The following is a 102,385-nucleotide window of genomic DNA, read 5'->3' as shown; positions in this document are numbered from 1 at the left end:
GATAAGTAGCATTTTTCCCCAGTTAAGCTGTATTGTGGAGCATGGAGGTGTATAATGACCAGTGAAAAGGATCAACAATACCGTAGAATTTGTCAATGCATGCAAAGCGACCCATAATTGATCAAAACTGTCAGGACCAGAAGAGGAGTGGATAGAGAGGCATAGAAGGCACTCCGAAAGTTGCAAAAAAAAAACATGGTGCTCGTCAGATCATAGGCAAACACTCAGTAACCCAATAGGCCTAGGAATGCTTTTCAATTCAAGGGGAATTTGAAGTGTACCCAGTTGCAGCCGCCATTCCTCACAGTGAATGAGAACCCAGATAGATTAGTCACGCACAGCCCTGCTTAGAATTTTCTTGGATCACATATTAAAGCATGGCCACAGAGAGTACACATGCTATTCAGTTGATGGGCACTGACAGACTAAATTCATAAATTCATGCTAAAATTTGGAGATATTGGGGAGAAGAGGGGAAAAACTTAAGGCCAAATGCACGGATGTGAGCGGTACGTGGTATCCCGGCCTGGAATCCTGCTGAGAGCAGGAGCGCACGGCGTCATTGGTTGCTATGATGGCGTGCGCTTTGTGCTGCTGCTGCTGCACTACAGTAATACACTTGGATGATTTATACCAGTGTATTACTGTACTGCAGCGGCGGCACGAAGTGCACGGTGTCATAGCAAACAATGACGCCGTGCGCTCCTGCTCAGCAGGATTCCAGGCCGGGATACCACGGACCGCTCACGTCTGTGTTCCACGGTCGTTTGCATTCGGCCTAAAAAAATAAAATAAAAATAAAAATAAGATAATAAATCCATATTGAGTAGAGTGTGTGTGTGTTGGGGGTGGGTGTTGGGAATCACAATTCCCAACTATGGTTCATATGATTTATCCTCTTGACTGGTCGACTGTTGTGAGATATCACTGTAGCAAAGGGATTATGCCTTCAATTCCTTCTCTGACGGTCAGCCTAGAACCAAGCAGTGTATATGGGGCCTACAGGTGCCATTCTATGGCGGTAGCAGGGGTGCTGCACTTCCCACGCCCAAGCTGACCACCGTTAACACTGTGCTCACAAGGCTTTGGTGACTGCTATGTGAGACCCCAGGTTTTCCTGCAGATAATACAGGAGGTGCAGTTCATAATGTTCTCCTGATTCAGGAACCCGAATACTGTGACGCTCCTGAGGGTAGATCTGCAAACAAATAAATAAAAAATATTACATTACTAGCGTCCCTTTGCAGATTACTGCACTAAGATCAATGTAAAGAAGGTAGCAATGGATTGCATTACATTTAAAAAAACGTATTATTCAAAGGGATTGTGCAAAGTACTGAAGTTATTCCCTATGTACAGGATAGAGGAAAACTGATCAATTGGGGGTGACCGATTTCTATACTACGCCATCTATTGCAAGACAAAAAGGAAGGAATGGAGGGGGACAGCCCGTGCTTGACCCGTCACTCCACCAGGATGAGTGAACAGAACCTTTGTTCTGAGGATTGGTGGTGCAGCCAGTAGTCAGACCCCCAAAAATCAGTTAATCGATACTTGGCACCATCGCTTTAAGTAAATGAAAATTACTGAAAATTTGTACAGTTTAAAGGGATTGTGCATGGGTTTTATATTGATGACCTATCCTCAGAATAGATGAGCAATATCTGATGGGCGGGGGTCCTTTACTTGACACCCCTGCAGATTAGCTGTTTGAAGAGGAGGCTGCGCTCGGTGTGAGCGCTGCTTCTTGTTCATTACATTGCACATCGTCTCAGAAGTGAGTGTAATTACAAGTACACGCTCCTTTCACTTCAGCGGAGCGAGTACTTGTAATTACACTGTGCCACCGATCTAGAGAAGATGACGCACAGTGAAATGACCAGGAAGCGACGCTCGCATGGAGCATCCCCTCCTCTTCAAACAGTTGATCGGCATGGGGTGCTGGGTGTCAGACCCCCACCTATCAGATACTGATGACCTATCCTGAGGATAGGTAATCAATTTAAAACCCCTACACAACCCCTTTAAAGGCCATGTATGCCTTTGGGGGCATTTTTTTTTATTTATTTATTACTGCATTGTACTTATTTTGAGGTAAAAATGATTTTTTTAAATTGGTTTTTATTAACAGTTGGGAATTTTTTTTTGTGTACAGAGCTGGCATGCTCTACTAGCCGCCTGTGGATTTTTTGTTCTTTCAGTCATCTGAGGAGCAGACGGGCTCCTTATCTTTGCTCTCTTACATCATGAGCACTCATTATAGCTCAATCCTTATCTTACTGATAAGAATGCGGCTTAAATAAGCGTTTATAACCTCTCAGTAGTTTAGGGTACTTTCACACTAGCGTTTTTTTTTTCCGGTATTGAGTTCCGTCACAGGAGCTCAATACCGGAAAAAAATGATCAGTTTTATCCTAATGCATTCTGAACGGAGAGCAATCCGTTCAGGATGCATCAGTTCAGTCCCTCTTACGTTTTTTTTGGACGGAGAAAATACCGCAGCATGCTGCAGTTTTCTCTCCGGCCAAAAATACTGATCACTTACAGGAATGCCGGTATTTCAATGCATTAAGACAGATCCGTCTGACAAATGCCATCAGTTTGCGTCCGAATTGCCGGATCAAGGAAGGCAGAACCCTCTGCCGCAAGTGTGAAAGTACCCGTAGAAATAAGGGTAATTAGATGACCGGCACAAAGTGAAAGTACTAGTCACACAGTTAGAAAAACAGTTAACCCTTTGTGACTGAACAGCTCAATATTTTTAATAAAGGCCAATTCAAAATGATTTTTATAGACAAAAATAAGTTAAATGCAATTATAAAAAATAAAAATTGACTCTGAATGTGTACATAGCCTTTAACTTTCTATATCACTCTCCTTACAGTCAAGTAGCTAGGAGCCATGATGCAATAACCAGGCATTGCCACTACAGATTGTATGGAGCTGTACTGTTCTGGTTCCAGCACACAGCAGCTCCTGCAAACAGTTGATCTTAGGGAGAGTCAATCTAATAGGTCAGTATTTAACTTATAGAAAACCCCTATCAAATTTTCTACAAGATAAAGGAAAGCCTCCCCATCGTGTCCATCATTCAGTTTCCTGCAACCCAGCGAAAACGAACAAAATACCCAACTAACTAATTTACGTGTCACGTTGAACATGGCGTCTAAGCAGCAGGCAGCAGTTCATAGAGCAGGAGGAGCTGAGCAGATTGATGTATAGTTTTATAGGAAAATTCAGTATGTTGTATTTCATTCATTTATATTCCTGCTCATTCTGGGTTTTGAAGTCCAGGAGTCGGTCCTATCAGTGATTGACAGACGTCCCTCTATGACTGTGCATACAGAGAGCTGTCAATCACTGATAGGATCGCCTCTTGGACTTCAAAGCACAGAATGTGCAGGAATTTAAATGAATTACAAGTTTTACTAAATCTTTTCCCACAAAGCAAATAAATCATTTTGCTTAGCTCCTCTTGTTCTATAACATGCTGCCTGCAAATTATTTAGCATTTCCACGTTGACAGGTTCCCTGCAAATTAAACAGATTATTTTATACTGCCATTAAACAGTTTTTTATATGATTAAAGGGAATCAGTTACTTTGAACATGGTGTCTGAACTGATAGCAGTATGTTATAGAGCAGAAGGAGTGGAGCAGACTGATATATAGTTTTATGGGAAAAGATTCAGTATAAACTTTGTAACTTAGTCATTTACAAAGTTGCTCATTCTGGACTTGACGTCCAGGAGGCTATCCTAACAGTGAACGACAGCCTTCCCTCTATGACTGTGCATACCGAGAGAGCTGTCAATCACTGACAGGACCGACTCCTGGACTTCAAAGCCCAGAATTAGCAGGGAGGTAAATGAATAAAATAAGCTAGTAATGAAAAAAAATAAGTGAGTAAGGCTACTTTCACACTTGCGGCAGAGTGATCCGGCAAAACGTATGCCAACTGATGGCATTGTAAGACTGATCAGGATCCTGATCAGCCTTAAAAATGCCTGGTCAGAAAAATGCATTAAAATGCTGGATCCGTCTTTCCGGTGTCATCTGGCAAAATGGATCCGGCATTTAATTTTTTCACCTTTTTTTTCCCATATCATCACCATGACGGCCACAAGGAGATTGACCCATGACCTCTGTGGGAGCAGGAAACAGAGAAGAGGTTAAATTGCCCCCTCCCACCACCGCACCTCAGTGTTCCTGTCCCCACTGTGGCCAGGGTCAGAGAAGAGTCTCCCTGCGGCGGCAGGGAGATGAAGATAGGATTTTGTTTTATTATTTTTTCGTTGTCTCCAGGGGCCTCCTGGTTACCTGAGGCTCATCGGAGCTCCCCCAGTCCGCCGGCGGCCGCGTGCTCATGCTGGGCTGGGGGGTATCGGGAGGACTCGCTCCGGCTGGTCTGGAGCCTGCTCCCGGGCCGCAATTCTCCTCCTCCTCCTCCCCTGTGGGTCGGGCTGGTAGCGGCCGGCGTGTGCGCACGCCGACGTCGGTGACGTCACTTCCGGGTTCGGCCGCAACCCGGAAGTAAAGCGCAGGAGCAGAGCAGTTTGAATAAAAGGCGGGAGCTGCCATAAGGACGCTGATCTGAGGTCTGTGAGTACTGCAGCTGCATTTTACCCTACAGAATGTCAGGTCCTGAGGTACAAACTGTTATGGAGCTGGATGCTCCCCCTCTGCCTCCTGTAAGTATCCCTCTGGGGATCCGCTTGTCTTATGGCACGATATTCTTTTTTTGCCAAGAGCCTTATTTTCTGATACCGCTATTTCCATATCTGTTTCAGGCTAAAGAGGCGCAAAAAAAGCTTAAAAAACCTCCTCGCTGCATCTCTTGTGCAAGGAAACTGCCTGACGATTATGGAAAGAAGCTTTGTAAAGCATGTATTTCTGATGTAATCCAGGAGGAACAGTCGTCCCTTATGGAAAATATCAGATCGGTGGTTCAGGAAGAAATTCGGGCCGCTAGAGTTGCTCAGTCTGATCCCCAGGACGAGCCTTCTCGCAAGCGTCCGCGTTCCAGGATTTTTTTCTTCCGGATCTGAGGACGCAGGCGATAAAGCTTCTACCTCCACGCAGTGGGAGGATGATCCATCTCTCTCTGAGGGGGAGGTATACGAAAATAATAGGAAGTTTTATTTTTCCTCGGAGGAGATGAATGACTTGTTAAAGGCAGTCAGAGCAACAATGGGGATTGAAGAGACCCCTAGGTCCGTTTCTATTCAGGACGAAATGTTTGGGGGACTCAAGGTGAAAAAATCCAGGGTCTTCCCCATAAACGAACACATTAGACAAATGATTCTGGAGGAATGGTCAGAACCTGAGAAACGATTGGGGATTTCCAAAGAGTTTAAAAATCGATTATTATTCGACCCCTCTCAGTCTAAGCTGTTTGACGGGACCCCTAAAGTTGACGTGCAGGTGGCAAAGGTTAACAAAAAAACTGCCCTGCCGTTTGAGGATGCTGCCCAATTGAAGGACACCATGGAGCGAAAGGCAGATGCCCTTTTAAGGAAAGCTTGGGAGGCCTCCATGTTTAACATCAAGACCAACATTGCGGCAACATCGGTAGCCAGGTCTATGTACCTGTGGTTAGGGGAACTTGAGAACCACCTAAGCAGGAAGACCTCCAGGGAAGAGATCCTGCAGTCCATACCGCTACTCAAATCAGCTACAGGGTTCCTGGCAGATGCATCTGCTGAGTCTATCAGATTCTGTGCTAGGGAGGCAGGGTTGTCCAATGCGGCTCGTCGGACTTTGTGGATGAAGTCCTGGTCGGGCGATAGAATCTCTAAGCTAAAACTGATATCCATCCCCTTTTCAGGAGAATATGTATTCGGGCCGGTCCTAGACGAGACACTTGAGAAGGCGGCCGACAAGAAAAAGGGATTCCCAGAGGAAAGGTCCTTTAGGAAGAACCAGTCCTTTCGGTCCTACGGCGGACAGAATAAGTCTGTTAGAGGGAAAGGCAAGTCAGGCCGCTGGTCTTATCCCAAAGGGGGTAGAGGAAGGGGCTTCCTTCTCAAGCCCCAGTCCAAATCTGAGGACAAACCATGACGCCGTTGTAGGGGGGAGACTGAAGGATTTCCTGGGTCCATGGTCATTAACATCAAGAAATCCCTGGGCCCTGGACATCATTCAGCAAGGTTACAGGATCGAGTTCACCTCTCTCCCCCCTGCAAGATTCGTCATCACGAGGTTGCCTACCAGACTCTCCAACCTAAACATCTTTCAAGGAGTCCAGGACTTGGTGAAGAAGGGTGCTGTAATCCCGGTCCCCGCATCTCAGAGGGGTCAGGGGTACTATTCAACCCTATTCTTAGTAAGGAAAAAGGAAGGAGACTTCCGGACCATCATAAACTTAAAACAACTGAACAAGTTTATTCTTTACAGGAAGTTCAAGATGGAGTCTCTCAGATCCTTAGTGCCGTTGATAAAGCGAGGGGCATTTATGTGCTCGATCGACCTGAAAGATGCCTATCTGCACGTCCCCATTCACCCAGATCACCAGAGGTTTCTAAGATTTGCTGTCCTAGACCCTTCCAATCGGATTAGTCATTTCCAGTTCATAGCACTGCCCTTCGGGATTTCAGCCGCTCCAAGGCTCTTCACCAAACTTGTGGTAGAGATGATAGCCCCTCTCAGACAGGAGGGATTAAATATAGTGCCATATCTGGACGATTTCCTAGTCATAGCGGACTCAAAAGATCTCCTGCTGTCGGACCTGGAAGTATTTCTGTCCCGCCTATCTCAACTAGGTTGGATAGTGAACGAACCCAAGTCAATGTTGGTTCCATCCCAGAAGGTGAGATATCTGGGAGTTACTCTAGACTCCGTAACTCAGTCAACCTTTCTTCCACAGAGCAAAATCCAGTCCCTGATAAACAAGGTGAGGCACTTCCAACGGGGGAAAAAATGCTCAGTGAGGGAAGCAATGAGCCTAATCGGCCTCCTAACCTCCTGTATACCCTCGGTCGAGTGGGCACAGGCTCACTGCCGTGTGATTCAGACCTGGCTATTGTCCCACTGGAACAAGAAGAAGGGTTCTCTGGACTCCAAGCTCCCAATCCCAGGATTAGTAAAGAAGTCCCTCTCATGGTGGACGAAGGAGAGGAATCTGTCCCAGGGAGTCCCATGGATCAGATCACCGTCGATTACCGTCTTCACGGACGCCAGCCAATCCGGTTGGGGAGCAAAAATCGACAGAGCCTATTTCCAAGGAACGTGGAAGCGTCTGATATCTGCTCAGTCTTCAAATTTCAGGGAGCTGTATGCAGTAAGAGAAGCCCTTCTCGCCGCCAAGCAATTGATACGAAATCAGCACGTGAAGGTCCTATCGGACAACGTGTCTGTGGTCTCCTACCTAAAACACCAGGGGGGTACTCGATCAAGGAGACTCCAGAGTATCTCAGAGGAGATCTTCTCCTTTGCAGAAAAGGAACTAAAGTCCATCTCAGCAATGCACCTGAAGGGATCCCTGAATCTAGAAGCGGACTTTTTGAGCAGACAGGTAATAGATCATACAGAGTGGGCACTGAACCCAGAGGTCTTCAATATGCTAACCCGAAGATGGGGGCTTCCTACAATAGACCTGTTTGCATCAAGGAGAAATACGAAGGTGCAAACATTCTGCTCCCTAAATGCTGGGGACCATCCCTGGAGAGTAGACGCCTTCTCCCTAAAATGGTGCTGGGATCTAGGGTACGCATTCCCTCCATTGCCGCTCATCCCGGGGGTCATTCAGAAGATTCAGGAGGGGAGAACCACGGTAATATTGATCGCTCCGTTCTGGCCCAAGAGGAGTTGGTTCGCCCCTCTATTAAAGCTAGCAATAGACGAACCAGTGAGACTCCCACTCAGGGGGGACATCCTATACCAGGGTCCTTTGCTACATCCTCATCCGGAGTTCCTGAAGCTCACGGCTTGGATCCTGAGGTCTCCCTCTTAAGGTCTCAGGGCCTGTCAGACCAGGTTATAGCCACCCTGAGATGTTCTAGGAAAAAGGTCACTTCCGCGATATACCTGAAGATCTGGAAGAGATTCTGCTCATGGTCGGGCGAGGAAAATCCAAATTCCGTGGGGCCCAGTATCCAGAAAATTCTGAAATTTCTACAAAGGGGCCTGGACATGGGCCTTTCTCCATCCACTTTAAAGGTTCAAGTTTCGGCATTGAGCGCCTTCTTTGATTCCGACCTGGCAGACCATAGATGGATCAAACGATTCATTAGAGCTGCACGTAGACTGAGACCCACACTTAGGTCCCGCAGCCCAACCTGGGACTTAAATTTAGTTCTCAACAATCTTATGTGTTCCCCATTTGAGCCGTTGGAGGATTGTTCAATCAAGTTGCTTTCATTCAAGACTGCCTTTCTTATAGCAATTACCTCTGCCAAGAGACTGGGAGAGATTCAGGCTCTCTCCATTAGGGAACCATACCTTACCATCACTGAGGATAAGATTGTGCTTAAACTAGACCCAGGTTTCCTGCCAAAGGTGGCCTCAGACCGCAACAGAGTCCAGGAGATCCTACTTCCATCCTTCTTCAACAATCCCAAGGATCAGGAAGAAGAGCAATTTCATTTCCTTGACGTTAGGCGTGCAGTTATTAGATACTTGGAAGCCACTAGGGACTTCAGGAAGTCTGACAGTCTGCTTGTCCAATTTGCTGGAAGGAATAAGGGATCCAGGGCCTCAAAATCCTCCATTGCAAGATGGATTAAGGACACTATTACCTTATGTTATAAGAACCAGAATCTGGATCCTCCTTCCAATATTAGAGCCCACTCTACCAGAGCTGTATCTACTACCTTCGCTGAAAGAGCAGGGGCCTCCCTGGATGATATATGCAGGGCCGCCTCCTGGTCTAGTATTCACACATTTGTGAAACATTACCGTTTGGACTTGTCTGGAACCTCTGGCCTCTCCTTTGGTCAGAAGGTTCTCCAGGCGGTTGCCCCCACCCATAAAAAATAATTTTATAACTCTCCTTGTGGCCGTCATGGTGATGATATGGGAAAACCGGAATTAGACTTACCGGTAATTCAGTTTCCATGAAATCACCATGACGGCCCATACATTCCCTCCCCTTCTTTTGTTGAAATTTTGTTTTTCACCGGTATTTTTCTGGTATGGTGTAATACTGGGAAATACTAGGACACTTCTGGCACTTGATATCTTTGGAACACTGAGGTGCGGTGGTGGGAGGGGGCAATTTAACCTCTTCTCTGTTTCCTGCCCCCACAGAGGTCATGGGTCAATCTCCTCAATGGCCCGTCATGGTGATTTCATGGAAACTGAATTACCGGTAAGTCTAATTCCGGTTTTTCGGTTTGCGCATGCGCAGTCCAGAAGGACGGGTCCAGCACTGATACATTCCTATGGAAGAAAAAAAACTTTTTTTTTTAAATCAGGCATTTAGGCAAGTCTTCAGTTTTTTCCCGCCTGAGATAAAACCAGGTTTTATCTTTTGCCTGATCAGTCAAAATGACTGAACTGAAGACATTCTGATGCATCCTGAACGGATTACTCTCCATTCAGAATGCATGGGGAAATGCCTGATCAGTTCTTTTCCGGTATAGAGCCCCATATATATATATATATATTCAGACACCATGTTCAAGGTGACAGGTTCCCTTTGATAAACAAAACATTCAGTAACACCAGCAGCGGAGACAGTTCATGGTAAAGCTACTTTCACACTCGCGTTTGGTTCGGATCCGTCATGGATCTGCACAGACTGACCCGTTCAGATAATACAACCGTCTGCATCCGTTCAGAACTGATCCGTTTGTATTCTCTTTAACATAGCCAAGACAGATCAGTCTTGACCACCATTGAAAGTCAATGGAGGACGGATCAGTTTTCTATTGTGACAGACTGTGTCATAGAAAACGGATCAGTCCCCATTGACTTACATGGTGTGTCAGAACGGGTCAGTTTGGCTCAGTTTCGTCTGACGGACACCAAAACGCTGCAAGCAGCGTTTTGGTGTCCGCCTCCAAAGCGGAATGGTGACTGAACGGGAGGCAAACTGATGCATTTTGAAAGGATCCTTTTCCACTCAGAATGCATTAGGGTAAACGGATCTCAAACGAAAAGCCAAAACGCCAGTGTGAAAGTAGCCTAAATAGAATTGTCAGTACTCACCTGTAGGTCATACGGCTTCCCACTGCGCACTAAGAAACTAAGGAGGATGCTTGTGTGAGCAAAGTGAACATTTTCATCTAGGAAACCATGCAATAGAAGAAGACGACTTGGTCTAAAATAGACAAAAAAAAGTAGAAGAAGAAGATCTACATAATTGTGGAACACATCATAGTGTAAAGTTGTGATTAACATAGCATGGTGTCTAAAAGATGCAATCTTAATAACAACCAGTGAATTATTTTTAACATATATACTGGAAAAGGTTTCCTGCAATACATTAACCATATCCATAGGGTTCATTCAAGTAGGCCAAGCAGCATCCCTTTAGTTCCCACTTGGGTGGTATGCGTCAATATATCTTTGCTTTCAACCTTACAGGATAGTATCAGACAAAACGTCACATAAAAAAATAAAAATGGCCCTATGGATGACACACAATGGCATATGTCATAGCTAACAGAGCTGTAAATCTGTTCATTTTTTCTGATGTATACCGCCCATGAAAAGGCTCTATGCACATTGTTACTGTCTGTCCTAGATAAACTGGGTATCGCACTTACTCAGAGGGAAATTTTTCTGCTTGCATTGCAACAGAGCCTAGGTAGTAGCCATGTTCATTTTGGTCAGGATGACCCATGTACCGCTCTGTATATCCTGTATCATAGAAGATCCAAAGTGTTACGGGGGCTCCAGCAATAGCTACCTGGAATAAAGAAACAAGAGTTACTACCACTATCTAGGTAAAAAGACATGCAAATAGAATAATCGCAATATCAATTACATAATAATACAATTCTGTATGCCTGCACCGACCACTAGGGGTAGCTCAGGAGCTTAAAGGGAACCTGTCACCTGGATTGGGTATAGAGCTAAGGACATGGGCTGCTAGACGGCCACTAGCACATCTGCAATATACATTCCCCATAGCTCTGTGTGCTTTTTTTGTGTCAAAAAAACTATTTTATATATATCTGTAAATGAGGCTACTAACGTTTCGGGAGCCCAGCCACACCCACTGTGAAGGAGCCCAGCACCGCCCTGCATCCTCCGAATCTCCTCCTTGCTCCCCGACATCACAAAGCTAGAGCGCTGTAATCTCGCGATGTGCAAGCGCAGTGTTGGCATAGTGTTCGTCCCTTGAGGCTGATGCCAGCACAGGGAAGGAACTGCGCATGCACTAGCCCGCGCATCACGAGATTACGGTGCTTTAGCTTTGTGACGTCAGGGAGCAAGGAGGAGATTTGGAGAATGCAGGGCGGTCTTGGGCTCATAGTCCGAGAACGCTGGACTCCTCTCAAGCATGGAGGAGACAGGACTCATCTAATGTTTATTTACATATCTATAAAATCTTTTTTTGACACAATAAAAGCACAGAGAGCTATGGGGACTGGATTAGAGTTGTTGCGATACCAATTTTTTGATTCGGTTTCGATACCATGAAAAAGTATTGCGATACTCGATACCATTCGATACCACGCGAAAAAAATTAACAAAAAAAGCCACGTGCATTCCTCATTTTTAAAAATGGCGAATCGCGCAGTTTTTATTTTATTTTTTCTGTTCCGGCATTCACCACCTAGATTTTTTTTTATATATTTTAATAGTTTGGACTTTTCTGACGTGGCGATGTAATATGTTTATTATTTAAATATTTTATATGTGAAATTGGGAAAAGGGGGTGATTTATACTTCATATTTTAGTGTTTTTTGTTTGTTTTTTTTACACTTTTTATTTAATGACTATTTTCCCCTTAGGGGCTAGAACCTGGGATCTTTCATCCCTTTTCCTATTCAGCCTGATAGATCTCTATTAGGGTGAATAGGACTCCACACTGTCCCTGCTGCTCTGTGCACACAGCATCAGGGATGTTACCATGGCAACCAGGGCTTCTGTAGCGTCCTGGCTGCCATGGTAACCGATCGGAGCCCCAGGCTTACACAGCTGGGGCTCCGATCAGAAGCTGCCACTGCACCACCAATGAGGGGGGGGGGGGGGGGGGGAAGAGGTCCCTGTGGCCACTGCCACCAATGATTTTAATACTGGGGGGTTGAGAGGGGCCGGCACACTGTGCCACCAATGATTTTAATGGGATGGGTGGGTTGAGGGGGGGGGGGGGGGGGGGGGCAATGATAACTACCTCTTTATACAGGAGGCGGGTACTGGCAGATCAGCGGCAGTTAACTGCCGCTGATCGCAGCTCCCTGTCAGGGGCAGGGTGCCGGCAATGCGATTCTGCTGCCGGCACCCGCCTCCTGTATGTGTTAAAGACTGACTACTGTATATGAGTCCAGACTTTCACTATCAGGCCACACAGAGCGGCGCCCAGCAATGTCCCAGCACTCACCATTAGTCCTGGGCGCCGCTCCGTTCGCCTGCAGTGCTCCATTACTGTCTCCTGTCCTGCTCCACATGCTGCTGATTACTATCGGAGCGATGGGAGGAGACATCAGATTCACTAGTGGGCGTTCCTTCTCCCTGGCTGTAGCGCTGTCCAATCGCAGCGCAGGGAGAAGGAACGCCTACTAGTGAAGCTGATGTCTCCTCCCATCGCTCCGATAGTAATCAGCAGCATGTGGAGCAGGAGAGGAGACAGTAATGGGGCACTGCAGGCGAACGGAGCGGCGCCCAGGACTAATGGTGAGTGCTGGGGCATCGCTGGGCGCAGCTCTGTGTTGAAATAATCCTATCATTGGTGGCGCAGTGCGCCCGCCCCTCCTCCGCCCCTCTCTTCTCATTGCCGGCGCTGCCCCTCCTCCGCCCCTCGCTTCTCATTGCCGGCGCTGCCCCTCCTCCGCCCCTCGCTTCTCATTGCCGGCGCTGCCCCTCCTCCGCCCCTCGCTTCTCATTGCCGGCGCTGCCCCTCCTCCGCCCCTCTCTTCTCATTGCCGGCGCCGCCCCTCCTCCGCCCCTCGCTTCTCATTGCCGGCGCTGCCCCTCCTCCGCCCCTCGCTTCTCATTGCCGGCGCTGCCCCTCCTCCGCCCCTCGCTTCTCATTGCCGCCCCTCCTCCGCCCCTCGCTTCTCATTGGTGGCAGCGGCAGCAGCAGCACAGGGGGAGGGAGGACAGCTTCCTTCTCCCCGTGCTGCTGAGAGAGAACATGAGCGCGCCGATAGCAGCGCGCTCATGTTCAGAGATACTAGACTGCGCAGAAGCGCAGCCCAGTATCGAAAAAACGGAAATCCCGGTATCGTATCGATACCGGGACAAAAGTATCGATTGGGTATCGAAATTTCGATACCCGCAACAACCCTAGACTGGATATTGCGGATGTGCTAGCGATCTAGCAGCTCAAGACCTCAGCTTTATACCCAAAATCCAGGTTATTGGTTCCCTTTAAGAGGAGTCAGCAGTTTTGACCCTGCTAAACTTCTGACAGCACTATGCAGGGTGAGTGCAGTACAAACATGCCGCTTTTATTATTAGTAGTGATAATCTGAAATTTTATTCTGCTAGGTTATGCTATTTCAAGGGTCCTCAAGGCGGTGCTTCATAGCATCTCCTCTATGCCTTACGCTGCTTCACAACCTCTCTCCACTGCTCAGGACAAACGCTGTAGTGGTCTCCTGGTTGTTAGCTACAGCTGTCACTCAGAGCAAAGTGTTTGTGAAGCAGCTCAATGCAGAGAACATTTCTCAGTAAAGCACGGTCTCCTGGGCAACTGCAGAAACAGAATCTGGCAGAATAAAAGCTCATATTCATTGTGCATGCACTCTCCATTTGCTTCTATGGGCATACAGAAAATAGCCAAGCTATTTTCATTAGTGCCATAGAAATGAATGGCATATTCACAGCCACTTCTCTTTTCTCCACTTTGGGACCTTCTATAGCAGTAAATGGAGGGTGGCTGTGATTGTGCAGTGCGCTCTCCTTCACTTTAGAGTGGACTGGTCTAAAGATAGGAGTGGAACCCAGAGGCGAGACCTGGACCTATAAACGTGTGAGAAGGAAATACCCCTTTAAGGCATAACACTAATATTGAGTTCTATGTAAATCAGTATGCAGCAATCGCTACAGTTTTTATAGGAACTTACTCTGAAAATATCAGGTTTCTGGATCAAAGCCATTAGCGAGAGGTAGCCTCCATATGACCAGCCATGGATACCAACTCGGTCAAGGTCTATGAAACTATGCTTAGCAGCCAGATACTGCAAACCCTCCACCTGATCATCTATCTCCACTTGACCCTACAGAGAAATACAAAAGATTGATTATGCACTGGGACATCTTGACATGGCGAGTTTCTTTTTCTAATAACCGATAAATGCTTACTTATTTAAAGTTGCATTGGGAAAGAGACACAAAGCCATTACGACTACATTACAGCATTTTCTCACCATCTTGTACTTGAATGCTCCTTCAAACTTTAGTCCACGGTGACAGGAACCTCGATTGTCGATAACAACAACTACATAACCCAATGATGCAAGGGTATTCAGCCGAAAATACTTAACGCCCTTGAATCTGTTGTTAACCAGCTGAACCTAAAAATAAAAAATACTGAATACAGTAAACTGTAATCTCTTACAAGAAAGCAGAATTGCCTACGTTTTAGATACTGACAAGTTATCAATATCAGATCGGTGGGGGTCCAGCTCCCAGCACCCCATCAACCAGCTGTCGGTTCTGGAAACGTCACAATGGACAAAGCTGGAAGCAGAAGGCTCCATCCACCATGCCAGGGTACTGCAGCTCAGCTTCCATTCACACCAGACAGCCGGACACACAATAAGCACATAGCGTCTTCGCCAAGCTCACCGTCAACATGCATGTTTAGGTCAGCTGAAAGTTTACCTCTAGATCAGGGATGTTCAACCTGCGGCCTTCCAGCTGTGTATCCCTGCTCTAGATTCATACTTCATACCACTCATATCCATATGAAGACGGACCTCTTACCTGTGGACCTCCATATATGAAGAGAACAGTGGGGTACTTCTTCCCTGGCTGCAACTGATGAGGTCGATACATCATGCCATAAAGAGTGAATCCTGTCCTACTGGGGAAAGAGAAAATCTCTGGGGCTATGTACCCAGGAACGGTCCCTATGGGGAAAAAAATGACAGTATTAGAGTATCAACAGGAGCAAAAAACAAATCAATGCTGCAAAATGCTGGAAAAGATTTACAATGGCAAATCGGCATATAATATAATTTCCATCTCACCTGGTGACTCCAGAAGAGTAGCCCAAAAATCTTTATCCTTTTGTGTTGGATCAGATCCGTTGCCTTTGATTTTAAAAAGATGCACTGAATGTGGGAGGGTCTGGCTGCTGTATCTACTAATGAACATATCGCAGTGCTGAATGGAAGCAGAACACAAGATCAGCTCAGAAACATTTCATAAAAAACACTGCACAGAAATGTCAGGACTGCAAAATGTCTGAACAAAGGGGCGGCAACATTGAATGAAAAGGTGTAAACTAAAAAAAAAAAAAAAAAAAAAAAAAAAAAAAAACAAGGGCCCTTAATGCAGTTTACAAAAACTTGACATGAGAGAAAGGGGGAAAAAATAAAAGCTTACCTTACTAACACAACAGGAATGGGAAAAGCCAAGATCTGTGAGTCTCTTCACCTCTCCTGGAGTCTCATAGTTTGCAACATACAGATGATGTTCTAGAGGAGTGTCCTTTGTGGCTTCAAAATAGACCAGTTTATTGACTTCATCTACCCGAATCTGAAGAATTGAGAGTTTTTCAATTTACCATACAAGCCTTCAATGCACACTTTAAAAACAAGGGCTGCAACTTTTTCTTGAGAGCGAGCCTCAACACATTTTCCCTTTTCCAAATCTCAAACCGAAATTTTTTCTCTCTGATGTTTCGGTCTCACTCAGCAATCACAAGGCGAAGAATAAGCTGAAGAGACAGACCTGTAACATTTCTCAGTCTGAACTTTTACAACTTAAGGCCCCATGCACACGACCGTCCGTGTGCATTCTGTATTTTGCGGAACGGAACAGCTTGCCCCTAATGCGGACAATAGGACATTTGCGGAACGGAAACAGAATGCAACTTGTAACTTCCAGGGTTTTTTGCAGACCCATTGAAATGAATGTTTTTTTTTTGCAGACCGTATACGGAACCAAACAAAAAAACAAAAACAAAAAAATGAACAGGCACGGAAAGAAAATACGCTCGTGTGCATGAGCCTAAGGGGAACCGGTCACCAGTCAAAAAATCCAATGTTATCTGCCAGCATCATGTTACAGAGCAGAAGGAGCTAAACACAGTATATCACATATTTAAATTCCTGCTCATTCTGGGCTTTGATGTCAAGGAGGCGTCCGATCAGTGATTGACAGCTATCTCTGTATACACAGTCATAGAGGGACGGCTGTCAATCACTGATAGGAACGCCTCCTGGACTTCAAAGTCACAAACAAGCAAGAATGTAAATGAATGAAAAACAGGCTACACTGAATCTTTTCCCATAAAACTATATAAATCGATCTGCTCATCTCCTGCTCTATAACATGCTGCCTGAAGCTCAGACACCATGTTCTACACGACAGGTTCCCTTTAAGCTTTTAGATTTGCAAACAATGACAAGTCTGAAAATCCTAACCAATAAAATTTGCTGAAAAAAAATGCACAGAATTTTTGGCGTTTTATATATTTTAACATGGATTTTTACTGGCATTTTTCCAGTCCTATACAGACTTTCCAGTGCATGCTTCACAGGGAAAAAAAAATGATGCGTAACTTCAAAAACACATTGCATACATTATTATTTAACTGCACACTAACGCCCCCTCTGAGACACACAAAAAACAAAACCGCAGTGTGTGAAACCAGCCTGAGAAGATCAGCTGTACAAAAAAAATTAAATAAAAAATAAATAATCTGAACAGTAGTTATGTAAACTTACAGTGGATCCATGTCTACCAAGAACCTCCCACTCTCCACTGGTCACAGCTACCTCTTCCTTTACGGGGCATCTGAAGTCACCTAAAAGTACAAGAGGTCTCATATTGTAAGATGCTGTAACATTAAATGGTAAGCATCTCCACCCGAGTATATATCTAGGTGAACCATGTTGCAGTGAAAAGAATGGAAAATATCACAAAGAAATGCTGGAGCATCAACAACTTTAACCCTCTTAATGACAGTCCATGTGTGTTTCCAGTGCTGCAGAATAAGCCCTGCACAGGACAGTGTCCTATGCCGCCCTGGACCGGGTACTTTGTTATCTAATGAGCGCTAAGCAGCCGATTCAGAAGTTGCTCCCTGTGTGGCCATTTAAACCTTTGATTGCCACAAATCAAGAGTGACTGCAGCATGATCAAAGGGGACTCCACTCCCAATCCATGTTATTGGGAAACAATCGTCCATCACAGATTGGGGGGAAACCTAAGCCCTGGGGACCTAAAGGGGAACCCAGGGCTGTCTGTACACCAAGTCTGCTGTCAGGGCACACCAACAGTCGCCCTAATAACAGCCTGTGTACATACCCAACGCCACAGAGGTAATGGATCGGCATACAGGCCAATACATTATAAAGGTTATAATAAAGATTTCAAACAAGAATCCCTTAAAGGTTACAAAATAAAAATTATTGGATATAAAATAAATGTTCTTCCATATACAAAAAAAAAAAAAAAACACACACTACACTTACTGTATTTACCGTATGCACATGACTAATAACCGATTTAAGACTTTATGCAGTGTGGAATTTACAGTATTAATAGAAAAAAAATTCTATATGCTGCAAAAAAAAAAAAAAAAAAAAAAAGTGGCAATCCACATTTTTTTCCCCTCACTTCCATCAATAGAAAGGGCTATTCTATTCCGCAATACAGGCAACAATAGGACATGTTATATAATTTGCAGAGCAGTCACACAGATCCGCAAAAAATATGAATGGAACCCCAGAAAAGAATGCATCAGTATGGCATCTGCAACAAAAACGAGATTTTTGTATAACTTACCAGTAAAATCTCTTTCTCGCTCTTCCTTGGGGGACACAGGAACTCTTGGGTATAGCTTATCTCCATAGGAGGCGTGACACTAAGTAAAAGACTGTTAAGCCCCTCCTCCAGCAGCTATACCCTCAGCCTGGAGAGAGAGACTTCCAGTTATGTGCCCAAGTAGTGCAAGACAAAGGCAAGGAGTAACCAAACCAATACCAACAAGTCCGAAAAAAACACCCGAAGGCCAACAAAAAAATAATGGGCGGGCGCTGTGTCCCCCAAGGAAGAGCGAGAAAGAGATTTTACTGGTAAGTTATACAAAAATCTCGTTTTCTCGCCCAATTCCTTGGGGGACACAGGAACTCTTGGGACGTTCAAAAGCAGTCCACAAACAGGGAGGGACCACAATCAAAAGCGAACCAGGCACCGTAAACATTAAGGCACCGCCGCCTGCAAGACCAAGCGGCCCAAAGCAGCATCCGCCGAGGCATAAGTGTTCACCCTGTAAAACTTGGTGAACGTGTGCAAAGAAGACCAGGTGGCCGCCTTGCACAGTTGTTCAGCCGAGGCACGATTACGCTGAGCCCAGGAAGCCCCGACCGCTCTGGTAGAATGAGCGGTAACACCAAAGGGCGGATCCCTGCCCCGAGCACGGTAAGCCTCAACAATAGCCATCTTGAGAAAGCGGGCAACAACCACCTTAGACGCCGCCAGCCCCCTGCGCGGACCCTCCGGAACCACAAACAGAGAATCCGTACGCCGAAAGGGTCTGGTCACATCCAGGTAGATCCTGAGAGCCCGAACAACATCCAGACGGTGAAGCTCCCGCTCCCGGGGATGCGACGGGGTCGGACACAGAGAAGGAAGGACAATATCCTCATTCAGGTGAAAGGCGGACACCACCTTCGGAAGAAATTCCGGAACAGGACGGAGAACCACCTTGTCCTGGTGAAAAACCAAGAAGGGCTCCACGCAAGAAAGAGCCGCCAACTCAGACACACGCCGAAGAGACGTGATAGCGACGAGAAAGAAAACTTTGCAAGACAACAAGCGAGGGGAAACCTTGCGCAGAGGCTCGAAAGGGGAAGATTGGAGAGCCGCCAACACAATGTTTAGATCCCAAGCAGGAACAGGAGGGCGATAGGGGGGAGCACAATGAGCAACCCCCTGAAGAAAGGTCTTAACCGGACCGAGCGGAGCCAGCGGACGCTGAAAAAGAACCGAAAGAGCCGAAATCTGACCCTTCAGGGTACTGAGACCCAAGCCCAGAACCAGACCAGATTGCAAAAAAGACAAGACCGTAGGAAGGGAAAACCTCAGAGGGGGAGTCCCCAAGGCCTCACAGAAAGCCAAATAGGCCCGCCAGGTACGATAATAAATCCTGGCCGAGGCCGGTTTCCGTGCACGAATCATGGTACGGACCACGTCAGCCGAAAACCCCCGCCGCGTCAGGACCGCGGTTTCAATAGCCACGCCGTCAAACGTAGCGACCCTAAATGCTGGTGGAAGATCGGCCCCTGAGAGAGGAGGTCTTCTCTGAGAGGCAGAGGCAAGGGAGCGTCTGCCAGAAGCAACATAAGGTCGGCGTACCACGGACGACGCGGCCAGTCCGGGGCGATTAGGATTGCTGGCGTGCCTTCCGCCGCAATCTTCCGAAGGACCCGCGGAAGAAGAGGCAGGGGCGGAAACACGTAGAGGAGCGAAAACTCCGTCCAGGGGAGGACGAGCGCGTCCGCGCCGTAAGCGTCCGGATCTTTGGCCCTGGCCACGTAGATGGGAAGTTTGTGGTTGAATCTGGAGGCCATGAGATCCACGTCCGGACGACCCCAACGGAGACAAAGAGACTCGAAGACGTCGGGGTGCAGAGACCACTCCCCCGGGTCGATCGTCGTCCGACTGAGGAAATCCGCCGCCCAATTGTCCACCCCCGGAATGTAAATGGCCGAAAGGGCCGGAACATGAACCTCCGCCCAGCGAAGGATCAGAGACACCTCCCTCATCGCCGCCGCGCTGCGAGTGCCCCCCTGGTGATTTATGTACGCCACAGCCGTGGCATTGTCCGACTGGACCCGAACAGGGCGACCCTGCAGCAACGAAGTCCAGTGTCGGAGCGAGAAAAGAATGGCTCTCAGCTCCAGAACATTGATCGGCAGTCTGGACTCCGACGGAGACCAAGTGCCCTGGACGGACCGGGGAGGAAACACTCCCCCCCAACCCCGCAGACTGGCATCGGTGGTAATCACCAGCCAAGTCAATGGCAGGAAGGACTTCCCCTGAAGAGGGGTCCGCAGCCACCAGAGGAGAGAGGAGCGAACCTGGGGGGAAAGGGGAAAATGCCGATCCAGACTCTCCTGGGACTTGTCCCAAGCGGACAGGATGGCCGTCTGAAAGGTGCGGGAGTGGTACTGCGCGTAAGGAATCGCCTCGAAGCAGGACACCATCTGACCCAGGACCCGCATGCTGAACCGGAAAGAAGGACAGCGGTGGGACAGAAGGCTCCGAACCGACCGATGGAGGAGCAGGCGCTTCTCCAACGGAAGACGAACCACCGCAGAATCGGTATCCAGCAGCATCCCCAGAAAGACCAATTGCCGGGAAGGAACAAGAGAGGATTTGGGTAGGTTGATAACCCAACCAAACTGGCGCAAGGTCTGCAGCGAGAGATCCACGCTGGCTGAAGTCAGTGACAGAGAAGGCGCCTTGATTAGGAGATCGTCCAGATATGGAAGCAGAAAAACTCCCCTGGAGCGAAGTAAGGCGAGGACCGGGGCCAGGACCTTCGTGAAAACACGAGGGGCCGTCGCCAGCCCGAAGGGAAGGGCAACGAACTGGTAGTGTTCGGACCCCACTGCAAAACGCAGAAAGCACTGATGACACCGTGCGATTGGAATGTGAAGGTAGGCGTCCTGGATGTCGATGGAGGCCAGGAACTCCCCCTGTTCCAGAGAGGCCACCACCGACCTGAGAGACTCCACCCGGAACCGCTGAAGACGAAGGAATCGGTTCAGCCGTTTCAGATCCAGAATGGGTCGCACCGAACCCTCCTTCTTGGGGACCACAAAAAGGTTCGAATAGAACCCCTTGAACCTGTCTCCCATAGGAACCGGGATGATGACCCCTTTGTCTAGAAGAGTCCGAACGGCAGCAAAGAAATCGGCCGCCCCTCGGGAATCCCGGGGAACCCGAGAGCGAAAGAACCGAACTGGGGGAAGGGACGCAAGCTCGAGTTTGTATCCGGAAGACACAACCTCGAGAGCCCAGGCGTCGGAGACGTGCGCCTGCCAGAAGTCCCTGAACAGGAGGAGACGTCCCCCCACCCGGGTGGGTGGGGGCGCACCTTCAGGCGGGGGGCTGCTTGGTCGCGGGAGCGCGAGCAGGTTGAGATTTGCGCCAGGAGGGCTGGGTCCGAAAAAAGGGTTTCTTACGCCTGTCCTGGACAGGGTTAGCGGACGGACCAGAGGCGGAGCGAGGAGCGGAAGCCCTACGAGAAGACCTGAAACGGGGGAAGGTGGGACGACCACGAGTGGAGCTCCTAGCCTTGGATTGGGGAAGATGGGTACTCTTCCCCCCCGTGGCTTCCGAGATGATTTCATCCAAACGGGTTCCGAACAAACGAGCACCAGAGAAAGGAAGGCTAGTAAGAGACCGCTTTGACGCGGCGTCCGCCGACCAAACCTTTAACCAAAGCTCTCTCCTAGCCGCCACGGCCAGAGCAGACGAACGGGCAATAAGAGCCCCTGCATCCAGGGATGCTTCACATACAAATTTTCCAGCCTGAACGATAAGTTGAGCCAGGGCACGGAGGTCTTGAATAGGGACGTCAGATTCAAGCTCCAGATCCAGCTGAGATGCCCATTCTGAAACCGCCTTACCCGCCCAAGCGGAAGCAAAGACTGGCCTAAGCGCGGATCCGGAGGCCGAAAAGACACCCTTTGTAAGGGCCTCTATACGACGATCTTCAGTGGATTGTAAGGAAGAACCATCTGCGACGGGAATAGCCGTGCTCTTGGACAAACGGGCCACAGGGGGGTCGACCTTAGGAGGAGACGCCCAGTTTGTGATGCAATCCGCCGGAAACGGATAACAAACATCTAACTTTTTTGGCGGGGTAAACCGTGCATCAGGACGGGCCCAGGCCTTAGAAACCACTGACGAAAAGTCAGCATGGAGAGGAAAAACCGCTGAAGCCTGCTTCTGGCGAAAAAAGGAAACACTGGTTTTCTCAGGATCAGGAGGATCATCGCGAATTTTAAAGGTATCACGGATACTGTTTATGAGGTGGCCCACAGCGGAAGCCAGCTTTGAAGGCAGCGCCGAATCCATATCCCAATCGGAATCAACCAGCTCCCCTTCAGAGGGCAAATCCTGCAAGGAGGAAGGGCCCGACTGAGAACGCACCCTTGGGGGGGATACCGAGGCATCCGAGGATGACCGGTGATCCGCCCTAGACCGCTTCTGGGATTGGCGGACTCTGGAGGAATCGCCTGCAGAGAGAGACTCAGACGGGTCGGCCAGGACAGCGGACCCGGAGGGCCCAGCAGGGGAATCATCCGGCTGCGACAAGGGCAACACATCTGCAAGTCGGCCCACAACGCTAGTGAGACTAACCACAGCCTGGGAGAGGGATCTAGCCCAGTCAGGGGGATCCAACAGGCCAGGGGGTGACACAACAGACGGCGGACCCTGCGATGGGTCTTTGCAAAGCGAACAATGCGGGTCAGGCTGCCCTTGAGGAAGGGGCGCCTTACATGCGGTGCAGGTATGATACCAGGGTCCCGCAGGCACTAAGGGGTCAGACATGTTGGTGGAAAAAAACTGCGTCCAGGCCAGGGGCTGCAGTGGAGGAAAGGGTCAACAGTCCTACCAGGTCACAGAGGAGCAGAACGGCAGCGGCAGCAGCAGCAGATCAGCGGCGGCAAGCAGTGGTCCGTTCTGAAGTGAGGATCACAGAATCACGCAGGCACGAGAGGAGGCGGGACCAGTGAGGCGCGGGAAGAAGAACATCCGGCCCCTGACTGAAAACCAGCAGGACGCGGCAACGAAAAAAACTCCGCCCCCCGCCAAACACAATTTCGCGCGCGAGCGCGATTCAATCCGCGCATCCAATCACCACATGTCCCACGCCGCAGCGAAGCGAAAGGCAGGAGCCGAAAAGACAGGGGCCTGTAGAATAGCGGCCCTGCGCGAACGGCGATCACAAGACCCGGCCGCTCCTAACAACCCTCCCATGAGCGCCGCTAGTACTGACAAGTAACATTAAGGCACCGCCGACAGGCCGCCCCAGAGTCGGAGCAACAAGGTCAGCAGAACGGAGTACAGACAGAGCGGAGGGGAGGAAGTCACAAGGAAGGGAGAGGGAGGGAGGGAGGGAGGGAGGGGGAGCGGGGGAGCGGAATGGCTGCACTAGCCACCTCACCATGTGATGTCTTCACCCTCTTGTCCATCCAGCTGGGGCCGCCCCTTCAGCCACTGGCACAGAAGTGACAGTAGCTGGAGAGGGGCTTGCAGGTGGGCGACCCAGTGCTGGCGGGATGCAGGGGAGCATGAGCTGCCCTGGTCCTCCTTTTCTTCTGTGGGGGAGGCAGCAGGGCGGATAACCGGCCCTGGCGCAGCTCAACCCCGGGAAAACAGAGAAGTCTGCTGCGACTCTGTTGTCCCTGTGAAAAAAATCAAGTGAAAATAAAATAAAAAAGTAAAAAATCAAAAAATCTTCAGAAAGACAACTCTGCAGTGCAGAGGGTGTCTTGCCTCCTTGACACTAAGCAAAAAACTGGAAGTCTCTCTCTCCAGGCTGAGGGTATAGCTGCTGGAGGAGGGGCTTAACAGTCTTTTACTTAGTGTCACGCCTCCTATGGAGATAAGCTATACCCAAGAGTTCCTGTGTCCCCCAAGGAATTGGGCGAGAAAAAAAAATTCACACACCGGTGAAAAATACAGGCGTGTGCATGAGGCCTAAAACAAGACAATTCAGTGAAAGAAAAAGAAAAAAAAAATGAAAAAATTAAAAATGGCTGCTGAAGTGTAGCCGGTTATTAAGGCCCCAATAGGCCTTGTAATTAAAGCGTTAATACAGCTTCCAAGTTTTTTTCTGCAGACTTGTTTGTCTCTCAAGAAGTCTGCAGGAACATTTTTCCATGCATCTCGTAACCTCCCCCAAAGTTCAGTCTTAGGGTATTTTCACACTAGCAGCAGGGGACTCCGGCGGGTGAACAGCATGTCGTATCCATCCTGCCGCTAATTCACGTGTGCCTCTGGACTGCTGCTTCGTCCCCATTGACTATAATGGGGGCGGGAGTGGAGTTCCGGCGGCACGGCGAGAGGCAGCCGGACTAAAAAGTACTGCATGCAGTACATTTAGTCCGGCTGCCTCTCGCTGTGTGCTGCTGTGCCGCCGGAACTCCGCCCCCGCCCCCATTATAGTCAATGGGGACGAAGCAGCAGTCCAGAGGCATGCGTGAACTAGCGGCAGGATGGATCCGACAAGCTGTACACCCGCCGGAGTCCCCTTCCGCTAATGTGAAACTAGACTAAGTTGGTTGCATTTGCTGCTTCTCATTATAGGATTAATTGTAAACACATTCAATGATGAGCTCTTGGCTCTGGGACAGCCAGTCCTGTGCTCGGAGAACCTAGTAGATCCTCATAGCAGTATTCTTGGGGGCAGTATCTCGTTGAATTAGCTTTTGCTGAATCAAATGTATCCCAGAGGGCATTGCACTACATATTAACCCCTTTAAGATCCTGGGATTTTTAGTTTTTTGCGTTTCCATGTTTTACTCCCTACCTTTTAGGAGGCATAACTTTTGTGTCGGCCTTTTCATTTATATTATTATTGGGAGGTGAAAACTGCAAAATTGGTCATTTAGATTTTTTTCCCCCAGTTACAGCGTTCACCGGACCAATTTAAGGCCCCATGCACACGGCCGTGGAACCGCGGCCTGGATCCCTCCTGAGAGCAGGAGCGCACGGCGTCACTGGTTGCTATGACGTCGTGCGCTCCCTGCTGCCGCCGCAATACAGTAATACACTGGTATGATCTATACCAGTGTATTACTGTACCGTGCCGGCAGCAGGGAGCGCACAGCGTCATAGCAACCAGTGACGCCGTGCGCTCCTGCTCTCAGGAGGGATCCAGGCCACGGTTCCACGGCCCACACACGGCCGTGTGCATGGGGTCTAAGTGTGCGAGTGTGAAAATAATATATATATATATATATATATATATATATATATATATATATATATATATATATATATATATATATATATATATATTTATTTATATATTTATTATATATACACACACACATATAATGAAGCTGAAATACAAAATATATTTATTTTTTTCTTTATTTTTATTACAGGGAAAGAGAGGCGATTTAAATTTTTTTATTTTTTTATTTTAAAACATTTTTACTTATCTTACATTCCCTCAGTGGACTTTAACAATTGTTAGAACGCTTGTCCCATAGATTACAACAAATTACCATTGCAGCCTATGGGAGCTGCTCTATGTTTCTATGGAGGCCTGCCACTTGCATGCCTCCAATGGAACTACAGCTGCGATAGCCTCGGTCCTGCACGGAAAAGCCATTCTAAGCCACCTGAAATGCCGTGGTCAGAAGTGACAATGGTGTATGAGAGGGTTAAATGTCTACGATCGGTATTATAGACCAGAGTTCCCCAACTCCAGTCCTCAGGGCCCACCTACCAGTCAGGATTTGAGAATTTCCCACAGAATGAACACCTGTGGTAAGTCCTAAGGCTTTGACACTAGTTATATCACCCGCTCAATACTAAGGAAATCCAAAAAACATGACCGGTAGGTGGGCCCTGAGGACTGGAGTTGAGGAACACAGTTATAGACGATCACAAACATTAGTCCCAGGGTTGTGCTGTGCCAAACAGCTGAAACCTGGCAGCTATGGTGCCCACTGTTCCCTGGAACGGGAAAGACCCGACTTGCGCCGTACATGTACGATGGAGGTCAAGAATTAGTTTATTTGTAGCGTTTGAGGCAGATAAGTGTGTTATATGCTTAATTTCCAGTCAAAACATCAATTAAAGTATGCTATGGTTCATTATCACAGGAGGTGTTGTGATGAAGTATCAGTCAGTGTGAACACATTCCTCTGGTATCTTAGAAACCTGTTTACATGGCAACAAAGATCCATACGTCAATGCATTCTTATGAATTGAGCAAACACTCACTAGATATAAAAAGGAGATTTTTGTATAACTTACCAGTTAAATCTCTTTCTCGCTCTTCCTTGGGGGACACAGACCTTGGGTATAGCTCAGCTCCCTAGGAGGCGTGACACTAAGTAAAACTGTTAAGCCCCTCCTCCATCAGCTATACCCTCAGCCTGGAGATAGAGGCTACCAGTTGCGTGTCCAAGTAGTGAAAGGATAACAACCAATAACGGAAACAACCAGCCAGCAACCCAACGGGGCGCCAGACCATAACCCTGTAACAAAACACAGAAGGGTGGGTGCTGTGTCCCCCAAGGAAGAGCGAGAAAGAGATTTAACTGGTAAGTTATACAAAAATCTCCTTTTCTCGCCCATTTTCCTTGGGGGACACAGACCTTGGGACGTTCAAGAGCAGTCCAAGAAGGGAGGGACCACAAACCCAAGGCGGACCACCACCGGAGCATCAGGAAACCGCTGCCTGCAAAACCAGGCGGCCCAAAGCAGCATCCGCTGATGCATGCGTATGCACTCTATAGAACCTTGTGAAAGTGTGCAGAGAGGACCAAGTGGCTGCTTTGCACAACTGTTCAGCCGAGGCCCGATGCCTCTGCGCCCAGGAAGCTCCGACTGCTCTGGTGGAATGAGCAGTGACGCTGAAAGGCGGAGCTCTACCCTTGGCTCGATAAGCCTCAGACACCGCCAGTTTAATGAAACGGGCAATAGCCACCTTGGAGACCGCCAAACCCTTGCGCGAACCCTCCGGAACCACAAACAGGGAGTCCGTGCGCCGAAAGGATCCGGTGACCTCCAGATAAATCTTCAACGCCCTGACCACATCCAGACGGTGCAGTTCCCGTTCTCTGGGGTGGGAAGGAGAGGGACAGAGCGACGGAAGGACGATGTCCTCATTGATGTGAAAGGCGGAGACCACCTTTGGCAGGAAGGACGGGACAGGCCGAAGCACAACCTTATCCTGGTGGAAGATCAGGAAAGGTTCGGAGCAAGAAAGAGCCGCTAACTCCGACACCCGTCGGAGAGATGTGATGGCCACAAGAAAAATGACCTTGCAGGACAGAAGGCGAAGGGAGACCTCCCGTAAAGGCTCGAAGGGGGCTGATTGGAGCGCCGAGAGCACCACATTCAGGTCCCAGGATGGAACTGGAGGGCGGTACGGCGGAACAGAGTGAGCCACCCCTTGTAAGAAGGTCTTAATTGGCCCCAGAGGGGCCAGGGGACGCTGGAGAAGAATAGACAGCGCCGAAATCTGTCCCTTCAGAGAACTGAGGCTCAGCCCCAGGTCCAGACCCGACTGGAGGAAGGACAGGATCGTGGGAAGAGAAAACCGGAGAGGTGGGATGCTCCGGGACTCACAGAACCCCAGATAGGACCTCCAAACCCGATAGTAGATCCTAGAGGACACGGGCTTACGAGCACGGATCATGGTGCGGACTACGTCCGCGGAGAAACCCCGTCGCGTTAAGACGGCGGTCTCAATAGCCACGCCGTCAAACGTAGCGAGCCTAAATGCTCGTGGAAGATCGGTCCCTGAGAGAGAAGGTCTTCCCTGGAGGGCAGTGGCCACGGTGCGTCTGCCAACAGCAACATTAGGTCGGCGTACCAAGACCGGCGGGGCCAATCCGGGGCGATCAGAATCGCGGGAACGCCCTCTGCCGTGATCCTCCGAAGAACCCGTGGCAGGAGGGGGAAAGGAGGAAAGACGTACAGAAGGGAGAATTCGCGCCACGGAAGGACGAGCGCGTCGGCGCCGTACGCCTTCGGGTCCCGTGCCCTGGCCAGGTATCGGGGGACCTTGTGGTTGAATTTGGAAGCCATGAGGTCCACGTCGGGGCGACCCCAGCGAAGACAAAGGGCTTCGAACACCTCTGGGTGCAGGGACCATTCTCCCGGGTCGATGGTGGACCGGCTCAGGAAATCCGCCGCCCAGTTGTCCACCCCCGGGATGTAAATCGCGGATAAGGCCGGCACATGCGCCTCCGCCCAGAGGAGAATGAGGGTCACCTCTTGCATCGCTGCAGCGCTGCGAGTGCCTCCCTGATGGTTTATGTATGCCACAGCCGTGGCATTGTCCGATTGGATCCGAACAGGGTGGCCCCTCAGTAGATGGGTCCAGTGTCTGAGGGACAGAAGAATCGCCCTCAGTTCCAGAATATTGATTGGAAGTCTGGACTCCGATAGAGACCAAACGCCCTGGACGGACCGGGGAGGGAAAACCCCCCCCCACCCCCGTAAGCTGGCATCGGTGGTAATCACCAGCCAGTTCAGTGGGAGGAAGGACCTCCCCCGTAGAGGGATATGCAACCACCAGCTGAGGGAAGCCCGAGCCAGGGGAGGCAGAAGAAAGGTCCTGTCCAGACTCCTCGGTGATTTGTCCCAGGCCGACAGAATTGCCCTCTGAAAGGTGCGGGATCGGAATTGTGCGAACGGCACCGCTTCGAAACAGGCAACCATCTTCCCCAACAACCGCATGCTGGATCTGAGGGAAGGGCGGTGATGACGGAGGAGACTGCGAACAGACCCGCAAAGGGCCAGACGCTTGTCCGACGGGAGGCGGACCTCCGCCAACTCCGTATCCAGGAGCATCCCCAGGAAGATCAGCCATCTGGAGGGGGTAAGAGAAGACTTGGGGTGGTTGATGATCCAACCGAACCGCGTCAGGGTCTCCAGAGTGAGTCCCACACTGCCGGATGCCTGAGAGAAGGAGGGTGCCTTGACCAAGATGTCGTCCAAGTAAGGGAGAAGAAAAACACTTCTTGAACGCAGAAGGGCCAAGACAGGGGCCAGGACCTTGGTGAATACTCGAGGAGCCGTCGCCAGACCAAAGGGAAGGGCGACGAATTGGAAGTGATCGTCCCCCACCGCGAAGCGCAGGAAGCGGTGATGACATGGAGCAACCGGAACGTGGAGATATGCATCCTGAACGTCGATTGAGGCCATGAAATCCCCTCTTTCCAGGGAGGCCACTGCGGACCTGAGAGACTCCATCCGGAATCTCTGCAGTCGGAGAAAACGGTTCAGGCGCTTTAGGTCCAAGATCGGTCGCACTGAGCCTTCCTTCTTGGGAACCACAAAGAGGTTCGAGTAGAACCCCCTGAACCTTTCCGTCGGAGGCACGGGGGCGACGACACCCTTGTCCATTAGAGAGCGAATGGCCGTGAAGAAGGCGGCCGCTCGTACGGGATCCCGCGGAGGACGGGACCGGAAGAAACGGTCTGGCGGAATGGACGCAAATTCGATCTTGTATCCGCAAGATACAATCTCGAGCGCCCATGCGTCTGAGATGTGGGCCCGCCATACGTTCCTGAACAGTAGAAGGCGGCCCCCCACCCGGGTGGGTGGGGGCGCACCTTCAGGCAGAGGGCTGCTGGCCTGTGGGAGCCCGTGTGGGCTGGGGCTTGCGCCAGGTAGATTGCGTCCGAAAAAACGGCTTCTTGCGTCTATCCTGGGCTGGGCCAGAGGAAGAAGAACCGGCCGCGGGTCTAGACCCGGTGGGCTTGCGAAAGGACCGAAAACGGGACGAACCAGCGCGACCACGGGGGGCGCCCCTCGGCCTGGACTGGGGGAGGTGAGTACTCTTCCCACCCGTGGCCTCAGATATAAGTTCGTCCAGACGGGTTCCGAACAAGCGGGAACCCGTGAATGGTAGGCCAGCCAAAGAGCGTTTGGAAGCGGCGTCCGCCGCCCAAACCTTCAGCCAGAGTTCCCTCCTGACAGAAACTGCCAGGGCAGAGGAACGGGCAATGAGGGCACCCGCATCAAGAGAGGCCTCACAGACAAATTTTCCGGCCTGGACAATTAGTTGGGCTAAGGAACGGAGGTCCTGTAGAGGGACGTCCGACCCTAACTCCCGTTCCAGTTGCAAACCCCATTCAGAGACCGCTTTACCAGCCCAGGCGGAGGCAAAGACCGGTCTAAGGGCCGAACCAGAGGCAGTAAATATGGCCTTGGAGAGGGATTCCGTACGACGGTCCTCAGCAGACTGGAGGGAAGATCCGTCTTGTACAGGAATAGTAGTGCTTTTGGACAGGCGAGCCACGGGAGGATCAACCTTAGGCGGGGACGTCCACGTGGTCACAGAATCCGCTGGAAAGGGATAACAAATGTCCAGCTTTTTGGGTGTAACAAAGCGGACGTTAGGCCGGGTCCAAGCCTTGGACACCACAGAAGAAAAATCAGCGTGGATGGGAAAGACCTTGGAGGCCTGTCTGGGGCGAAGAAAGGACACGCCGGCCTGTTCAGAGCTGGGGGGGTCATCGTGTATGTGAAAGGTATCACGGATGCTAGTGATAAGATGCCCCACCGCGGACGCCAATTTGGACGGAAGCTCTGAGTCCATGTCCACGTCCGAATCCGCCAGTTCTCCCTCAGAAGGCGTATCCCTTTGAGAGGATAGACTTGACTGAGCTCGCACGCATGGCGGAGAGAGCGAAGCATCTGGAGAAGATGTGCGCTCAACCCTTGAACGTTTCTGAATATGCCGGGCCCTGGAAGATTCGCTGGGAGGCAGGGAATCAGTGGGGGCGGCAGAAACGGTAGTCCCAGCGGGTGCGACAGGGATTGTGGCAGCCTGCGGGAGAGGCGGTCTATCCACGAGACGGCCCACTACGTGTGTAAGGCTTTCCACCGCCTGAGACAGAGACCTAGCCCAGTCAGGGGGTTCAGAGGCACCGGGGGGCGCAGCAGAAAGCGGGCCCTGCACCGGGGCCTGACATGCAAGGCAATGCGGCTCAGATTGCCCACGCGGAAAAAGTTCCTTGCAGGCGGTACAGGCATGGTACCAGGGTTTGGGGGCACCCGTGGGATCTGACATGTTGAAAAAGTGGTCGTACCCTGATACAGAGACCACAAGGGGTAGCAGCAGCTATGACCAGGAGGGTTAGGAGAGGGTTAACTGTCCTACCAGTGTCAGAAGAACGTCAGGAGTGAAGTCCAGATCAACAGCTGCAGAAAGGCAGCAACAGCAGAGAGCGTGCGTCCCAGAAACGCAATCTATGCACCAGGAGTCTCCCACGTGGCTCAGCTTCCAGAACGGAGTGAGGAAACGCGGCAAAAAACCTCAGCAGAGGCGCGGGAAGAAGCTCCGCCCCCTACACGTTTGAATGTCTCCTGTGAAGGAGAACGTAACTCCGCCCCCAATGACGCGCGCGCGAAAAAGAGCACGCCCCCTGCTGCCGTGACTCTCAGGTTTATGCAGGAGCGTGAAAAACGAAAACCTTTGTCCGTAGAATAAGGCCCGCAGGCCCAAGTGCGCGGCGATATGCAGGTGGGTGACCTCACCGAGCCTCCTCTGTCACAATGTCCCCCGCCGAGCCCGAACCGCCGATGTCGGGCCTAAGCCCCGCCCCCCGATCACGCACGGAGCGGCGGCGGCGGGGAGGGAGAAGGATGTCAGGAGAGTAATCCGGGCCCTATAAACAGCGTGGGGAATCAGCCATTGGGGAGCGGAAGCAGCCGCAGATGGGGAGATCTACAGAGCGCTCAAATGACGACCACGGGTGCCCCCCCAAACCCAGTGCAAATAGGGACAGGGTATGGGCTGGAAAAGCCATCTTACCTGTCTTCACCCTCAGTTCCTTCCAGCAGGGTCGCCCCTTCAGCTACTGGCACCGCAGTGGCAGGAAGCTGGGAGAGGGGCTTTGCGTGCGGGCGACCCCCTAGCTGGCGGGATGTAGGGGAGCCATTGCTGCCCAGATCCCCTATTGCTTCTGTGGGGGAGGCAGCAGTGCAGATAGTTGGCACTGGCGCAGCTCACCCCGGGAGAGCAGAGAGGCCAATGCGTCTCTGGTATCCCTAGGAAAAAACAAAAATAAAATAACAAATTAGAGAAAAAATTACAACAAGGAGAAAACAGCCCTGCAGTAGCAGGGAGTGTCTTGCCTCCTTGGACACTAAGCTAAAACTGGTAGCCTCTATCTCCAGGCTGAGGGTATAGCTGATGGAGGAGGGGCTTAACAGTTTTACTTAGTGTCACGCCTCCTAGGGAGCTGAGCTATACCCAAGGTCTGTGTCCCCCAAGGAAAATGGGCGAGAAAAAAAAGTATATTCCAAGTACAGCTCAAATGTGACACACTGAAAGGTCACAATGTAGAAATGTATGAAGCAACTCACTGAGCCCCAGAAGATCAGCTCCTGCTCTACCAGAACTGGCCGCTCTCAATATGCTGGTGATCCGGTAAAGGTGCCGAAATCCCGTCTTGCACTCAGAGGCAAAGAGGAACTGGATTTCATCATCTCGGGTTTGGGGGAAAAAGTACAGGATATCATGAATCTATCAAGAGAGAAGAAATCGTTACAGTAAGGAACTGAAAGTGACAAAATAGGAATACTTAAATGCTCTACATAGCTGTTTCCAAGGACCAGGACTAAGACCTGCACCAACAGGGCACAGTCAGAGTCCCGGTCAGACAACTCCTTCAATCACCTAGGGCAGGGATGCCCAACTTGTGGCCCTCCAGCCGTTGTAAAACTGCAACTCCCACCATGCCCTGTTGTAGGCTGTCTGGGTATGCTGGGAGTTGTAGTTTTGCAACAGCTTAGGCACCGCAGGTTGAGCATCCCTGACTTAGGGAAATCATTCTTAAAAGCGATTCTTCCCCATTTGTCCATGCAAGAACCTGCACTAACCTAAATGAAGCTAAAATCTTTCCTACACTTCATAATAAGGAGTTGTCCAAAATCAGACATGCTGTAAAATTCAGATTCAGCAGCCAGGCTCCCCCCCTCCCAATCTGATCCAAAGATCAAGGCAGTTCCACCCACAAAGACGTGATCACTCTTCAGTAAGAAGGATGGGAGTCACAGAAATCTTCTGCCAGTACTCCTACTTGTTTGACTAGCGCCAAGCAGGCGAAGTCCTCTCCTGTAAAAGCTGGCTGGTTTTTGGCTGCTGCTTAATATATCATAAGTCTACTGTAGGACAACTTCTGAACAATTCTGCGCCCCATTGCCACCTGTTTACTGTGTTCTGCTGTTTAGTTTCCTAATTTCACGTGGGCCATGATATGCAAGATACTGCATACTCTGCCAGTCCGTTTAGCCACCTAACTTTAATAAGACATGCATACTCCACCAGCTTAACGTGTATGCCTTATTAAAGTTAGGTGGCTAAACGGACTGGCAGAGTATGCAGTATTTCGCATATTGTCACCCAGGTGAAATTAGGAAACTCCTGATGGAGTCATGGCCCTGCACACATTCCAGTCTATGCAGGAGCAGTGACCATAGCACTTCATTGGCTTGAGAATAGTCCTAACAGTGTTAACGACATACATTTATCCATATATCCGTCGTTTCCTCATAGATCACAAGAGGTGTCACACATTCAGAAGCAGACTCCGACAACCGGTGATGCTCTGAAAGTTCTTTGTAGGGAGCCACAAACAGAGACGGCGGGATCAGGACAATCTGCAGACGTGTTTGAGGGCGATCGAGCAGGATAGCCCAGGCACTGCAGGGAAAGACACAAACAAATCATGACAAAACCATCTAAACATTAACCACCTCCATGACCTGGACCTCCCACATGACTTTACTTAATAATGAAATTAGTGATAACTATTGTTGATACATAAAATTCTAATGTGAATGTTATGGTAGTCACCTGCACAGCCACTGGGGCACTCATGTTCACTTCTATGGGACTGTCAAAGATAGATCAGAACCCTAGCTGTGAGACCTTCACCTATCAGGAGAGGAGGATGTATTCTCCTTAGAAGTCAACGGAGACATCAACAGGAATTACAGAAAGTGTCAGTCAAGCAAACTGTGCAAGGATTGTATTAGGCTACTTTCACACTTGCGGTAGGCTTTTCCGGCAGGCTGTTCAGGCTGGGGGAACAGCCTGCCGGATCCCTGCTACTGCTAGTCCACTCCGGCCCCATTCACTATACGGCAAACAAGCCGAGAGGCGGCCGGACAAAAATTACAATATGCTGGGGTTCTTGTCCGGCCGCCTCTCGGTTTGTTTGCCGTGCTGCGGACAGACTTCCGCCCCGCCCCCATAATGGTGACTGGGAAAGGAGCAGACTTCCCCGGTAGCATGGATACTGCAGGGGGGACAGCCTGGCCAGAAAAGGCTATCGCAAGTGTGAAAGTAGCCTAAGTTGGTAATAGCAGTGAAGGTTTTTCCTTAGGATGGGAATCAATGCGAGATCAGTGGTGGTCTCCAGAGCATTACATCATCTTCTGTGAGGTCAGCTCAACCCATTCTGCAATACCAGGCACAGCTGCATGAATAGACAGTCGGATACGTCTGGATGGACACCAAAGGTTAATGTGGTGCTCCAAAGACCGACCCCCCCCCCCCCCCCAAAAAAAAAAAAAACAAACAACAACATATTGATGGCCCATCCTTATTGGTTTGTACAAGCAACTTTTACTACCAACATTTTTTGGTCTTTGATATTTGAATATTACATCCAGTATTAGGCTTAGGAAACTCACTACTTTCCATCTGGAGTCCAGCCAGCTCTAGCGATGTATTCACATCCTGCAAACAGCACCTCGAATGGCTGCCGCAGCCCTTTGTCTACAACGTCCAACACCTAGCATAAAAAAGTAGGAATAGAATAATGGTTATAGCAGAGACCACCGTCCTACAAGGGGCAGAGAAGTTCAGAGTGGGTGTGAAATAGGTTTTTCACACCAATATCCAATAGTGACTTGTAGAGATTCTTCTTTTGTATTACGGTGTTTATCGCTTCATGGTTATACTATCATTGGAGTGACCATGTCCGCTATCCTGAGTGCTCAGTTTTAGTGAATAAGTGCACTGTGCATGAAATGATTCTGAAGACACTTTTCTTTGTGCTCCGAGTTGTACTGTACCCTCTGTTACTCCTCCTGAAAATGTATTAAATAGCTAGCAAATGGGTGTCACCATTCTTCTTGCATCTTTACACCGTTTCATACCATTTCACATAATACTTCAATAGCAGCAATCTTCTGGTTCCCGACAAGACTTCAGTCTCTCCTGTGTGGCTGAACATCTATCTAACCTCTCAAGCATCTCCCCCACTCACCAAGCTCTGTCCACCTTGTTTTTCCTCCTCTATGTCCTTGTATGCTAGAGCACTGCTGATGTTATAATTTCTGACTTAAAGAGGTTCTCATCAGACAAGGGGGGCATCTCGCTAGGATATGGCCCCATTGTCTTATAGGTGTAGGTGCGGGTCACAGAGGTGGGACCCACATCAGGAACAGAGCTCCGCAAAGTGGTAGCTGGAGGACTCTGGTCCGGCCACCACCAATCGCACTCCCCATAGAAGTGAAAGAGTGCACTGTGCATGACCGGCCACCGATCCCATTCATTTCTATGAGCCAGACGGAAATAGCCGAGCTCGGCTATTTTCGGCGGCCCCATTGAAAATGAATGTAGGGCGGCTGTGCATGCGCAGTGCGCCGTCCAGCACTTTCGGGGTTCTATTCTCGATATAGGTGCGGGTCCCAGTGGTGGAACCTGCACCTATAAAAGACAATGGGGACATATCCTAGAGATATGCCCCCATTGTCTGTGATGAGACAACCCCTTTAAGGGACCAGGAGAGCAGCGATACGACAGATCCCTTGACTCAACTGCCTATGACATCTGTGGAATCTACAGTGTATTCCTATGTGATGCTGCTTCACACTGCTCTTCCCTGCCTCCTTATTGTAAGCCGACAGGGAGAAATCCATCAGAAGCAGTAGGCAGTCTGAAGCTGCATCACACAGTAATACACAGACTTTGCAGTGTGATTTAGGGAACAGCACTTCTACGTCACTGATTTATCATTGGTTGCCAGCCCAACCCAACAATAAGAAACTGCTTTATACAAAGTGGGAAAAAAAAAAAAAGTTCCCTTACTCTGCCCTCCGAATCCACAGTTATTTCTGACAGCTTAAATGTCACTTTTGGGTTTGCAGTCCCTGGAAAAGAAAAAGTGATCGGAATGATTGCCTTTCAGCGGACAGATGACATGTGCAGTGCGGCTAATAGTTATTCAGGAAATAAAACCGCAAATACATTGTATTAAGGATCACCTTGATATCGCATTAATACAATCATATATATTTAGATCTGCATTTTTAAATAAGATCTGGGGGGGGGGGGGGGGAGAAAGACACTTACCAGCTTTGGGGTACCTAAAAGAATCCGTCCTGCGTGTCTCCAGCATTGGTGATGTCACATGGATTATCTCAACCTCAGATTCGTCATTCTCTTCATAGAGGAGGCGCAGTATCTGACCGCCTGACGGGGCTGTGTCATGAAGATAAACTGTATGTCAGGCTGAGCCACACGATGAATGGACAGGTAGAACACGCACAAAACTTTTTTACAACAGCGCCATGATTCCCAGACATACCGCCTATCATACAGAGCTGCCGCGCTTACTTGTTTCACTGCGGGGACACCACCAGTATCCAGTGTAGCGATCAAACTCCTCCTGTAAAACGAAGGAGGCTACTCCGGCAGAACGGGAATCTTCTTCCACTCCAACCAAATCTGTGTCACATAAAGAATGATGTCACCTGCTTGATTGTGCAGCACAGACCCTATAGACCGCCATATCGCTGATAGACATAGTACATCAATGACATGCCAAGCTTCCAGGCATTTATCTAACCTTTGTGCACGAATGTCAGCCTGCGCTCCTCGCCGCTCTCTACATTGGCCACCCACAAATCATTGCTGTGCACAAATGCCATCCAGGTAGGGTCTCCAGGACAGATGGTGGGATCCATGCGAATATTGGGGCAACTGCTTTCCAGTAACTGTGGCTGCAGCGACTGCTTCTACAGATAAATTAAAAAGGAGACCATAGAGATTAATAAGAGCAGTGACAATAAGGAATAGAATATTAATCAAGTATAAATACAGGGGTAGAGAGAAATGAGCATTACGTTTTTGGAACTCACATGCAAGTGAATAGGAGTAATGGAAACAGTGTAGCGCAGCTTGCCCGTTCTCACAGACCCGATCACCTCTGCTTCCCGCATGCAGATGGGATGGGTTCGGAGGCCCTGTTCTAGTGATAGGTGCAGGCCCCAAAGGTGGATATGCCATAAATGCCTGAGATGTGATTATCACTTTACATTCCACTGCATATTGAGTGACATGGCTGCTTTCTTCCTGAGACAGCACCACTCTTGTGATTAGGCTCTATCTTCTACGGCAGGGATGCCCAACCTGTGGCTTTCCAGCTGTTGCAAAACTACAATGCCCAGCTAGCCTGGACAGCCTGCAGCTATTAGGGAATCCTGGGAGTTGTAGTTTTGAAACAGCTGGAGGGCTGCAGGTTGAGCATCCCTCTTTCACTTGAACGGAGCTGGGCTGCAATCCAACACAAAGCCAATAGACAAGAGTGGCGAGGCTGCCCTTCCCGGTTTATAAGTCTACAAAACTAATGAGTCGAGTATAAGAGAAAATATATGCCCTTAAAAGGATTTTCTGCGATTTTTATCCTGATGCCCTATCCTGAGGGATAGGTCATCATTAGGGGTCCGACACCCTGGACCCTGACTATCAGCTTTTTGGAGAATGCAGTGGCGCTCCTGTGAGTGCCGTTGGCTTCTCGCAAGTTACCAAGCACAGCACCGTATTTAGTATAGTGGTTGTACTTGGTATTGCAGCTCAGCCCCATTCACTTGAATAGGTCCAGCTGCTCCTAGGCCACATGAACAATGAACACAGCTTCACTGGCCTAGGAAAGGCAAAGAGAAGGCCGTGGCACTCACAGGGGCGCTGCTGCATTCTCAAACAGCTGATTGGTGGGGGGGGGGGCTTTTCATCATGGGTGGGCTTACAAAAGACCCGCGTTACCCTTGTCTGTACTTATGCCCCTTATTCAGAACCCACAGAGATTTCTCTATAATACGCATCAATATACTAGAGTCCAGGTGATACAAATAGGTTGGACAAGTTATAAAAAGGAGGCAGACTGAATATGCTTTTCGGCCCATCCTTACCGTGAATCCACGGGTGCCCCCATCACGGACAGTGTAGATGGCGCTTCCTGCTTGGAATAGGAAAGTTCCACTCTTTGCGTGATAATCAAAAGCAGAAATGCCCACTGTACCAATGCGTTTCCTCTCCCGGAGCAGCTCTTCTTCACGGGAGTACATGCCGTAATCAGGGGTGGCCTGTAACAGTAACAACGAATGTGAATGCTGCCATATTATACACTCCACTCTCTGCCTCTCGCCTTGGTTTTTGTGGAGAGTATAAATAAATCTGCCCCAATGTCCCACCTGAAAGGTGTCCAGCAAAGGCTTCCAGGACAGCATGAGGAGCGCTCCGCGGTTCACGTTCTTTGGGATCTCGGAGTAAAATAGAGTATTCTCCCGGTTCTCTCCAGACATTGCTGAGCGCAAAGCAGGAAACAAATTAATATCATCCTCAGTGACAAATAAACTGCATCTACCGTAGAAGATGGGCACTCTACATAGCCGCGCTAAGACTGCGGAAGTAACCTTCACAAATATCTATTTACCGGTTAGATTTACAAGACAGGCAAAAACATACGACAAGACCACATCGGATCAGCACATGAGGTGTCACAAACGGTGCTATCCAGTGGAGATACTAAAGACGACATAGCAGCTTATCCCCATCAACTAATAGAACATGGATATTCGGCCATGCCAAACCAATCCAATGCAGGGCCGTATTTTCAGTCCGCATCCGACCTACATTTTTTGCGGCTCAGATGGAGACCCATTCATTTCAATGGGGCTGCAAAATATGCAGATGTTTGTCCGTTCTGCAAAAAAAAGACAGAGCATGTCCTATTCTTGTTTGTGGATAAGACTTTTTTTTTTTTACCTGTGCAGAAAATTGTGGCACGCACACGGGTGGAGTCCGAGTTTTGCAGATCCTCAGTTTGCAGCCCATAAAACACATACAGCCATGTGCATGAGGCCTCAAGGGATTTTCTAGACCGTTTAGGGCTCATTCACACAACAGTTGGTGTCCCGTACCCGTATTGCGGACCGCATTTGCAGATCCGCAATACACGGGCACCGTTCCGTTGTCATTCATTTCAACGGGTCCGCAAATCCGGAGATGCGGAACGGAAGCATGGAACGGCAAACTACGGAGTGCTTTCTAAAGTTCCGTTCAAAAGATAGAACATGCTCTATCTTTTTTGCGGAACGGAGGGATCACGGACCCATTCAAGCGAATAGGTCTGCGATCCCCATGAGCCTGCCCCACGGAAGGTGCCCGTGCATTGCAGCACAGGCTTCACACGTTCGTGTGAACGAGCCCTTATACTGATGGCTTTTCCTCAGGATATGAACATCTGATCACTGGGGTCCAACACCCCACGTATCAGATGTTCTGCAGCAGCTACAGCTCTGGAAGTGCTCGCCAAGATCGCAGTGCCATCAATCATGTGCCTTTAACACAAAGCAGTTTTGTGGCAACTGAAAATCAGTTCCATGTATCTGAATGGTACTGTTTCTGCAAAACCCATTCAGATGTAAGGGACAGTTGCAGAAATTTCTGCAACAAATCTGCTGCATGTGACAAGTGTGACAGTGTTGTTCAGAGGTAGCGTTTCTGGCACTGCTGTATCTTCAACCACCAGCTGGAGGAGATTTGACACGTCATAGAAACCAGTATGCCCGATATCAAGAATTCATGTCTTACTGTCCTGTCCCCCCCCATCAACTTGTAAGAGGTCAAACACAAGCCAGATGTGAATGTTAACACCCGGTACCAGTAGTGGTCCTGAGATGTAATCACGGCCTCACTGGATCCTGTATCTACATGTGATGTGACATGTGTCAGAAGTGATTTCTTTGACTAAAAATATTTTGGGAGTCATGAAAAAAAAAAATAATAATAATAAATGTCACGGAGAAACATGGACAACAAATCCACAATATGAGGACCCCACTTCATGGACCTTGCAAGTACGGCATGGAAGGACTTGTGCCAACTTCAGAATCTTTCAATGAGTGGTTATCTTAATCTACTTTCACGCTGGCGTTTTGGCTTTCCTTTTGTGGGATCCGTTCAGGGCTCGCACAAGCGGTCCAAAACAGATCTGTTTTGCCCTAATGCATTCTGAATGGAAAAGGATCCGCTCAGAATGCATCAGTTCGCCTCCGTTCCGTCTCCATTCCGCTTTGGAGGCCGACACCAAAACACTGCCTGCAGCGCTTTGGTGTCCGTCTGATGAAACTGAGCCAAACTGATCCATCCTGGCACACAAGGTAAGTCAATGGGGACGGATCCGTTTTCTATGGCACAATAGAAAACGGATCCGTTCTCCATTGACTTTTAATGGTGTTCAAGACGGATTCGTCTTGGCTATGTTAAAGATAATAAAGAACGGATGCAGACATTTGTATTATCTGAACGGATCCGTCTGTGCAGATCCATGACGGATCCGCACCAAACGCGAGTGTGAAAGTAGCCTTAGAACACCACACAGACCTTCAAAAATCTTCTCCTGTGTTGAGGCTTCAAATATATGGCGCCGAACTGTCCACATATCCCACACTCAGGGTACGACTATACAACGGTTTTGGGAGTAACATGCATCGTGGTCCCAAGCATCACAGTGTAACAGGACAGCAGTAGGATTGAATGGGGTCACAGCACAATTCGCAGACCAGTCGCAGCAGACGTGACCCCATCCATTCCTGAGGCTGACCTACATCACAGCGGTGCGCAGGTGTCTCATTCACTTCTATGGGACAGCTCCTTTCTATTCGGGTTTATACTTCAGAGCCACCCCACTGAAGTGAACGGGACGGCTCCTGGTAATTACCAGCTCACCGCTGCGATGTCGACAGCGAGCAGGTACACAACAAAGGGAAAGCTGCGCTGGCATGGCACGCCGACATATTCCGCAGCCCTTTACAGACATTATCATCAAGCTGTCTCAGTGTTTTGGGGGATCCACAATTTTTGGACCACAAAACACACAACGGGTGTGCATGAGTCCAAAGCAGGCTAAAGAGGTATTGATGGCTAACCTCCGGCACTCCCGCTGTGGTGAAACTACGACTCCCAGGAAGCTCCATTCATTTCTATGGAGTTCTGAGAACAACAAAGCCAAGGAGGCATCTTGGGAGTGGTAGTTTTACCACAGCTGTTGTGCCGGAGGTTAGCCATCACATGCCTATGCTATACGACTCCTGGCACCCCTTCCTCTGCCGATCAGCTACTCTTCACAGTATACCAAGCCCAGTTCCATACATTGTATAATGGCTGCGCTTGGTATTACAGCTGCATCCAGTTCACTTCATAAAAGTGTGACCAACGACCATGGCATCACCAGCTGAGGAAGGGGCCCCAGTGTTTGTGGCCCCTTCCAACAGCCGATTGATGAGGGTGCTGAGAGACGGACCCTTATGATCAGGTATTGCTTTTTTTGGGAGGAATGTTAGGTGGAATCAACAATGTAATGTGCATGGACGCTGCAGACCCCTTGGAGAGCGCCCCCATCATCCCTGTGTAACCATTACCTGTATACAGCTCAGGACTCTGGCGATACTTACACATACCCAGATAGTACATGCGATCAGAGTGAGGGCTATCTGGGTCATTTCTCTTCACAAACGTGAAGCTGTGCGGGGCTTTGGCCATCATATATCCATGGTATTTCCTGGTGTCTGCAAGCAGCTTCCTCATCTGACTCCATGAGTGACGCTCCACGTAGAAAGGTTCAGGTTTTCGGTCTCCCCCAGTTTGCTCTGCAGATTCAAATACCTCGAGTCCAACCGGCTCTGTCTCCATAGCGGCCGCCATGTTACATCCTGCCAATATGAACCTCCCGTTACAGACACAATGCAAACAATCTAGCGGATTTTATACGTTTCTTGGGTCACCCTTGCAGCAACCTCATTCAGTTTGCGGCCAACATCTCCATGCAGCCCAACCCTTAGGGCTTATTGCGGACCGCATTTGCATCACGGGGGCGGACCCATTCACTTCCAATAGGTCTGCAAATTCAGAGATGCGGAATGGTGCAGAACGGAAGCATGGAACGGAACCGTACGGAAGCACTACGGAGTGCTCTCGTGGGGTTTCGGCCCGTACTTCTTTTCCGCAAAAAGATAGAATATGTCCTATCTTTTCACGGAACGGGCGGATCGCGGACCCATTAAAGTGAATGGGTTCGCGATCCGCTGCCCCATGGTGGGGGTTCGTGCATTGCGTCCCGCAGCATGGCCACAGGTTCGTGTGCAAGAGGCCTTAATGGGGCACATTTATTAAAGCAGATGCACCAGAAAACTGTCAAGAATTTGACCCGTTTCACATGGGCATAGCATGGGCACATCGGAGCACCTGTACTGGGGCTGCAAATCTCGACTTGGCAACCGCTGTATACTGACAGCCGCAAGGCTACTTTTTACACTTGTGTTGTTGTTTTCCGGTATTAAGATCAGGCAGAGGATCTCAATACCGGGAGAAAAATAAAAATAAAAATCTGATTAGTCCTCATGCATTCTGAATGGAAAGAGATCCGTTCAGGATGTCTTCCGTTCCGTCAGTATTCCGTTTTGTGACCGGACACAAAACCGCTGCAAGCTGTGGTTTTGTGTCCAGTCATAAAAACAGATCCTACGCTGAAAACAATGTAAGTCAATGGTGCCGGATCCAATTTTTTTTTGAGAGCCTAAAAAAAAAAAAACGGATCAGTCATCCTTTGACTTTCAATGTATTTAGTGACGGATCCGTTTTTTCCCCGTTTCGATTTCACACATACGCGACCTAACAAAGTGGATGCATCCTGATGTGCAAAATCAAAACGGACCCGTTTAATTCCGGTATTGAGATCATCTGCCGGATCTCAATACCGGAAATAACAACGCATGTGTGAAAGTGGCCTAGGTTTGGTGCATTACACCAGCCGGGACTTGCAGTCATAACACAGGCTCACAAATGCGTTCACATTACCGTAAATCAGACCTAAACGTGGCGCAAATAAGGTGCTTTATATTTACGGATGTCAATACGCCATTTTTTATCTTTAGGTGACCTCCATGAAAGAAAATTACTAGTGCTGCGGTTAAACAACTTACAAATGGCGGTGCAATGTACAGGTGGACATGTACACCAGCCATGAGGAGGTCTGTGCTGTGGCAGATTGAGAAGTAGGGCACCATGAAAATAAATTGGCAGGCTTTACGCCAAACTATTTTGAGGACCACAGACTAATCCAGTCCCACGTGTTAGTGCTAAGTCAGAATCTTTTGGCGAGCAGTGGGAAATCCAAGTAAACGGAAGAAGAGCTGCAGACAAAGGAAGTCAATGGAGATGTTTTTTTTCCCGGTATGGAGCCCTTATGACGGATCTCAATACCAGAAAGTATTAACGCTAGTGTGAAAAGTAGCCTTATACTGGCAGCTTTATGTCACTAGGATTCTGTAGCCATAAGGTCATGCAGAGACACACAGCATTATAAATCAGTATAATCCCATGTGTTCCTGAGAGACGAGCAGTGTCCAGAACAGGAAATCACGCTCACACACGGAATGCGATTCCTGCACAGGACACGCTTATCTGCCAGAGCCCTAACAAAGGGCAGGACATGCTGCTCCACACAGGTGGTCTCCACAGATCTGCAAATTGCGGACTGGTCGTGTGAATGCCCGCTTACAATCAGATTTTCGTGTGGATATTTCTGCATTTCTGCACCAAATCCTGCATGTCTTAGGCTACTTTCACACTAGCGTTTTCGCTGGATCCGGCAGGGATCAGCAAAATCTCTTCCGTTACTGATAATACAACCGTCTGCATCCGTTATGAACGGATCCGGCTGTATTATCTTTAACATAGCCAAGATGGATCCGTCTCTAAAACCATTGTAAGCCGATAGGGGACGGATCCGTTTTCTATTGTGTCAGAGAAAATGAATCCGTCCACATTGACTTGCATTGCGGGCCTTGCCGGATCCATTTTGCTCCGCATCCCATGACTACATGCTGCGGTTTGCTCTCCGGTATGAGAACGCAACCAAATGGAACGGAACGCATTTTGGAGCACTCTGTTCTGTTCAGTTACATTTTATCCCCATTAACAATGAATGGGGACAAAACAGAAGCGTTTTTCTCTGATATTGAGACCCTATGACGGATCTCAATACCGGAAAATATTAGCGCTAGTGTAAAAATAGCCCAAGTTGTGTATTTTGAGGCAGATTCGTCCCTTTGCATTGCAAATCTGCACTAAAAATCTGCAGAAATAATCGGCATGCTGCGGATTACACTGCGGTTTTTCCCGCACGAAAATCTGCGTGTAATCCGCAACGTGTGCATTCAGCCTTACATCCCACTGGGAAGCGGTCAGATGGTTGTACTGACAACTCCCAGAGCCATCAATAGCTGACAACCTAGACAGATGTGGCTATGGTGCTGGTGGATGATACATATACGTGTCTATGTGAGCAGCAGACATTACACCATCCCAGGAGGTGCACACTATGGCCATGGACTGCACCCAGGGCAGTGAGCCCCCCGCATGTCCCTCTGCCCGCCCTCCACTGGGAGCTGTGCAGGCTCCTCCACCCTGCGTCACCGGAGCCCCGTCCACACGTCCCCCGGGAGCTCACCTAGCATGGGGAAGCAGGAGGGTGTCAGCGGCCGAGCCCGGCTCCTCTTCTCTCTCTGTCCCCGGTTATGACTTGGCTGCTCTCACTCCCCAGTGCAACTGCCGCTCACACATCCGCTTCCTGGAGAATGGCGGGGGCAAGCAGACGCGGTCGCCCCCTGCTGGAGGGAGGCGCACCTACTCCTGGAGTTGCACAATGCCGTAGCTGGGCTGTGTGCCGTCCCCCGCTGTCTGTACACAGTCCTGAGCGGCCTCTGTCCACCGCTTATTGGGGTCACTCAAGTGTTTTCCTTACGTCCAGAGTAATGGCGGCCTGCCCTCACTCATCATGGCCGCCGGCTCTCTTCCATTGTACTGTTTGCCCTCAATTAATGTGGCCGCCCGTACCTCCAGGCCCCGCCCACAGGGTGGCGCAGTGACAGCCGGGTTGCAGGCTTGGATTGTTCTAGTAGCGGTAGCAGGGAGCAAGGTGTCGCCATGAGTCTCACCCCGCCGGTGTATTGGGCGCAGAGGCACCATGAGCTGTACCTCCGGGTGGAGCTCAGCGACGTGCAGGTACCGTGCATCCCCCATGTGGGGCTTAGGAGTCGTCTCCATGGGCTCTGGGTGGGAGCTGTCACCTTCATGAATGAACTTAGTGTAGGACAGGTCCTGGGAGCAGAAGCACCCACTTCCCATTGAAGTCTGGAGAGAGTGCTCCTCATCAGCTCCCATAGATTTTAATGGAGTGAGCGTGCTCCCCTTGGACCCAGCGCGTGCGACCGACCCATCCGTCATAGCAACTCAACTTCCGTTTTGTCCCCATTCATTGTCAATTTGGACAAATCTGAACGAAACAGAGTGCGCCAGAATGCATTCCGCTCTGTTTGGTTGCGCTCCCATCACGGACAGAATAACGCGGAAAGCAGCGTTATTCTGTCCGCAATGTGGTGCGGAGCAAGACGGATTCGTCATGACTCACAATGTAAGTCAAGGGGGACAGATCCGGTTTCTCGGACACAATAGAAAACGGATCCGTCCCCTATTGACTTTCAATGAAGCTCATGACGGATCCGTGTTGGCTATAGAAGACATAATACAACCGGATCCGTTCTTGACAGATTCATGCGGTTTTATTATCATGACGGAAGCGTTCTTGCTGATCCATGACGGATCCAGCAAAAACGCTGGTGTGAACGTGGCCTTACCTGGAGAAGAGCTGGCCCCAGGATGTGCTTTGTGAAGAAGACGAGGAAATGTGATGCTGTGGGCAGCGTTCTCGGCTCCTGCCATGCACCTCACACTGTACAGACCTCTTCATGGCAGGACAACGCGCCTACTGGTCTGAGGAACCCTACACAGAGTTCAAGGTGATGACGTGACCTCCAGATTCTCCAGATCTGTGCTGGAAAAAGCCTGATACGTGGAGCCCCACCTTGCGACTTACAGGACGCCACACGGGCAGTTTCTGAAGCCAAAATCAGGTGTGGATCATAAAAAGCAAGTGTTAAATGGTTTGTGTCACCAGAATGAACCCTATTAAACTAGCGGACATTAGCGATGTGCTAATGTCAGCTGAACCTAACTAGCCTATTCCTACTTTTATCTATGCCCCCGTTACGCCAGAAATCTAACTTTTATAATATGCTAATTAGCGGGCGTCATTCCTGCTCCTAGACCAGCCATGCTCAACCTGCGGCCCTCCAGCTGTTGTAAAACTACAACTCCCACAATGGCCTGCTGTAGGCTGTTCGTGCATTCTGGGAGTTGTAGTTTTGCAACAGCTGGAGGGCCGTAGGTTGAGCATGGCTGTCCTAGAGGCTCCGTCCTCCCACCTCTGGCCATGCTCTGCTACACTAGATTGACAGGGCCAGGCAGCCTTCACTAACCAACTGCCGGCCCAGTGCGCTGGGGAAATCTCACGCCATTCGGTATTCGGGTCAGTGAGGCAGTCGGCAAGCTCCCCTCACTCATTGCGCCTGCGCTGAACACTAAGCGCAGGCGCGAGATTTACTCTGCAGACAGGACAGGCAGTAGGAGACCAACGCTGTCTGGCCCTGTCAGTCTAGTGTAGCATGGAGTGGCCAGAGGTGGGAGGACGGAGCCTCTAGGAGCAGGAACAACGCCCCCCCCCCTGCTCCTAGAGGCTAATTAGCCTGGTGTAACGGGGGCATAGATAAAAGTAGGAATAGGCTAGTTAGGTCAGCTAATGTCAGCTAGTTTAATAGGGTTAATTCTGGTGACAGAAACCCTTTAAAGGGGTATTCCCACCTCATACATTGTTGGGACATCATTTTGATATGCCACCAAAGTTAGATGGGTGCGTTCCCACATCTGAGACCCCCTCTTATCTCCAGAAGTAGGGGTGCACCGAAATGAAAATTCTGGTCCGAAAATTCAGGATACCCCTTGACCGAAACTGCCTTTTTGCCCAAATACTTTTAAAAGACCCCCCACCCCATAACAGTGCCATCCACAGACCCCCCCCACCTCATAACAGTGCCATCCACAGACCCCCACCCACCCCATAACAGTGCCATCCACAGACCCCCACCCACCCCATAACAGTGCCATCCACAGACCCCCACCCACCTCATAACAGTGCCATCCACAGACCCCCACCCACCCCATAACAGTGCCATCCACAGACCCCCACCCCATAACAATGCCATCCACAGACCCCCCCCCCATTGTACAATTAATAGAAAATAGCGGGGAGGGACTGGGAGGAGGAGCTGGGGGCCGGTGCGTTCACTGTTCTCCGGCCCCCAGCTCCAGTAGTTATAAAATGTTGTACAATTAATATGTGACGTCAGTCGTGACGCTGCAGCTCGTCTGCCCGGCCGGCCAGCACAGCCCTGTGAGTAGGATGTGGCTATATTGAATGTAATACTGCAGAGGGGGCCTCATGAATAGAATGCTTATTAATTGTACAACATTTTATAACTACTGGAGCTGGGGGCCGGAGCACAGTGAACGCACCGGCCCCCAGCTCCTCCTCCCAGTCCCTCCCCGCTATTTTCGGCCGATATTTTCGGCCGCTGAAATTTCGGTGCACCCCTATCCAGAAGTGAAGGAGAGAGTACCATACATGTGCAGGTACTCGCCATTCACTTCATTTGGGAGTTCCAGAAATACCCGAGCTAACGCTTCCATAGAAGTGTATGGAGATCGCACCGCAAATGCTTGACCGCCTCTCCATCCACCTCTCTGGGACTGCCGCAGCGGTGAATGGAGGGTGACCGTGCTTGCATGGTGTGCTCTCCTACACTTGGGGGGGCCCCTATTCTTCAAAAACTGCATAAAAAACATGTGGCTATACCCGAAGGATCCACTAATAAAATCACCATAAATTAGCCAAATCTTACAGCAGTGCAGGGGGGAATCTAAGACCAGCGTAAAGTAATTTGCCCCCTCTTCTCTGAAATGGGAAGCCTAAGGGAAATCGCATAGGTTACTAGTCTGTGGTATGGTAGACCTTTCATGTCTGGTGTTCTGAGCAGTGATTGTCCCATGGTGGCCTTCTCACCTTCAGCAGGTATGTCAGTGGTGTGTGTACAGCTCCCTAAGATATGCATCGCCGGAGTACAAACAGGATTCCAAAGAGGCTTCTGGCCACGTGTGAAGCCTGACATGTTCTGCAGCTCTCCACTGCACTGCTATCTCAGTTCCTCATCATCTTCTGGAAGAGGGGAAACTCTACCAGTGTCAGACTGTGGTGCCTAGGGCCCTCCAGTAATATTTATTTTGGGGGCCCACTGTACGGATACATTCAAATATTACCTGCTCAGGTAGGAGCAAGATGCTACCAGATGATTGAATATGGGGGTCCGTGGAGGGTCCTGGGGAGAAGACGACACTGGTGGCTTTCCTCTACACCGAGAAGACATCTCTAGCTCTGATCGTGTCTATGATAATAAACTGGGGAGTTTCTTTAATAATCTATCAGGTTTTTTATATGAACATAGCCTGGTGGAGGTGCTGTACATTGAATATATATATATATATATATATATATATATATATTCAATGTATATGTAGTGCAGTAAGTCTATTGTGTTCTGTGCCACTTGTGCAGGGGGTGGGAGACTAGGGGCCCAGCGGGGGATTCACATGTACCCCTGTGGGCCAGTCCAAGTCTAAACTCTACAGTCCTGCTCACAGCTGGGGTTTGTCACAGTCTCAGTCTGGCATGGTGCCAACTGCCCACGGGATCTGCATGCAGATTCATTGCTGGACCACATCCGTACTTGCTAATTGAAGCCGGTGTGGCCCGGCAGAGCAGTAACTCGCACGTGGATCCCGCAGCCAGACTGCACCATCTACGGACAACCTTAGGGCCCAATCAAATAGTGGGTGATCTCCAATCCTCAAGAGACAGAGCAGAGGCGCAGATCGGAAGCGCTTCTGTGGGATTTCGGTCCGTGCCTCCACACCATAAAAAAATAGAGCATGTCAATTTTTTTATTTTTATTTCTTTATGACCATAGAAATGAAAGGGTTTGGGTGCTGATTGGACATGGACCAAAAATCTGGTCGTTTGCATGAGACCTTAAAAAAAAATGCTGCAAAACACACCACGAAAAAAATGTATGCATGTTTTACAGTAATGGCATTTTTTTTTCACCTGAAACATTCTAAATTGATGTGTTTCACGTGTAAAATGTGTTTAGTCCTTTACCACATTGCAAAAATGCCTTTTTCTTAAGTTATTTGCCTTTTTTATTTTTTTTTTTTTTTTTTTTCTTTTTTACCTAGACAAATACTCAATGTATGAAAGTTGTTTATATTCCACCCTTATTCATATTCCCTGTTTGGGCTTAGGGTACGGCTACACGGCGACATTTGTCGCGCGGCAAGAAAGTCTCACAACATTTTACGTAACGTTTGTCAGTGGTGTCGCAATGCGAAAGTCAAATACTTTTCTACCATTAGCTTTAATTGAAGTTGCGTGGAACATGCTACTCGCCACAGCCAAAAATAACCAGCAAGTTGCAGACAAGTTGCACGACATGTGTAGCTGTACCCATATAGACTTCATAGCGTGAGACCCCCTGCTCAGGCCACCCCCTATGAGCCAAGGCAGAAATCTTTTACACTTTTTTTTACATTTTTTTATTTTATTTTTTTATTTATACATAAAAGAGAAAAACTTCTTTAATTTGCTGATGGTGGATGATCAGTAGACGGTAAAAATGTCTCATTTATTTAATTTGACATTTGGATACTATGAAAAGGTTGCAGCACAGATCAGTAGTATGGTGGTATTACAATAATCCCTATGGCCAGGTTAATGTACAGTATATTACTGTGTACGGGATGGCCTGAGAGTGGGAAGTGATTTCCATGGGGTCGGGCACAGTGTAAAATTATAAAAACACCTGATGAAAATGTCCCAGGTCTGGTGCTAAAGATCCCATCTCCGCTGCTTCTGGTCCCTGACGTCCCGTCTGCGTGCACATCACTGCTGCCTGCAGGCCAATGAACAGCCTCAGCGGTCATGGGGTGTTTCTGAGGACATTGATCGGCCAGCAGCAGTGGCATTCATGTTGACGGGATATTATCCCACAGGGACCAGAAGCGGCGGAGGTGGGCGCTCGGTGTTAGCGTTGCCACCTTTTCCAGCAAAACACACCTCCCAAGGTGACACAGTAAAATAGGGTGTATAAAGTCTTAACATTAGGTGTTATTTGAAACTAATTTTTAAAATTAAAATTTTTAAAATAAAATTCATTTTTTACTGTGTTTTATGCATTTTTACAGTATGATGCCCCTCATTTGCCCTCACACAGTATAATGTTGCCTTATGTGCAGCCACACAATTTAATGCCGCCTATCAAACCTGTATAGTGCTTCATTATGTGTCTCTAACCATTATAGTGGTCCTTTATGTTCTCCCACACAGTACAGTGCCCCTATAGAGTTATAGTGCCCCGTACATGTATCCACACAGTGTAATGCCCCCTTATGTGCCCCCACAAAATATGTGTATAATTTTACACTGTGCCCAACCACTAGGAAATCGCTTTCCTCTTTCAGGTGGTTTTATGCTTTACATGAATGCTGTCCGCTGCAGATTTTTGGCTAACTAGCTGACCATCTAATGTGTGCCTTGGTGTCCAGACTCTCACGGAAGATAGGTCACTGCCGGACCCCTTTCCCCTTCCCTGAGCCTAGTGTGCTTGTATATGGGAAGAATAGAGAAGTCAGCCGGATGAGCATTCGGACCACTGCTATCTAAAGTGTTTGGCCAGCCTTAACATGCACACGATCATATGTATTTTGTGGTTTGCAGAGAGCGGACCCACAAAATACGGATACCGTTGTTGTGACGTCCGCATTTTTTGCAGACCCAGTGACTACAGTGGGTCCACGGTCCGCATTTGCAGCCAAGAATAAGACATGTTCTGTCCTTTGTGGAATGGGCATATGGAGGCCTATACTTGCCAGCAAAATGCAGACCACGGACCTATTGAAGACAGGTCCACAAAAAAAGTGGATGCAACACAGACGGTATCTGTATTTTGCAGATTGCAGTTTACATGCGCTCATGTGTATTAGGCCTAATTCTGATCTTGAAAAGTGCCCTGTACTTGACATGCAGTGCTGGGGTGGTCGCCCTCCCCCACCCATGTCATACACCTGCCGTCTGTCCCCAGCTGTACCTCTGCTCTTGTCCCTGAGCCGTGCTCTGTCCTCATTTGCTTATCAGATAGCAAGTTTACTAATGAAAATGCAAATTGGACTTTGCCTGATGTGTATATACCGGTCTCGTTCCTCCTCCCGGTACAGTTCAGCGGTCAGGCTTGTATACAGTGTGTATGTGCTCTATTATACCTGCGCTGTGCTTAGACATGGACATAATGATCTGCTGCTGCTGAAAAACAAATCAAATCATTCAGAATGTATCTAAAAGCTGATCAATCCAAAATCTGGAGAACGGTCAGGGTCATTTTAATGGGTCCGCCAAAAATGCGGACAGCACACAGTGTGCTGTCCACATCAGTATGTCCGTTCCGTAGCCCCGCAAAAGAACATCTCCTATTCTTGTCCGTTTTAGGCTGTTATCCATTTATTAATTTTTTTGCGGATCGCAAAACACATACGGTCATGTGCATGTAGCCCAGGGCTGTGGAGTCGGAGGCAATTTTGGGTACCTGGCAAAAATGAACCGACTCCTACTAAATTTAAATTGGAATAAAAAAAAAAAAAGCAAGTTTATATGTCCCAGATCACAAAAAGTTATAATTAGGCCTCATGCACACGACCGTTGTGTGCACCCGTGGCCGTTGTTCCGTTTTCCGTGATTTTCTGCGGAGCCATTGACTTTCAATGGGTCCGTTGAAAACTCGGAAAATGCACCGTTTGTCATCCGCCTCCGTGATCCGTGTATTCTGTCCGTAAAAAAAAATGACCTGTCCTATTTTTTTGACGGACAACTGTTCACAGACCCATTCAAGTCAATGGGTCCGTGAAAGAACACGGATGCACACAAGATTGGCATCCATGTCCGTGATCCGTGTCCGTAGGTTACTTTCATACAGACGGATCCGAAGATCCGTCTGCATAAAAGCTTTTTCAGAGCTGAGTGTTCACTTTGTGAAAACTCAGATCTGACAGTATATTCTAACACAGAGGCATTCCCATAGTGATGGGGACGCTTCTAGTTAGAATATACAACGAACTGTGTACATGACTGCCCCCTGCTGCCTGGCAGCACCCGATCTCTTACAGGGGGCTGTGAATGTGATCCGTAGAATTAACCCCTCAGGTGCTGCACCTGAAGGGGTTAATTGTGCGTATCATAGCCCCCTGTAAGAGATCCGGGGCTGCCAGGCAGCAGGGGGCAGACGCCCCTCCCTCCCCGATCATTGGTGGCAGCGGAGTTCCGATCGGAGTCCCAGTTTAATCGCTGGGGCTCCGATCGGTAACCATGGCAACCAGGATGCTACTGCAGTCCTGGTTGCCATGGTTACTTAGCAATAGTAGAAGCATCATACTTAACTGCTGGCTGCTGCGATGTCTGTGTCCGGCCGGGAGCTCCTCCTACTGGTAAGTGACAGTTCATTTAGCAATGCGCCGCACAGACCTGTCACTTACCAGTAGGAGGAGCTCCCGGCCGGAGACAGACATCGCAGCATCCAGCAGGTAAGTATGATGCTTCTACTATTGCTAAGTAACCATGGCAACCAGGACTGCAGTAGCGTCCTGGTTGCCATGGTTACCAATCGGAGCCCCAGCGATTAAACTGGGATTCCGATCGGAACTCCACTGCCACCAATGATCGGGGGAGGCCACACACTGCCACCAATGTTCTTATTACAATAGAGGGAGGGCCGCACTGGCAACCAATGATATTCAAACTGGGGAGGGGAGGGGGGGGGGTCTGCCCCCTGCTGCCTGGCAGCCCTGATCTCTTACAGGGGGCTATGATACTCACAATTAACCCCTTCAGGTGTGGCACCTGAGGGGTTAATTGTGCTGATCACGGCCCCCTGTAAGAGATCGGGTGCTGCCAGGCAGCAGGGGGCAGTCATGTACACAGTTTGTAGTATATTCTAACTAGAAGCGTCCCCATCACCATGGGAACGCCTCTGTGTTAGAATATACTGTCGGATATGAGTTTTCACGATGTAACTCATATCCGACAGTATATTCTAACATAGAGGCGTTCCCATGGTGATGGGGACGCTTCAAGTTAAAATATACCATCGGATAGGAGAAAACTCCGATCCGATGGTATAATAGGGACTCCTGACTTTACATTGAAAGTCAATGGGGGACGGATCCGTTTGCAATGGCACCATATTGTGTCAACGTCAAACGGATCTGTCCCCATTGACTTGCATTGATATTCAGGACGGATCCGTTTGGCTCCGCACGGCCAGGCGGACACTAAAACAACTTTTTCCTTCATGTCCGTGGATCCTCCAAAAATCAAGGAAGACCCACGGACGAAAAAACGGTCACGGACCAACGGAACCCCGTTTTGCGGACAGTAAAAAAATACTGTCGTGTGCATGAGGCCTTAAAGGGAATCTGTCACCTGCTTTTAGCATTTTAAGCTTTCAACATTGCCATGTTCAATAAAGTACCTTATTTCCTGCAGTCGTCTTCTTACTTTATTTCGTTTTGTCATTTTGATAAAAAATATATTTTTCTGATATGCGAATGAAGCTCCAAGGTGCCCAGAGGGGCATTTTTTTCCTCTCTGGAGCCCAGTGACGCCTGCAGTGCCCTGCCCGCCTTAGGCTTCATTCACATCACCGTTTAGCCTCTCCGTTCTCCTGCTCCGTTTAGGAGCAGGAGAACGGAAAGGCACATAACTGACGCCAAACGGAGCCCTTAGGCCCCCTAGCCTAGACTATAATGGGTCCGTTATGTTTCCGCTCAGAAGATGATTTTGAAGCGGAGACAAAAGTCCTGCATGCACAACTTTTGTCTCCGCTTAAAAATCATCTTCTGAGCGGAAACATAACAGACCCCATTATAGTCTATAGGGTCCTAAGGGCTCCGTTTGGCGTCAGTTATGTGCCTTTTCCGTCCTTTCCGAACGGAAAGGCTGAACGGTGATGTGAACGAAGCCTTAACTTGAAGCCCAAGAACGCCTCCTGATCCTGAAATAACCTCCCACAGCCCTGGCAAACGGTTCCGCCCTCTCGCCACGTCATCTTCCACCTTCAAGAAATGCCCCGTTCTTCTTCCTGACGACCACCAGAAATCTCATGCAGGCGCAGTACCGCCTGCGCCTGCACGATCATCAAGCTCAGCGCTCAGATTACATCACTGGGCTCGGCGCATGCCCAGTGAGACTTTTGAGGCTGTTGCCCTCAGGAGGGAGCTTGATGATCGTGCAGGCGGTACTGCGCCTGCGCAAGATTTCTGGTGGCCGACAGGAAGAAGAGCGGGGCATTTCTTGAAGGTGGAAGATGACGTGGCGAGGAGGCGGAACCGTTTGCTGTGGGAGGTTATTTCAGAATCAGGAGGCGTTCTTGGGCTGCAAATTAAGGTGGGCTGGGCACTGAAGGGGGGCGTCACTGGGCTCTAGAGAGGAAAAAAAAACGCCCCTCTGGGCACCTTGGAGCTTCATTAGCATGTCAGAAAAAAAGCTTTTTTTATCAAAATGGCAACGAAATAAAGTAATAAGACCACTGCAGGAGATGAGGTACTTTAGTGAACATGGCAATGGTGAAAGCTTAAAATGCTAAAAGCAGGTGACAGATTCCCTGTAATTACTTCTCTACTGTAAGAATAAAGGCCAATGCATGCAGTGCGTCACGTTACCGCAAAACGAACACGTTAAGTGACCATGAAGAAGCGTGCTTTTCATATGCTTCACTATATGGCACGCAACGCACCGTTAAGGAGCGGCAATACTTATACTTTCCATTGTGTTGTGTTCTGCTGTTACAGGGAACGCAACGCCCATGGTTTACCGAGCCTCTCACTGATAACTGACTAAGTAAATATGTGTTTTGCAGGACTAGAGACACTTGTATAAGTGAAGGAAATGGAGGGTCAATAGTTCAAGACTGAAGCTGTAAACCATTTGAAAAACTGCTGTCATTCAGCTAAGGCTTCGTTCACATCACCGTTCAGCCTTTCCGTTCTCCTGCTCCGTTTAGGGGCAGGAGAACGGAAAGGACGGATAAGCACATAACTGACACCAAACTGAGTCAAACAGAGCCTGAGGACCCCATAGACTATAATGGGTCCGTTATGTTTCCGCTCAGAAGATGATTTTTAAGTGGAGACAAAAGTTGTGCACGCAGGAGTTTTGTCTCCGCTTAAAAATCATCTTCTGAGCGGATCCATAACGGACCCATTATAGTCTATGGGGTCCTCAGGCTCAGTTTGGAGTCAGTTATGTGCTTATCCGTCCTTTCCGTTCTCCTGCCCCTAAACGGAGCAGGAGAACGGAAAGGCTGAACGGTGATGTGAACGTAGCCTAAGGCTATAAAAACTTGTAAACTCAGATTGTTGGCTTAAACTTTTAAAGGGATTCTGTCATCAGATTTTTGCCCTATAAGCTAAACATATGGCTGCTAATAACATGAATCCTAAACTGCCCTTATTAAACCTGCTTGTGGCTCTATTAGCCCAAAAAAATGGTTTTTATAAGCTGTCACTCACCTACCTAAGGTGCCCAAGGGGTTTTACGTTAATCCAGGGTGCCCTCCTGCACCCCTCGCCGTCTGGTGCCCAGCGCTGTCTTCCTCACCTCAGCGCCGCCTCCTCCATCCACCCGTCCCTCTGCCAGATCCTGCGCACTAGGCTCAGCCTGATGCACCGCAGACTCCTGGCAGCGGCTTCATTGAGCGAAGTGCGCATGCACCGGCCTGATGCACATGCGCACTTCGCTCAACTAAGCCGCTGCCAGGAGTCCGCGGCGCATCAGGCTGAGCCTAGTGCGCAGGCGCAGGATCTGGCAGAGGGACGGGTGGATTGAGGAGGCAGCACATATATCTACCGACTCCACAGCCCGTAGCCTAAGTGAGGGCACATAGAGAGGATCCATACCCCAGAACAGGGCAGAATTGTCAATGGAGGGTGTTGGCACGGCCTGAAAGGGGGCAAAAAGCTAGCTCCATAAAGCAAGATGAAAAGAATCGCTTGTGAACCAGGTGTCATCTGTTTAGGAACTGATGGCCGGTCATAGGCTACTTTCACACCTGTGTTTTCATTTTCCGGTATTAAGATGTGTCATAGGACCTCAATACTGAAGAAAAAACGCTTCCGTTTTGTCCCTATCTATTGTCAATGGGGACAAAACTGAACAGAACGGAGTGCTCCAAAATGTATTCCGTTCCTTTTGGTTGCGTTTCCATATCGGAGCGCAAACCGTCGCAAGCTGCGGTATTCTTTCCGTCCTGGCACAATAGAAAACTGATCTGTCTCCATTGACTTTCAGTGGAGTTGATGACTGATCAGTCTTGCCAATGTTAAAGATAATACAACCGGATCCATTCATAACGGATGCAGATGGTTGTATTATCAGTAACGGAAGCGTTTTTGTTGAACCCTGCCGGATCCAGCAAAAACGCTAGTGTGAAAGTAGCCTTAGTAGAGCTCAGCATGGCGGACTGAAGAAGTAGGGTTGAGAAGTCCATATGCATCTGATGGAATGTGGTGCAAATAGCCGAGCATGGTTTTAACTTCGTTCAAGATGGCAGACATCAGTCTGCCAAAAAAAGCCACCAGTGCCATTGGGTTTAGTTTAGCCGTCATCAGATGTATAATGGTCACTTTGCACAAGCGCCTTCTGTTTTTCTGCTGTGGCCTGTTAAACGCCAATAGTTCATTCGAGCAGTCGGATGCATGATCGATCGGCCACATCTGATCTCTAGTGTATGGCCAGGGGAGGGAAGAGGACATATGGAGAACCTCTCAGCAGCCAGCTAGAGCTGAGGACAGCTGAGTGTAGGGCCATTAGGAGAAGGTCTGGGGTGTGCAGAAGACTTCTTGAACAGTTTCCTTAGCAATCCCATCCATTGTGATTATTTTTCCCCTAGATTTTAGTGAGGTAGTGGTAAGTATCAGAGCTCTCTACCAGTGATACTTTTGCGTTGACCCACGTCTTGTACGTTTTCTATAGGAATTGGTAGGAAGTTGCACTGTGACCCTATCCTTTCCAGTCGATGCCCCCGCTACACTGCAATATTTGGGCGTGACAAACGTCATGCCCAAAATTGCTGTGTAGATCTGCCCTTTATAGGGTGCGTTTTGTCATGGTGGATTTGCTTCAGATTTTACTTGCAGATTTGCGCAGGAAAATATTCAGCAGGACACAGTAGCAGACGAGCGGATGAGACTTTACAAGTCTCATCCACGGTCTGCAGACGTTTTTTGGATGGAAGAACAAGTACAATCATTCTGTCTTTAATCCGTAAGCGATTTTTCTCAGCAGATTTTACCGCTTTCAGTGTAGCAGGGGTAACATCCTCCGTGAATGCACAGCACAGTCCACAGCATAATCCATTTGCATGAAGATCCGATGTAGACACTCCATGTGACACATAAGCAAGCGGAGTTGGACTCCATCTTTTTTTCTTTTGCCAAATAGAAGGAAGTTCCTCTCTATGACTTGGAGACAGGTTGTCTTAAAGGGGTAGGCTGTTTTGTAACATACACTAAATTTCAGTAATGCCACACACTAGTCTTTAGTGGTATAAGGACCTGCTACATCTCCTCCAGGCTTACTTTAGGCGCAGTTCACACGTGTTATTTGGTCAGTAGCGACGCCTACTCACGGTATAAAGATTTCCTCCTGTTCTGTGTTTCTGACACGCACCTGGTTTTGGCTCCTAATAACTGAAGTGTGAACTCGACCTTTACCTACATGGAGTTGTTCTGCTGTGCCCATGGGTAGTGATATAAACTGGGGCCGGCATTCATAGCCTCTCCAAGATGACACTCAGCGCATGCGCTGAAAGCGTTCGGTGCAGATTCAGGACATCTAGGGAAGTGATGGTTTACACCTGCACAGCGCATGTGCAGTAGAAGACACAAGCGCCATCTGGGAAAGGCTACGGATGCTGGCACCAGTTTACATCACTATCCATGGGCAACAGGAGGAGATGGGTGCCCGTCCATGCAGGGTAAGGTAATTAACAGGTTCTTATGCCATCACACATTAGTGCATGGCATTTAAGAAACGTATGTACAAGGCGAACGACCCCTTTAAAGAACAAACACACAGTATCCACATATTTAATGTTAATATTTTACTTTATTGCTAAAAGTTCTCGTACCCGTGGTTTATTCTCATTGACTGCTAGCGGATAATCCAGAATATTAGATCTGGCGCCTACCCCCTTCTGGCTGCTGGATTCTATACTATTTAGCTTTCTTTACTTATGTAAAGTATACGAACATCTGCATGTTTTTAGCATTACAGTTTAAAAACGGTGGGGGTCATTTATCAAGGTTATCTGGCATAAAATTAGTCGCAAAGGGCATTTTTTCGACTGCTTTGATGCCCTGCAACAATATTTTGTCACTCAGCATTTTTACGCCAAGTGGGCTAGGGATAGAGCAGGGGCCCTGGACAAATTTACGACTTTTTTTTTTCTACCTGGAGACAGATAAACAAATAGACAAAAGCAGGCATTTATGCTACGGCAGCGCAGGGGCGGACAACTAAAAAGCAGTCTAAGTAAATGTCCCCCAATGTCTTTACGTGCAACAGCCGCTATCACACTTGTTTGTGACTTCTTGTATGTGTTTTATATTGTGTACCGACTTATCATTTTTGTCTTGCAGAACCCAGACGTCAGCATTACGGACAATGTGCTGCATTTCAAAGGTGAGTCCCTGGGACTTCTAATAAGTGGATCTCCATAGGCACCTTATCCATCTTCTACAATGCAGCATGTAGAATAATTTACCCTCTTGCCCGGGAAGACGCCCTCACTGTACACGTTATGTTTATTCTATTTAAAGAATGTTATATATATATATATATATATATATATATAATTATATATTTTTTTCTTTCTTAAGCTTTGGGACACGGTGCTAAAGGGGTTAACACATATGAGTTTTCACTGGAATTCCTTGAACCTGTAAAGATGAAGGTACGTCCCGGTGGTGTCATGTATGCCTGTTCTTTTCTATTTGGTTATCGGTAACATTTGTCACAACTTTATGCCTCTTATGTATGGATACCGGACAGGTTCTACAGCGATCCACTCAGCGCCATGTCAACCTAACTGTAAAGAAGGCTGAAAGCCACTGGTGGCCTCGCTTGACCAAGCAGGAACGGAAACCACTGTTCCTGATCCCAGACTTTGACCGCTGGCTTGATGAATCTGATGCCGAGAAGGAGCTCAGGGACAAGGTAGGAGAAGTTTGTGGGCTATTTGCCACTGGCATAGAATTTCCACCCAAATCCTCTTATTTTGTAGTAGTTTATGTTCCTGGGTTGCTGTCCTTACTTATAAGTAAATAGCAACCATACTGAGAAGGCTATAGCGAGCTGCCAGTCACCTGCCTTATTAAGGCTACTTTAACACTTGCGTTCAGACCAAGACGGATCCGCTCATATAATGCAGACGATGGGATCCGTTCAGAACGGATCTGTCTGCATTATAGTTTAGAAAAAATTCTAAGTGTGAAAGTAGCTTCAGACGGATCCGTCCAGACTTTACATTGAAAGTCAATGGGGGACGGATCCGTTTGAAAATTGCACCATATTGTGTCAACTTCAAACGGATCCGTCCCCATTGACTTACATTGTAAGTCTGGACGGATCCGTTTGCCTCCACACGGCCAGGCGGACACCCGCAGCGTTCGAGTGTCTGCCTGCTGAGCGGAGGACAAACGGTGCCAGACTGATGCATTCTGAGCGGATCCGCGTCCACTCAGAATGCATTAGGGCTGTACGGATGCGTTCGGGGCCGCTTGTGAGAGCCTTTAAACGGAACTCACAAGCGGAGCCCGGAATGCTAATGTGAAAGTAGCCTTAAGTGTACACTTGCTAGTTTGTCAGATTACCCTCGCCATATCCCACGTCCATGTCTCTTGCGTATCTTCCCACATCCTTGCTCTTCTATGTAGAGGTTGGAATATCCACCTTATAGGTTACATGCTCTTTGGCACCAGGAATTGCAGACTGTCTTAAAATTGTTTAGGTTGTCTAGGATTTTACAATTGATGTCCTGTCGTGAAGATAGTCCATTACCATCTGATTGGCCCAACATCCTGCACCCGCTCCAGCTGTTCTGCAGTGGCTCCTGAGGTCGATGCTGCACTACACGGCTCCGTCTGTTGTGTAGTGGAGGGAACTCCCACCTCTGCAGAATGGACAGAACTCTGCACTTCTAGCACTCATTTCTGGAGATAATTAAAAATCTCGGACAACCCTTACAATTGCTTAAATTAAAAATAAAAAACATGATATACTCACCTGTTCCTCCAGCGCCTCTCTCTGCATACACAGTCTCGTGCCTGGTTTCTGAATGTGATTGTAGACCACTGAGGACAGTGATTGGCTGCAGTGGACCCCCACCGAACAGATACTGATGACCTATCCAGAGAAGAGATCCTCATTATGAAAGTCTCAGGACAACCCCTTTAAGATCACCGACAAAAAAGTGTTGCCCATAGAAGCTATTTATACCAGAGCGTACAGTTTCAAACTTGCTCAGAAAAATGATCATTGAATTTGTTCCTGTAGGTCACCCTATTGTTTTTTTTCTTGCTTTGTCATTATCTTTCAGGAAGAAGAGAGAATAACAAAAATAAGAACAGAATCTAGAATCCGACAAGATCGTAAGTTCTCAAGAAGGAAGTCAACGGAAATCTTTTTTTTTTTACTTCCTCTCTGGTGATGAGATGTCTGTTGCTGGAAATTCTGCTGTACAGATGAATGAACCTGGCCCCAGATGCCGGCAGGGAATAGGAAATCAGTTCTGTTCATGTTCAGTTTCCTGTCCTGTATCAAATCAGTGTCTTTCCATCTACCGTACTTCTTCTAGACCATGCCATATAATTGCAAACTCCTTGGAGTGAACTGCTTGGCTTAATATTGATACATTAAAGGGCATCTGTCAGCAGTTTTGTACCTATGACACTGGCTGACCTGTTACATGTGCAGGTGAAGGAATCTGTGTTGGTCCCATGTTCATATGTGCCCTCATTGCTAAGAAAAAAGAAGTTTTAATATATGCAAATGAGCCTCTAGGAGCAACGGGGGCGTTACCATTACACCTAGAGGCTCTGATCTCTCTGCAACTGCCACACCCTCTTAACTTTGATTGACAGGGCCAGGCAGTGAAAACGTCATCATTTCTGGTCCTAACTTCTCCTAAAGTGGAGAGGGTGCGGCAGTTGCAGAGAGAGCTGAGCCTCTAAGTGTAACGGAAACGCCTCCATTGCTCCTACATATATAAACTTCATTTTTCTCAGCACATGGGACGACACAGATGCCTTCAGCTGCCAAGTGCAGATGCAACAGGTCAGCCAGTGCTGATTCCCTCTAATATCGATCCATGAGCTCAGCACTTCCTCCCAAGAACCAAGGCAGGTGCACCATGGCTGCTGCTTGGATGATGCCTTTCATTTTAGAAGCTTATATACTTTCCATAGAAATATCTATTGCAGTTATCTGCTAATTCTATGTGCTGCCTTGTCCTCTCCAGCTTTCCTCTACTTGAAGCGTGGCTACCTGTTCATGTATAATCTTGTGCAGTTCCTGGGCTTCTCCTGGATATTCGTCAATATGACCGTCCGGCTCTTTATTTTGGGAAAAGGTGAGCATTACAGTCTCTACTCGTTTCTAATTACTTCATTGCATAAAGGGATATTCCGCTTAGAACAACGTATCCCTTATTCACTGAATAAGGGATAATTGACAGATTGGTGGATTTCGAGCTCTGGAACCCCCACGGGCCCTTGTCCCCTCATTTGAATGGCGCAATGGCCGAGCATGTGCACCACTGCCAAAAATATCAGAGTGCTGAACTTGCTCGTCTCCAGCAGTCTCATAGAAACGTTGGAGCGTGTGTGCATGCTCGACGTGTCTGTGACATGATATGTTACGGCCCTCCAGCTGTTGTAAAACTACAACTCCCACAATGCCCTGCTGTAGGCTGATAGCTGTAGACTGTTTGGGCATGCTGAGAGTTGAAGTTTTGCAACAGCTGGAGGGCCGCAGGTTGAGCATGCATGTGTTAGAAGATTCTTAAAGGGAATCTGTCCCCCCAAATTGGACTATTATCTACAGTAATACATGAGTAGTACTGCAGATAAGGAATCCACATCACTATTTTTTATTTTCCTACTGCCCCTGCTCCCCCGATGTCAGTGCTTAAACCTGCACTGAAATACACAGTCAGGACTGCTGCGCTGTCCTAACATAATGGAGAGGACTCGTGTGCGCATGCAAAGCAGTCCAGACCGTGTATTTCAGAGCAGCTCGGAGGGAACTGGGGGCAGTAGGAAAATAAAAAATAGTGATCTGGGCACCTTTTCTGCAGTACTACTCACGTGTTGCTGTAGATAAAGGTCTAAAATTGGAGTGACAGATTCCCTATAAATGACAGTACCAAAAAGAGAAACTGGCACAGATGAGTTCAAGAAGCAGGATTCTCATGGTGAAACGGCCTTCTCTCCCCCCAACTGTGAATAAAAGAAGCGTTGTGAAAGGCATTCGGATATGCTGGAGAACCCTTCACAAGTGCCGAACGCAGAAGTATCTTCAAATGTTTGTGAACGTTTTGAGTATCGGCGTTATGTCGCAATTTTTTCTCCTTGTGCTGGTTTATGCCCTCCTTGCCAGGTTTCTAAAAGCATATGGATCTGCTGTTCCTCCTGGATATCTATGAATAAACTGGGTGTTTACATTCCCCTTGTTATAGGGATGTGTCTACACGCTCTGGCTATGGACAGTGTCAGGTTGTAGGGACACACTCCAACCGGTAGCACCCACTTGTTCATTCAGACATTTCTAGGAGGAACAACAGAGGGGCGGCACAATGTAGTTATAAGAAAAGATGTTGTGGAATTGTAGAATCTCAGGGAATTCAAGTAGTTACAAAATAGACATTATAGGAGCGGTGACAGGTCCTGTGTTCTGGATACATGGAGTATGCACATAATCTCTGCCCGTTTCCTTTGCTTTCAGACTCCTTCTATGACACGTTTCACACAATGTCTGACATGATGTATTTTTGCCAAACCCTGGCCCTTTTGGAGATTATAAATCCCTTAATAGGATTGGTGAAAACGGGAGTTGTGCCAGCGCTGATCCAGGTATTATGAGCACAACAGGGCAGCGATATGTGCTCTGACTACTACAGATGTATTTCATAGCAGTGTCCAGTGGTCATGGCAGAGGGGGCATAGCACCCTGAGTAAATAGTAGGCCCGTCTGCACTGGCTATGACCCGGCTCCTGTAGGTACTGCAGGAGAATGTTAGATTTGTATAAAGCTACATGCAGACGAAAAAAAATAATTACCGTCAGCTTTTCATGGCATTTTTCAACCATTTGTGCATCCATTTTCAGTCCGTCCGTTTTGCATCCGTTTTTCATGACTGTTAAAAATTGATTAATTTCACAGGCTTTTTTTAAATAAAATCCCAACCCCTGCAGTATACATAATACCCCTAGCAGTAATAATAACAGTGGTCCTATGTTTGTTTTTGGAAATAAAAAAATCAGTCGTCTCATCCACTTGCACACGCAGGGGCAGTCACTCCTCTCTTGATTGTGAACGATGTGCCGAAGAACCTGTGCTAAGTGTGATGACGTCATCACGTGGTGACATCATCACGTTTAAGCGCAGGTTCTTCAGAATCAAAAAAAGAGCAACTACCTTTGTATGTGGAAGTGGATGAAGTGTGTTTTTTTTTTTTAAAGCCTAAAAGGCCATATTGAACTAGTGTACCCGTTTCTAACGGCCGTTAGACGGGTGCACTCCCGTCAAAGCAACCGTTAAAAACAGTCCCATTGATTTCAGTGGGGTCAGTCTAGCTGTGAAAACGGCCAAAAATTGGACATGTCCTATTTTTTACGGGCGCTATTCACTGGGCATAAAAAATAAATAAAAAACGCCATGTGAATAGCCCCATAGACTGCAATGGAAAACGGCCATCACACGTCTGCATGTAGCCTAAAGGCTTAGGCCCCATTCACACGTCCGCAATTTTGTTCCGCATTCATCGGAACGGAATTGCGGACCCATTAATTTCTATGCAGTTGCAATTGCAGACAAGAATAGGCATATTCTATTAGTGTCGGCGATGTGTGGTCCGCAAAATGCGGAACGCACATTGCCATGTCCGTGTTTTGCAGATCTGCAAAACATGCTACAGACGTGTGAATGGAGCCTTAGGGCAGTGGTGGCGAACCTATGTCATGGGTGCCAGAGGCGGCACTCAGAGCCCTCTCTGTGAGCACCTACGCCCTGGAAAAAGTCTATGGTGTACTAATATGACTTTTCCTGCTTTTAATGAGCGGAGGGCACGCTATGAACAGAACAGGCGGCGCACTGAATGCAGGCTATTATAGCTAAATGATAAAGTACATGAAAGATATACTGTATTGGACTGTAGTATTCAGGGAAATTGGCAGGTTGGCACTTAGCGATGAATCTCAAAACAGCAGCACCCATGTCCATGGGTTGTGCCTGGTACTGTAGTTTAGCTCCATGGACATGGGGGTGATGCTATATTTTGGGAGAAAGCAGCCAAGAGTTTGTAATAGAGGTTAGAAAATTTGATGGATCCAACAAGAAGTGAGAAGATCTGCCAACAGCAATGTTATGTGTATGCCTCATTCTGTACTGCCATGTGCTGTTTGGTTAAGATGGATACAAATATCACGCCTCCTTTCTATGTCCTTCAGGTGCTAGGCAGAAACTTTGTCCTTTTTATCATCCTTGGCCAATTGGATGAAATGCAGAGCAAAGGAGTGGTCTTCTTTGTGTTTTACCAGTGGAGCGCCATTGAGCTTGTCAGGTAGGTCCGTACATCCCTAGACTGAAGCAAGGGGCAATATGGCAGCGGGAGGGTAGGGCTGAACATACCAGTCACTTCACAGCAGACGTATGGAAGACTTTGTACCATGAATGCCCTGTAAACTTTGGAGAAGTAGCTGGAGTGCAGAGTGGTCAGAGGGATGTGTCTCGCCCTGGAGGACCCAGCCTGTCCATGCAGTAAATGCTTGATATTAAAGGGTCTATCCAGGATATTGAAGTTAATGGTTTATCCCCAAAACCCCACACCACCTCGATTAGCTGTTATGGTGTAGCTCAAGAAGTTGGTGCTGAAACTACCTAGTAGTGACCATTGTGGACGGAGCCGGTAAATGCAGCACTGCTCTTATTCACTTCGGTGGGAGGCTCAACCACTACACAGATGGATGGAGCTACAAGGTAACAGCTGATCAGAAGGGGTGCGGGCGGTCGGACCCTTCTCAGATTAGATATTGGTGGCTTATCCATTGATATCAAAGTCCTGGACAACCCCTTTAATGGTAAAAGTATATAGTGGTGACACTGGGGAATGTTACATACCTGCTATGCAGATTGCAGCTGATTATTAGGAGTCCCAACAGCCAGGACACCTAGTCATCATTATATTGTTGAGGGATTGTACATCCCCTTTAAGTGCCCCTTCTTCCAATGTGCATAGTGTGCCCTGTAAAACCTGTATGTGAGCTGATGATTTTGGCCGTCCGTTGTCACCAGGTATCCATTCTACATGCTGGCCTGCATAGACGTGCACTGGAAGCTGCTTACATGGCTCAGGTACACCATCTGGATTCCCCTCTACCCACTGGGTGGTTTATCTGAAGGTATGATAGCAGACGTATGGAAGACTTTGTACCATAAATGCCTTGTAAACTATGGAGAAGTAGCTGGAGTGCAGAGTGGTCACAGAGGGATGTGTCTCGCCCTGGAGGACCCAGCCTGTCCATGCAGTAAATGCACAGCACCGTCCATATCGCAGCTCATCACTTGAATGGGACTGAGCCGCGCCTAGGCCATGTGACTGATAAGTATGATGTCACTGGCCTAGGAAGTGGCCGCAGCGCTCACCAGAGTGCCGCAGCCTCTTCAAAGAGCTGATCAGCAGGGGTCTTGGGAGTCGGACCCCCGCCAATCAGATGCTGATGACCTATCCTGATAAGTCGTCAGTATTATACACTCTGATAACCCAAAAGGGTTGTCTCTCCGTTAAAAACCAAAAACACATTTACAGCTTAAATGAACGTGTGTGGGAGAATCTGGAGGAATAGCTGTTGGCTGAACAAGCCCTCGGCTGACAGCTATTGAAGGTGTCTGGGCACCTTTGGGTAGTGTTCTTGCCTAAAGAGAAAATGTATCTGATATGTCAGGAATTTCCTTCTGCAGAGTTTGCACCCCTACCATGGTCCCCGACATGGGACTAGCTAGAGACTTCAGTCTCTGGAAATCTGACATAAGCTTTGCAGTCTTGTTGCCAATATTGTATTAGACTTTTGGACTACTTGAAAATGAGTGCTAGAATTTTATAGAGCACCATTGTGGGGGATCCTTTTGATGAGCTTCGTCAGCTATATATGTGTGGATATGATCTTAACCCCTTAAGGACACATGACGTATCGGTACGGCATGTTTCCCGAGTCCTTAAGGACACATGACGTACCGGTACGTCATGTGTTGTTCCGATCACTGCCGTGCGGCCGGCTGTGATCGGAACAAGGTGCCTGCTCAAATCATTGAGCAGGCACCTCGGCTAAATGCGCGGGGGGGTCCCGTGACCCCCCCATGTCTGCGATCGCAACAAACCGCAGGTCAATTCAGACCTGCGGTTTGTTGCGCTTTCTGCAGTTTCTGATCGCTGCGGTCCCTGACCGCGGCGATCAGAAACTTTAGTGTGGCGAAAATATATATTTATCACCCCCCCTGCACCTCTGAATGATTTTAGCCCGGTGGGAGGTGCAGGGGGGGTGTTGCGGGCGGTGGGGGCGGTGCGGGAGGCGGGCGGTGCGGCAGGCGGGATCGCGATCCCCCGCCCGCCTCCTATTGCGTAATCGTTGGTGTACAGTGGGTATACCAGGGTGCCAGCACATTGCTGGCACCCTGGTATAAACGGCTGACATCGGTGATGCGATGTCAGCCGTTTAACCCTTTCCATACAGCGGTCCGTACGGACCGCTGTATGGAAAAAGTTAACAGTAAGAGGGAGCTCCCTCCCTCTCCGATCGGGGGGCTGCAGTGCCTTTGCAGCCCCCCGATGGAGAGGGAGAGAGCCCCCAGACAGCCCCCCCAGAGCCCCGTCCTTACCCTTCCCCGTCTGCGCAGGTCTGACCATAACTGAGCAGACGGGGAAGGTTCCCATGGCAACAGGACGCCTCTCAGGCGTCCTGCTGTCCATGGTGCTGAACAGATCTGTGCTGAAAGCATAGATCTGTTCAGTGTAAGTAAAATATAGTACAGTGCAATATATATTGTACTGTACTGTATTATACAGACATCAGACCCACTGGATCTTCAAGAACCAAGTGGGTCTGGGTCAAAAAATAAGTGAAAAAAAGGTAAAAATCAAAAAACACATTTATCACTGATTAAAAATTAAAAAAATAAAATTCCCTACACATGTTTGGTATCGCCGCGTCCGTAATGACCTGATCTATAAAACGGTCATGTTACTTTACCCGAACGGTGAACGCCATAAAAAATAAAAATAAAAAACTATGATGAAATTGAAATTTTGTCCACCTTACTTCCCAAAAAAAGGTAATAAAAGTGATCAAAAAAGTCGCATGTACGCCAAAATTGTAACAATCAAACCGTCATCTCATCCCGCAAAAAATGAGACCCTACTTAAGATAATCGCCCAAAAACTGAAAAAACTATGGCTCTTAGACTATGGAAACACTAAAACATCATTTTTTTTGTTTCAAAAATGAAATCATTGTGTAAAACTTACATAAATAAAAAAAAAGTATACATATTAGGTATCGCCGCGTCCATATCGACCGGCTCTATAAAAATATCACATGACCTAACCCCTCAGGTGACCACCGTAAAAAAATAAAAATAAAAACGGTGTAAAAAAAGCCATTTTTTGTCATCTTACGTCACAAAAAGTGTAATAGCAAGCGATCAAAAAGTCATATGCACCCCAAAATAGTGCCAATCAAACCGTCATCTCATCCCGCAAAAAATGAGACCCTACTTAAGATAATCACCCAAAAACTGAAAAAACAATGGCTCTTAGACTATGGAGACACTAAAACATTTTTTTGTTTTAAAAATGAAATCATTGTGTAAAACGTACATAAATAAAAAAAATTGTATACATATTAGGTATCGCCGCGTCCGTGACAACCTGCTCTATAAAATTACCACATGATCTAACCTGTCAGATGAATGTTGTAAATAAAAAAATAAAAAACGCTGCCAAAAAAGCTATTTCTTGTTACCTTGCCGCACAAAAAGTGTAATATAGAGCAACCAAAAATCATATGTACCCTAAACTAGTACCAACAAAACTGCCACCCTATCCCGTAGTTTCTAAAATGGGGTCACTTTTTTGGAGTTTCTACTCTAGGGGTGCATCAGGGGGGCTTCAAATGGGACATGGTGTAAAAAAAAACAGTCCAGCAAAACCTGCCTTCCAAAAACCGTATGGCATTCCTTTCCTTCTGCGCCCTGCCGTGTGCCCGTACAGCAGTTTACGACCACATATGGGGTGTTTCTGTAAACTACAGAATCAGGGCCATAAATAATGAGTTTTGTTTTGCTGTTAACCCTTGCTTTGTAACTGGAAAAAAAAAATTAAAATGGAAAATCTGCCCAAAAAGTGAAATTTTGAAATTGTATCTCTATTTTCCATTAAATCTTGTGCAACACCTAAAGGGTTAACAAAGTTTGTAAAATCCGTTTTGAATACCTTGAGGGGTGTAGTTTCTTAGATGGGGTCACTTTTATGGAGTTTATAATCTGGGGGTGCATCAGGGGGGCTTCAAATGGGACTTGGTGTCAAAAAACCGGTCCATAAAAATCAGCCCTCCAAAAAACAAACGGCGCACCTTTCCCTCTACGCCCCGCTGTGTGGCCGTACAGTAGTTTACGGCCACATATGGGGTGTTTCTGTAAACAGCAGAGTCAGGGCAATAAAGATACAGTCTTGTTTGGCTGTTAACCCTTGCTTTGTTAGTGGAAAAAATGGGTTAAAATGGAAAATTAGGCAAAAAAATGAAATTCTCAAATTTCATCGCCATTTGCCAATAACTCTTGTGCAACACCTAAAGGGTTAACGACGTATGTAAAATCAGTTTTGAATACCTTGAGGGGTGTAGTTTCTTAGATGGGGTCACTTTTAGGGAGTTTCTCCTCTAGGGGTGCATCAGGGGGCTTCAAATGGGACATGGTGTAAATAAACCAGTCCATAAAAATCAGCCTTCCAAAAACCAAACGGCGCACCTTTCACTCTACGCCCCGCTGTGTGGCCGTACAGTAGTTTACGGCCACATATTGGGTGTTTCTGTAAACGGCAGAGTCAGGGCAATAAAGATACCGTCTTGTTTGGCTGTTAACCCTTGCTTTGTTAGTGGAAAAAATGGGTTAAAATGAAAAATTAGACAAAAAAATTAAATTCTCAAATTTCCTCCCCATTTGCCAATAACTCTTGTGCAACACCTAAAGGGTTAACAACGTATTCAAAATCAGTTTTGAATACCTTGAGGGGTGTAGTTTCTTAGATGGGGTCATTTTTGGGTGGTTTCTATTATGTAAGCCTCGCAAAGTGACTTGAGACCTGAACTGGTCCCTAAAAATTGAGTTTTTGTAAATTTCTGAAAAATTTCAAGATTTGCTTCTAAACTTCTAAGCCTTATAACATCCCCAAAAAATAAAATATCATTCCCAAAATAATTCAAACATGAAGTAGACATATGGGGAATGTAAAGTCATCCAAATTTTTGGGGGTATTACTATGTATTACAGAAGTAGAGAAACTGGAACTTTGAAATTTGCAAATTTTTCCAAATTTTTGTTAAATTTGGTATTTTTTGGTGCAAAAAAAATAATTTTTTTGACTTTATTTTACCAGTGTCATGAAGTACAATATGTGACGAAAAAACAATCTCAGAATGGCCTGGATAAGTCAAAGCGTTTTAAAGTTATCAGCACTTAAAGTGACTCTGGTCAGATTTGCAAAAAATGGCCTGGTCCTTAAGGTGAAATAGGGCTGTGTCCTTAAGGGGTTAAAGGGGTTGTCAATGAGCTGAAAACATAGCTGCTTTGTTCTCAAAACCATGGCACATCTGTGCATGGGTTGTGTTGGGTATTGCAGCCCGGCTCTACTGAAGTGAATGGAGCTTTCTATGTATGCTATCACTGATAACACCTCCCCCGTGTACAACTATCAGTGACTGACAGCTTTCTATGTATGCTATCACTGATAACACCTCCCCCGTGTACAGATATCAGTGACTGACAGCTATCTATGTATACACACTTACACAGAGAATGCTATCATTCACCAATAACATGGCCCTCGTGTACAACTGAAGTCGGAGAAAGCAGAGCTATAAATGTAAACATTACATGTTTTGCTGCATTTTGCTGACAGATCCTTTTTAACTTTTGGTTCTTTTCCCACAGCTATTTGTATCGTCCAGTCAATAGCTATCTTTACGGAGACGGGGAAATTTAGCCTCCAGCTCCCATCACCTCTAAATGTGAATATCAGCTTCTCCATCTTCCTTTCCATCTATCTGGTGATCTTATTTTTGGGTGAGTTTTTATTTTCTTCCACTTTCTAAATGTATTTGCTTTAATGTTAGAAGCCCAAAACTAAGCAGGTGCTTACAATCCATACATTTTCAGTTCCGTTTCACATGCATAGTCAGATCTACTGTGCAGATAATGTAGAATTGGTATGGAGCGAACGCTTCTGACAGCTTATTTTTAACATTTCACACGCATGTATGAAAGGCCCAACTCATGTCACTGCTGCCAGGCAATCAGTAGCCTCAGCAGTGGCAGCGGTCACATGTAGCGCCTGCACATGTCACCACTGTAACCATTGATTGGCTGGCGGCGCTGACTTGCATGTAGAACCATACTATTAAAATAGAAAAAAAAAATCCAATACGGCGAATGGGCAATTTGCTATTTTTTCATTGCTTCTCTTACCCAAAAAAATTTAATAAAATGTGATAAAAAAGTCACGCACATTCCAAAATGGTATCAATAAAAACTACTGATTGTTCCGCAAAAAATTAGCCCCTAAACAGCTCAGTAGACATAAGTTTAAAAAAGTTATGGGGGTCAGAATATGGTGATGTAAAAAAAAATCAATTATTAAAGTTTTAATTTATTTTTACACTATTAAGGCTACTTTCACACTAGCGTTCATAGGTCCGTTCGTGAGCTCCGTTTGAAGGAGCTCACGAGCGGACCCGAACGCCTCCGTCCAGCCCTGATGCAGTCTGAATGGAGCGGATCCGCTCAGACTGCATCAGTCTGGCGGCGTTCAGCCTCCGCTCCGCTCGCCTCCGCACGGCCAGGCGGACAGCTGAACGCTGCTTGCAGCGTTCAGCTGTCCACCTGGCCGTGCGGAGGCGAGCGGATCCGTTCAGACTTACAATGTAAGTCAATGGGAACGGATCCGCTTGAAGATGTCACCATATGGCTCAATCTTCAAGCGGATCCGTCCCCCATTGACTTTACATTGAAAGTCTGAACGGATCCGCTCAGGCTACTTTCACACTTAGAATTTTTTCTAAGTTATTAATGCAGACGGATCCGTACTGAACGGAGCCTCCGTCTGCATTAATATGATCGGATCCGTTCAGAACGGATCCGATCGAACGCTAGTGTGAAAGTAACCTTAGACATAAAGAACTATACATATGTGGTATCGTTGTAATTGTACTGACCCAGAGAATATAGGGCATGGGTCAGTTTTGCGGTAAACTAAACGCCGTGGGAACAAAACCGGTAAAATGGTGGAGGAATTGTGTTTTCTCGCCCAGTTTCCTTGGGGGACACAGAAGACCTTGGGTATAGCTCATCTCCATAGGAGGCGTGACACTAAGTGAAAACTGTTAAGCCCCTCCTCCACAGCTATACCCTCAGCCTGGAGAGAGAGACTGCCAGTTTTTGCTTAGTGTCCAAGGAGGCAAGACACTCCCTGCTACTGCAGGGCTGTTTTCTCCTTTGTTTAATTTTTTGATTTTTACTTTTTTATTTCTTTTTGTTCCAGATCATCAGGGACAACAGAGTCGCACTAGACCTCTCTGTTCTCCCGGGGTTGAGCTGCGCCAGTGCCGGTCATCCGCACTGCTGCCTCCCCCACAGAAGGCAAGGTGGACCAGGGCAGCCCAGCTCCCCTGCATCCCGCCAGCGCAAGGGTCGCCCTCACGCCGAGTCCCTCGCCAGCGTCCTGCCACTACGGTGCCAGTAGCTGAAGGGGCGACCCTGCTGGAACGAACCGAGGGTGAAGACGACTGTGGTAAGAGAGAGGCTTCTCCAGCCCTACGTCCCCCTCCCTGGCCATCCTGCGTGCTGGACTCCCATGCTGGTCCCGGCGGACCTACGCTGGCTCCTGGGCTAGCTGTTGCCCAATAATTACATAGCCCCACACCATCACCATACTGGTGGCCGCAGGGCGACAATACAATGCCCCTCCATAGGGGATTGCACAGGGGTGAGCATGGCATTGCTGTGGAGGAATATAGGGCCAGAGACCTGCTCCTAGCTGCCCCTAACACAGGGGTTATGCCGTCCATCCCCCTTGCCGGTCGCAGTTCAGTAGGGGGCCCACGCTAGCTGCCCCTGTCTCTCTCTCCCTCCTTAGGGGACCTACAGATGTCCATTAGGGCAGGGGGTGCAGTGCTGGCTTCCGGGGTCTCCCTCCTTACCGGTGTGCTGGAGCCAAAGGGCCGCTCCAGGCGCTGCCAGACGCAGGGGCTCGCGGCCTGCACGATGCTCCAACAGGCCCCGGCCGACTGCTGATGCTTCCGATCGGCCGGGTGCCGCAGACTTTGACCCAGGCTTTGGCCTGCTGCTCCGGACCTCTGTCTCTGCCGGCCCGCGGGGTGGGCACCCGCGGCCGTTTGGTACATGCGACAGCCGGCTCCCTCCAGGTCCCGGCTCACCGTCGTTGCCTCTTGGCCGGCCGGGCGCCGCAAAAATCTAGGCCCCCGCTTCGGGTCCTACTAGGCCGCAACATCCCGGCCTCTGTTGGAGGGGGCGGGAACGTCTCGCGGCGCGAATTCTTCCCGCCCGCACGTCCTCCGCCCCCAGAGGATCGCAGCGCCGCCCCCCAGGCCGGATCTTTGTTAACCTGTTGGGTGCCGGCTATCTCCAAGGGCCGGCTCCCTTCTGGAGGACCCCCTCTATGTTCTGGTGGGCTTCCTAATAAGCCTATACGAGGCTATGTCCCTGTATGGTGGCCCTTTCTTGCCTCAGAGTGGCTATGTTTTAAAAAAAAAAAAAAAAAAAAGGGCTTCCATGGCGGAGTTATTAAATAACGGAATGGCTGTGCAGGACGCTGCAGCATGATACAGTGGTGCTGGCTGCATGCTATGCTTCCCTTCCGTAGGCGGCATGTCGCGCTCCCCGGCTGCGGTGCTGACCGGCTGCAAGTCTCCTCTTTAGGCGGACCCTTGCCATCTACCGGGATACGGCGCTAGCCAAGTGTAGGCGCCCCCTCTTCCGCCCGTTCTATGGCAGGACATCACCTTTCCAGTTATGGTGCTGGCCATGGGCATGAACCCCTTCCTGAGTGGAATTCTGCGCTCTCTGGCCGCAGGCTAGCCATGTGCATAACCCCCTTCTATAGGTGGAATACTACATTCACCGGATCGGTGCTGACCATGGCACGACACCCCCCTTCCTTAGGGGAACGCTGCACTCACTGGTTGTAATGCTGGACAGGTGCATGTCCCCCTTCTGGGGCGGAATAGTTGCACTCACCGGATTCAGTGTTGGCCATGGGTACGCCCCCCCCCCCCCCTTTAGGGGAACGCGGCACTCTCACTGGACTCCCTGCCGGCCATGTGTGTAACCCCCTTCGGCGGAACGCTGCACTCCCGCTGGGTTCGCTGTCGGCCATGTGTATGAAACCCTTCTATAGGAGGAATTCCGAATTCTCGCCAGATGCGGTGCTGGCCATGTGCGCGTCCCCCTTCCATAAGCGGAACTCTGCTCTCTTACTGGATTTACTGCCGGCCATGTACATGACTTCCTTTCGTAAGCGGGCGGCTGCACTCTTATTGGTTTGCATTTCTCGCGGTAGGTTGCTGGCCACGTGCCTGAGTGCTTGCACTCTCACCAGATCCGCTGCCGGCTATATGCATGGCCCCCTTCCGTGGGTGGTGTTCCGCACTCTCGCTGGATTGCTGCCGGCGTGGCCATGCCTCTTCTCCTCAGGCGACATTCATGCACCTTTTTTACTGACTGGGTGTCATTGTGCCAGCACGTTGCTGGCCAGGTGCATGACCCCCATCCATGGCGGATGCTCGCGCTCTCCTGGGTTGCGATGGTGGCCTTGTGCACCCCTCCCCCCTTTTTGTTTGGGTCACTGCATTTTCACCAAATGCGTTGCGGGCCGTGAGCATGGCTCTAGCAGGGGTGCGCTGCTTGCACTCCCTTTGGGAATGGTGCTGGCCTTGTGCTTCATTCCATGGGCGGAAATTTGTACGCTCACGAGATTCACGGCTGTCCGTGTGTATGCTGTACTGGACGTTCCCCTTTCATGGGCGGAGTAGTTGCACTCTCGCGAAATTCGGTGTTGGGTAGATTATTGCACAATCTTTTATTGCTAGGATATCCGGTGCATGCCCCCCCCCTTTTCAGGGCCTTTCCACTCTTGCCATCGGCAGAGTTGCCAGGTACCTTCCCCCCCTTTTTTTCCGGGCGGACTACTTGCGTTCCTTCGCATGCCGGTACTGGTCTTGTGCATAACTCCTTTTCGGGCTGCACTTTACACTTCCGTGGATACTGTGGGACGCTGTGGCTGTGCGCTCTGTGCGTTGTTTTGGGCCGTGTATGCCTTCTCCTCCCTTGGGTGGGTTGGCCTTTTTCGCTACCTGCAGGGTTGCTAGTACGTATGCCTCCCTTCTTCCTGCGACATACTTTTTTTCTCTCTGGGGTGTGTTTGCTTGTCGCAAGCTTGCACTTTCTCTGAGGAGATCGTTCTGTCCACTTGTGAGCCTAAGGTGTTGTTGTCCGACACGCAACAATGGATGCTCGATGTATTCACAGCTGTATATCTTGTATGTACGTAGACGGGCTCTGCTGGCTCGCTACTGCACTGAGCTGAGTGGTACCCATTCTCCGGTGGGGTCCCGTTGTTGTCGGCACCCACCATGTTCGTTGGCCTTTCCACCTGGGGAGTGTTCGGGGTTCCTTGATGCGTACCCATTCGTCATTTAGTGGCATTGTTTCCTTACGCAACCGGTCGGGGTCGAGAGTGTTGTCTACAGTGCCGCTCGACCTCTACGTTGGCTCTGGCGGGACTACGGTTCCCTCGCCTACTACCATTTCCTCTTCTCGGATGCAGTGTGGTGTGGGTCCTTCCTATTGGCGCCCTTTGCGCTCCAGTCTGTTGCTGCCAGGTTCAGACTGCTCCTCTCGGGTAGGTCGCCCAACTCTTCTTGGGTGCTTGATTGTCCAGGTCCTGGGGACCTCCACCTTGGTTTCTTCAGGGTATTCGCCTGCTGCGACGGTGTGCAGGTAGTCTCACAGAGTAGAGGGGATTCGGCTCTTCCTTTCCTCGCCGGCTCGTTTTTTTTTTTTGGCTTCTGCTCTGGGTTTGTCGTTCCAATGTGGCTGCTGCCCCGGCCAGGCCTCAGTGGCTGTTCCGTCGTTGCCCCCCCCCCCCCTCCTCTGGGGTGGGCATGGTTGTTCGCTTGGATGGTTCCGGTGTTACTTGCGGTCTCGTACCATCTCCCTCGTTCTCGCTGGCGGTACTAGCGGTTTGCCGGGCCTACCGCGTTTTGTCCTCCCACTGGGTGCAGGTTGCCTTTCCGTTCTGGGTGTATGGTCCTGTGGGACTTACTTTCTCAGTGCCTTGGGAGGACTGCCCTTCGGTCAGGATTGTCCTTGGATCTCCCACACGGGGCTGTGGAACTCCTTTCTTTGGTGGCTACATCGACTTGGACTTGGCCTGTCTGGTTTGGGCATCTGTCGGATGCTGGGCAGACCCTTCGGGTTTCTTCCGTCTGTCCTTCTGCTCCCCCACTCCGGTCGGATACGGGGCTATGTTGTTCGGGGGCCGACAGGACCGTGGTTTCCGATCCTTCGGCCGTGTTACTGGTCTGCGCCTGATCCCATTGGGTTTTCTCCCGCTTGCTGGGTGATTCCTGCGAGCACGCTAGTGTTCGCTCCCGACTGTTTAGTACAGGTTTGGTTGTCGGGCTTAGGGTTCTTACCTGGGGTTTTGTGGGAAGCGGGGCATTCCCCCACTCTGCCTTCTCGCCCTTGGTTCTGTCTTTCGCTAGTCCGGCCTGACCCTGGGACTTCTGTTACTTGAAGTGTCAAGTGTCTGCGCTGTCCTTCCCCTTCCAGCGTTTCCTGGCCCTCCTGGGCCTTGTCATGTCCTGCTGCCACGGAGTGGCTCTGTGGTTCCTCTTTATCGTTTCCTGGTTCCGCCCTGGGAACTACATACTGGGCTCTCTGCGCTCCAGTCTTTCCCTTGGAGCCGTTGCAGGAGTTCTTCCTACTCCTTCTGTCTTGTACGGTTGTGTTTCTGTTGCCATCATGTCTGACGGGTGCCTGATTGATGGCCCTTCGTGTTCTGTGCCTTCTGTCCTTTTCCAGGACAGGGCTGTTCTCCGTCCTGTTCCTTCCTTCCTTCCTTCCTTCCTTCTGAGGGTGTTATCTGCCTTCTTATCATCGAGGCTTTCGTCCTTTTCCACCCATCCCCGGGTGCGGACGCTTTACCGTTGGGAGGTTGTTGGACCTTGCAGTTGTTTACTTGGAGATCTCCGACTCCGGTCGGCGTTCGGTCTCTTTGTGTTTCCAGGAGGTCAGTGCAAAGGTTGATGGCCTCCAGGGTGGCCTCCTCCGCTTTCTCAGTGTGGCTTTTTGCTGTGGTTATCGCACCAATGGCAGGGTTCTGCTTTCGGTGTCACCGTTCATTTCATCAGAGCAGTCGGTGCCTCCTGGGGCGGGGGTGTTAGGTTTCGGCCATTCATTTGTGCAGGGCGGTCACTTCTTCCTTGCACACCTTACCGAGTTCTACTGGGGGCATACTCGGGCTTCGGCGTATGCTGCCTTGGGCCGCCTGGTCTGCAGGCGGTGTTTTCTTGATGCCTTCGGGTGCTTCGCCTTGGTGCTGTGGTCCCTCCCCTCTTGGACTGCTATTGAACGTCCCAAGGTCTTCTGTGTCCCCCAAGGAAACTGGGCGAGAAAACGAGATTTTTGTATTACTTACCAGTAAAATCTCTTTCTCGCTCTTTCCTTGGGGGACACAGCACCCACCCATTCTTGTTTTTTCTTTGCACGGTTTCCGAGTTTGTTTTACCCGTTGGGTAGTTGGCTTGTTGGTTCCACTTTTGGTCTTTGCCTTTTCTCACTGCGTGTCCTTTTCTCACTGCTTGGACACGCAACTGGCAGTCTCTCTCTCCAGGCTGAGGGTATAGCTGTGGAGGAGGGGCTTAACAGTTTTCACTTAGTGTCACGCCTCCTATGGAGATGAGCTATACCCAAGGTCTTCTGTGTCCCCCAAGGAAAGAGCGAGAAAGAGATTTTACTGGTAAGTAATACAAAAATCTCGTTTTTTCTTTTTCTAATTCCACCCCATTTGGATTTTTTTTTTTACTGCTCCCCACTACATTTTTTGCCATAATTAATGGTGGTATTAGAAAGTACAACTTGTCCTGCAAAAAATAAGCCCTCATACAGCTATGTGACCAGAAATATAAAAAGGCTCAGGGAAAATAGGGAAGAAAAATTTAAACGCAAAAAAAAAAAGTGCCTTAAGGGTCAAAGGTTCTGTTGCGTCATTTTTTGACCTGACAAACTATTACATGCCTTGCTCTTGGCATGATCTTTGTTGGCTGACTACTCCTAGGTAGGGTAATAATTTAATCCTTTTGTACACAATCTTTCTGATTGTAGATTGGTGGCGTTTAAACTCTTGAAAGATGGTTTTGTAATCTTTTCTAGCCTGATGAGTAGAGCTGAGCGAATTTCCGCTTATGAAATTCGTTCACACTTCATTTGGTAGTAAAAGGTGAATTGCGTCATGGATTCCGTTACCATGGACCATAACGCAATTCTATGTCTGAATGCATAACGGAATGCCTTTAGAGGCATTCAGTTATTCATTCCGTCATAATAGAAGTCTATGGGCTGCAAAACGGATTTGTCCCGTTTCCGTTATGCAGGAGAGTCCCATTCAGTCATCCCATTGATTAAAAACACCTGACTATAATTTCACCTTCAAATTTTTTGCTAATCCTAAGGCCCCTTGCAGACGAGCGTGTCCGGATTAGGTCCGGATGCGTCCCGGGTGCATTGCGGCAAACTCGCGTGAGTAGGTACGCAATTGCAGTCCGATTTGACTGCAATTGCTTTCCGTTTTTGTCGCGCGGGTGCAATGCGTTTTGCACGCGCGTGATAAAAAACTGACTGTGGTACCCAGACCCGAATTTATTCACTGAAGTTCAGGTTTGGGTTCGGTGTTGTGTAGATGTCATTATTTTCCCTTACAACATGGTTATAAGGGAAAATAATAGCATTCTTTAATACAGAATGCTAAGTACAAGGTCAATTGAGGGTTAAAAAATAAAATTAAAAATTAACTCGCCTCCTCCAATAGAGCTGCCGGTCTCCTGTTCTTTCTTCAGGACCTGTGGTGACGTCACAGAGCTCATCACATGGTCCATCACCACGGTGATGGACCATGTGATTGGACCATGTGATGTGACGTCACCACAGGTCTTTTAGCCGGCAGCTCATAATTAAAGAAGTAAAAAGAGATGGGCAACTATGCGATTAAGAGGAGGAGAGTTTTTCTTTCTTTTTTTTTAACCCTCAATTGACCTTCAACTAAGCATTCTGTATTAAAGAATGCTATTATTTTCCCTTATAACCATGTTATAAGGGAAAATAATACAGTGAATAGACTGTCATCTTAGCAACCATGCGTGAAAATCGCACTGCATCCGTACTTGCTTGCGATTTTCACGCACCCCCTTTCACTTCTATGAGGCCTGCGTTGCGTGGAAAACACACAATATAGAACATGCTGCGATTTTCACGCAACGCACAAGTCATGCGTGAAAATCACCGCTCATGTGCACAGCCCCATAGAAATGAATAGGTCCGGATTCAGTGCGGGTGCAATGCATTCACCTACCGCATTGCACCCGCGTGGAAAACTCGCCCGTGTGAAAGGGGCCTAAGGGTTGACATACTTTTGCCACTCACAGACACATGCTATTAGATCATTTTACCTTAATAAATAAACGGTCAAGTTTAATATTTTTGTCTCAGTTTGATTTGGTTAGCTGTATCTAATTTTAGTACTTGTGTGACCATCTGATGTAGTTTAAAGGGGGTTTCTGAGATGACCTATCCTCTGGGTAATTCATCAGTATCTGATCAGTGGGGGTCTGACAGCCGGGACCCCCTCTGATTAGCTATTTGAGAAGGCACCAGTATTCACAGTAGTGCCGCAGCTTTGCCTAAGCCATGTGACGTCATGTTCATTGGTCACGTGGCCTAGGCGCAGCTCAGCCATATTGAAGTGAATGGGGCTGAGCTGCAATACCCAAGCACAGCCGCTATCAAATGGACGGCGCTGTGCTTGGTGAGCAAAGAGAAGGCCGTGGCACTACTGCGAGCGCCGGTACCTTCTCAACCCCCCCCACCCCGATCAGATACTAATGACCTATTCAGAGGATAGGTCATCAGTAAAAAGATCTTGGAAAATCCTTTCAAGTCAAATTTATGCAGAAATGTAAAAAATTCTGGAGGGTTCACAAACTTTCAAGCACCACTGTATAAAAATAAATAATAAAATAAAAAATGAAAGCTAATGTATTCTATTGTTCTCTGACAGGACTCGCCATCAATTTCCGCCATATGCTTAAACAAAGACGGAAACGTTTGGGAAGTCGGAAGAGGAAGATGCATTGATTTCTGACCACTTTTATTAGTTTTTTTTTTTTTTTTTTAAGTGGGTGGGATAAGAATTTATTTAAAAATATACTGTTTTGTTTTTTTGACTCTCCCGTCCCTCCATCCTCCCACTTTAACAAAGGGGTTGTCCGGGCTACAGGTATGAATGACCTGTCCTTTCCTTTGTAGCAGCAGTGCGGTGTAATTACAGCTGATGTGCCATTCCAGTGAACAGGAGAGGAAGCTGGAATTGCACTGCGCCGCTGCTACAAGGGGGACGGAGTGCAGGCGAACATTGAAGGGCGCACAGCGCTCACACAAGCACAGCTGATTGATGGGAGTGCCAGTGGATCTGCTATCCCGAGGATAGGGCATCAATATCTGTAGCCTGGGCAACACCTTGAATACCTTTTTGTTTTCATTGCTGGGACCAAAGGGTTAATAATGACTGAATTTGTTAGCTCTATGTTCTGAAACTACAACTCCCAAAGTGCTCCATTCACTTCTATGGGAGTTAGAAGAACAGTCAAGTATGTTTGCAGGCTGAGAGTTGTAGTTTCACAGCAGCTGGCGAGCCGAAGGTTGCTGATCTCTGCTCTATACCATCACCTTCACGGTAGTAGTAATGGGTACCACTTCAGCATGGTCGATATAAACCTCAGACTAGTTAAAGGGGTTGGCTACTTTCTGACTACTGTTGACCGATATGTATGTCAGATGACTATATGACACTTACTAATATAAGCTTTGTTGATATTCTGTGCGGTTTTCTATATTTCATAAGCAATGCCTCCTTTTAGGCAAATCTTCTGTGCTGTCCACATAGAGGTCCTGCCCATCAGATGGCCGCTGATTAATGGTTATGTGACCAGACATTACTCTGTCTCCTCCATTCACACACACACACACACCACACCTGCACTAAACTCCCAACAGTGAAAGTGATGGCAGATGTGGTGTATTTGAACGGAGGAGACATCACATGGATGGGATTTTACCAGGTCAGAAGACCCTCAATCAGCAGCCATTTTATGGACAAGATCTCCGTATGAACAGCAGAAAAGACTTGGCAAACAAGGAGGCATACCTTAAGAAATATAGAAAATGGTCAACAGTAGCCAGAAAGTAGCCAACCCCTTTACATTAGCATCAGCAGATTCGTAAAATGTAGTTAAGAGATGAGTGGAATCACTTTTTGTAGTGCTGAAGTATTTCTGGCAATATGTAGAAGCTGCCGCCCAAATATCTGCATCCAGAGGCATTTGTCATGGTGTAACGCCACCAAAATTACCTGTATGGTCTTGCTGTATTATTAAAACACGATCATGGAATATATTGTATAAAATTAAAGAGAACTGAGATTTTTACTGAACCAGATTCAATAATGTAATGGAATAATGATCTTCACTGAAAGACCATATATAAGAGTCTATAGTTAGGTAATAGGTATACACTGCTGTATATGCATGGTCACTGTCATTTCAACACATTTTGAATACCTCAATAATACAGAAAAATATATGAAACTTTGTAATATTTCGTATCAGAGATAAAGGCCTCTTTCTCCACTTATGAGCCACTTCTCCTCCCATTCTTCCTGCACTGATCACTCGCTCTATGTTAGCTGCTAAAATGGAAACTGATTATAAGTTTACTGAGAGATAAGGGTACAATTGCTGCTTATAGAAGGGTGGGGGGGGGGGCACCTTCAGATTAAAGAGAGACACGTGACGATGCTGCTGTTGATGGCTGTATGTGTTTTGTCTCACCCCGGTGCTGAATTCACAGCTACACTGTGTACTGTACTGTTGTATAATGTCCTTGCTGCTGCTGCAGCTTTTGATGGTGTGTCACAGAGACAGGGGCCAGGTTCTCCTCCTCTGTGTGTGCTGTGTATAGGAGACATAATAGCAGCTAGTTTTCACCCACTAGCTGAAGGAAACTGAATGAGGTGTGGAGGCTGGTGAAAAATCCATGATACATGTTATGTAATGGCCATGACGAATGTTATTCCTCATGTATACACACAAAGGTTTATTCTGAAAAGTCAACTTTTAAAGACATGTATGCCTTAAAGGGGTTTGTGCAGCCTGTTTGTATTGATAAATAGAAGTGATGGCTGGCACTCCACTAAATGATATCTTCGGTGCTCAGTGATGGAGATTGCCTCCGATAATATCATAGAATAATTCACGGCACTCGAATTGAAATGAATGAAATAATATTTATTGTATAGAATTTGCCACCAATAGACGTCAGTTATATGGGCAAACGTTTCGGTCCTCCCGGACCTTGGTCACGGCCTATTAATTATAATAGCATACAATCAGTACAATATGGAAATAATTAAAAAAATAATAATATTAGAAAATTTTGGCAAAAGAGAAAATATATATCAACATCTAGGGGCAAGTCTTACGTATATCTATATGCATAGTATAATACGATACTGATATAATAATCAAAGCTGCAACTGCATATAAAAAATCAATCGATCAATGAACTGATAGTGGGATAGTAATCACAGAAATTAATCAATGAATAATCTATTTCAAAAACATTAGGGACCATCAAAGTGGTAAAAGCAAGTACATGAAACCACAGAAACATCAGAGATATTCACAATAAAGATATAATATAGTTATGGGTGTATTGAATATAGTATCAGGTATAGAAGCTCCATGGAACAATCGCAATCTATTGCGTCTATATGGGTATCAGTACAACAATAGTTTAACCTGCTAGATGAAAACTGATTCAGTGATTGATTTAAGAAGGAAAAAGTACTGAACCCCCATAGAGAATAATTCACAAAGTAAACTGCATACATACATGTCACTTACATACCTTGAGATAAACTGGTTAGAGGAGAGTGGCGTTGCGCTGGGTGGCCTGCGCATGTCCGGTATTTATGCTGAATCTGGTCTCGCGATACTGAGAAGACGTCATAGAACCGGAAGTCCGCATTCGCGATCGGAATAGCGGAAGTCCGGTTATCAGAAAAAATTTGCAAAAAAATTTGCAACTGCATAAAATTCGCAGGTGAGAAAAAAAATCGCAATTAGTAAAAATTCGCAAATAGTGAAAAATCGCAACAAGTGAAAAAATCGCAAATATATAGAATTTTTTGAAAAATCCAAAAAAGGAAGAAGTCGGGTCAAAAAAACAGGACCATCGACTCCTAATGCGAAAATTACACAAAGTTCATTTAGAACACTCGGTCAAAATATATATAATTAGATATCATCCCAGTATCGGAGGGCAGACTACAGACATAATCAGTAAATCAATAGACAAATAATAATAATTACAGACATATAGTTATATTGTATATATCAATATAACTATATGTCTGTAATTATTATTATTTGTCTATTGATTTACTGATTATGTCTGTAGTCTGCCCTCCGATACTGGGATGATATCTAATTATATATATTTTGACCGAGTGTTCTAAATTAACTTTGTGTAATTTTCGCATTAGGAGTCGATGGTCCTGTTTTTTTGACCCGACTTCTTCCTTTTTTGGATTTTTCAAAAAATTCTATATATTTGCGATTTTTTCACTTGTTGCGATTTTTCACTATTTGCGAATTTTTACTAATTGCGATTATTTTTTTCTCACCTGCGAATTTTATGCAGTTGCAAATTTTTTTGCAAATTTTTTCTGATAACCGGACTTCCGCTATTCCGATCGCGAATGCGGACTTCCGGTTCTATGACGTCTTCTCAGTATCGCGAGACCAGACTCAGCATAAATACCGGACATGCGCAGGCCACCCAGCGCAACGCCACTCTCCTCTAACCAGTTTATCTCAAGGTATGTAAGTGACATGTATGTATGCAGTTTACTTTGTGAATTATTCTCTATGGGGGTTCAGTACTTTTTCCTTCTTAAATCAATCACTGAATCAGTTTTCATCTAGCAGGTTAAACTATTGTTGTACTGATACCCATATAGACGCAATAGATTGCGATTGTTCCATGGAGCTTCTATACCTGATACTATATTCAATACACCCATAACTATATTATATCTTTATTGTGAATATCTCTGATGTTTCTGTGGTTTCATGTACTTGCTTTTACCACTTTGATGGTCCCTAATGTTTTTGAAATAGATTATTCATTGATTAATTTCTGTGATTACTATCCCACTATCAGTTCATTGATCGATTGATTTTTTATATGCAGTTGCAGCTTTGATTATTATATCAGTATCGTATTATACTATGCATATAGATATACGTAAGACTTGCCCCTAGATGTTGATATATATTTTCTCTTTTGCCAAAATTTTCTAATTATTTTTTTAAAATTATTTCCATATTGTACTGATTGAATGCTATTATAATTAATAGGCCGTGACCAAGGTCCGGGAGGACTGAAACGTTGGCCCATATAACTGACGTCTATTGGTGGCAAATTCTATACAATAAATATTATTTCATTCATTTCAATTCGAGTGCCGTGAATTATTCTATGATGTTTGTATTGATGACCTATCCTCGGGATAAGTCAATATCTGATCGGCAGGGGGTCCGACACCTGGCAACGCTCCATGGGAGCACTGCTTCCTTTTCATTACACTGCACATCGTCTCAGAAGTGCAGTGTAATTACAAGTACACCCTCCATTCATTTCAAACAGCTGATCTGCCGGGGTGCTGGGTGTCAGACCCCCTTGCCGATCAGATATTGTTAACCTATCTTGAGGTCAATATAAACAGGCTGCACAACCACTTTAATTCTGAATTCTCCGCCAGTCTGGTACACTGCAGAGGACAGTGATTGGCTGCGGCGGTCATGTCACATACATATACCTACACATCAGCTGCAGTCTGGAAAAAGGGAGGACCACCAGGTCTGTGGCTCACAGAATGGCACAGGAGAAAGGGCTGAATGTCATATTTTTACAGCTTTTGGTGACATTGCTAGAGTTGTTAACTATCTCAGACAACTCCTTTAACCCCCTTGGTGACAGCACCATATATAAATGGTGGGTATCACCAAGGACTGCAATGTGCCATATATGTGTGGCACTTGAATCGTACAGGCTTAGGAGCTGAGCTAATGCCATCCATAGCGGGTGTCGCCTGTATATTAAAGCTGACACTCGGCTGCAACTGGCTGGATCAAATGTAACTATGATCACAGTTCCTTAGATTCTGCAGCTAATACAGTGATCCCTCGAGATACAATGGCCTCAGGATACAATATTTTCAACATGCAATGGTCTTTTCTGGGCCATCATAAGTTGAAACTAGACTCAACATACAATGTCTCAGATCCAACCAATCAAGGCCACTTCTCTGGTAAAATAGCTGGATTAGTTGCTAGTTAGCAGCCATTCCTGACTGTTATATGTAGGGACTTGTTTTATCTTAGTTATTTGCTTATTTTTCTTAAATCTTCATTTTCTCTCATCTTGGATGACATTTTGGGGCTTTGGAACCAATTACTCAACTTAATATCGTTTCAACATACAACGGTCGTCCTGGAACCAATTAATATTGTAACTTGAGGGACCACTGTAGTGGCCATGGCATCTAGGGGTTAGACAGAAGTAGAGGAATTCCTTTTACCCCCACAACCTTGGTGTGCATTTGCATGGACAGGCATAAAACGCTGCAATACAGAAGTATTATATGAAAGATCAGAGGTTCTTGTACAGCAATAAAAACTAGAAAAGGTACAATTTCTGGGGAAATTGTGTGATGTGTTCTTGCCTCCACCAGTAGCTTACAACTGGAGTGGGCGGAGTAACTGGGTTGAGTGTAGACTTCTCCCGCTTTTATAAATTTTGACCTTTGTCTCACACTGACCCACCTTGCCGAGTTTGGGTGCTGTGGCTTAAATACTGTGAGAATGACAGCTGTTTAAAGGTTTCTTATTGAAGTCAATAGGGAAAATCTGATTGGTTGTTTGTAGCTCCGCCCACTTTTTAATGTCCCCAAAATGTGACAGAAATTTTCAGGTTGACCCCATGACTAAGTGACCCAAGTTTGGTGACTTTAGTTTAAAATCTGTGCGACTGGGAGAGATTTGAAAATTGTCCCTGTCAAAGTCAATGGGAAAAACGTGGATTTTGGGGGCCCTGTCCCAGGGGCCCGGAGGGTGGGATCGGGTAACAAAGCAAAAGCAAGGTACTCGGGTGGGTGCCGACCAAGTCTGCAAAGTTTGGAATTTGTACTCCTAAAAATGTGGGAGAAGTAGCAATTTGAAGGTCTCATTACAGTCAATGGGGAAATTTTGATTGGTTCTGTGTGGCCCCGCCCACTTTTTGGGGTCCCCGAAATGTGCCCAAAATTTTCGGGTTGACTCCATGACTAAGTGACCCAAGTTTGGTGACTTTAGCGTCAAAGCCTGGCGAGTGGGAGCGATTTGAAAATGTACCCTGTCAAAGTCTATGGGAAAAAAGGGGTCTTCGGGGGCCCCGGGGGTGGGATCGCTCCACAAAGTAATAGCAATCCGATCGGGAACAATCTGCACGTTTTGGTAAATTTTTGTCTATGTAGTGTAAAAACTGTGGGAGGAGTTAGGGTGGCAAATTTGGCTATAATAATAAGAATAACTAGAAAAGGTACAATTTCTGGGGAAATTGTGTGATGTGTTCTTGCCTCCACCAGTAGCTTACAACTGGAGTGGGCGGAGTAACTGGGTGGAGTGTAGACTCCGCCCACTTTTATAAATTTTGACCTTTGTCTCACACTGACCCACCCTGCCGAGTTTGGGTGCTGTGAGAATGACAGCTGTTTAAAGGTTTCTTATTGAAGTCAATAGGGAAAATCTGATTGGTTGTTTGTGGCTCCGCCCACTTTTTAGCATCCCCAAAATGAGATATACATTGGCACAGTCCTCCAGTGACCAACTGTGCCAAGTTTCGGAACCCTGCCATTAACAGTCTAAGAGCAGCGGCAGTTTGAATTTTTCCCATTTAAACAAATGGCTGAAATTTGATTGGCCGTTGTAGACCCCGCCCACTTTTTAATTTTTTTTTACCCCAGTCACCCAATGACCTACGGTGCCAAGTTTGGGTATTCTGGCTTAAATACTGTGAGAATGACAGCAATTTAAAGGTTTCTCATTGAAGTCAATAGGGAAAATCTGATTTGTTGTTGTTGGCTCCGCCCACTTTTAAATTTTTTGAATCCAAAGTAATCTATGACCTGATCTCAGCGATTTGAAGCCCCTGACATCAATCATGGCAGCATTTTTCAATTTTCTGAAATTTTTTTTTTCCATATTGAAATCAATGAAAGAAATCTGATTGGTTGTTTTTGGCCCCGCCCACTTTTCAAAATTTTAATCCTAATCCTAAATTGTCCAACTGTACCAAGTTTGGGAAACCTGCCATTAACAGTCTAAGAGCAGCGGCAGTTTGAATTTTTCCCATTTAAACAAATGGCTGAAATTTGATTGGCCGTTGTAGACTCCGCCCACTTTTTCATTATTTTTTGAATCCAGTCACCCAATGACCTACGGTGCCAAGTTTGGGTATTCTGGCTTAAATACTGTGAGAATGACAGCAATTTAAAAGTTTCTCATTGAAGTCAATAGGGAAAATCTGATTGGTGGTTTGTAGCTCCGCCCACTTTTTAATGTCCCCCAAAATGTGACAGAAATTTTCAGGTTGACCCCATGACTAAGTGACCCAAGTTTGGTGACTTTAGTTTAAAATCTGTGCGACTGGGAGAGATTTGAAAATTGTCCCTGTCAAAGTCAATGGGAAAAACTTGGATTTTGGGGGCCCTGTCCCAGGGGCCCGGAGGGTGGGATCGGGTAACAAAGCACAAGCAAGGTACTTGGGTGGGTGCCGACCAAGTCTGCAAAGTTTGGAATTTGTACTCCTAAAAATGTGGGAGAAGTAGCAATTTGAAGGTCTCATTAAAGTCAATGGGGAGATTTTGATTGGTTCTGTGTGGCCCCGCCCACTTTTTGGGGTCCCCGAAATGTGCCCAAAGTTTTCGGGTTGACTCCATGACTAAGTGACCCAAGTTTGGTGACTTTAGCGTCAAAGCCTGGCGAGTGGGAGCGATTTGAAAATTTACCCTGTCAAAGTCTATGGGAAAAAAGGGGGCTTCCGGGGCCCGCCACGGGGGCCCCGGGGGTGGGATCGCTCCACAAAGTAATAGCAATCCGATCGGGTACAATCTGCATGTTTTGGTAAATTTTTGTCTATGTAGTGTAAAAACTGTGGGAGGAGTTAGGGTGGCAAATTTGGCTATAATAATAATATATATGTGAGATAATAGTATGTGGTCTTGCTATGCAAGAACACATAATAACTAGAAAAGGTACAATTTCTGGGGAAATTGTGTGATGTGTTCTTGCCTCCACCAGTAGCTTACAACTGGAGTGGGCGGAGTAACTGGGTGGAGTGTAGACTCCGCCCACTTTTATAAATTTTGACCTTTGTCTCACACTGACCCACCCTGCCGAGTTTGGGTGCTGTGAGAATGACAGCTGTTTAAAGGTTTCTTATTGAAGTCAATAGGGAAAATCTGATTGGTTGTTTGTGGCTCCGCCCACTTTTTAGCATCCCCAAAATGAGATATACATTGGCACAGTCCTCCAGTGACCAACTGTGCCAAGTTTCGGAACCCTGCCATTAACAGTCTAAGAGCAGCGGCAGTTTGAATTTTTCCCATTTAAACAAATGGCTGAAATTTGATTGGCCGTTGTAGACCCCGCCCACTTTTTAATTTTTTTTTACCCCAGTCACCCAATGACCTACGGTGCCAAGTTTGGGTATTCTGGCTTAAATACTGTGAGAATGACAGCAATTTAAAAGTTTCTCATTGAAGTCAATAGGGAAAATCTGATTGGTGGTTTGTAGCTCCGCCCACTTTTTAATGTCCCCCAAAATGTGACAGAAATTTTCAGGTTGACCCCATGACTAAGTGACCCAAGTTTGGTGACTTTAGTTTAAAATCTGTGCGACTGGGAGAGATTTGAAAATTGTCCCTGTCAAAGTCAATGGGAAAAACTTGGATTTTGGGGGCCCTGTCCCAGGGGCCCGGAGGGTGGGATCGGGTAACAAAGCACAAGCAAGGTACTTGGGTGGGTGCCGACCAAGTCTGCAAAGTTTGGAATTTGTACTCCTAAAAATGTGGGAGAAGTAGCAATTTGAAGGTCTCATTAAAGTCAATGGGGAGATTTTGATTGGTTCTGTGTGGCCCCGCCCACTTTTTGGGGTCCCCGAAATGTGCCCAAAGTTTTCGGGTTGACTCCATGACTAAGTGACCCAAGTTTGGTGACTTTAGCGTCAAAGCCTGGCGAGTGGGAGCGATTTGAAAATTTACCCTGTCAAAGTCTATGGGAAAAAAGGGGGCTTCCGGGGCCCGCCACGGGGGCCCCGGGGGTGGGATCGCTCCACAAAGTAATAGCAATCCGATCGGGTACAATCTGCATGTTTTGGTAAATTTTTGTCTATGTAGTGTAAAAACTGTGGGAGGAGTTAGGGTGGCAAATTTGGCTATAATAATAATATATATGTGAGATAATAGTATGTGGTCTTGCTATGCAAGAACACATAATAACTAGAAAAGGTACAATTTCTGGGGAAATTGTGTGATGTGTTCTTGCCTCCACCAGTAGCTTACAACTGGAGTGGGCGGAGTAACTGGGTGGAGTGTAGACTCCGCCCACTTTTATAAATTTTGACCTTTGTCTCACACTGACCCACCTTGCCGAGTTTGGGTGCTGTGAGAATGACAGCTGTTTAAAGGTTTCTTATTGAAGTCAATAGGGAAAATCTGATTGGTTGTTTTTGGCCCCGCCCACTTTTCTGAATTTTAATCCTAATCCTAAATTGTCCAACTGTACCAAGTTTGGGGATCCTGCCATTAACAGTCTAAGAGCAGCGGCAGTTTTAAATTTTCCCATTAAAACATATAGCTGAAATTTGATTGGCCGTTGTAGACCCCGCCCACTTTAAAACATTTGAATTCTAGTCACCTATTAACCGAATATATTAAGTTTAACAACCCTGCCATTAACAATGTTGAAATGGCAGCTCCGCCCACTTTTAAATTTTTTGAATCCAAAGTAATCTATGACCTGATCTCAGCGATTTGAAGCCCCTGACATCAATCATGGCAGCATTTTTCAATTTTCTGAATTTTTTTTTTTCCATATTGAAATCAATGAAAGAATAACTAGAAAAGGTACAATTTCTGGGGAAATTGTGTGATGTGTTCTTGCCTCCACCAGTAGCTTACAACTGGAGTGGGCGGAGTAACTGGGTGGAGTGTAGACTCCGCCCACTTTTATAAATTTTGACCTTTGTCTCACACTGACCCACCTTGCCGAGTTTGGGTGCTGTGAGAATGACAGCTGTTTAAAGGTTTCTTATTGAAGTCAATAGGGAAAATCTGATTGGTTGTTTTTAGCCCCGCCCACTTTTCTGAATTTTAATCCTAATCCTAAATTGTCCAACTGTACCAAGTTTGGGGATCCTGCCATTAACAGTCTAAGAGCAGCGGCAGTTTGAATTTTTCCCATTTAAACAAATGGCTGAAATTTGATTGGCCGTTGTAGACTCCGCCCACTTTTTCATTATTTTTTGAATCCAGTCACCCAATGACCTACGGTGCCAAGTTTGGGTATTCTGGCTTAAATACTGTGAGAATGACAGCAATTTAAAAGTTTCTCATTGAAGTCAATAGGGAAAATCTGATTTGTTGTTGTTGGCTCTGCCCACTTTTTAAATTTTTGAATCCAAAGTAATCTATCACCTGATTTCAGCGATTTGAAGCCCCTGACATCAATCATGGCAGCATTTTTCAATTTTCTGAATTTTTTTTTTTCCATATTGAAATCAATGAAAGAAATCTGATTGGTTGTTTTTGGCCCCGCCCACTTTTCAAAATTTTAATCCTAATCCTAAATTGTCCAACTGTACCACGTTTGGGAAACCTGCCATTAACAGTCTAAGAGCAGCGGCAGTTTGAATTTTTCCCATTTAAACAAATGGCTGAAATTTGATTGGCTGTTGTAGACTCCGCCCACTTTTTCATTATTTTTTGAATCCAGTCACCCAATGACCTACGGTGCCAAGTTTGGGTATTCTGGCTTAAATACTGTGAGAATGACAGCAATTTAAAGGTTTCTTATTGAAGTCAATAGGGAAAATCTGATTGGTTGTTTGTAGCTCTGCCCACTTTTTAATGTCCCCAAAATGTGACAGAAATTTCCAGGTTGACCCCATGACTGAGTGACCCAAGTTTGGTGAGTTTCACTCCGAAGCTGTATGAGTGACAAACATTTGCATTTTTCCAATAAAACTCTATGGGAGAAAAAAAGAGGTTTTCGGGGGCCCGCCCCAGGGGCCCGGAGGGTGGGATCGGTTAACAAAGCACAAGCAAGATACTCGGGTATGTGCCGACCAAGAGTGCAAAGTTCGGTATTTATACTCCTAAATCTGTGGGAGGAGTAGCAATTTGAACGTCTCATTGTAGTCAATGGGGAGAATTTGATTGGTTCTGTGTGGCCCCGCCCACATTTTCGGGTCTCCGAAATGTGCTAACAAATTGCGCGTTGACCCCATGACTAAGTGACCCAAGTTTGGTGACTTTAGTTTAAAATCTGTGCGACTGGGAGCGATTTGAAAATTGTCCCTGTCAAAGTCAATGGGAAAAACATGGATTTTGGGGGCCCTGTCCCAGGGGCCCGGAGGGTGGGATCGGGTAACAAAGCAAAAGCAAGGTACTCGGGTGGGTGCCGACCAAGTCTGCAAAGTCTGGAATTTGTACTCCTAAAAATGTGGGAGGAGTAGCAATTTGAAGTTCTCATTAAAGTCAATGGGGAGATTTTGATTGGTTCTGTATGGCCCCGCCCACTTTTTGGGGTCCCCGAAATGTGCCCAAAATTTTCGGGTTGACTCCATGACTAAGTGACCCAAGTTTGGTGACTTTAGCGTCAAAGCCTGGCGAGTGGGAGCGATTTGAAAATTTACCCTGTCAAAGTCTATGGGAAAAAAGGGGGCTTCCGGGGCCCGCCACGGGGGCCCCGGGGGTGGGATCGCTCTACAAAGTAATAGCAATCCGATCGGGTACAATCTGCACGTTTTGGTAAATTTTTGTCTATGTAGTGTAAAAACTGTGGGAGGAGTTAGGGTGGCAAATTTGGCTATAATAATAATATATATGTGAGATAATAGTATGTGGTCTTGCTATGCAAGAACACATAATAACTAGAAAAGGTACAATTTCTGGGGAAATTGTGTGATGTGTTCTTGCCTCCACCAGTAGCTTACAACTGGAGTGGGCGGAGTAACTGGGTGGAGTGTAGACTCCGCCCACTTTTATAAATTTTGACCTTTGTCTCACACTGACCCACCCTGCCGAGTTTGGGTGCTGTGAGAATGACAGCTGTTTAAAGGTTTCTTATTGAAGTCAATAGGGAAAATCTGATTGGTTGTTTGTGGCTCCGCCCACTTTTTAGCATCCCCAAAATGAGATATACATTGGCACAGTCCTCCAGTGACCAACTGTGCCAAGTTTCGGGAACCCTGCCATTAACAGTCTAAGAGCAGCGGCAGTTTGAATTTTTCCCATTTAAACAAATGGCTGAAATTTGATTGGCCGTTGTAGACCCCGCCCACTTTTTAATTTTTTTTGACCCCAGTCACCCAATGACCTACGGTGCCTAGTTTGGGTATTCTGGCTTAAATACTGTGAGAATGACAGCAATTTAAAAGTTTCTCATTGAAGTCAATAGGGAAAATCTGATTGGTGGTTTGTAGCTCCGCCCACTTTTTAATGTCCCCCAAAATGTGACAGAAATTTTCAGGTTGACCCCATGACTAAGTGACCCAAGTTTGGTGACTTTAGTTTAAAATCTGTGCGACTGGGAGAGATTTGAAAATTGTCCCTGTCAAAGTCAATGGGAAAAACGTGGATTTTGGGGGCCCTGTCCCAGGGGCCCGGAGGGTGGGATCGGGTAACAAAGCAAAAGCAAGGTACTTGGGTGGGTGCCGACCAAGTCTGCAAAGTTTGGAATTTGTACTCCTAAAAATGTGGGAGAAGTAGCAATTTGAAGGTCTCATTAAAGTCAATGGGGAGATTTTGATTGGTTCTGTGTGGCCCCGCCCACTTTTTGGGGTCCCCGAAATGTGCCCAAAGTTTTCGGGTTGACTCCATGACTAAGTGATTCAAGTTTGGTGACTTTAGCGTCAAAGCCTGGCGAGTGGGAGCGATTTGAAAATTTACCCTGTCAAAGTCTATGGGAAAAAAGGGGGCTTCCGGGGCCCGCCACGGGGGCCCCGGGGGTGGGATCGCTCCACAAAGTAATAGCAATCCGATCGGGTACAATCTGCACGTTTTGGTAAATTTTTGTCTATGTAGTGTAAAAACTGTGGGAGGAGTTAGGGTGGCAAATTTGGCTATAATAATAATAATAATAACTAGAAAAGGTACAATTTCTGGGGAAATTGTGTGATGTGTTCTTGCCTCCACCAGTAGCTTACAACTGGAGTGGGCGGAGTAACTGGGTGGAGTGTAGACTCCGCCCACTTTTATAAATTTTGACCTTTGTCTCACACTGACCCACCCTGCCGAGTTTGGGTGCTGTGAGAATGACAGCTGTTTAAAGGTTTCTTATTGAAGTCAATAGGGAAAATCTGATTGGTTGTTTGTGGCTCCGCCCACTTTTTAGCATCCCCAAAATGAGATATACATTGGCACAGTCCTCCAGTGACCAACTGTGCCAAGTTTCGGAACCCTGCCATTAACAGTCTAAGAGCAGCGGCAGTTTGAATTTTTCCCATTTAAACAAATGGCTGAAATTTGATTGGCCGTTGTAGACCCCGCCCACTTTTTAATATTTTTTTGACCCCAGTCACCCAATGACCTACGGTGCCAAGTTTGGGTATTCTGACTTAAATATTGTGAGAATGACAGCAATTTAAAGGTTTCTCATTGAAGTCAATAGGGAAAATCTGATTTGTTGTTGTTGGCTCCGCCCACTTTTTAAATTTTTGAATCCAAATTAATCTATCACCTGATTTCAGAGATTTGAAGCCCCTGACATCAATCATGGAAGCATTTTTCAATTTTCTGCATTTTTTTTTTCCACATTGAAATCAATGAAAGAAATCTGATTGGTTGTTTTTGGCCCCGCCCACTTTTCAAAATTTTAATCCTAATCCTAAATTGTCCAACTGTACCAAGTTTCGGAACCCTGCCATTAACAGTCTAAGAGCAGCGGCAGTTTGAATTTTTCCCATTTAAACAAATGGCTGAAATTTGATTGGCCGTTGTAGACTCCGCCCACTTTTTTATAAATTTTTGAATCCAGTCACCCAATGACCTACGGTGCCAAGCTTGGGTATTCTGGCTTAAATACTGTGAGAATGACAGCAATTTAAAGGTTTCTCATTAAAGTTAATAGGGAAAATCTGATTTGTTGTTGTTGGCTCCGCCCACTTTTAAATTTTTGAATCCAAAGTAATCTATGACCTGATCTCAGCGATTTGAAGCCCCTGACATCAATCATGGCAGCATTTTTCAATTTTCTGAATTTTTTTTTTTCCATATTGAAATCAATGAAAAAGATCTGATTGGTTGTTTTTGGCCCCGCCCACTTTTCAAAATTTTAATCCTAATCCTAAATTGTCCAACTGTACCAAGTTTGGGAAACCTGCCATTAACAGTCTAAGAGCAGCGGCAGTTTGAATTTTTCCCATTTAAACAAATGGCTGAAATTTGATTGGCCGTTGTAGACTCCGCCCACTTTTTCATTATTTTTTGAATCCAGTCACCCAATGACCTACGGTGCCAAGTTTGGGTATCCTGGCTTAAATACTGTGAGAATGACAGCAATTTAAAAGTTTCTCATTGAAGTCAATAGGGAAAATCTGATTTGTTGTTGTTGGCTCTGCCCACTTTTTAAATTTTTGAATCCAAAGTAATCTATCACCTGATTTCAGCGATTTGAAGCCCCTGACATCAATCATGGCAGCATTTTTCAATTTTCTGAAAATTTTTTTTTCCATATTGAAATCAATGAAAGAAATCTGATTGGTTGTTTTTGGCCCCGCCCACTTTTCAAAATTTTAATCCTAATCCTAAATTGTCCAACTGTACCAAGTTTGGGAAACCTGCCATTAACAGTCTAAGAGCAGCGGCAGTTTGAATTTTTCCCATTTAAACAAATGGCTGAAATTTGATTGGCCGTTGTAGACTCCGCCCACTTTTTCATTATTTTTTGAATCCAGTCACCCAATGACCTACGGTGCCTAGTTTGGGTATTCTGGCTTAAATACTGTGAGAATGACAGCAATTTAAAGGTTTCTTATTGAAGTCAATAGGGAAAATCTGATTGGTTGTTTGTAGCTCCGCCCACTTTTTAATGTCCCCAAAATGTGACAGAAATTTCCAGGTTGACCCCATGACTGAGTGACCCAAGTTTGGTGAGTTTCACTCCGAAGCTGTATGAGTGACAAACATTTGCATTTTTCCAATAAAACTCTATGGGAGAAAAAAAGAGGTTTTCGGGGGCCCGCCCCAGGGGCCCGGAGGGTGGGATCGGTTAACAAAGCACAAGCAAGATACTCGGGTATGTGCCGACCAAGAGTGCAAAGTTCGGTATTTATACTCCTAAATCTGTGGGAGGAGTAGCAATTTGAACGTCTCATTGTAGTCAATGGGGAGAATTTGATTGGTTCTGTGTGGCCCCGCCCAAATTTTCGGGTCTCCGAAATGTGCTAACAAATTGCGCGTTGACCCCATGACTAAGTGACCCAAGTTTGGTGACTTTAGTTTAAAATCTGTGCGACTGGGAGCGATTTGAAAATTTTCCCTGTCAAAGTCAATGGGAAAAACTTGGATTTTGGGGGCCCTGTCCCAGGGGCCCGGAGGGTGGGATCGGGTAACAAAGCACAAGCAAGGTACTCGGGTGGGTGCCGACCAAGTCTGCAAAGTTTGGAATTTGTACTCCTAAAAATGTGGGAGGAGTAGCGATTTGAAGGTCTCATTATAGTCAATGGGGAGATTTTGATTGGTTCTGTGTGGCCCCGCCTACATTTTGGGGTCCCCGAAATGTGCCAAAAATTTTCGGGTTGAGCCCATGACTAAGTGACCCAAGTTTGGTGACTTTAGCCTCAAAGCCTGGCGAGTGGGAGCGATTTGAAAATTTACCCTGTCAAAGTCTATGGGAAAAAAGGGGGCTTCCGGGGCCCGCCACGGGGGCCCCGGGGGTGGGATCGCTCCACAAAGTAATAGCAATCCGATCGGGCACAATCTGCACGTTTTGGTAAATTTTTGTCTATGTAGTGTAAAAACTGTGGGAGGAGTTAGGGTGGCAAATTTGGCTATAATAAGAATAAGAATAAGAATAATATATATGTGAGATAACAATATGTGGTCTTGCTATGCAAGAACACATAATAATAATATATATGTGAGATAACAATATGTGGTCTTGCTATGCAAGAACACATAAATATATATGTGAGATAACATTATGTGGTCTTGCTATGCAAGAACACATAATAACTAGAAAAGGTACAATTTCTGGGGAAATTGTGTGAAGTGTTCTTGCCTCCACCAGTAGCTTACAACTGGAGTGGGCGGAGTAACTGGGTGGAGTGGCTTGAGTAAGTGTTGTGTGGTTGGATTGGCTGGAGTAACTGTGGAAAGGTTGCCCCTAAAAGTCGGGGTGGTTGCACCTATTTGATTGGCCGTTGTAGACTCCGCCCACTTTTATAAATTTTGACCTTCGTCTCACACTGACCCACCATGCTGAGTTTGGGTGCTGTGGCTTAAATACTGTGAGAATTACAGCTGTTTAAAGGTTTCTTATTGAAGTCAATAGGGAAAATCTGATTGGTTGTTTCTGGCTCCGCCCACTTTTTAGCGTCCCCAAAATGAGATATACATTGGCACAGTCCTCCAGTGACCAACTGTGCCAAGTTTCAGAACCCTGCCATTAACAGTCTAAGAGCAGCGGCAGTTTGAATTTTTCCCATTTAAATAAATGGCTGAAATTTGATTGGCCGTTGTAGACCCCGCCCACTTTTTATTTATTTTTTACCCCAGTCACCCAATGACCTACTGTGCCAAGTTTGGGTATTCTGGCTTAAATATTGTGAGAATGACAGCAATTTAAAGGTTTCTCATTGAAGTCAATAGGAAAAATCTGATTTGTTGTTGTTGGCTCCGCCCACTTTTAGAATTTTTGAAGCCAAAGTAATATATGACCTGATTTCTGAGATTTGAAGCCCCTGACATCAAAAATGGCAGCATTTTTAAATTTTCTGCATTTTTAAATTTTCCCATTGAATCAATCAAAGAAATCTGATTGGTTGTTTTTGGCCCCGCCCACTTTCCTGAATTTTAATCCTAATCCTAAATTGTCCAACTGTACCAAGTTTGGGGATCCTGCCATTAACAGTCTAAGAGCAGCGGCAGTTTGAATTTTTCCCATTAAAACATATAGCTGAAATTTGATTGGCCGTTGTAGACTCCGCCCACTTTTAAGCATTTGAATTCTCATCCCCTATTAACCGAATATATTAAGTTTAACAACCCTGCCATTAACAATGTTGAAATGGCAGCAATTTAAAATTTTCTCATTGAAGTCAATAGGGAAAATCTGATTGGTTGTTTGTAGCTCCGCCCACTTTTTATTGTCCCCAAAATGTGACAGAAATTTTCAGTTTGACCCCATGACTAAGTAACCCAAGTTTAGTGAGTTTCACTCCGAAGCTGTATGAGTGACAAACGTTAGCATTTTTCCAATAAAACTCTATGGGAGAAAAAAAGAGGTTTTCGGGGGCCCGCCCCAGGGGCCCCGAGGGTGGGATCGGTTAACAAAGCACAAGCAAGATCCTCGGGTATGTGCCGACCAAGAGTGCAAAGTTCGGTATTGATACTCCTAAATCTGTGGGAGGAGTAGCAATTTGAACGTTTCATTGTAGTCAATGGGGAGAATTTGATTGGTTCTGTGTGGCCCCGCCCACATTTTCGGGTCTCTGAAATGTGCTAACAAATTGCGCGTTGACCCCATGACTAAGTGACCCAAGTTTGGTGACTTTAGTTTAAAATCTGTGCGACTGGGAGCGATTTGAAAATTGTCCCTGTCAAAGTCAATGGGAAAAACGTGGATTTTGGGGGCCCTGTCCCAGGGGCCCGGAGGGTGGGATCGGGTAACAAAGCACAAGCAAGGTACTCGGGTGGGTGCCGACCAAGTCTGCAAAGTTTGGAATTTGTACTCCTAAAAATGTGGGAGAAGTAGCAATTTGAAGGTCTCATTACAGTCAATGGGGAGATTTTGATTGGTTCTGTGTGGCCCCGCCCACTTTTTGGGGTCCCCGAAATGTGCCCAAAATTTTCGGGTTGACTCCATGACTAAGTGACCCAAGTTTGGTGACTTTAGCGTCAAAGCCTGGCGAGTGGGAGCGATTTGAAAATGTACCCTGTCAAAGTCTATGGGAAAAAAGGGGGCTTCCGGGGCCCGCCACGGGGGCCCCGGGGGTGGGATTGCTCCACAAAGTAATAGCAATCCGATCGGGAACAATCTGCACGTTTTGGTAAATTTTTGTCTATGTAGTGTAAAAACTGTGGGAGGAGTTAGGGTGGCAAATTTGGCTATAATAAGAATAAGAATATATATGTGAGATAACAGTATGTGGTCTTGCTATGCAAGAACACATAATAAAGGTATACCAGCCTGGTGGAGGCCAAAACGAGATATATTTGGACTTCAACGGGTCAATAGGGGCCTATAGATAACTTTCCCTAAAAATGCATACCATAAGCAATGATTCTGTGAGCAGGCCTCACTGCGTAGTATTGGAGCATTAACAGGACTACTACAGAACATCTTTCTTCATAGGGTCCTGATCAAAAGTTTAATAGCACTTGAAAAATTGCAAAAAATCATATTTTACATTGTTGGATCTTAACAAGGTTCCAAGTAGACCTTCAACATGCAACAAGAAGAAATGAGAGTGAGAAAACATTTTTTGAGCATTCAATTTAATGAAAACAACGAATAAACTGAAACAGGCTGTTTTTCAGCTGATCAAAATTTTAGGACCACATGCCTTTTAAAGGCCAAATCTGTGCAAAGATGTGGATTCATTGTCATTTTCTGTCAGGTAGTCACCGTCTTGATGGCAAAGGCAAAAAAACTCTCCCTTTTTGAACGTGGTTGGGTTGTTGAACTGCATAGGCAGGGTCTCTCACAGCGCACCATCGCTGCTGAGGTGGGATGCAGTAAGACAGTCATTTGGAATTTCTTAAATGATCCTGAGGGTTATGGAACAAAAAAGTCAAGTGGAAGACCCCAAAAAATTTCACCAGCACTGAGCCGGAGGATCCAATTGGCTGTCCGCCAAGACACTGGACGATCCTCGACCCAAATTAAGGCCCTTACTGGTGCTGACTGCAGCCCCATAACCATCAGACGGCATCTGAGACTGAAGGGCTTCAAAGACCTCGTCTCCTTGAACGCCACAGAACTGCTTGTTTGGACTTTGCAAGAGAGCACCAAACAATGGGACATTCAAAGGTGGAAGAAAGTTTTTTTTTTTTTTTCTCTGATGAGAAAAAAATTTAACCTTGATGGTTTCCAATGTTACTGGCATGACAAGCAGATTCCACCTGAGATGTTTTCTACGCGCCACAGTGGAGGGGGCGCCATAATGGTCTGGGGTGCTTTTTCCTTCAGTAGAACAATGGAGCTTCAGGAAGTGCAGGGGCGTCAAACGGCCACTGGCTATGTCCAGATGTTGCAGAGAGCATTCCTCATGACTAAGGGCCCTCGTCTGTGGTAACGACTGGGTTTTTTAACAGGACAACGCTACAGTACACAGTGCCCGCAGGACAAGGGACTTCTTACAGGAGAATAACATCACTCTTTTGGCCTATCCTGCGTGTTCCCCTGATCTAAATCCAATTGAGAACCTTTGGGGATGGATGGCAAGGGAAGTTTACAAAAATGGACAACAGTTCCAGACAGTAGATGGCCTTTGTGTGGCCGTCTTCACCACTTGGAAAAATGTTCCCACTCACCTCATGGAAACGCTTGCATCAAGCATGCCGAAACAAATTTTAGAAGTGATCAACAATAACGGCAGAGCTACTCTAGTTCATGTTTAGAAGTTGGATTTCTGTTTTGGGGGGGGGGGGGGGGTTAATTTTTTTTTTTTGGAGGTGTGGTCCTAAACTTTTGTTTGTTTATTTGTTGTTTTCATTAAATTGAATGCTCAAAAAAATGTTTTGGCTCCCTCCCATTTCTTTTTGTTGCATGTTGAATCTCTACTTAGAACCTTGTTAAGATCCAGCCATACTAAATATGATTTTTTGCCATTTTTCAAGTGGTCTTAAACTTTTGATCAGGACTGTATTTACACCAAACATTTTACATTTACATGCTCTGGCTGCCCACCTGCAACAGCCAATGGTTGCAAGATATATTTTTTTTTTTGGTATTACCAACAACATTGTGTGTCCATTGGCCACTGCAAGAGTGCAGGACTGTGGCTGCATATGGCACCCAGAGCATGTAAATCTGGTCTAAAGCATTATGTTACATTTGTTACAACGGCACTAGTCAAGGGGTTGGAGGCAAGCAAACATTCATTTCTGGAAGTTGATGTATTGGAAGCAGGAAAATGGCCCTGTTGTAATGGCTAGAGGACTGAGTCAGAGCATCTCCAAAACAGCTGGTCTTGTGGGGTGCTCCCAGTATTTAGCATCTACAAAAAATGGTCAATTTAAGGGCAATCAGGGAACTGACAACAGGGCCATGGGTGCACAAAGATTTTTGATGACCTTACTCCAGAGAGAAGTTGTAGCAAAAATTGCTAATGCCTGCTGGATAGACAGATGGGACACAGTGCCCATGGTCAGGGCCGGACTGGGACAAAAAATAGGCCCGGGCATTTTTGACTGAGCAGCCCAATCACATGACACCCAACAGGCCCCACCCCCATGCAGTCTAGGGGTGGAGCCAAAACCGGAAGCACAATTGACTTTGTTTTCCGACTTGCATAACAGGAACCAGATGGATCTGTTTTGATTCCCATAGACTTTTATGAGGACGGAGAGCAAACTGAAAGCCTCTTGCAGAGTCTGCACTGTACAAGAGAGAGATAGCAGTGGCTGTGAAGGGAAAAGTTCCAGAGCGCAATGACTGCCCCAGAGCCTTTCTGCTGCCTGACCAACCGTATGCTGCCACAGCACCAGCCTGCAGGACATCAGAGAGGCCTGGGGTCCACATTATAGCACCACTACATTTACTTACTACATTTATAATAAAACAATTTACTTACAAAAGAAGCTATTAAGTTGTCTGCTTTGCCGTCCTCTGCTTGCTTCCACTGATTATTTGCCCTCCTTTCTGTCTCTCCTCGCAGGCGCACTGTTATGGGGGACCTGTGGATGACACACTGTTATGGGCATCAGTGGATGACACAATGTTATGGGCATCAGTGGATGACACACTGTTATGGGCATCAGTGGATGACACACGGTTATGGGGGCATCTGTGGATGACACTGTTATGGGCATCAGTGGATGACGCACTGTTATGGGCATCAGTGGATGAAGCACTGTTATGGGCATCAGTGGATGACGCACTGTTATGGGCATCAGTGGATGACGCACTGTTATGGGCATCAGTGGATGATGCACTGTTATGGGCATCAGTGGATGAAGCACTGTTATGGGCATCAGTGGATGACGCACTGTTATGGGCATCAGTGGATGACGCACTGTTATGGGCATCAGTGGATGACGCACTGTTATGGGCATCAGTGGATGACGCACTGTTATGGGCATCTGTGGATGACGCACTGTTATGGGCATCTGTGGATGACGCACTGTTATGAGCATCTGTGGATGATGCACTGTTATGGGGGCATCTATGGATGACACTGTTATGGGCATCAGTGGATGACGCACGGTTATGGGGGCATCAGTGGATGACGCACGGTTATGGGGGCATCAGTGGATGACACAAGGTTATGGGGGCATCTGTGGATGACACAAGGTTATGGGCATC

General features: G+C 47.2%; 2 protein-coding genes across 2 annotated transcripts; one reads left to right on the top strand and one right to left on the bottom strand.

Annotated features, from left to right (window-relative positions):
• Window positions 1-725: 725 nt before the first annotated feature.
• Window positions 726-45,136, bottom strand: DPP8 (dipeptidyl peptidase 8). The gene is made up of 20 exons (XM_044279387.1): window positions 44,817-45,136; window positions 41,761-42,018; window positions 38,497-38,609; window positions 38,215-38,388; window positions 36,873-37,041; window positions 36,641-36,751; window positions 36,377-36,505; window positions 36,113-36,174; window positions 34,711-34,811; window positions 33,538-33,715; window positions 32,377-32,536; window positions 17,013-17,092; window positions 15,667-15,819; window positions 15,309-15,444; window positions 15,043-15,188; window positions 14,484-14,630; window positions 14,181-14,333; window positions 10,709-10,851; window positions 10,149-10,260; window positions 726-1,198 (listed from the first exon to the last, which is right to left on the bottom strand). Exons 1-20 carry the CDS (start codon window positions 44,821-44,823, stop codon window positions 1,076-1,078), a joined length of 2,655 nt encoding a protein of 884 aa, XP_044135322.1. The 5' UTR covers window positions 44,824-45,136; the 3' UTR covers window positions 726-1,075.
• A 101-nt stretch (window positions 45,137-45,237) lies between these two features.
• HACD3 (3-hydroxyacyl-CoA dehydratase 3) lies at window positions 45,238-81,744 on the top strand. Its single transcript, XM_044279388.1, has 11 exons — window positions 45,238-45,370; window positions 59,057-59,099; window positions 59,297-59,370; window positions 59,469-59,633; window positions 61,015-61,066; window positions 61,936-62,046; window positions 63,420-63,547; window positions 65,144-65,256; window positions 65,988-66,094; window positions 70,896-71,027; window positions 80,314-81,744. Exons 1-11 carry the CDS (start codon window positions 45,293-45,295, stop codon window positions 80,388-80,390), a joined length of 1,080 nt encoding a protein of 359 aa, XP_044135323.1. The 5' UTR covers window positions 45,238-45,292; the 3' UTR covers window positions 80,391-81,744.
• Window positions 81,745-102,385: the final 20,641 nt, after the last annotated feature.

The sequence above is a fragment of the Bufo gargarizans genome, chromosome 2, assembly GCF_014858855.1.
Source record: "Bufo gargarizans isolate SCDJY-AF-19 chromosome 2, ASM1485885v1, whole genome shotgun sequence".
NCBI lineage: Eukaryota > Metazoa > Chordata > Amphibia > Anura > Bufonidae > Bufo > Bufo gargarizans.
Note: the sequence above shows the minus strand (reverse complement) of the source record. Positions and strands in the feature narration are given on the sequence as shown.

Excerpts from the sequence above, each read along its gene's own strand:
- DPP8 (XM_044279387.1), bottom strand. Across the intron at positions 15,445-15,666 it reads ATTCCTGTTGTGTTAGTAAG|CACTGCGATATGTTCATTAG; the intron begins GTAAGCTTTTAT and ends GCTTCCATTCAG. Across the intron at positions 15,189-15,308 it reads TACTCTTCTGGAGTCACCAG|GGACCGTTCCTGGGTACATA; the intron begins GTGAGATGGAAA and ends TTTTCCCCATAG.
- HACD3 (XM_044279388.1), top strand. The coding sequence starts at position 45,293 with ATGAGTCTCACCCCGCCGGTGTATTGGGCGCAGAGGCACCATGAGCTG. Across the intron at positions 45,371-59,056 it reads TGGAGCTCAGCGACGTGCAG|AACCCAGACGTCAGCATTAC; the intron begins GTACCGTGCATC and ends TTTGTCTTGCAG. Across the intron at positions 66,095-70,895 it reads ACTGGGTGGTTTATCTGAAG|CTATTTGTATCGTCCAGTCA; the intron begins GTATGATAGCAG and ends CTTTTCCCACAG.